This window comes from Macaca nemestrina, chromosome 14 (genome assembly GCF_043159975.1).
Source record: "Macaca nemestrina isolate mMacNem1 chromosome 14, mMacNem.hap1, whole genome shotgun sequence".
NCBI lineage: Eukaryota > Metazoa > Chordata > Mammalia > Primates > Cercopithecidae > Macaca > Macaca nemestrina.
The window spans coordinates 65363730-65507908 of record NC_092138.1 but is presented as its reverse complement, the minus strand read 5'-3'; the positions used below and the strand labels follow the sequence as shown (position 1 = coordinate 65507908).

The 144179-nt window shown below is 42.3% G+C and overlaps 3 protein-coding genes across 10 annotated transcripts in view; all 3 read right to left on the bottom strand.

Annotated features, from left to right (window-relative positions):
- Positions 1-21752, bottom strand: part of LOC105485763 (GLI pathogenesis related 2) — a 27191-nt gene extending 5439 nt beyond the window's left edge. Inside the window, exons 1-4 of one of the 2 annotated variants that reach the window (XM_011748229.2) lie at positions 21624-21752; positions 10600-10708; positions 9812-9915; positions 7496-7573 (exon numbers count right to left, since the gene is read on the bottom strand). In XM_011748229.2, coding sequence (XP_011746531.1) covers positions 7496-7573; positions 9812-9915; positions 10600-10708; positions 21624-21636 — 304 coding nt within the window. In that variant the 5' untranslated portion in view covers positions 21637-21752. Of the gene's footprint in view, positions 1-7495; positions 7574-9811; positions 9916-10599; positions 10709-12281; positions 12370-21623 lie in introns of those variants that run through there. The other variant, XM_071078000.1, reaches the window with a different exon arrangement.
- Positions 21753-27761: 6009 nt separating this feature from the next.
- On the bottom strand, positions 27762-120285 carry LOC105485759 (reversion inducing cysteine rich protein with kazal motifs). Of its 7 annotated transcripts, XR_989781.3 has the most exons (23): positions 120097-120285; positions 104542-104600; positions 98335-98409; positions 96756-96792; positions 92759-92844; positions 91019-91066; positions 75011-75044; positions 72071-72268; positions 67732-67999; positions 64352-64531; positions 55238-55450; positions 53535-53671; positions 50523-50663; positions 47920-48108; positions 45938-46060; positions 43725-43896; positions 39333-39525; positions 37531-37741; positions 35772-35845; positions 34822-34977; positions 33587-33691; positions 31244-31439; positions 27762-31142 (listed from the first exon to the last, which is right to left on the bottom strand). XR_989781.3 is itself a non-coding variant. In XM_011748224.3 (22 exons), the coding sequence occupies exons 1-22, from the start codon at positions 120194-120196 to the stop codon at positions 31350-31352; spliced, it is 2889 nt and encodes a 962-aa protein (XP_011746526.1). In that variant the 5' UTR covers positions 120197-120285; the 3' UTR covers positions 27762-31349. The 7 variants fall into 7 exon arrangements, 6 of the variants coding, with proteins under 6 accessions (XP_011746526.1, XP_024649822.1, XP_011746525.1 ...); XM_011748224.3 differs by having other exon boundaries at positions 27762-31439; XM_024794054.2 differs by lacking the exons at positions 27762-31142; positions 31244-31439 and adding an exon at positions 99348-99381 and having other exon boundaries at positions 32071-33691; positions 120097-120227.
- Positions 120286-142872: 22587 nt separating this feature from the next.
- LOC105485762 (olfactory receptor 13C7-like) lies at positions 142873-143832 on the bottom strand. Its single transcript, XM_011748228.2, has one exon. The coding sequence runs from the start codon at positions 143830-143832 to the stop codon at positions 142873-142875; it is 960 nt and encodes a 319-aa protein (XP_011746530.2).
- Positions 143833-144179: the final 347 nt, after the last annotated feature.

The following is a 144179-nucleotide window of genomic DNA, read 5'->3' as shown; positions in this document are numbered from 1 at the left end:
ATTCTCGTGCCTCAGCCTCCTGAGTAGCTGGGACTGCAGGTGAGTACCACCACGCCCAGCTAATTTTTGTATCTTTAGTAGAGATGGGGTTTTGCCATGTTGGCCAGGCTGGTCTCAAACTCCTGATCTCAAGTGATCTGCCTGCCTCAGCCTCCCAAAGTGTTGGGATTACGGGCGTGAGCCACCGTGCCTCGCATAAATTCTTATTTGTTGGGGAATAGAGGCAGGGTGTTCATCTCTTCCATCTTTATGGTTTAGCATTTACAGAGATCAATGAGACATTTGTTTTCTGTGTCACAGGATAACATTCATTTGCTAAAGCAACACTGAAGAGATTGCTCTCTCCTAAATATCTGGCTTATGATTGAGCAAGCTATATGAGGGCAGGTGCCACATCTGTTTTACTGATCACCATACACCTAGTGTTTAGCACTGGGCCTGGCACATAGTAGATGCTCAATAAATATTTGATGAAGAAAGGAAGAAACAGAGGGAGGGAGGGAGGAGGAAAATCATGATGAGAGTAGCTAAGATTCCCATAGGGTGGTTAAGAAAGAAAAAGGGCAACCACTTCACACCCAGTAGGATGGTTATTATAAAAAACAGAAACAAAAATAACAGACTATAACAAGTTTTGGCAAGGAAGTGGAGAAACTGGAACTGTTGTGCACTGCTGATGGGAATGTAAAATGGCACAGCTGCTCTGGAAGACGGTACGGCAGTTTCTCAAAAAATTAAACATAGAATTGCAATGTGACTTAGCGATTCCACTTCTAGGTATATACCCAAAAGTACTGAAAGCAGGGATTCAGATATTTATACACCCATGCTCCCAGTAGAGAGGTTAAATGATTGGCCCAAAGTCACACAGCCCGGCCGGGCGCAGTGGCTCACGCCTGTTTTCCCAGCACTGTGGGAGGCTGAGGTGGGTGGATCACTTGAGGTCAGGAGTTCGAGACCACCCTGGCCAACGTGATGAAACCCCATCTCTACTAAAAATAGAAAAATTAGCCAGGTATGGTGGCGCACGCCTGCAATCCTAGCTCCTGGGGAGGCTGAGGCAGAAGAATTGCTTGAACCTGGGAGGCGGAGGTTGCAATGAGCCAAGACTGCGCCATTACACTCCAGCCTGGGTAACAGAGTGAGACACCATCTCAAAAAAAAAAACAAAACAAAAAAACCCATAAAGTCACACAGCCCAAGTATCCATCAACAAATGAAAGGATAAGCAAAATGTGGGATATATATATATATATATATATGTATATATGTGTGTATATATATGTATATATGTGTGTGTGTGTATAATAGAATATTATTCAGCTTTAAAAAGGAATTCTGAGGCCGGGCATAGTGGCTCATGCCCGTAATCCTAGCACTTTGGGAAACTAAGGGGGGTGGATCACCTGGGGTCAGGAGTTTGAGACTAGCTGGGTCAATGTGGTAAAACCACGTCTCTACTAAAAATACAAAAATTAGCTGGGTGTGGTGGTGGGTGCTTGTAACCCCAGCTACTTGGGAGGCTGAGGCAGGAGAGTCGCTTGAACCTGGGAAGCAGAGGTTGCAGTGGGCCAAGACTATACCACTACACTCCAGCCTGGGCGACAGAGTGAGGCTCCATCTCAAAATAATAAAAAATAAAAAGATAAAAAGGAGGCTGAGTGTGGTGGATCACGTCTGTAATCCCAGCACTTTGAGAGGCCAAGGTGGGCAGATCAAGAGGTCAGGAGTTCGAGACCAGCCTGGCCAACATAGTGAAACCCCATCTCTATCAAAAAAAAAAAAAAAAATTAGCTGGGCATGATGGCGGGTGCCTGTAATCCCAGCTACTTGGGAGGCTGAGGCAGGATAATCTCTTGAACCCGGGAGGCAGAGGTTGCAGTGAGCCAAGATGAGGCCATTACACTCCAGCCTGGGCAACAGTGTGAGACTCCTTCTCAAACAAAATAAAATAAAAAGGAATTCTGACACGTGCTCTAATATGGGTAAACCTTGAAAATATGAAGCTAAGTGAAATAAGCCAGACACAAATGGACAAATACTGTATGATTCCACTTATATGAGGTAGCTAGAATAGTTAAAACCAAAAGCAGAACAATGGTTGGGGTGGGGTGGGTGGGGATGGTTTCCGGATGAAACTTATTCTCATAAGGAGTGCGCAACCTAGATCCCTTGCATGAGGAATTCATAATAGGGTTTGTGCTCCTATGAGAATCTAATGCCACTGCTGATCTGACAGGAGGCGGAGCTCAAGCAGTAATCTCACTCGCCCACTGCTCACCTCCTGCTGTGCGGCCCAGTTCTTAACAGGCCATGGGCCCATACAGGTCCACCGCCCAGGAGTTGGGGACCCCTGGTCTAAGGGTTACTGAGTTTTAATCTGTGAAGATGAAAATAATTCTAGAGCTGGATGGTGGTGATGATTGCATAACAGTGTAAATGTATTTAATGCCACTGAATCGTACACCTAAAATGGTTAAAATGGTAAATTTTCAGTTATATATGCTTTACCACAATTTCTTTTTTTTTTTCTTTTTGTTTTTTTTAATACATGGCTTCACTCTGTTGCCCAGGCTGGAGTGCAGTGGTGCAATCGTGGTTCACTGCAACCTCAACCTCCTTGGCTCAAGCAATCCTCCTACCTCCTACCTCAGCCGCCTGAGTAACCAGGACCACAGGCACATGCCACTGCACCCAGCTAGTTTTTTAATTTTTAATTATTTTTTTTTTTTTTGAGATGGAGTCTCGCTCTGTCACCCAGGCTGGTCTTGAACTCCCAACCTCAGGTGATCCGCCCACCTCAGCCTCCCAAAGTGCTGGGATTACAGGGATGAGCCACGGTGCCCGGCCTAGTTTTTAAATTTTTTTGTAGAGACAGGATCTTGCCATATTGTCCAGGCTGGTCTTGAGCTCCTGGACTGAAGGGATCCTCTTGCCTTGGCCTCCCAAAGTTCTGGAGTTACAGGCATAAGTCACCACATCTAGCCTATTTTACTAAAAAATTAAAAAACGAAAGTGGGAGAGAGAGGAAGAGACTGGTGTCCACACTCTTCTAATTCTTTAGGGAAGAGACAAAGTCGGTGCTTCCCATTGCATCCTGTATATGGTAAGGACTGAAATAAATGTTTGTGGATTAAATTCTATTTTTTCCCCTATAGTTAAACTTCTTTTAAAACTTTTTTTTTTTTTTTTTTGAGACAGAATCTCACTCTGTTGCCCAGGCTGGAGTGCAGTGGCATGATCTCATCTCACTGCAACCTCCACCTCCTGGGTTCAAGTGATTCTCCTGCCTCAGCCTCCTGAGTAGCTGGGATTACAGGTGCACACCACCACACCCAGCTAATTTTTGTATTTTTGGTAGAGATGGGGTTTCGCCATATTGGCCTGGGTGGTCTTGAACTCCTGACCTCAAGTGATCCACCTGCCTTGGCCTCCCAAAGCACTAGGATTACAGGCATGAGCCACCATGCCTGGCCATTTAAAACATTAAAAAATTTAGCTATAATTTATTTGTCTGCATTCGCAGAGGACTGAAAGTTACTAAATTGTTTATGAAAATAATCAAATGTAAACACGAATCTAGTTGACATGATACAATTGAAGAATGAAAAGAAAACAAACCCTAAGTACAATTATGCATATTTGCCACTATCTTTAAACTTGTATTAACTGCTGTTTAATAAGCTCTGGTTTCCACCCAGAATAGAGGATAAAGACTGCTTGCCTATTTGCCCTTGGCTCTTCATACATTTGGGTCACAGCTCCAGGCTCTCGGCAGTCTGGTGTCCCTACTTCTACAGCCATTTCCAAAGGCTCAAGTCCTTTCTTACACTAGCCTGCTCTCACAGGAGACCACATGCTTGGGCCATTGACCCTCCCACTCTCTCTGTCTCCCAGAAAAGGAAGAAGCTGCCATTTATCCACTGGTTGCCAAGAAAATAATTAGACACAAAGTGCACATCAGCAGCACAAGTGCCTGTGGCAGCCTTTTCCAAGCTCATGAGGCTAAGCAATCTTTTTTCTTGCGGGGGTGGTTTCTGTCTGCACAGAGGGAATTAAGCTACGGGTATTCAGAGATGAAGTAAATGACACAACTTCCTTAGCAACCATCAAATACACACTGGTTGCTAACTCCAGTCCACTAACGAAGGTTCCTTTTTGTTTTTCCTAAAGGGATGACATCTTCTTTCCTGCTGTGAATCAAACTTCCTAGAATATATCTTTGAAAAACACACTAAATATGTCACAGTATATCCTCGCAAGGGAATAATGTGCAGAGGTAAGAAAGAATGAACGAGCACTTTTTGTATGATATGGCACACTCTCTGACAAGCATAAAACAGGTCATATACTCTGACACCAGAGTGCAGAAAAGGGAAGAGAACATTTATACACACACGCTGGCGTAAGCACAGGATAACTCCGGAATGATTCACAGGAAACTGGTATCTCTGGTTGTCTCTTGGGAGTGAAAGTGCTAGGGGTCAGGGCTGGAAAGAAAACTTTTCACCTTCGATAGCTCCCAATGTTCATATCATATAAAAATATTATTCATCAGGAGGCTAAGTGGGAAAATTGCGTGAACCTGGAAGGTGGAGGTTGCAGTGAGCCGAGATTGCGCCACTGCACTCCAGCCTGGGCAATGGAGTGAGACTCTGTCTCAAAGGAAAAAAAAAAAAAAAAATATATATATATATATATATATATAAAATTCATTCAGAATAAGCATACATAATAAAACATAAATAAACATAATATAATTTAAACAGAATATATCAAAGTAATGATAAGATATTATTTCTCTTCACTCAGCACACTGCAGTGACTGACCAGCATCCTTCATCACAAGATGCTGGCCTGGGTGGGGTTGGATTATAGGGTATTTCTTTCTTTTTTTTTTTTTTTTTTTGGAGACAGTCTCACTCTGTCACCCAGACAGGAATGCAGTGGTGGGATCTTGGCTCACCACAACCTCCACCTCCAGGATTCAAGCAGTTCTGGTGTCTTAGCATCCCGAGTAGCTGAGATTACAGGCATGCATCACCACACTTGGCTAATTTTTGTATTTTTAGTAGAGATGGGGTTTCACCATGTTGGCCAGGCTGATCTTGAACTCCTGACCTCAAATGATCTGCTTGCCTCGGCCTCCCAAAGTGTAGGGATTACAGGTGTGAACAACTGCACCTGGCTAAAGGGTATTTCAAAGGCTCTTTCACCTACAACAAGGACTCAGGTCAGGGTCCAAGGACTCAACAGAGATGCAGCAAGGAGAAGCTGCAGACAGGGTCTGGGGGAGGCTGAGGCAGGATGGGCATGAAGATCTTTAAGGGTCTTGCAAGCCCCCAGTATGACACCACCCAAAATCTCATTCCTGTCTTAGGATCAGGCTCTGTCTGCCCCCAGGCACTGCCTGTTGGTACCTGGAACAGCACAAGGGCTGGCTGCTCTGGGATTTTCCTCTTTAGGGATGGGAGGTGTAGGGCAATGAGTGAAATGAGTAGTCAGTGATCATGGAAAGTTGGGCTCTGACTCTTGTGAGAGTCCTGTCTTGGAATGGGAGTGGTGGAAAAAGCATCATATCAGGGACAGAAGGCATGAGAAAGGCTGCTTCCCTTTTCTAGGCCTCAGTTTCTTCCTCTCCAAAATGGGTAGAATAAAGCCCCATTTTTTTTTTTTTTTTTTTCTGAGACAGAGTCTCGTCCTTGTTGCCCAGGCTGGAGTGGGCAATCTCCACTCACGGCAACCTCTGCCTCCCAGGTTCAAGTGATTCTCCTGCCTCAGCCTCCTGAGTAGCTGGGATTACAGACACCTGCCACCACACCTGGCTTTTTTTTTTTTTTTTTTTTTTTTGCATTTTCAGTAGAGACAGGGTTTCACCATGTTGGCCAGGCTAGTCTTGAACTTCTGACCTCAGGTGATCCACCCGCCTTGGCCTCCCAAAGTGTTAGGATTACAGGTGTGAGCCACCACGCCCGGCCTGTGGAGGCACTTTCTAATTACCACGTGGTGCACACACACACACACAGTGCTAGTTAATAACTTGCTCGGACACGTGTCCGATTGCTCAAGAATCTTGCTCATGGGAAAAGCAAACCCAGAAGCTATGAAATAAGAAGTCTTCTGGACATCATCTCTATTAAAAGAAGACAAGGTCCTGCCTACACATCCTTAATCAATAGCAGGAACTTGTTACTGGTCCCTCCCCACACTCTTAGATATCCTTGCCCTAGAATCACCTGTTCACACTCAAAGCCCTGCCAGCCCGGCCTGGAGTCCTGCAGGGGTTAATGGAGGGGAGGAATGCCTCAGCAGATGCTTCTGCCTCTGCCCCAGAGTCCCAGGAACAACGCAACACAACATGGTTGCAGAAACCCCCACCCTGAAGGGCAGGCAGCAAACCACAGGAAACGGTGACTGGCGCTGAGAACCTGTCACTTCCTGCTTCTGGAGCACCCCTCTAGAGGGTGGAAGGCCTCAAGGCTCTACTTGTGGGTGGGACAGATGGGGTAGGAGGAACGAGGTGAGCAGAGTCCCTTTCTCTGTTTTCCTGGTGCCTTCTGGTCAGAGAAACTCCCGCCCCCTTCTAACACCATCCTGGGCCCCAGGCGGCTCTGAGTCGGTTTTGAGGAAAGACAAGGAGACTTGTGAGCCCAGCAAAAGGCAGAGGGAGCCCAGGGCACAGGGCAGCTGCCCAGAGGGACCCTGGGGCACAGGGCGGCTGCCCGGAGCTTTTGTCAGGGGAGGCCTATGGGAAGGGAACATGGATGCACGGAAGGTTCCTCCCTACACTTGAATCACCAGCTCTCAGGATATCCCTTAGAAGCCACCTTCTCCCTCTCCCCTGGGAAGAGGGGACAGGAATTGACTCAAGTCCACACAGCAAAGGGTGCCAGAGCTCAGACTAGATCCAGGTTCTCTGCACCCCAAGCTCCTCAACTGCAAACTAGAGCAGAAAGGGGAAGGGAGAAAGCCAGGGAGACCGCGAGGGTGGGGGAAGGGTGTGGGGTGTGGAGGGAGGAGTGCCAGCAGCTTGAGCCTTCTCCTGATGGCCCCAGGGAGCCATGACAATTGAATCAGGAGAGCATCAGGGGCAGAGACAATTTTAGAAGTATTGAGGCTGCTGGAGAGCAGGATGGATGGCAGAAAACAAGACTAGATACAAGGTGACCAGTTCAGGAATGAAGCTCCAAGCAGCTTTGGAAATCCAGTCTCCTATGACACACTCCAGGAATGGGAAGAGCTCTGAGCTGATGGGGCAGGATTCAGCAGCTGGGGGCTCACAGAGGGAGCAGAGCACGTAGCAGGGGGAAGCTGGAGATGTAATGGGAAAAGGAGAGCTTTGGTCTGTGGTCAAGGTCAATCCAGAGAAACATGGAAGAGGTTAAACAGGAAGGAAAGGGTTGATTTTTTTAGAGGGCTGGTTCGTCTCTGAAGTCAGACACCCAACATGCATTGCTGCCCAGGGCCAGGCCCCTGGTGAGACCCTGCCACTCACCAGTCCCCGAGGTGAAGCCAGGCTGCTGGAAGTTATAGTTCTTGATTTCACTGTACCATCTATCAGCCACCTCCTTTCCTGTGTGGAAATGACATTGTTCTAAAACTCAGCCACAAAATCCACCCACTCCCTATTGCCTGCATCTCCTCCCATTAGCCCCAAGCCACCTATCCAGCAATTAGACATCTGAGAAAGCCCCAGTCAGCTGATGCATCCTGGATGCTGCTTTGCAGACTCCTAGGGACTCCTGCCCATGAGCATGGCCAGGCTGAAGAGTGGGCCTTCTGAGGGGCTGGGAAGAGCACTGGCCTGGGGTCAGGGAACCTGCACCTATCCCCCCCCCAACCCACACACACTGACTTGCTGTGTAATCCTGGGCAAAGCCTTCCCTCTCTGGGTCTCAGTACAATGAAAAGTTTGAAGGCAATACACTGCAAGGGCCTTCTGATGATGCTCCGAGTTTCTAGGAGACTATACTGTTATCTCACCCCATGTGCAGCTCTTGAAACATCCATAGTTGGAAAGACAATCAGGCTGGTAAGCCAAGGATCTCCACTGTGGGCAGGAGGGCCCTCACCTGGGGCATCCACCGTTCCCACAGGTGTTCATATGGGCAGGCGTTTCCCTGGGAGCTGATGCTCTCCCGGCCAGAGCCAGGAGTGGGGACCTCAGAGCAGTCAGTCTCAAATGTGTGCAAGAATCTTGTTAACGGGCAGATTCCGATTCAGTAGGTCTAGGGAGGGACCTAGGATTCTGCATTTCTGCTCCCAGATGCTACTGCTGATCCATGTTCCACACATCAGCCTCACCTGGAGAGCATTTAACAAATACTAATGCCTGGGTCCTTCCTCAGACCAACTGTGTCTGTCTCTGGAGGACAGACTCAGGCATTTTTTGTTGTTGTTGTTTGTTTGTTTTTTCTGAGACAGAGTTTTGCTCTTGTTGCCCAGGCCAGAGTGCAACGGCATGATCTCAGCTCACAGCAACCTCCGCCTCCCAGGTTCAAGCGATTCTCCTGCCTCAGCCTCCTGAGTAGCTGGGATTACAGGCATGCGCCACCACACCCGGCTAATTTTTGTATTTTTAGTACAGATGGGGTTTCTCCATGTTGGTCATGCTGGTCTCGAACCCCTGACCTCAGGTGATCAACCTGCCTCGGCCTCCCAAAGTGCTGGGATTGCAGGCATGAGCTACTGTGCCTGGCCTGGTATTTTTTTTAAAGTTTCACAAAAGATTCCAATGTGAGGCCAGAGTAGGGAACCACTGGCTCAGAGACCACCTACCCAACCCCCTCTTTGTAGAGACGGGAAACTGGGGGCAGAGGAGGGAGGGACCTGCTTAAAGCTCCCAAGGGAGCCCATGCAAGGCTGGGATGGACCGTGTCTCCTGAATGCCCACCTTCCTGTCCTATGCCCTTCTCCCGGGGCCCATCAAGGGCCACAGCCTGGGCTTGGGAAGGAGCCTGCAGGCTGAGGGCGCAGCTTCGGAGGGAGGGGTGAGTAGGGGGTTCCCCAGGAGCTCACACATGCCTCCCAGTGGGGGTGCCAAGGACCATGCTGCACAGGAGCCCTGGCTTAGGCTGTCCTAGGGAAACCAAGAGCACTCGGGGGAACTCCCAGGAATGTGAGGCGGGGGAGGGAGTGAGTCATTCTCCCACTGGTGTTTGGAGAAAGCTTCAGAGATCCAGATAGCTCTCCAATATTCTTCCTAAAAAGCCACATCAGGGCTGTCAGGGTCAGAGGGTCAGAAAGCTCAAGAATGTCCGGGCGGCGCGGTGGGATCATTCCAGATTGAGACCTTGCATGGAGACGTTGTCTTTTCCATTATTATTTTTTTTTCCAAAATGGAAAAAGCTCTATTGCTTTTCTTCTATTACAAAAGTAATACACCAGCACTACTGGTAGTGTATCACCAGTACAGTAGGAAAGTAAAATTTCTCGGGAAGAAAATAACATTTCTCGGTAGCTGGGGATGCTCTGGTGCCCACAGAATCAGGCTGAGATTCTGTACAAAAGCGGTCTGTCTCCCCAGCCCCCACTCCTTGGCCGGGGAGCTTCTCCGAAAGTGGGGGCCTGGTCAGTCTGACTCATCTCTGTGTCCCTGGCACCCGGCACAGGCCTGGCACTGAGCCAGCCCTCAGAGATCTTGTGGTGAACTGAAGTCAGCCCGGGAGCAGATTCAGAGAGCTCTGGTTTTCCTTTCCTTTCCTAGGCCTGTGGCTACACCGCGAGGGTGCTGGAGCCAGGAGGCATTTGAGGAGGACTTGTCCTTCTTCCAACTCCCACAGAGAGGAGAGAAGCTGAAAATGTGACCCACCTGTCTGATCGTAGGATGCCCATGCGAGGTTCTCCCCACACTGGCCGCGGCTGGACTCTGGGCTGTGCTTGAGGATCCTCGTGCTGGCCAGGGCTTCAGAATACCTGCAGAGTCCACAGTGCCTCCTCAGAGCAGGTGCAGTTCAGAGAACCCCCAAAGTATGTGCCCCAAGCTAGTGTGGCTGAGTTTCCTTCCCTGCCCAGGGCTCGCAGAGGAGCTAGAGGAACACCACTCCTGCATGACTGCGGAGCCTCCCAGCAGTCCCATTCCACAGAGGAGCAAGTCGAGGCTCAGAGGAACAAAGGGACCTGCTCAGGAGAGTGACAGAGTGGTTATTCAAGTGTGGTTGTATCTGATCCCAAAACCTGGTCCCCGAAACCATGTGGGGCCCCCCTAACCTTTTTTTTTTTTTTTTTTTGAGATCTTGTCTCACTCTGTCACCCAGGCTGGAGTGCAGTGGCATGATCTTGGTTTACTTGGTTCACTTGGTTCACTGCAACCTCCACCTCCCGGGTTCAAGCGATTCTCCTGCCTCAGCCTCCCGAGTAGCTGGGACTACAGGCACCCACCACCACACCTGGCTAATTTTTGTATTTTTAGTAGAGACAGTTTCACCATGTTGGCCAGGCTGGTCTTGAACTCCTGACCTCAGGTGATCCGCCCGCTTCGGCCTCTCAAAGTGCTGAAATTACAGGTGTGAGCCACTGTGCCTGGCCACAGGGCCCCTTTGTGACTGCAGCAGTGGCACATGAAGGGCCCAAGTCACCCGGATGTGCTAGGGGACTCACTGTTGAGCCTCCCGGTTGAGCTTCTTGCAGAGCTTCAGTGGGGGGACGCCATGCTTCTGCCGATACTCATTGTGGGCCTTCAGGACCTCATTATGAAACTGTTTGGAAGCTGGAATGATTGCAAAATGGAGAATGGCTCAGTGCAGAGAAAACACTCATCAAAAGTGTAATGGCATGCTGAAAGCAACACCCAGCTCAAACCTCAGGCCATGTGGACGGGCTGCTGCTCCCCTCCAACACCTGGCACCCCAGCCAAGTGGCCCTGCTCCACGCCACTGCTCACCTTACCTGGCATTGTGCTCCATATCTCTGCACATCTAAAGCCCATGGATCATGTGGGGCCTTATGGGCCATGTTAGGGATTTGGGTCTTTATCCAAGGCAATGGGGAAGCCACTGAAAGGGAGCAGGGCAGTGAGCTCCATGCGTTTCTCAGAGACCCTGCTGGCTGCTAAGTGGAGGATGCACAGAAACACAGAGCAGATTTGGGGACCCGGACAGTCAGCAATAGGACTTCGGAAGTAAAATATCTGAAGGAGACCGGGTATCTCAGGCTGGATCTAGGGAGAGCAGAGGGGACTGGAATGGGCCAGAGCTGGGAGTCCAGAAAGAGGCCTCCTGGCTGGGGAGGAAGGCACCTATGCTGGGTGGGTGAAGCCAAGGAGACAGAGGGACAGACAAAGAGACAAGGGAAGGACAGCCCTGGGGAAGCAGAGTGTGAGGGTGAGTTTTAGGTGCCAACTTGACTGAATTAAGGAATACCTCGAGAATTGGTAAAGCATTATTTTGGGGTGTGTTTGTAGGGGTGTTTCCAGAGGAGACTGGTGTGTGAGTCTGAGTGGGGAAGATCCACTCTCAACGTGGGTGGGTGTCATCCAATCAGACAACCTGGGGACCCACACAGAAACCTACTGCAGCGGCAGAGCCACCGCAGAGTCCCCACTAGGACAGTGCCTAATGGAGCTGCAGAAGTGCAGCCACCCCAAGACCCCAGAACTGTGGAGCTACCAGCATGCAACATGGGCCTGGGAAGGCTGAAAGCATGAGGCTTCGACCTGAGAGAGCTGAAGCCGGACAGCCCTAAGCCTTGGGGGTGGGGCTGCCTGAGGCCCTGGGGCCCAACTCCCACCCAGTGTGCCCAGGAGGCAGGAGATGGAATCAGAGGGGATTATTCTCCAGCCTTAAGATTGAATGTTTTCCCTACTGTGTTGTGGACTTACTTGGGACCAGTTACCTTCTTTTCTATTTCTCCCTTTTGGAATGAGAACGTCTATCCTATGCCTGTCCCACCACTGTATTTTGGAGTAGATAAGTTGTTTTGATTTCACAGGCTCACAGCTGGAAGGAATATGTCTCTGGGTGAATTGTGCCTTAAATCTCACCTGTATCTAATTTAGATGAGACTTTGGATTTTGAGTTGGTGCCAGAACAAGTTAAGACTTGGGGCTATTGGGATGGAATGAATATATTTTGTATGTGGGGAGGACATGAGTTTTGGGGAGCCATGGGCAGAATGCTTTGGTTTGAACGTCCCCTCCAAAACTCATGCTAAAATTTAATTGTCAGTGTAACAGTGTTGAGGAGTGAGATCTTTAAGAGGTGATTAGAGGGCATTCTCACAGGACTGGGCTCCTGGTAAAAGAATGAGTTTGGCCCAGCCTTCTCCCTGTCTTGACTGCTTACTTGCCCTTCTGCTTTTCCATGGGATAATGCAGCATGAGGGCTTCATCAGATGCCAGTGTCATGCTCTTGGACTTCCCAGCCTCCAGAACTGTGGGCCAAATAAACGGTTTTTTAATAAATTACCCAGTGTGTGGTATTCTTTTATAGCAGCAGAAAATGGACTAAGACACAGAATAGGAGAAGAGTGTAGCAAAGAAAGTGGAGGTGGTGGGAGGGTGAGTGGTATGATCAGCAGGCCCAGGGCTGCAGTGGGGAAGAGGTGAAGCCCATGCCCAATTAGGTCATGATCTCAGAAAGGGCAAAGTCAAGGAGGCTGTGGTTAGGGAGAGAATAAGTAGGTGAAGCCAAAAGCAAGCCAGATCAATAGTGAACAGAAGCCATACCAATTTGGATCTAAAATGATCCCCATCCTCCATCCATCCATCCAATATCTTCCATTCATCTGTCCATCCACCATTCATCCAACATCCTCCATCCATCCACCCATCCACCTAATATCTTCCATACATCTATCCATGCAACATTGTCATCCATCTAACATTACCCATTCATCCAGCATCATTCATCCATACATCTACCATTCATCCAAGGCCCATTCATCTATCCTCCATTTACCTGTTCATCTGCTCTCTGAGTGCTTCCCCTATGCCATGTCCCATATCGTGTGCTAAGGGTCCAGAGACAAGTCAGTCACATGTTGCTCTCAAAGAGCTCACATACAGAAGGCAGGCAGCCTTGTAAACAGACACTAGCCATGTGATAGGTGTCAAGATGCAGGTAAGCATAGATGCAAAAGGAACTTGGAGATTAACCTAACATGGGATCAGGAAGGAGGCAACTCCCAATATGAGGCCCCAGAAATGTCTGAACAGGGGCCAGCCAGCCAGGCTATGATGAAGACACCGAGCACCTTACTCAGGAATCTGAGAGTTCCCTTCTGTGGAAATGGGGGTGAGTTGGATGGGTTCTGAGTGAGGGCCACAGAAGGCCCTTCTGCTGAACTGGTCCCATCAGGCCACAGCCTGTCCCTCAAAGACTGGCTGTGGGTAGTGGCAGGAAGGGTGTGAACCATAAAGGAAGTGCCACGCTCTTCCTCTACCCCAGGTCACCTTCACCAGTGCCTTTCTCCTACTCTGCTGCCTTTCACCCAAGGCTGAGGAGATGATGCAACAGGGAGTCCTCGTCCCTTTTCTCATAGCCAGATCTCCCATGTCTCCTGGGCCCTCAAGTCAAATCCCATGGAATTTCTGAGGGGACGTAAGGGAAAGAAGACCCAGGGCTTGCCTTCAGGGGGTTTGGGGGCTGCAGACCCAGGAGCTACAGACCCAGGAGGGGAAGGTAACTGCAGGTCACACCTGCATGGTGGAGCTGTCCACGGGCCTTCTGAGAAAGAGGAAGTAGACTGTTAGATAAAGAGTACGTGGACCAAGCTCTAGAACTTGGGCTCATTAAGGCTGTCCAGTGAGGTCCAGTCACAGTAATGTGGGCAGGGCAGGGATATGGGGGCTCTGAACCCTGGGATTGTGAGGTTTTGGTTACCAGGCAGAGGTGGGGAGACCTGGAGGTGGAAACTGATCATGGGGAAAGGCGTTAAGGCAGAGGGCGGAGCTACAACCTGAAGTATCAGGACTTCCTGGCCAACAGGCGGACCAAGCCCTTGTCAATAGGAAAAACAAAGATTTCAGGTCTACGGTGGAGAGGAGAAAAGCCAGAGGTGTTGTTTAACGTGTATAGAGTTTCAGTTTGGCAATATGAAAAAGCTGTGGAGCTCTGGTGCATAGCAATGTAAATATACTTAACTCTACAGAACTGCACACTTAAAAATGGTGAAGATGATACATTTTATATTATGCATTTTTACCATGATAAAAAGATTTCAGGGTTAGCATGTTAATGTGGTATTTGGGATAAGGAGTCAGAGAGGCTTTTAAAGAATATCTCACAGGGAAATGCCAGGGGCGATGGCAACTCATGGGACCCCGATGGGGGTCTCATTGACCAGTTAAGAAGAGTTAGCTGGGTAGCATGGCCTCCGGGGACCCAAGGGTTCTTGGGCCATGGGCTGCTTCCCCGGCCTGGTCCCTGCTTTGTGCAAGAGACAGTGGTGATTTGAGGTGTGTTGAGGCTGGAAAGGGGGTTTAATGAGGAATTGGTACAAGGATGGGGAATGTTCAGCCTGGAGAGGATCAGCATCTGGAGGACACACTGGAGGCCCCTGATGAATTCTGGGGCCCTGAGGGAAAGCTGGGGCCAGTGGGTAGAAAGGCAGGATGACAGATTTCAGCTCAGTCTAAGAAAGATCTTTCCTAGTTAAAGCTTCTGACGACCTAAAGGAGCTACCTCACAAGGTAGTGAGCTCTCTGCCACTGAAGGAATTCAAGCAGGTGAGCCCCTCTTGGAGGGTCTCAGGCCCTGAGTCAGAGGACCTTCAAGTCCCTTCCAATCCTGAGATCCTATAACATCCCGCTGGGGTAGGAGAGAGAGGAGACAAGATGAACAACTGACCCAAGACGTGCAGGAGTTTCCCAAACAAGCTTCTCTCAGGAGACACTGATCAGAACGAGTGCGTGTGCAGGCAAGGGCCCATACAGGTGACACCGCCAAGGTGACGGGGGTCCCCATCCGAGTGGCAGGGTTGTCCAGGCCCATCCTAAAGTCCCTTCTAGCTCCCATGTCCCGGACAGGCCCCGGTGGGTCTCGTGGGACACCACGGGAGATGCATGAGGCTGAGTGGCACGTGCAGTGGTGACCACAGATGCGTCAGGGAAAGGAGGGCTCCCTGGAGGAGGTGTTCCTGGCTCAGGAAGCATGAATGGAGGAGGCAAACAGCAGAGAAAGAGCCAGGGTGAAGGGACCACGTGTATCCTGGGGCTCTGAAGAGGAGGGGGAGACAGGGGAGTGGGTGGCTCGCTAAGGGGAAGCCAGTTGAAAGGCAGCCTGAGTGCTGGGGTCAGTTTGCACTGGATCCCATAGTGCTGGAGGCCCTTAAGTTTCCTTGGCAGAGAGGGACATATAAGGCTGCTAAAAACTAGGTCACTGCACTCCCAGAATGTGGGAAGTAAAAAGAAACAAAAGTGAAAGTTCCTGTGTCCAAGCAAAGCTCAGTGCCCAGAAGCTGCAGCTAGGCACTGTGTCCGCCAGTGCCAGGCCCCTGAGCCAGGGTTCTCTGGAAGCGGCCAGGAGGCCTTTCTGGTAATCGGTGGCGGGGAGCCCTCTCTCACCACTCCTGGCAACCATACCTTGGGCAGCCCCAGGAGTCCCCTCCCACCGAGGCAAGCAGTCCTAGCCCAGGTGGCTCCTCTGAGAGGGCTGCCGCCCCAGGGAGGCAAAGTTATCAGTGGCAGCCACACCTAGCAAGAAGCACACCCCACCCCCACCGAGAAAAACCCAAGAATACAGATAAACATAAGGAGAAAAAAGTTAGAGAAAAGCTGTCCACCTCCCAGTTAGGCAGGGAGAGCCCTCCCAGCCACCCTACGATGGGGGATGGGCAGGGATGACGTCCTCATTGTGTAGGAGGGTAAACTGAGGCTGGAAAGTGCACACGGCCTCAGAGTGCCAAGCCTGAGGTCAGAGGAAGTTGCAGGCCCACCCATCCCAGGCCTGCTTTCTCCCACTCTCTGGGCATGTGCTGGGCCTACACATGATCTTATTTCTCGCCATCTTCTGTGGGAGCTGCCATGGCCTTACCCATGTTTTTTTCTTTCTAATTAGGAAACTGAGGCTTGAGAAGGGAAGTTACCCGCCCAAATTGCCACAACTAGTCCAGATCCTATGCAAAGCCCTGTCCTAAGGCCCATCCCTCCTCAGGGTCACGGGAGACAAAGGGAATGACAGAAAGAGACGGGGTGACTGAGGAGGCCTGGGAGGGGGATCAGACTCGAGGACAGCTGAGGAAAGCAGTAGAAGAAAATAGACAGGGGTGGCAGCTGCCTTCAGATCTCTGAATTGAGCAAAGGAGAGGAAGAGAAGAGAAGAACGAAGACTTCTCAAGAGCCTCCTCCGTGCCAAGCCCTTTTCCAGCACACCTGGCTGAGGGGTCCCGGGGGAAACCAGGGACTGTGGAGTGCAGGTTACCAGGGTGCCAGACTTGGGGCTTAAAAGAAAGGTCAGAGCTGCTAAAAGGAGGCAGGAGCTGCCTGGGCCCGGCTCCCCAGGGCTGAGGGAAGGGGCTGAGCTGTCTCTGCTGGGGTGGAGGGTATAGATGTCCTAGGTGGGACTGCACTGGGTTCTGGAAGGTCCTTCTGGAGGCCAAGCCTCTACTGCTGGAGGCTCTGTAAAGATTCTGAGGACAAAACAAAAAGCCATGCGTGGTGACTCACGCCTGTGGTCCCAGACTGAGATGGGAGGATCCCTTGAGCCCAGGAGATCAAGGCTGCAGTAAGCCATGATCACACAACTGCACTCCAGCTGGGGTGACAGAGCAAGACCTTGTCTCAAAAGAAAAAAAAAAGATTCTGAGGTGTACGCCTCTCCTCTACCATTTAAACTTTTGGTTGAGACAGGCTCTTCCCTCAGCATCTTCCTCCTCTCCCGAGGCCTCCCTGAGCCCAGCCTGACTCACTCCTGGGCCCTCTCCAGGCTCCTCATGAAAGAGCCGGTGACTGTCAGGGCCCAGGGCAGGAACTGTGAACAGGCCCCTCCGCCCCCTTGGCAAAACGCTGGAAAGAAACCTGGTTCCACCTTGGGGGCAAAGCTGGTTTTGCTTGTTTATCAGGAAGAAAGAATAAAAAGTTGGCAGTTTAAGGAAAAAATAAAGAACGGATTTCAGCTGGGTAACTCCTGCTCTTTAAGCCGGTTCTGGGAATTTCAACAGCCAAATTCCCGCTCTGCCTGGTATTGGCCATGCGATCTTGGACACGCTGCTTCAACACTCTGTGCCTCCTTTCCCCATACATAAAATGGGAGCAGCAGTATTTAACCCTCACTACAGCCTAGTGTAGTGCAGTGGACAGTGTAGTGAGGGTGAAATGAGTTCATCTATGTTAATGCTTTCGAACTGTTCTGGAATATAACGAACAGTTATTAAATGCCAACTGTAATTATTATTATTACCATTGGACAGGGACAGAAAGCTTTTGGGCTTCGGCTTTGGAAGAACCTGTTCCTGCTCCTTCCGGGTCAGGTCCCCTCCTGTCCTGCCTTTACATTGACGTTTGATGGCCTTTTTCAGCCCCTCTGAGCTTGGCTATTTGCCAAGTGAATGAGTGAGTGAACAAATGAATGAGGTTCGCACTTCAGCACAGTGAAGGTGGGACAGGATTCCTCTCTTCATTACAGATGAGGAAACTGGGCTCTTTGGATGGTGGGGGACATGCGGATTGTCCAAGGCCACACAGAGTCCATATTAGAGCTGGGTGTAAGAATACCCCTCCCTTTACCCCCTCCCCCGCTCCAAATCTCCCACACTTTCCACTTTACATATTGCTTCCTCTTTCCCAAATGGCAAGAATGATGTCTATGAGGAGTTGCTCAATTGCTTACGGGAACAAGGCATCCCCTCCCCCCAAGCATTAGCCTCCCCTAGGCTGTCCCTCTCCATAGAAAGTGGTTGTAATTGAAGGGGAGGCAGCCGTTGTCCAGCCCTGCCTGCCTACTGTCACTCAGGCACATCCCTGCCCCTCTGGGCCCCAGGTTCCCCATCTGTGTGTGAAGGAAGGATGACATCTGTGGTTTTCATAATGTCTTCAAAGCAGGGAAACACTTCCTTGGAAGGAAATCTTCAATAAAAGCAACAGATGAAAATGAAACTGCTGGGGTTGGCCTGGTCCACACAGCCTCTCCCTGCAGAGGCCTGAGGGTCTTACTCAGTAGAAAACTCCTGGGCTCGCTGGTCCCTAAAGGCCTGTCTGCTCTGATTTCCTCTGGTGCTAGGTGGATGGAGGGACACTAATATTCTTAGAGCTGATGGAGGCTGCGCGGAAGTCCCCACGGGGCTAGAGTTCAGGCTGGCAGGGAGCAGGGTGTCAGGGCAAGTGGTCAGTGTGGGAGAGAGGACAGGACACAGTAGGGGAGTCAGAGAGCTGAGTTCAAATTCATTGGTTTGCTTACTGGTCAGTGTGTGAGCTTGGGCAAGGTACTGAACCTCTGTAAATCTATAGAATGAGGTGATAATAACTGCCTGGCAGTGCTGTCACAAATATGGTAACATAGAAAATACTGAGCTCTTTGCCTGGGATGCAGTTGAAGATTAATCATTGGTGTCACCAGTATTAGGGACAGGAGGCTTCCACTGAGCCCACGGTCATTGCCTTTCTCTTCCCCACCACACTTGCTGCACACCAAGTCCCAGCAGAGAAACCAGGGCTGGGAGCAGGACCCGGGAGTCTTTGAGCACTGGGTCAAGCATCTTCTGGAATTTCAGCTGTGCCAGCTGTGTGATGATTTACAATAATGCCCGTTATGCCAGGCAGCTCTGGGGTGTATCTGAGGTTAAAGATGAAAAAGAGACTGGCTTCTGGGCAGTGAGGAGGAAACTGAGGCCCAGAAGGGGCAGGGACGGATTCCTTATGATGGTCTTTACAGAAGCACACAGAGCCCCTGTGAGTGCCACCTGCCCTGTGGACACAGACAGCAGCCCTGGGCTGATGGCCTGGAACTTCAAGGTTGGGCTTGCATTGAAGGCCCATTGGGCACTGGGTCACCCAGAAAAGTCATTTTCTTTTAGGGACCCTAGGAGAGCCAGATATTAATACTATTCTGGGGGCTCTCGGCTTTCCAGTTGGGGTGGGGGAGATAAATTCAATGCACCTAACTGTGAGGGAGAAAGGCCTGGGTCAGAATTCTGCAAGGTCCCTGGGTGTATGTGTGTGTATTAGAGGTGGAGGTGGCCTCTGACTCAACCAGTTCTAACCTGCTTTCTGCCACTGGCCCCCTCCTCTCCTGAGTAAAAAGTAATCTTCCTCTGAAACCTGCCCAACCCTGCATCTCCAGACATAGAAGCCATCACCCCGTCGTGCAGGCCTCTGAGCCTTCCCTCTGCTTCACAGTAAGTTGTCATCAAGTCTGCCCAAGGCCACCAAATCACAAATCCATCCCATCCTCCTCTCCAGCCTCCATCCTGCCCTGGATGCCTCTATCATCTCCTGTCTGTGTGACTGCAGCAGTCTCCCTCATTCTCCCTCCACCTTCTCTCCATCCATCCGATCCACCCTACACCCTGGCAAAGCTCTAGTCCCGCTGCTTTCAGATCAGTGCCTTTCCATGGCACCCCAGGTTCTGTAAGATGAAGTCTAAATTCCCAAGACCCTCTGGGATTTGACCACCTCCTCCAGGAACCCTCACCGGCTCCCATGCGGTGCAGTCTCCTCACCTTGAGCTCCCACCGCCCTTCACCAGCACCTATCTTGTGGTTTGGATCATTTCCCACCTCTTACTCAAGCCAGATAGTGCCTGTCTATCCCCTACATAGCTTTATGTATTCCTTTCACAATCCAAGTGGATGCACGCCCCAGCACTGGGTCCACAGCTTGATACAGAGCTGCTAGACAGTGCAAAGGAAGGATGGAGGAAGGGACAGACAGATAGAAGATTAGGCACACAGCTGAATATGAGCAGTTCTGGAAAACCATGCCTTACATAAGACACTGGAAACAACTGATTAAGATGTAGCCTAGGCTGGGCACGCCTGTAATTCCAGCACTTTGGGAGGCCGAGGTAGGCAGATCACGAGGTCAGGAGTTCGAGGCCAGCCTGACCAACATGGTGAAACCCCGTCTCTACTAAAAATACAAAAGTTAGCTGGGCGTGGTGGCACGCACCTGTAATCCCAAGCTACTCAGGAGGCTGAGGCAGAAAAATCGCTTGAACCCAGGAGGCGGAGGTTGCAGTGAGCTGAGATCGCACCATTGCACTCCAGCCTGGGCAACAGAACCAGACTCTGTCTAGGAAAGAAAAAAAAAAAAAGTAGCTTAAGGGAATTTGTGGATTTTCTCCTAAATCTACAGAGAAAGGAGTTGATTTCCCAAGTAGATATCTCGAAAGACTTGCTTTCATCTGCCATACTTTTGCCTCATCACCACCTGTCATCCTGTTAACTAAATGGCAACCCATTATATCACCTTTCCATACCGTGAAGAACCCCAGGGCTCATACGACCACCCTCACTGTACAGACGGGGAGGACCAGAGGGAAGGAGGCTTGCTCAGAATCACACAGCCAGTGATTGACTGGGCCAGGACTGAAAGCCAGACCTGCCTCTACAGCCTAGGAAGGCTGGTTAGGACCAAGGCCAGGGAAAGCCACTTGCTCCCAGCGCTGGCATCTCCTGAGTCCAGATCTTGGAGGACAGATCCTAGAAGGGACCTAGCATTACTCATCTGAGGTGGACAATCCGGATGAAGCAGGACTTCTGAATCCCGTTCAACAGCTATTCCCTAAGAGCCTCCTGTGAGGCAGGAGCAATGCTGAGATAAACACGGCCCCCGGCAGCCAGGGGTGAGGACCCGGCGGCGGGAAGCAGGTCTGTGGCTCAACTCTTGTCCCCGGCACACTGCAGGAAGGGCTGCAGCGAGGAAAACACCAGGTTGGGCGCTCCCTCCCGGGGGAGGGGGAATCACGGATGGGCTCCAGCCCAGCAGCTGAGCCTAGTGGGGTGGGGGGGCTTTTCAGGCTGAGAGTGGGGGTGGTGAACGCCCGGCAAGGAAACCCAGGGAAAGGTACCTGTGCACCAGCCTCTGGACAGCTCTAGTGTAGGGCGCAGGTAAGGGGTGGGGACCCACTCCCAGGGGCCTGAAGGCAGGACTGGAGTGTGTCCTTTCACTGAGGACAATGGTGAGGAAGGTGTTAGGGAGCGACAGGAGGAGAGCTGCGCTGTAGAAAGTTCATCCAGACAGCCACAGTAGAGAGGATGGGGTGCCCCAGGAGAAAGGGAGCCAGACCGAGTCTAGCACACGGGGAGCCCGGTACTGCGCGGGTGCTCAGGAGAGGAGGAACAACAAACAGATGAGGGGGATGCTCAGGGTTGTCCTCGGGACAGCCGAGCGGGGCAAAATGCTTTGCAGCGAGAGCGGTTGTCACACTTTGGTGACTTTTCCAACTCTAACTCTGGCCTCCTGAAACAAAGCAGAAGCCACGCCTTGGCGGGCTGCGGCGCGCAGCCCCTCAGGGTCGGGAAGCCCTTCTTGGCGCGATCCCCGGTTCTCCGGCGGGGGCCTCCTCGGGCTCCCCTTCCCCCCCGGGTTCCCCGGAAACCGCGCCGGGGCGCTCCGCCCGCGCGCCCTCCACCCGCACCCCGGGCTCCCGCACTCCCCAGGACCTGGCTTGCGGCGGGCGAGGGAGACGGCGAGGTCCGGGAGCGCTGGGCTCCGAACCATTCCTCAGCGGGCGCGCCCGCAGGCTCACCTGACTTGCCCATGGCCGGCTCCGCGCGCTCCTCGCTCCCCGCGGCTGCGCTGCACTGCGCTCCCCCGGCCCAGCGCCGCCCCGGAGCCCAGAACCGGGCTGATGCTGCGGCCCCTCCTCCGGCGCCGCCCGGCCCCCGCCTTATAAGGAGCGACAGCTGAGGGCGGAGGCGCCCGGGGCCATCCCGCCGGCCGCCTGGAGAGCTCGCCCCGGGGAAGCAGCGCAGCGACTGTCGAGGGCTCCCCGGATGCGGCCGCAGGGCCCAAGCCTCCTGGATCCCACTTGGAGCTGTCCCCTCCCGAGGCGCGTGGGGAAGCCCGCGCCTGCTGGGCTCCGGGTGGCTGCTCTGAGCCGACGCGCGGCGAGGGCAGAGGGGCTCACGGTCGCGGCACGAGGGGCGTTCCGGCCGGCGCCACCAGGGGGCGGCCTCTCCCTGCCGCGGCCTGACCCGACACATGCAGCCCCGGGGTGTGCCCCCATCTCGGGTGTGCCCCCATCTCCGGTGACCCCGGGCTCCGGAGGGCAGCTGGTCCGGGGAGGGCGACGCTCCTCTCCCAGGACACGCCCTCTACTGCCAGTCGGGGTGGAAGCGCAGCCGCCTCTGACCTGTCCACTTGCCCCTCATTGCCTCCCAGACCAAGCCAGTTCCCCACCCCTGCAGTCTGGCCCTAGACCTGTCTCCCCAACGCCCCCACCTTTTCCCCATACTCCAGTCAAACTAGATTTCTTGTCATCCCCCAAACATGTTCTGGGATTTCCCACGTCCCTGCCTTTCCTCAGGCCGTCCCTCCGCCAGGAGTGCTGGCCCTGAAGCCACCATTCCAGTGCTGCCCATCCCTCAAGGTCGGCCGGTCTTTCCAACTGCCAGGTGCCTTGACCATGGGGGCAGCACACACCAGGTATTGGGGAGACATGGTCCCACCCATGGCCCCTGCCCCGTGGGAGAAGAGCACTTACTTGACTGCACAGCCCAAGTCACCTGTACCAGACTTCTGGCAGACGCTCCTTTCTGGGGAAGGGGCTCAATACATTCCAAATGAAGGAAGCGAATTTTAAGGCTTTTCAATCAACGGGCACTGAAGTGAACTGGCCCACTGATGATAAGGCTAGAATTTGTAATACCAACGGCTTCCGAATGCCCCGCAGGGCAATGGCTGGGCACTGTGCTCTCTATTCCTTTCCCCATGTCAGGCAAATACATCTACTGTATTTTAGTACAGTCATGAGTAATGACATTTCAGTCAATGCCAGACCACATATACCATGCTAGTCCCAAGAGAGTATGATACCATATTTTTACTATGTTTCTATGTTTAGATCTGTTTATATACGCAAATTTTTACCTTTGTGTTACAATCGCCTACAGTATTCAGTACAGTGACATACTGTGTATGTTTGTAGCCCAGGAGCAACAGGCTACACTATATAGCCTTGGCGCACAGTAAGCTACAGCATTTAGGTTTGTGTAAGTACACTCTGATGTTTGCACAACGAAATCACCCAATGACACATTGCTTTTTTCTTTTTGTTTTTTTGTTTTTTTGTTTTTTTGAGACGGAGTCTCGCTCTGTCACCCGGGCTGGAGTGCAGTGGCCGGATCTCAGCTCACTGCAAGTTCCGCCTCCCGGGTTCACGCCATTCTCCTGCCTCAGCCTCCCGAGTAGCTGGGACTACAGGCGCCCGCCACCTCGCCCGGCTAGCTTTTTGTATTTTTTAGTAGAGATGGGGTTTCACCGTGTTAGCCAGGATGGTCTCGATCTCCTGACCTTGTGATCCGCCCGTCTCAGCCTCCCAAAGTGCTGGGATTACAGGCTTGAGCCACCGCGCCCGGCTTCTTTTTGTTTTTTTTTAAATGGAGTCCTGCTCTGTCACCCAGACTGGAGTACAGTGGTGTGATCTGGGCTCACTGCAACCTCCACCTCCTGGGTTCAAGTGATTCTCCTGCCTCAGTCTCCTGAGTAGCTGGGATTACAGGTGCTTGCCACCATGCCCAACTAATTTTTGTATTTTTAGTAGAGATGGGGTTTCACTATGTTGGCCAGGCTGGTCTTGAACTCCTGACCTCAAGTGATCCACCCACCTTGGCCTCCCAAAGTGCTGGGATTACAGGCACGAGTCACTGTTCCTGGCCTGCTCCGCTATTAATCAGATGTTTGACCTTGAAGAAGTCATTCAATTTTCTGAAGCCTCCGTTACATCAACTGTAAATGGTGTTAATATTAATAATACTATTTGCCTCACAGACAGGTTGTGAGAATTCCGTGAGATACTTCATTTAAAGCACATGGTACTATACTTACGTGACAGAAATCCTTAGACAGTCTTGAGGAAGTGGTCGAGGAAAATTCTTGGGCATTCTTGGTCATTTGTCACAAGATAATTCTTTCAGTGGAAGCTGTCAATAAGAGTGTGATACACAAGGCTCAAGCTGTTTCAATCCCATGAGATAACAGATGTGAGATATAACAGAGCATGGGCTATTTGCTAGATTTTACGTGTTGCTGATTTGTAATATTATAGTCCTGTTAATGTATAGAGCAAATTAACCTCTCAGTGCTCCAAATGGGAAAGAAAAGCTAGTTAGTTGTTATCTCTAGCAATCTTGGATAAACAGGATGAAGATAGGAAGGTGGAAAGAAGAGAAGCAGTGACTAGGTCATGTCCATGGAGCTAAGCTGCAGGTGAGCCTCTGATTCTCTGATTGTACCCTCTTCTTCTTCTTCTTTTTTTTTTTTTTTTTTTTTTTTTTGCTGCAGGTGAGCCTCTGATTCTCTGATTGTACCCTCTTCTTCTTCTTCTTTTTTTTTTTTTCCTGAGACAGAGCCTTACTCTGTCCGCCCAGGCTGGAGTGCAGTGGGGTCATCTCAGCTCACTGCAACCTCTGCGCCTTGAGTTCAAGCGATTCTCCTGCCTCAGCCTCCTGAGTAAGCTAGGACTACAGGCATGGGCTACCACACCCGGCTTAATATGGTATTTTTAGTAGAGACAGGCTTTTGCCATGTTGGCTAGGCTGGTCTTGAACTCCTGACTTCAAGTGATCTGCCCGCCTCGGCCTCTCAAAGTGTTGGGATTACAGGCGTGAGCAATTGCACCCGGCCTTGTACCCCTTTCCTAAGAGGGGAATATCTGACTCTGCCCAGAGGGTTGAAACCTATAAGGAAATAAGATTTGCCATCAAAGGACTGAGAAAAACGTATAGACAGTAACTTCTTATAACTTAATACTTCCTTGACTTGAAAATAAAGGGATTTTAATGAAAAACTCCTTCTTATTGGCCAGGCAGGATGGCTCATGCCTGTAATCCCAGTGCCATAGGAGTCCAAGGTGGGAGGATTGCTTGGGGCCAGGAGTTCAAGACCAGCCTGGACAACATGGCAAGACCTTTATCTCTACAAGAAATTAAAAATAAATAGCTGGGTGTGGTGCACACACCTGTAGTCCCTGCTACTCAGGAGGATGAAGTGGGAGGATGGCTTGAGCCCAGGAGCTCAAGCCTGCAGTGAATTCTGATCATGCTACTGCACTCCAGGCTGGGTAATGGAGTGAGACCCCGTCTCTTAAAAAAAAAAAAAAAAAAAAAAAAAAAAAAAAAAAAAAAATTTAGAAAGTCTCTCTCTCTCTCTCTCTCTTTTTTTTTTTTTAAATTTGAGATGGAGTCTTGCTTTGTCACCCAGGCTGGAGTGCGGTGGCATGATTTTGGCTCATTGCAACCTCTGCCTCCCTGGTTCAAGCTATTCTCCTGTCTCAGCCTCCTGAGTAGCTGGGATTACAGGTGCTCGCCACCATCCCGGGCTAATTTTTGTATTTTTCGTAGAGACAGAGTTTCACCGTATTGGTCAAGCTGGTCTCAAATTCCTGATCTCAGGTGATCTACTTGCCTTGGCCTCCCAAAGTGCTGGGATTACAGGTGTGAGCCACTGGGCCCAGTCAAAAAGTCTTTTCTTATTGACATCTTTTTCTTAGAATTCTGAATCTTATATGCATTGACTTACAAAAATAGTCTATTACCTAATTTGGAGTCTGGAGGGAGAAGGTTCTCCCCTGATGTCTGATTTTAAAAATTTCCCTAAAATGGCCTGAAACATGAGAGATGGTTAATCTTTTTTTTTAATTATTTATTTGTTTATTTATTTATTTTTGAGATGGAGTCTTTCTCTGTCTCCCAGGCTGGTGTGCAGTGGCATGGTCTCAACTCACTGCAACCTCTGCCTCCCAGGTTCAAGCGATTCTCCTGCCTCAGTCTCTCGAGTAGCTGGGATTATAGACCTTTCAGGCATGTGCCATCATGCTTGGCTAATTTTTGTATTTTTAGTAGAGACAGGGTTTCACCATGTTGGGCAGCCTGTTCTCAAACTCCTGACCTCAGGTAATACGCCTGCCTCGGCCTCCCAAAGTGCTGGGATGACAGGTGTGAGCCACTGCGCCCAGCCAGTTAGTAAATCTTAAATATTATTATGTTACTTATTTAAAAAGAGAAAAGTAAAGCACTGAACTAAAGGAGCTAGACAACAAAAAATAAATGAAAGGAGAGAAACATAAAGAAATATTGAATGAATGCTGAAGTGTTTAGGGGTAAAATGTATTGATGTTTGCAACTTACTTTGAAATCCATAAAAAATTAAATGGATTCAACTTACTTTGAAACACAGAAAAAGTAAGATGGATGGACAGAAGAATAAATGGATAAATAGAAGCAAATACAGGAAAATGTTTCTATAATAAGATTGCTATAAGATGTTTAAAATTGACTAAAGCAGTTAATGTAGATAAAAACAAAAAATTATATAGTAGAAAACAGATAAAGAGCATGATTGAGAACTATAACCTAGAGCTGGAAGCCATATCAAAGAGATATATCACTACAAAATCAAATAAATAAAAAAGTCTAAAAGAAAACTCAAATGTACCACATTAGTAATAAAAAGGGGATGTAATCTTTTTTTTTAGAAGTGTTCAGAAAGAACATATAAACAACTGTTCACTAATAATTTTCCTTAATTGGGCAATTTTCTAACAAAATACAAATTATTAATATTTAAGAAGAGGAACCACCCTGGCCGATATGGTGAAACCCCGCCTCTACTAAAAATGCAAAAAATAGCTGGGCATGGTGGCATGCACCTGTCAGTCCCAGCTACTCGGCAGGCTGAGTCAGAAGAATCGCTTGAACCCAGGAGGCGGAGATTGCAGTGAGCCGAGATCGCGCCATTGTACCCAGCCTGGGCAACAAGAGTAAAACTCTGTCTCAAAAACAAACAAAACAAAACCAAAAAAAAAGAAAAAGCCCAAAACCAAAAATACAAAAAATCAGGCGGGCCTGGTGGCACACACCTGTAGTCCCAGCTATTCAGGATGCTGAGGCAGGAGAATCACTTGAACCCGGAAGGCGGAAGGTTGCAGTGAGCCGAGATCACGCCACTGCACTCCAGCCTGGGCGGCAGAGAGAGACAACGTCTCAAAAATAAATAAATAAATAACATAATAAAATAAAATAAAATAAAATAAAATAAAATAAAATAAAATGAAAACTAGCTGGGCATAGTGACATGTGCTGATAGTCCCAGCTATTTGGAAGGCTGAAGCAGGAGGACTGCTTAAGCCGGGAGTTGGAGGTTGCAGTAAGCCCAGATTGCACCACTGCACTCCAGCCAGGATGACAGAGTGAGACTGTCTCAGGGGGAAGGAAAAAAAAAGAAATATATTCACAATATTAATAACTCAAAGAAAAAATATACTGTAAATGGATACTGGAATATATTTGATACAATTGAGTATTTATTACTGAGTTTTAAAAAAAACTCTTATTTTCCCATAGCAGAATAAAGAGAAGTCCCTTGAAACTAACAGTAAAACATGGTATGCTGAAAGCATATGTCATGCTTCACAATGAAACAATGAAGGCATCCCCATTAAAATCCAGAACACACCAAGGTTTCTTGCAGTCCCCACTGCTGTTCAATATTGTTCTGGGAGTTCTAGCCAAAACTAGAGCAACAAGAAGAAATAAGAGGTATCTTATTTCTTTAAAAAAGAAAAAGCAAAGTTTTCATTATGACTTCTCCCTGGAAAAACCTCAGAAAATCCAATAAATATAAATTAATATAAATTTTTAAATGACAGCCGGGGGGGTCCAAAAAATTTTAAAAAATCAATTGCTTTATTACATAGTATCAATAACCAGTTGGAATATGTCATGGGGGAAACATTTACAATAGCAACCACAACAGCAGGTTTCAAAGTCATCCAATACGGGCTTATTTCACAAACACATGACCAAATCCACTTTATCATGAGGACTCTCTGCTCTGCTCACACATGGCCAGACTGGGCCATTGTAGGAAGAACATGAGCACTCGCCATGACGACGCGTGCCTGCTTTGGGGCAGCTTCCTGATGATGAAGAAGGTGAGCTGGATCCAGGTGTCCACCTTCCCCCTACTCCCCCTCCTTTTGGGGTCAGAGCCCAGCCCTCCACTTCAGAGCCAGCAAATCCCGGGCAGAAGGAAGTTTCTACAATAGCCTGCACTATGCACTGCAGTTCTGCTCTAGGCTGTTGGCTAGAAGAGTGCCAGCAAGAAGGGGGACAAGAAGGGGCAGGGGGCCTGGACTGCTTTCTTGGGTTGCACAGGGCTGAGGAATTCTTAGGCAGCTGGGTGGAGGTACTGGCAAATGTGGGCTTGATAAAGGGCTGTGAGAGGAAGATGGAGAGGAATTGAGGAGGCTGAGCAAGGTCAGGAAGGAGCCTTCAGCAGAACATGGTCCAAAGGGTTAAGCTGAGAGCCCTTTCTCCAACATGGGTGATGCAACCTGCTGAGTGCTCTCCTTGGTGTCACCCTGGCCTGTTGTGCTGAGTATCTTCTTTTTGCTCCACTTCCTTCCTTATTTCCACTCTCTGCCCTGATCTCTGCCCCAGAAGGCTGACCTGTATGACTACCAGCACAGGCTCCCTGGTCCTTGGGTTTTCACTTGGGTTCCCAGTGGGAGTTGTGGGAGGAGACCCGAGGGAGAGAAGCAATGGCTTCTCCATTAGGCTTAGGGGTTAGAGGTGCTAAAAGCTCCACTTTGAGGCCCGGCGTGTTGTGCTATGCCGTGTGGTTTCCCTACATCCTGCCCACACCTTTATAAATAGCCCCTTTATTAAACTTTCCTCCAATTAATCCTAATTTGGGTGGACCATTCATTTTCCTGCTGGGACCCTGACCAACATAAATGGTTAGTCTTCTCCTTCTCCTTCTCTTTTTTTTTTTTCAAATGAGACACAGTCTTACTCAGTTGCCCAGGCTGGAGTACAGCGGCATGATCTTGGCTACTGCAGCCTCGACCAGGTTCAAGTGATTCTCCCACCTCCGCCTCCCAAGTAGCTGGGACCACAGGCACATGCCACCATGCCTTTGTATTTTTTGTAGAGATGGGGTTTCGCCATGTTGCTTAGGCTTGTCTTGAACCCCTGAGCTCAAGTGATCTGCCTGCCTCAGCCTCCCAAAGTGCTGGGATTACAGGCATGAGCCATCGCGCCTGGCTTAAGTGGTTACACTTCTGTTTGGCAAAGCAACTGCTTGCATCTGCAGTGGAGTTCAGTGGGAGATTGGTCTGGAGAAGATAGGGAGGTGGTCCTTAGGAAAAGACCCAACCCCTGATTACCTGGCGGGTTCTGGCCAAGATAGGGCTTTCACCTATGAACCTTTAGGCAAGGAAGTACCGCCCAGTAGACAACATCCCAAATATGAAACCCTTTCCCTGAATTTCTCCGCACAGGGCAGTGAGGTAACCACCTCCTCCCCATTGCAGACAGAGGAGGGACCTTGCCCTGATTACATAGAGAGATAGATACGTACAGAGAAGGCTCTAGAAGGATTCCGCACTCATTTGTAGAGGCAGGGAGAGGAAGGTGTGGGATTTTTTTTTCCTTTTATATTTCCAAGTACTTGGGGGAGCGTGCGTATGTAACTTTTACAAGGAAAAAACAATAGAGTGAACTTCATTTTGGAATAATGGAAGAGTGGGTGGAGCCAGGGGACAGAGTGTTAGCGTGCTTCCCCCTGTGAGGCTTCCTTCCCTACCCTCTCCACCATCAGCCTAATGCCCTGAGGCTGGGCTCTGGAATGAAACTCAGCCTTAGACTTGGCATTCGCTCTCTGTGTGAGGCATTTTGCTTTGGGCCGGGAGACATGGTGAAAAGCACTCCTTAAACTGTTCTAGAAAGTGAGCTGGTGAGCTGTGTCAGTTACTTTTATGATTCCTGGTGCTCCTTGGACCTGTTTGCTCAGACCCACCCAAGCTCGCCTGGCCTTGGGCCTGTTTCACTCTGCTCACCTTCTGGTGTCTACCTTCATGGCAACTTCCTGCACGGCCAGTTCCATTTCTGAGAAGTACAAATCCTGCCCGGCTGCCTTGTGCCAGGGAAAGCCCAGACCTGGCCTCTGGCCGTGGCTTCACCTTGACTCCCTGTATGACCACAGCTTAGCTCCTGTGCTCTCAGTTTCCCTCTGTGTGCACTGTGGAAATCTGCCCTCCAGCCCCAAGATTGCTGGACTGCTGAAAGGACTGGCTCGTTCCTGGGAATGACCCCTCTGCCTTCACTTTCCCTCAGCTGGCAAAGTGTACAACGCAAGCCTCTTCCGCAGCTGGGAGGCAGGGAAGGAAAGGCCCCTGCAGCAGGGCCTCCTGTCCCTCTGAGAATAAGAGCACTCTCTGTGGGAGTGTGTGGGCCTGACTCCCATCAGCCCAAGGCTGAAAGAGAAGCACTGAATCAAATGAAGTAAAGTGCAGTTTCTTCAGTGACGATCAGTGTTGCTGGTGGGTTTAACTTCTTCCCACAGTGGAGCTGAAAGAGACCCTGGCTGAACTCTAAGGGTGGGGACCAGGCCTAGGGGAACCCTGGCCCCCAGCCTGGCTCAGTTATTGTTTCCTCAGGAGAGTTCAGGATGCTCACAGGACGGAGGGAAGCACTGCCTAATAATGAGATCAGGGGATGGTCTTGAAGGTCTTGTGGCACTGAAGTTTGGGGCACACAATCCTTTGCAGGCTAGAGCTATCCGGGCTGGTCAGTGTAGCTGGAAGGGCAAGGGCAGAGCCTTAGGATGCCACTGTGGCCTGGCATTCAAGCTGGGCACGTCGGATCTGCCTTATACCTCCCCACACCACGCCCCTCGCACGTCAGCCCTGCTGTTCTACCCCTGGAACGGACCTGGACTCTGTCGTTTCTGCACCTTTGCTCAAGCTGTACCTCCTACTTAGAATGCCTTTCTCAAAGCCATCTGGCAAAGCCTCCTGATTTCTTCCAGGCCTGGTGCAAACCAACCCTCTTTTCGAGGGCTTGCGTCTTCCCCCTTGTTAGACGCTCTCTCCCCCAGCTCGTACCTCCCACAGCAGGTTGCCTGTACAATTTAATCACCTTCTCCAACCTGTCCTGTAAACACCTTGCATTTTTTCTTGAGATGGGTTCTTGCTATGTTGACCAGGCTGGGAACATCTACTTCTCTAATAGAAAATCTTGTCAGTCCTGGCTGTTGTCCTATCCTGAAGAGAAAAGACCTCTATGGTAGACTGTATTATTCAAAATACTTACCGTCCCTCCCCCAACACACACAAAACACCATGGGAAGACTGTACGTCCCCACCCTTTGAGCTCTGGAGTGTCCATGTGACTTGCTTTGGCCAGTAAAACGTAGGAAGAAATGACAGCATCACTTCTAAGCAGAGACTTCAGGGCCAGCTTGTGGTCCTCTATGTCTCTTTTCTCCCCTTTGTGAGGACACCGGAATGGGTCTGGAGTGAAGATAGCATCAGGCGTGGCAGCTGACCCACAATGGACATCTGAAGGGAACAAAATAGAAGCCTCTGTTGTAAGCCACTGAAGTTTTGGGGACTTAGCGTAAGCTGATTGGTACCATTTCTCTGGTCCCATCAGCAGCTCTCCACCTCCATGTTCCCATGGTCTCCCTGTCCCAAGTGTACCCTGGAACTGGAACATCAGGACCAGCATGGTGGGGAGAACTGCCTACGATGCTCCTGGGTCTTGGAAGGCCTGAAGCTCTCTCTGTCCTGAAAGCTGAAACCTGGGGTCTTTGTATTTGACTTTGTGTCACTGCCTGCCCTCTGGTCTGACCAACTGTGTCCTAACTGGCCTGCTCTCCCAGGGCCCTTGGCTTGGGATAATAGCACTCTATTACTTTTTTTTTTTTTTTTTTTTTGAGACGGGGTCTCACTCTGTCTCAGGTATGAGACAAGTTGGTGTGCAGTGGTGCAATCTCGGCTCACTGCAACCTCCACCTCCCAGATTCAAGTGATTCTCCAGCCTCAGCCTCTCGAGTATATGGGACCACAGACATGTGCCACCACACCCAGCTAATTTCCATGACTTCTCATCCCAGAACAAAGGACACAGCTCACCTAAGAGTGATCAGTGGTTTCATTTTTGAATGTTGACATTGCTTAGAAGCATGCATGATCATATAAAAATTATTTTTATTAAAATAGAAAAGCTTTCCAGTATATTGCATTAAAGACATTTATACAGAAAAAAGGCAATTGCAACAGACATGCTACATCAGCACTGACATATTCTGAAAGCTTTAAGTGCCCATTTTTCAGCAACATTTGGGTATAATACGCATATCCCTATGTATTGCAGAGGGTACATATAATACTGAAAAAATACTTCATGTAAAATCTAAGTTCATGTGCATACACACAAGAAGTATAACATCAAATAGCTTATTTCAAACTGTGAAACACATTCAAAGTATTCAATTTCTTAGACAACATGCAGACATTTTGATACTCAGCTTGACACTTTTAAATATATAAACCACAATTCTTTATACTTCTATATCAAAAAAGAAAGACAGAACACTTATCTACATTGTGCATATCACAAAAAGCAAATGTGTTTTCACGAACGGAAAGTACTGGGATAACACACATGATTGTCATTTTACAAATATGGCTATTCACCTTCTTCATAATAAAATAGAAATATAATGTATTATTTACATGAACTACTCATTATTTCACTTTTTGGCAATTATATAAGTAGCAGCAATTGGTTTAAAGATTGATGTTTAAAAACTCTACATTTAACTCGGATGAATACCGATGAATATATATCTGGTAACTATAAAAATTGCATAATGCAAGATGCTTTGATACAATGTCACTTCTCCCTTTCACAAAAGTTATAGACACAAATCTGTGACCAGTGAGCCTGTCGCTTACAACACATAATTATATGAGTGTCATTTAATCAGCTTGCTTTTGCATAAGACAGTAGTTGGGGTTCTGAATTAAATTTCTGTAATTTCATGCAAATTTGCCTGATAATTTACATAAAAATTTCAAAGATGCTTTATCTATATTTCATATTCTCTAATGGCAGTGGCTCTTCACTGGGACCCCTAGCTTCTAGACAGAGTAGGTCATTATCTGTAAACAAAACAAACGTAATGGGAACCTTAATACTTTAAAAATAACTCTGAAATGAGGTTTGTGAACCTGATAGTAAAGTGAGTCATCTTTGTAAAAAGTGGTCATCTCATTTTCCAGAGATAAATTTGCTTTTGAGTGGGGGGCCCCATCTGATGAGGAAATGGAAATCATGCAGCAGTGGCCTACCAGGAAGACACGTTCTCTTTTCACTAGTATTTGGAACAACACATTTTAACATTTGTAAAAACAAAACAAAAATCCTACTGATACTGGCGAATTAAAAAAAAAATACTGTGTGGTGAATAGAGGTGACATGTGCCTTTCCTTGGCCACTATTCAACTACAAACCAGCAGTCCTGAATGTCTTTCTCAAGGCAGGAGAGTGAGATGGAGGAGCATTCTGCACCTTCCGTGGGCAGTCAGTTACACGTCCAGAACAAGTGCAAGGCAAGGCCCAGGCTGAGGGGAAGGAGGAAGGAGTGGTAAGAAGGCCTGGCCCTGACACCAGCTGATGGCACACTGCTGGAGACCTGTACCTGGGAAATGATGAGGGCAGAGAGAGGGACATGGGACGCCAAAGTCGGACTGTCAGAGTTGATAAGGGACTCAATCTTCTCTGCTTCTTTATTGCAGGCTTCAATCTGTGAGGAGAAACAAGGTTCTTTTAATATAAAACCACAGAACATTTTCAACGTCAAGCCAGACAAATTCCACATGTATCCTAAAAGTAGCGTGGCCTCAGATGGCATTTACTTTCTCTTTGTCCTTCTGTTCTTATCCTAAGTAACATTTTATTATAGTTTTAGTTTATTACATAAATGTAGCAGCATTAATGGAAATCAAACCAGAAAAGAAATAATTGGCCGTGTGTGGTGGCTCATGCCTGTAATCCTAGCACTTTGGGAGGCCAAGGTGGGAGGATAGCTTGAGCCTCGGAGTTCGAGACCAGCCTGGGCAATGTAGCAAGACCTCATCTCAAAGAAAAGAAGAAAAAAGAAAAGAGAAAGACAAGAAATAACCCACAATGCCACTGCCCTAATCAATCAACTGTTTTCATTTTTCCACACCTGTTACTCACACCTCTTACCCACATTTAGACTTTATCCTTACATGGTTAATTAGGGTCACAGGGAATACAATTTTAATGTCCATTGAAACATGAAAAGGAAAACAATTGGACTAGATGAGTTTCTAGTGATTCACAGACTGCTTGCATTAATTCCCTTCCCTTGAGCCCTCACTGCCTTTGATGTTGAAACTTGGGTCTACATGAGTGGGGTTCTACATGTCTCTAGACTGATGAAGAAACAATGGAGCCCACAAGACCAGCTCTGATGGGATCTTCCTCCACAGTGGGCACACAGCTCTCAGGAGACTGGAGTCTATTCTGGCTTTATCACTGCATGACTTGTGCCAGTTACTTCCCTGGCTTGGGCCTCAGCTGACTCGTCTGTACAATGGGTAGATTAGAGACAGTGATTTCTCGGACCCCGTCCAGCTGTGCACACTCCCAGTCGCAGTATCTTAATCCCTCTCCTACCCTGGTGCCTCTGCATCCCACTGTCAAATGTGCACCAGGTCTCAGCCACTGGCAAAGTGCTCAGTCCTTTAAAGACTGCTTTGCTTTTCTCCCTCCTGCCCCGTTGAACTTCCCAAATGCCTCCACTCCCTCACCCGTGATCCTTCCTCGGTCCTAGTTTGTAACCACTCCCTCCTAGGTGCACCAAACTTGAAAGTGACAAGATGGCTTCACAACGTGTGCTGAACCCACCTGCAGAGCTTTTGGATAGTGATCGACAGGAACGATCAGGATCACAATTTCTGATTCAATGCTGAAGTATCCAAACACATCACACTGTGGGACAGACACGTGCATGCGGATTTTCTGAAGTATTTCCAGAACTGTTATTGGCTTTTTATTTGTTACCTGGAAAGAGAAAACATGCTATTACCTGAAAAAAAGAAGAATTCCTATGACTGCCTAAGCTCCCTTGCTTTGGGCTGCCAGCTAAGGAGGCTCTTTTGACCACACAGCCCTCAGCGGAAGGCCCAACCACAGCTTTGCTAGGCCAAATTCTGACTCTCTAGTCCACCACAATGGGGTTTTGCTTGACCGAGAAGCTCTGTAGTGAAGATAAATACTCTCACCAGAAACACTTTTTTAAAAAGTGACTGTTCTGAGGTAGAGGTCACAGGGTTTTTAAAAATACAGGTGTAATCAAAATGGGGATAAATCTCTAGGTTGTGGCAAGTGTTGGGTGCAACACTTCTGGAAGCCCTGTGATGGTGCAGAAAAGAGAAAGGGCAGAACTATGCAGGGAATGGGCATGGCTCCAGAAGGTCCCCTCAGGAGTCACGGGGACTGGTGTGAGGGGAGGCGACCTCAAAACCACCTGGGCACCCACCAGTCTCTGGCTACCTGGCTCTGCCTGCAGCCCCACCTATGCTTACTGTGCCAGCAGGGACCTTTTCTGAGAAAGGCTCAGGTTGACTGTGATGTGCACAGCCAGGGTGTAGAGGGGAGGAACATGGGCTTGGGAGTCAGCCAGCCTGGGTGCAAACCCTCGTCCTACTGATTAAGGGCTATATGGCCCTGGGAAAGTTGCTTTTCTGAAGATTAGTTTCTTTATTTATGAATGAGGACAACACATCCTACTCTCTAGGATTACTGAGAGGCTTAGCAGTAAGATTTCAATAGCATCTGCATATAAAGCAATTTACCTTGGCAATAGTATCCAGTTTTTCTTTGTCAAATAAAACTCTTAACATCCCAGCACATAATGGGCAACAAGCACCTGTATAACAGAAACCATTTTATGTGTGTTCAGAATTAGAAACAAATAGAATTGAAAATCCTTAGTGAAATGTCCAGCCCTTCATTTTGGGGAGGAGAGTTACAGTGTCCTTCCCAAAGACTGTACCTTTATATAAGTTCCTTGACCAACCTGGGGTCCTCTCATCTCTACATTTACCAAAATCCTTCCTCTACCCCTGCTTTTCATCCTTCACCACTCCTTGGAGTGAGAAGGTTGTGGTGCGGATAGCACAGAGAGAGCTGGCTTTTCAAGAGACCTGGGGACTGATCCTGCTCTACCTCAAAACTCACTATGTGATTCTGGGCAAATGCTTCTGCCGGGCCTTGCTTCCCTGTCTGCAAAACAAGGGAGTTGGTGTTTCAGGGGTTCCATGAGTGTTTGATTCAAATTTTATTTATTTATTTTTTTTGAGACGGAGTCTTGCTCTGTCGCCCAGGCTGGAGTGCAGTGGTGCAATCTCGGCTCACTGCAAGCTCCGCCTCCTGGGTTCAAGGCATTCTCCTGCCTCAGCCTCTGGAGTAGCTGGGACTACAGGCGCCCGCCACCACACCCGGCTAATTTTTTTGCATTTTTAGTAGAGACAGGGTTTCACCATGTTAGACAGGATGGTTTGAATCTCCTGACCTCGTGATCCGCCAGCCTCAGCCTCCCAAAGTGCTGGGATTACAGGCGTGAGCCACCACACCCAGCCGATTCAAATTCAGTTTTAAAAATTATTTTAAACTGTTAAAACCCATAACAGAATATGGCATAATAAAATATAATATTATGCCATATTTTAACACAACAGAGATTTAACCAATCCATTAGGAGCCTCTCTACCCTGGGTCCCTCCAATTCCCCTTCATTTCGTGTCATCGTACTTGCTGCCATCTGGTTTAGTGCGGATTTGCATGGCAACTTGTGTTTGGTCTGTCACCTCCCTCAGAACATGGTCTCCAGGAGGAAAAGGGCTTTTTCTTACTGCTGTGTCTCCAGTGCTGAGAGGAGCATCTGGCACATAGTGAAAGCTAAGTAAACATTTGATGAATTAACGGATGGAGGAATGAAGCTGTTAGACTCCAGATTAACCTGTTCTGTGCAGACTTGGAATAAAGTCCCTTCTGCTACTTCTGTTTGACGGAAGAGTGTGAGATTGTAAGGTAAGCTGTTTTAAAAAACGTACTGCTAAAAGCAGTCTGTAGGAAACGAAACTTTTCTGATTATATGCAACTAAAACAATTAAATTAGATGCTAAGGCCAATCTAAGACAACAACTGTCTTCTATTTCTCTCAATGTCAAAAGTTTGTGTTCATCAAAACTACTTTATTCATTAATTAGTAATTCATTATTCATTAAAAAGTAAACTATGCATTTAATAACCCTAATTTTCAAATTGAATACTGCTTTATCTGTTTATATATTGGTGTTTGGTGTAAGATTTAGCTTGAGGCAAGGCTGCTGTATTGTTTTACAATAGCAGGACACCAGATGATATCTAAGGCAAGCCCTAGTTTTTTAAGGTCAACCCAAAGTAGTGAGTATGATCAGCATAAGAATCTCGTCAAGACTTTCTGTAAAACGTAAATGAACTAGTCAGCTCTCTTCTCAATGACTCACTCTCTGGAGGCGGATAAGCAAATCTTCCCAGTCCTCCCCTGTCCACCCGATACTGCCAGCCTACCCGGTGGGATGATGGGTTTGCATCCAGCTGCCGAGAGCGAAGGACACTTGACAGAAGCACACTCAGCAACGGAGCTGTGCTCTGAGAGGACCCCGACGGCCTGGCAGTCCCCATAGTAATCGACCGCCACGCGATCCGAGTAGGCAGCACATACGCTGCTGTAGGTCTCACCATTGTGCCCACAAACGGGCTCAGTTGCTCTGCAAAAGGGCTGGGGCAAACAAATCACATTTAGCCTGGAAATGTCTATGGTGTACCTTTCCCAACCAAGAGTACACAGCATGCTTCCCTATTTTCAGGAAGGAAAAAAGACACAGGTATAAATTAGGCGGACCTCTTAAGCTCCTGAGGTGGGCTAAATGCTGGGGTGGGGGCGGTGGGGTGGGGAGCAACACGGGTGTCTCCAGATGAACTCAAAGATTACTTTTCTCAGCCTCTCTGGGATCTGGGTGCTCATGTGAAATGATAAGAGATAAAAATCTTCTTTCCTGCCACCTCTCTCCGCTGTACCCAGACTTCTATTAGTATCCCAGAAGTGCCTCTTTGAAGACAACCAGATCAATCTTCATGCAAATGCAGAGGTCTTATCATTTCATGCTGGGTATGGGATAAGGAGAGGGAGGAGTAGAGGGAGCAGTGGGGTAGAGAGACTCTGGAGCCAACAGGTAGGTCAGGAATAGATCAGAGAAAAATCACAGCCAGGAGGAGGGAACAAGTAGGAGGAGAAGACTGAGAATTCAGGGTAGACGGGATCAATGCAAACGGCACAGAGGCTCTGAGAGAAAACAAGCATGTTTCAGGGAGACATTATGATGGAATTTTTCTAACCATGAAGACCAGAGAACGTGAAGCAATCATCTCAAGTGTTAGTTGGTTGTGGGCAGGAGATGCTGGGCCCAAAGCGGGGCCCCAGGGAGAGGGGCAAGCATAAAATCAGTGGTACATGTGAGAAACCTCAAAAGGAATTGTCCTTTTTTCTTTTTTCTTTTTCTTTTTTTTTTTTAGACGGAGTCTTGCTCTGTTGCCCAGGCTGGAGTGCAATGGCATGATCTCAGCTCACTGCAACCTCTGCCTCCCGGGTTCAAGCAATTCTCCTGCCTCTGCCTCCTGAGTAGCTGGGATTACAGGCGTGTGCCATCATGCCCAGATAATTTTTGTATTTTTAGTAGAGATGGCATTTCACCATGTTGGTCAAGCTGGTCTTGAACTCCTGACCTTGTGATCTGCCTGCCTCAGCCTCCCAAAGTGCTGGGATTACAGGCGTGAGCCACGGCGCCTGGCCCAGTTTTTTTCCTTAAAACATGAATGCAGATTCCACAAACCTAAAAGACTGAGAGATAAGCTGATGTAAAAAGACATTAAGTCTTAGAGAAAATTTCAATCACTTTTCAGTACCTTGGGAGGTGGGACCAATGTGGGAAGAATGGGAAAACTTTTCTTGGTTTTTGACTCACATTCTTCCTGCTTTGTTTCTTAGTGAGGGCCCAGAGAACTATGAGAAGAATGATGTTGACCATGCCAGGGGTGTGAAACTTTTAAGTTCTTTTCCTAGGAGTGGGCTGCAAGAAGCCATTCTCTGTTCTTGATTGTACACCAGTTGTGCAAAGGTACACACACTAGCAAGATAGCTTCTGGAGTTAGGAGAAGGAGCCAGTCTTCCTTTTTAGTGGGGGACTGGGTGCTATAGATTTGACAAGAGTCACAGAAGACTCTCAGCTGGTCTTACTGTTGATTCATCTGTCAAAGATCATAAACCAATTTTATCCCTAGTGTACTTTGTTTTGTCAGCCAAAGCACTGTACCTGGCAGGGGCCTTTGTAAGAGAGGCTTTTTCCTCTTTGGTATAAAGTGCAGAGATTGTTGTGCTCCATGTGGTCTGTGTCACAAACAGGATCTTGGATCTGGTCACACGCAAGCTGTCTTGGTACACACTCATATTGGCTACATCCAAATTTATCAAAAGTCGTCAGGCAGACCTGTGGTTTGGGTATGCACCTGAAAAAGATGAATGCTGCACCATGAACCAATGTAGGGAGGGACTGTGGTGGGGCTAGCAAAGCACTAGATGAGGCATAGGAGGCTGAAGAGAGAGCAAGACATGAATTGGGGCAGTCCTGTCTCCAAAGAGCACATGTAAGTGGGAGAGTCGAGCCTGTATATAAAGTAGGCTAAAAGGTAGAAAAGATGTGCACAAAGCTCGTGGGGATGAGTCATTCTCATCTGGGGAGCCTGAAGAAAGCATGGGGAGGAGGCAGTGTTCTAGCTGGAGCCTGGGGGTGAAGGGGGCAGCACGGGCTTGCCAGGCTGAGACAGCAGCCGTGAACACAGGTGTGATGCTCAAGGAATGTGGTGCTGGAGAAATGGCAGGTGACCCAGAGGGCAGGAGCCAAGGAGGCACAGACAGACCTATAGCAGAAGGGCCATGATATGAGGCCAACAGACAGGCTAGAGCCTGAGGCTGGAGGCCTTGCATTCAATAACAAATGAAACACTTCCAGGGACTTAACTTCCTGCTTGGCTAATATGAGTCAATCTTAAGAAAAGACCTCACTCTATGTCCTAAAATAATTCAGGTTTTTGTGCCTACAAGACTGAGGAGCTGATACTGGCTGGTTGCAAATGACTGAGAGAATGCCACCATGAAGCTGGTCTTTCCTAGTAAGATGAGGACCTTGCTTCATTCTCAATTCCTGAGCTCCTTCAGAGGGCCTAGGGATGGTGACTCTTTTCTTCTTTAGGCTTTTTTCTGCTTTCCTAATTTTTATAAAGGGTTTACATAACTTTCTATAAGAAGATAAGACCCATGAAAATGTTTAGCTTTCACTGGGTATTTTAAGTACTAAGATATATAAATACTAGTTTATAAAATATAAGAGGAAGCATACAATAGCTAGTGTTATTTTAATTTCAAAGGAAATGATTTATACTCTTTTTAGGGCTAACCTCCTGCACCAAAATCACCACCACCACCACTATGCATGAAATGGTTTGAAATTACAATGCACTTAGTCATGGTTTTATGGAAATTTAAAATATTTGAAGAGAAATAATGGAAAATAATATTTAGAACTTCATTACCTATTAATATGCAAGAGATGAGAAACAGGATTATCAGGAGAAATTTGGTAATTTTGAGAGAAAAAGCTTGATCAATTTGAGTATATGGAAATAAGAGGATCATAAAAAAAGGTTGAGAATCTGGGGGCAAATAAAAGTAAACGTGAGCAGTACAGAGACTTGATCTGTCTCGCTTGTTGCTATGTCCTAATATTTAGAAAAATGCCTGGAACATCAGTAGATACTTGATGGATGAATACAATTCTTTCTTTTTTTAACTATTATTATTATTTGAGACAGAGTCTTGCTCTGTCACCCGGGCTAGAGGGCAGTGGCATGATCTCAGCTCGCTGCAACCTCTGCCTCCCGGGTTCAAGTGATTCTCCTGCCTCAGCCTCCTGAGTAGCCAGAATTACAGGTGTGTGCCACCATGTCTGGCTAATTTTTGTATTTTTAGTAGAGATGGTGCTTCACCATGTTCGCCAGGCTGGTCTTGAACTTCTGGCCTCAAGTGATCCACCCACCTCTGCCTCCCAAAATGCTGGGATTACAGGCGTGAGCCACTGTGCCCAGCCACAATTAATTATTTTTTGAACAGATAATACGAGGCCATGGTGAAACTTAAAAAGTACTAAATGGTACACAGTGAAAAATAGGCCTCCCTTCTACTCTTGTGTCCCAGACACCTAGTTCCCCTTCCTAGAGGAACCACTATTACCAATTTCTTTCTTTTAGTGTTTTTTTTTTTTTTTTTTTTTTTGAAATGGAGTCTTGCTCTGTCACCCAGGCTGGAGTACAGTGGCACCATCTAGGCTTACTGCAGCCGCTGTCTCCTGGGTTCAAGCAATTCTACTGCCTCAGCCTCCCGAGTAGCTGGGACTACAGCGGGGAGCCACCATGTCCAGCTAATTTTTGGTAGAGACAGGGTTTCACCACATTGCCCGGGCTGGTCTCGAACTCCCGAGCTCAAGCGATCTGCCTGCCTCGGCTTCCCAAAGTGCTGGGATTTCAGGTGTGAGCTATCACTTTCTTATTTATCCTTACAGATATATCTCATGTAAGGATAAGCATTTATATGTGCTGATCCAAAGGGTATGTGCATTTAAAACTGCAAATTTGGCCAAACTACCCTCCACAGAGGATGTAGCAATCCTCCTCCAGCTCCCTCTTGTATGAAAACAGCTATTTCCCTATATTATGTTACCAAACTTTAGCTTTGCCAGTCTGACAGATGAAAAGTGGTATACAATTGTAGTTTTAATTTAATTTACATTTCTCTTAATATGAGGAGGGTTAAGCATTGTGGCAGATTGTCTAGATGTTTATCAAATTCACTTCACTTTCTTCCTGGGTATGTATCTAAATTATATCTCCCAGTCTCCCTGGAATTCATTATGGCCAACAGACTGAGTTCTAGACAATGGAATGTGGCTAGAAGTAGTGATGAATGTTACTTTTAGATGTGGCCTATTAAAGCTTCTTAAGAGCAATCCCCACTATCCCCCTTCTCTTATCTGCTGCCCAAATGCAGAAGACCCAGAAGAGGACTGTGAGGCTGTAGGAGAAGACAGAGTCACTATATGGAAGGATCCCATGTCTCTGAATGATCACACGGAAAGCCACCTGCTGAATAAACAAATGGGTTCTATGTAATTATCTACTCTGTGAAATTATTGGTATTTTGGAATTTGTATACAGTTGCTAGAATTACTTACCCTAACAAATAAAAGTACCTTTTCAAATGTTTAAGAACCATTTGGATTTCTTTTTTTATGTTTATGTCCTTGGTCCATTTTTCTATTAGGTTATTGATCTCTGTCCATTTTGATATTAGGTTGATCTTTCTCAAATTGATTTGCAGGGGCTCTTTATATTACAAGGACATCAGCGCTTTCTCTGCGATATTCCTTCCAGTGTGTCATTTGTCTGTTACCATGCAGAAAATTTTGAGGTTCATGTAACTAATTTTTCAATCTTGTATATACTCAGGAAGGCCTTCCCACTTTGACATTTATTTTTATTGTTTTATTATAAAAGCAGGACCACCTTATTCAGAAAGGCTAGCCAATGCAGAAAACAATGAACAAATATTAAAACAATCCTCAATTCTACCTCCCAACACAACCTGTATTATTCTTTCAGCTTATTTCCTATGCGTTGCATCCTATCTTCTTTCCGTAGAAACTTTCTTGGATTAGTTTCATTGTATAAACTTTGGCAGATGGATGACTAATTCTTTGCCATTTCTTTTAACACATGAGAAAATCTCCCCCTCCCTCCATATTACACCAGGGTTTTCAGGATGGAGAAGCAGCAATTGCTTAGGAAAGCACTGTGGCATTGGAATGTGTACTGTTCAGGTCATTCAGGTAAGCCAGTAAACACTCTGCTTCCAGAAGGCTGTAACCTAAGGGTCAGCAAGACTCCTGCCCTGGTGGCTGCCACATGCAGAAATCCATCATTAAGGCTGAGGCAACTGTCTTCTGAGCTCAAGTGAGGAAACAGTAGAGAAAGGAGCTCAAAACAAATACTTTCAAATAGTAGTGAAGTTGCATTTCCAGAGATTTCTCATGTCCAACTTCTAAAATGGATGCATATAACTAGAAGAAAATTTCCCTTGACTATCAGGTGACAGCTATTAATAAAAATACACCCTTTCCTCTCATCTCTTCTGCTACCTCTCCTTATTTTACATTTTCTGTTTCAGTCTTACAGAACTGCTTTAGTGCCCAACAGACACCATGCTATGGAGATAACATGGAGATAAAAATGTTACGGAGATAACATTTCCAGCAGCCACGACTCTTGTTAGTCTGCCTTCACCACCACCACCTTTTCTCTACTGCAAACCTTGCCTGCAATCTCTTACTCATCTTTCTAGATTCAGCTACGTATCACAATATCTAGAGGCTCCCCCAGAACCTTGCCCAGGCTGCATTAACTGCCCTACTTCTGGGCTCCCAAGAGCAGCACCTTATCACGCAGCTTTACATGGCTCTCTTTCCCTCCAGACTCCAAACTCTTCAGGGCAGAGATGATTTCTTAATTTACCTTTGGGTTTTCACTGTCTGGTATATGGTAGATGCTTTGTAAGTACTAGCCTTCAGTTGAATAAAATAAGAAGCCATTTGACTTACCTTTGGTTTTTTTGGCAGGGATTAGGATTACATGGATCCTTTGACATGCATGATCCAAACTCAAACTGATGGTCTTGGAGGCCCACACAGCGAGCAATGCAGGCACTGGGGTAAGTGCGCCCATTCTGCCCACATACGGGGACAAACTGATCTGCACAGTTACAGGGCAGACCTGAGGAGAGGAAACAGCCTCAAAAATATGTATGTGTATATTTCCCCTCCCCTTATATGTTCCCCTCCCCTTGTATTTCCTTGTTAAGGCAAATCATGAGCAATCATGTGAAGGTCTCATGTTAAAATAGAATTGTAAATTAAGTCAGGAAAAACCTCTCGTATCTCTGACAGTGTTTTTAAAGACAGCAATGCTCTGAATAGCTTGTCTGCAAGATGCCTTTCCTTTGTCCTTTTTATTGCCAGCTAGTTGAGGGCTTCTAGACCTTGATCCCAGATAGATACCCCTATTAACAAGGCTAGAGGTAGGGAAAGTAAAGACTGTTTCTCCCGATTTGGCATATAAAATCTAGAATTTAGATGTTTGAAGTCTGGTGTGGGTATTTCTTGAATGCTAAAGGCTCATACCAAGCATAAGAAAGAGTGGGCTGGGCACAGTGGCTCACACCTGTAATCCCAGCACTTTGGGAGGCTGAGGTGGGTGGATCACCTGAGGTCGGGAGTTTGAGACCAGCCTGACCAACATGGAGAAATGCTGTCTCTACTAAAAATACAAAATTAGAAGGGTGTGGTGGTGCATGCCTGTAATTCTAGCTACTTGGGAGGCTGAGGCAGGAGAATCACTTGAACTGAGGAGGCAGAGGTTGCAGTGAGCCGAGATCACGCCATTGCACTCCAGCCTGGGCAACAAGAAGAAAGTTCCTTCTCAGAAAAAAAAAAAAAAAAAGAAAGAGTGAAGGTTGTATGTCCCTTCCACTCTCATGTCCAAGATGGTAACTTGGAAAATTATTGTAATTTTAAGACTTACAAATTGTTATGAACATCTTTCTCTGAGTCATATTTGGAGTGGGACACTGGGTCCCAAGAAATGTGGCACAGTTATGGGTCAGTAAAATTTCCTTAGTCTGTTAGCTCAACAGTCATTGACTTATTTATCCCAGGACACCATGGGCCACACACTATAGGAAACAGGGGTCTTGCTAGTTGTAAAGCTCAACTTCTAAAAACATTTAGACATTAACAAAAAAATTAAAAAAGTCTTCCTTGTAAATCCTTTGCTTATTCTTTATCCCCATATCCCTCTATGGTTTCTCTAAGCAGAATGAATAGTCCTCGCTTGAGCAAGGCAAAGGTTAATAATAAAGGATGATGATAATAAAGCAGTGAAGGCTGGGGTAGAGTTCGTCCTACCTCTACTTCCTTACCAGTCTGCCATTCACTTCTTATTTCTGATCCCCTTTTTATTTCCAATGGGCTGGAAGTACAAGGTTGGTAAATCCTTACTCTCCTCTCCTCCACTTCTCCTCCACCCAGCCCCTACCCCTCTCCGCATGTAATACTAATTCTGGGGAAAGAAGAATCAAGTTGCCACTGCAGCAGCATGAAATGGGGGCAAGGGCAACTACCTAGTAACTTTTAACCCACAACCAAAGGTATTTTAGATCTAGGAAAAAGCAGATATCAAGATAAACCAGCAGACTGTGCTGTTGCTATTGGCAACAATAGCTTCACAAGAGGAAAGCATCCCATCTCACTAGCCTTTTCACTTACTTATGTTGGTGTAAGAATAATAAGAGCAGCAAAGCATAGGAAAGTCAAGAAAGTAATATTCTGGGATATTATTGTTTGTGGGAGTCTAGAGGAAGAAGTAAGCTAAGGTAGGCTGAGGAAGAAGGTGCTAAGAAACAAACTGAGAACATGCATGGACATTTTAGATCATAGCGGTAGGGGTAAATGGGGTATTTTATCAGGTAGAAAAGTTCAGTTTAATTAAACCCATTCCAATCACTGGCTCTGTTCTTTTTGACTCATGAAATTCCAGAACATTAGTGCTAAGGACCCTAAGACACCATTTAGTATAATACCTTCAATTCATAGAGGAAGAAACTAAGATCCAGGGAGGAAAAGCATCTTGCCCTTAGATTCTGTATTGATTTTATTGTGTACACTTGCAGTTAAGACTGGAGAAGCTGCCTTGAAGGGAAAAATGTGTGCAAAGAAATGATGGACCCTGAGGACAGACTCTGGGCGATCACAGTCACCTGTGAAGGTACGACGGTCATCTTCTGAACTGTGCTCACTGAGGCAAAGGCGGGTAGAACACACCAAATTGCCAGCAAAACAAGAACAGACATTGCAGTCAATGCTAAAGGATGTTCCATGACCTGAGAGAAAGAGAAAGAAAATGTTGATCTATATCACGCATTGAGAAATAGAGCACATATTACAATTTTAATAGTTCAACAAGTTTTAAAATGGAAATTCCTTTTTTTTTTTTTTTTTTTTGAGACAGGGTCTCATTCTATAGCCCAGGCTAGAGTGCACTGGCGTGATCCCAGCTCACTGCAACCTCTGCTTCCCAGACTCAGGTGATCCTCCCACCTCAGCTTCCCAAGTAGCTGGGACTATAGGTGTACACCACCACATCTGGATATTTTTCGTATTTTTTGTAGAGACAGGGTTTCACTATGTTGTCCAGGCTGGTCTTGAACGCCTAGGTTCATGCCATCTGCCTGCCCCGGCCTACCAAAGTTCTGGGATAACAAGCCTGAGCCACTGTGCCCAGCCAAACATTCTTGAAAGATGACTTCTGAATGTACCAACTAGAGTAAAATCTGTGGTATTTATATTTTCATACTTGCCTCCTAGTGTATTTCTCCAAGCCCCTGAAGTGCTGGTCTTACCAGGCTGCTCCCTATCCTCTAAGAATGTTTCTGGCTGCCCCTTCTGCTTTGAAAGCTTGTATCTTCAGGGCCAGACCTGATGCCATCTTTGGATCAAAGACTCTTCTGATGCCCTAGCAGGAATGCCCAGCTCCCAGAAGAGCACTTGGTCTGCAACTTTTTTTGGCTCAAATTCTCTCATCTTAACACGTAAAGCATGATCTCATCCCTCATCCCGGTTTCAGCTCCATAAGGCACGAGTATGCTCGTTTGTACGGAATAGGTATTTAGTCAGTGAAATGTTACAGAAGGAATGAATCTGTCCTGATATTTTCTGTTATAAAAAGTACCAGTTTGTTATACAAAGGACAAACTGTTACAGTTTAGTCGAGCAGAATATGGATTAAGAGATAAATGCCTGACTTGGTCTAAGGCAGAAATTTGAGAGCTAATTTTAGCCAAGAGCACTCTTCTTTTTAATCAAATCTCACACAGCAGAGTAAACCAAATAGCATATAAAAGCTGAACTACTATGGTTGAAGGGGTAGGGGATGGGAGTAGAAATGGGGTAGCAGAGTGAGCTTGTGGGGAGGGAACAGATCCTCAAAAGTGGTCCTTTCTCACAATTGTTTGAAATCATATATTGACACGAACAGCTGTTGGGGCTACAAGCAAAAGATGGTTAAGGAAGCAGTGGAGTCTAAGATTTTTAGGGAAGGTGGTCAAAGTACTTTTTAATGTACTTTTTTCCCAAAAGGAAAGGGGGTCAAAGTACTTTTTAATGTACTTTTTTCCCAAACTCGTAACAGTGTAGTGCCTGTACCCACTTGCTTTCCATGATGTCAGAATCTGAGTTTCACTTCTGGTGAAGTGAGGGTGGGGTGGGGTATAACTGAGGAAAGGGTTGGGGGAAGATTACCTGTGTCCTTTCCTGTGAAGGGTAAGGGATCTGGAGTCAACTAGACCTGGAGCAGAATCCAGCTTTGGTCATTTACTAGCTGGGTGACCTCTTTAAGCATCAGTTTCCTCATCTATGCAGTAAGGGTAATACAGGTATTATTGCCTATATCAAAGTGTAACTTGGAGGATTTAATGAGATAATATAAGGCAAGACTTAGCTTTGTGTTTAGCACATGATTAGAATTCAATAAATATTAATTATTATTAGCCATTAGCCCCTTCTTGAAAAGACTTCTAAAGACTTCCTTAGAAGTCCTAGTGCTCTGTATAGTTTGAAAAATACTGCCCTGGAGTATCTGATATGCAGACCTTACTCTTTGGTCAGAATCTATCCAATATTCTTCCTACAAAGTAAAAATAACTAATCTCATATTAAAAACAAAACAGAGCTTAAGACTCACTTTTTCTTTTTCCTCCAACAATACAAGACTTCTGGAGGTCTATACAGTGCATTTCCATACAGTTTTCTAAGAGTCCACTTTGTCCACATGAACAGATTTTATAACAACCAACTTCCCCTGCAGATGATGGCACCTGGATTAGTGTCCCTTGACGGACAATGAAATCAGAAGCTTCTCCCAGTTTGCAACCTGTACGAACAAAAATTAGCTGAGAGAGATGGTACTGTTTTATGACATTGTTTTATAACATTAGATATACACTTGACAAAAGTCTTATAGGTACTAAATCACTATTAAAGATTATGTAATAGAACTTTCATCAAATTAAGGAATTGCTTTGGTTCATTGTCCAAAAGCATACCTCTCAAATGAAAATTCCATATTCTGGAGGATGGTGGTGATTACAGATCTGTACCCCAAAGTTACCTATCATTCAGAATAAAAGTGCTGTAAGATATGTAACTTTTTACTTTTGGGGGCTAGTAAAAAACATTTTAAAATCACAGATATTTTAAAAAATGGAATAGGGAAACTAACAGTATATATATATATATATATATATATATATATTTTTTTTTTTTTTTTTTTTTTTTGAGACGGAGTCTCGCTCTGTCGCCCAGACTGGAGTGTAGTGGCGCGATCTTGGCTCACTGCAAGCTCCGCCTCCCGGGTTCACGCCATTCTCCTGCCTCAGCCTCTGGAGTAGCTGGGACTACAGGTGCCCGCCACCACGCCCGGCTAATTTCTTTTTGTATTTTTAGTAGAGACGGGGTTTCACCGTGTTAGCCAGGATGGTCTTGATCTCCTGACCTCGTGATCCGCCCGCCTCGGCCTCCCAAAGTGCTGGGATTACAGGCTTGAGCCACCGCGCCCGGCCTTTTTTTTTTTTTTTTTTTTTTGAGATGGAGTCTTGCTCTGTTGCCCAGGCTGGAGTGCAGTGGCACGATCTTGGCTCAGTGCAACTTCTGCCTCTCGGGTTCAAGTGATTCTTCTGCCTTAGCCTCCCAAGCAGCTGGGAATACAGGCGTGTGCCACCACACCCGGCTAATTTTTGTACCTGAATAATTTTTGTATTTGTAGTAGAGACAGGGTTATACCATACTGGCCAGCCTGGTTTCAAACTCCTGACCTCATGATCCTCCTACCTCAGCCTCCCAAAGTGCTGGGATTACAGGCGTGAGCCACCGCACCTGGCCAGTATTTTTACAATAATATTGTTCAGAAGAACTTTTAGTGATGGAAAATAAGTACACCTTAAATTCAAGGAAAAACTGAATATTTGGGTGGGCTTATGGAAAGCCCATTTTCTATCTTATTATATGATGGGTTTTCTGAGTTTAATGAAACAAGAGGATTCACAGTGCCCCGCCCCTGAATTGAATTCTATATTTAAATAATATGAAATACAGATGTCACCATTTTAAGTAACTATATCTTATTTTCTTGCCAAAGAAAATACTGATCAACTTATAATGTAAGGGTAAATGGACAGAAAATACTATCTTGAAATTTAAAACCGTCCAACATTTCCAATTTTGATAAGATTTATTACAACTCTATAGCCGATATATTATAGTATTACATATATATTATAGATAATACTTTGAGACATCATGCTTATTTCTTCTTTTGCTTTATTTTACTTTAAAAATATTTTAAGGCCGGGTGCGGTGGCTCATGCCTGTAATCCCAGCACTTTGGGATGCTGAGGTGGGTAGATCACCCGAGGTCAGGAGTTTGAAACCAGCCTGGACAACATGGTGAAACCTTGTCTCTACTAAAAATGCAAAAATTAGCTGGGCATGGTGGTGGGTGCCTGTAATCCTAGCTACTTGGGAGGCTGAGGCAGGAGAATTGCTTCAGTTCAGGAGGCGGAGGTTGCAGTGAGCCGAGATAGCGCCATTACACTCTAGCCTGGGTAACAAGAGTGAAACTCTGTCTCAAAAAAAAAAAAAACAACTTTAAAAAAAATCTTGATTCTAACATGATAAAGAAACATTCTCAATTGGGAAATAGATAAAAAGAAGCAAAATGTTGCAAGAACTATATTCTAAAGGGATTGACAGAAAGATAAAGACTATCAAAATTCCATGGGATAAAAATCCTTCAGCCTTAAAGTTATAAACATTTCAACAAAACATTAATCTTTATGGAGATAGCTACACATTCTATTGAATATGCTATTCCTCTATATACTAAAACAAAGAAAAGAAAAAACATGAACAACGTAGAGTATATTTTTTCAAACATTACCACATAGAAGAGAAAGTACAAAAAGCTGGTCTGAGCTTCTTTTCTTTCATAGTCTAGAACCCTGCAACTCATTATAAGAGTGAAGTTTTAGACTGTTATTATTAGTTTACAATTTAAATAGCAACTGAAAATTACAAGTGTCTTTTTCTGCTTACATCAATAATGTTTAATGAGAAAATCTCAAACATTATAGAAAAACATAATATAGAACATGAAGTCCCTTATAATCTCACTCCAAAGATAACCCCTATATTACAGAAGGAGCAGGATTGAAAAAAAGAAAGATAGCTCCTATAAAAAAACACTAGCAGCACCTATCCATCCTCTTCTCACACCCACCTACCTCTTACCTTGAACACAAGAGTATGGAAGACAGGGATCTCCAGATGGACATCCTTTTCGGTTTACTTCACAGAGCTCATTGGCAGGGCAAGGATTTGGGTTACAGGGATGAGTTACTTCTTCTACAATGTTACCTAAAGTACTTGGCCCTGAAAAAACCAAAACAGATTAGTTTAACCAACCTGAAAGAGTAAGAGAGAATTGTAAATTATCTGAATTAATTATGGCTGGAATAAATGAAGAGCTCATGAGCATAAAGGCCTGATTCTACCAAGCTATTAAAACACCGAGATTCTTTCATTTGTGAAATGATAAATTTAGCATAAACATACATTCATTCATTTTTTTTTTAATTTATTAGGATCTACAATATTCCAGGCAAGGTTCTAGGTGCTGGAGATACAGTGATGAACAAAATAGACAAGTCTCTAACACAGAGTTTACATCTAGTAGAGAAACAGACAATAAATATACTATGTATGAGCCAGGCACAGTGGCTCACGCCTGTAATCCCAGCACTTTGGGGGCTGAGGCGGGCGGATAACCGGAGGCCAGGAGTTTGAGACCAGCCTGGCCAACATGGTGAAACCCCATCTCTACTAAAATATAAAAAGTAGCTGGGCATGGTAGCGGATGCCTGTAATCCTAGCTACTCAGGAGGCTGAGGCAGGAGAATTGCTTGAACCCGGGAGGCAGACGTTGCAGTGGGCCGAGATCACATCACTGCACTCCGCTTGGGAGACAGAATGGGACTCTCTTAAAAAAAAAAATCCAAAAAAACAAAACAAAACAAAAAACCCAAATTCAGCTGGGCGTGGTGGCATGTGCCAGCTAGTTGGGAGGCTAAGGGAGGAGAGTGGCCTGAACCCAGGAAGCAGAGTCTGCAATGAGCTGAGATTGTTCTAATGCACAACAGCCTGGGCAACAGAGTCAGACTCCATCTCAAAAAAAAAAAAAAAAAATATATATATATATACACACACACACATACATATATATGCTAGGTATGTATATGTGTATATATAAACAAACAATTAAATCAGAAAATTATAAGTAATAAGTAGTGTCAGGGGATAGAAAGTGATAGGTATATTTTGGATAGGGTAGTCAAATAAGGTGTCTAAGAGGGATAATTTAGCGTGTTTTATCATAAATGAGAATTTATTATGGTAATATGTATGGACTCCAAACCATGATTATATTTAACTTTAGAAATCATGGCCAAGGAAGAGTCTCACTTGATATAAATTATGTATATTTAAACAGATATTTAATTTTCCTCCCATTGATATAGTTTCCTTCTACACAAATATTTTCCTGCTGTAATAGAATCTAGAATTATAAATAAGTGTTGCTTACTTGATTTTAGGCCAGACTCATACTCTATGACTAACAGAGGTATAAGGCCCCTTGGAGTTCATCTCATTTTGCCTAATTATTTCATAAATAGGGAAGCTGAGGCTCAAAGAAGTGATCTGCTCAAAGTCACAAAGGTCTAAATTCCAGTGTAAGGCTCTCTTTTTTGCTATATTGGTCACAAAGTTTAAGGGACACACTTTGTTGGTCTTGAGAAAATATGGCAAATACTACCAGCTACGAATCTAGCACATACTTTTCTCTCCCCAATTACTAAAAGATCTCCAATTTTACTTAGGGCGGCAATGGGCCCACAGCTAAAAAAATAATCTTTCTCAGTTTTCCTTACAAGTAGGGGTAGGCAGTGTGACTAGGGAGAAGTTGTTTGCTCTCTCCCTTTCTTTTTACCATCTGGAACTAGAATATGGTGGCCAGAACTCCAGTAGCCATGTTATGATGACAAAGTATATGAAGTAATCTTGATGATGGAAGCTAAATGCTAAGGATGGTGGAGAAGGATAAAAGGAGCCTGGATTCCTGATGATGAAGCCCTAGACTATTTGTTTCTGGGCTTTCTTTTACTTCTATTTGTTCTGCTTTTTGTTAATCCTATCTAATACAGGAAAACAAAGCAAGTAGGAGCTGACTTCACTGTCTGCCTCTGCAGCCAGCTCATGGCACAGATGCCCCCTGGTGGCAGCCTGAACACCTCCCTTATCTTAACTACTGAGTGTGTAGGAGTTCTACTTGTCATCCCCTGGTTTCCACCATGTATTTGTCTCACTGCCAAGAAGCTGAGCTCCAGCTCCCGGATCCCTCAATGAGATAGCAACACGCTCTTCTAGCTCTTGGCAGGAGTACTTGGCAGAGAAAAACTGAAGCAGTGAGAAAAGTTCCATTTTTACATATTAAGCTAAACTATCTTTTTTTTTTTTTTCTCTAGACGGAGTCTTGCTCTGTTGCCCAGGCTGGAGTGCAGTGGCGCGATCTCTGCTCACTGCAAGCTCTGCCTCCTGGGTTCACGACATTCTCCTGCCTCAGCCTCCCGAGTAGCTGGGACTACAGGTGCCCACCACCATGCCCGGCTAATTTTTTTTGCATTTTTAGTAGAGACGGCGTTTCACCGTGTTAGCCAGGATGGTCTCGATCTTCTGACCTCGTGATCCGCCTGCCTCGGCCTCCCAAAGTGCTGGGATTACAGGCTTGAGCCACCGTGCCTGGCCTAGACTATCGTTTTTTATACCCTGTTGGGTGAGTAAGTCCAAGCCAATTCCTGGCTCTCATCCACTGATACTCTGATAACAAAAAGCTGATAGTCTCTGGGGGGAAATTCCACTTTCTAGTCATTATTATGGTGAGAAGTCAGCATGATATGGAGGTGGTTATCTGAGAATGCTGGCCCTCTGAGTCACTGCTTAGAATTCCTGACTGACAACAGTTCATACTTCCTCAGACTGATAGAATCACTTCTGCTTACATGTTTTAAGACAACAATTCTTTCCTGGGCCAAAAAGGCCAAGCAAACAAGAGTCTGTGATTGAGATGGTATCACTGAACCCCATGTCCTCAACAGATAAATGCTCATCCAAAACAAATAGTAAAACAAATAGTTGGAAGAGAGAAGTATTTGAAATCTAAAAACACACATACAAAAAAGTACTTACTGAGGTATGTATCCAAAGGTATACAATTCTTCAGATCATCTGTAGGTGACAGAAGCTCACAAATACTTTCAGCTGTGTGGTCTTCAGGGAATTTGTTCTGATCTCCACATTTTTTAAGAATCTCCACACAATCTGATCTTGAAAAAAAATGCACATAAATTTAGAGCTTGAGGAACCTCCTCATGTTGTCTAGTTAGCATCACTTTTTTCTGAAGCTTTCCAGAAAGTGAGTTGTCATAACTTAACATGTTTCATAATTGGTTAAGTATGGCAAAAGAGAACAGGAGTCACAGTAGAGCTCAGGTTGAATAATAAATTCAAAGCATCCCTAACTTTCTGTTGTCTGAGACCAAAGCCCTTACTCAAATTGTGTACTTCTTCGTACTGTTACTACAAGCAATGTGGCTTTTCAATATCTTTGAAAGGAAATTAAACGAAGCTAGTCTGATTTACTCCCTGCAAAAATCATATATCCTCACTTCTAGGACCTTATGCTTGCTTGTTTGCTTGCTTGCCTCTTTTCTCCTTCCTTTCCTTATCTAAGTCTCTTTTTAGTTATCAACATTAGCATCTGGCCTATAACAACTGGAAAGCCCACTTACTTTAAAATGTTCTTAGTCTTCAATAGGGATTTGACTCCTACAAGTTTTCTGTGCTAAGATTCTACATATTGCCCTCTTGTTGCCTCTTGCTTGTCATCTAATTGTTATACCTCAGTATTTCCCCATCAGGTTATCCCCAAGCCAAGTCAGAGAATAGACTGGACTCTGTTTAAGGTTGAAATTGTTGAGGTACCCAGCAGCACTGAGCCACACACCAACAGCTGAGGGACTGGATATTAATTTGGTTTTGGAAAACTTTTGGAAAAAAAGATGTGTGAGGAACCATGGGCAGATTACTATGTGTTAAATGCTTTTGGTTTCACCCACTATAGCAGCTCCCATCTTTACTTGATCCTAGATTTCCTAAGCAAAATAAGCTCCTTAAGAAGAGCAAAGTTGGCTGGGCGCAGTGGCTCACGCCTGTAATCCCAGCACTTAGGGAGGCCGAGGCGGGTGGATCACGAGGTCAAGAGATCGAGACCATCCTGGCCAGCATGGTAAAACCCCATCTCTACTAAGAATACAAACATTAGCTGGGCGTGTAAGACCCAGCTACTTGGGAGGCTGAGGCAGGAGAATTGCTTGAACCTGGGAGGTGGGGGTTGCAGTGAGCTGAGATCATGCCACTGCACTCCAGCCTAGAGACAGAGTAAGACTCCATCTCAAAAAAAAAAAAAAAAAAAAAAAAAAAAAAAAGAGCAAAGTCTAACAGAATATAAGACAAGTACACAAATTAACATATAAAAATAGAATTGTGCATTAGAGGCATTTAATAAATGTTTCATGAACCAAGTTCCATAAGAGAAGTACAAATAAAGGTCTATAGGAATCTGTAGTAAGGATAAATTATTTTCAGCTGGAGAAATCTGGGAAGATTCTATGGGAATGTCTGGTATTTCAGAGGAGACAAGGACAGCCAGCAGGTGGTGATGAGGGGAGCAGTATTTCAACTAGAGGAGGAAAAAGTAGGAAAGCATTTGACTTATGGGGGTGACAGGCAAAGGAAGTGGAGAGAGAGAAAATTCTATGGAGAGGCTCTGGCGAGAGATCATGGAGGGTCTGAACTAAAGCTGGAGAATCATTAGGATGAAAGAAACTTACTTGCAAATAATACTTCCCCGGGATTTACTATGACAAGGTTTAATCTGCAGTGAACAAGCTATTGCTTTCCACATCTCTGGCTGGCACTTTTTAATATCGAGAACAGGTATATTGATAAATGGCATCTTGATGCTTCCTTTCTCCCACAACTTCATATCATTCATGGCTCCTTGATCTGACTGTGCATTACAACTCCTGAAAAGTTCCGTTGGCCTAAAGAGAAAAAAGTCCAGAAAGAATCAAGAGGCAATTATTTTCTAGAGAGAAGCAATGAGTAAAATCCTACTCATTTAAGCATCATAAAAATCTGGTGTTTTTAAGAAAGCACATACAACCCATGAAGGGATAGCTTCGACTGTATGAAGATTAAGTGTAGACACTAGCATTAAACTCTGATTGCATGTTTTCTTTTTAACAGATTCTTGTGAGGCAGTTTAAAACTTCACAATGCTCCAAAGAGGACTATTATCCCCAGACTGTCCCATTTCATTTCATAAAATAAATATTATGAGGCCAACTTTTTAAAATGGTGACATAATTTACAAAAACTAAAAGCACTGATTTTATGGGTACAGCTTGATGTGCTTTGACAAATGTGTACATCCATAAGCACATCTAAATCAATTAAGGAACACATCCAACATTTCAGCCAGTTCCCTTGTGCCACTGTTGACTTAATGCCTCCCTGCTGACTGTAACTTAGAGGCCATAACTATTTATACTTATATCACCATACATTAATTTTGCCTGTTCTAGGCTGGGTACAGTGGCTCACACCTGCAATCCTAGCACTTTGTGAGGCCAAGGCAGGAAGATAGGTTGAGCTCAGGAGTTTGAGATCAGTCTGGGCAACACAGCAAGATTTCATCTCTACTTTAAAAAAAAAAAAAATTAGCTGGTGTGATGGCATGCCTCTAGTTCCAGCTACTCAGGAGGCTGAGGCAGGAGAGCCCAGGAATTCGAGGCCAGCCTGGGCAATATGGCAATACCCCATCTTGAAAAGAGTTTAAGCAAATTTTAAAGTAGTTATCAAGTTATTTAAAATTATAACAAACCCATTACATGTTAATATAAGTATTATTTTTATGAAAAATAACTCTTTTCCAAAGTAAACATTAGCGAGAAGAATAGGACTGTTTTACAGTTTTGCAAATCTCTGTAATGTCTGGCTTAATAGAACTCAGGTGGATTTTCATACCTGCTTCTGCATTCAATCTGTTGCTGTATTACATGTTGTATAGCCACTGGAAATTTGTTTGTTGTTGTTGTTTTTGAGACAGGTTCTCACTTTGTCACCCAGGCTGGAGTGCAGTGGCATGATCACAGCTCACTGCAGCCTTGACCTCCTGGGCTTAGATGATCCTCCCACCTCAGTCTCCCAAGTAGCTGGGACTACAGGCACCCACCACCACACCTGGTTAATTTTTGTATTTTCTTTATTGCCATGTTGCCTAGGCTGGTCTCAAACTCCTGGGCCCAAGCGATCTGCTCACCTTGGCCTCTCAGAGTGCTGGGATTATAGGTGTGAGCCACCGTGCCTGGCCTAGAACATTTTTATCACTCTATAAAGTACCCTTGTGCCCCCCTCTAGTCAATCCCTGATTCCAGCAGAGGAAAGGATATTCTGATCTTTATTACCATAGATTACATTTGCCTATTCTTGGATCTCATGTGTCAAGAATGTATTTTGTGTTGGGCTTTTTTTCTCAACATAAGATTCATCCATTGCTATCCCATTGTTTGGATGCACCACAATGTTATATTCTTTCATTCTCCTGATAGATGTTTTGGGTCCTCTCCCCCATTTTTCGGGCTATTATGAATAAGGGTACCAGACAGGTCTTTATTTGGACATATGTTTTCATGTCTCTGGGGTAAATGCTTCAGGATAAAATTGTTAGGTCATAGATCTAACTTTTGAAGAAACTGAACAAAAGCTCCAAAGTCCTTAAACTATCTTCTATTCCCAGTAGTAACATACTATAAGAATTCCACTTGCTTCAATATGCTTCATATGCTTACCAGTCTTTTAATTTCAGGCATTCTTGTGAGGGTGAGGAGGCACTGAATTGCTATTTTAATTTGCATTTTGCCATGACTAATAATAATGAACCCTTTAATGTACTAGATGGCTATTTCCTTTAAACTTTTTTTAATGGACAAAAATTATATATGTATTGTGTGCAACATAATATATATAAATACGACACATGTGGAATGGCTAAATTAAGCTAATTAAAATATGCATTACCTCACATACTTATCTCTTTTTTTGTGGTGAGAATATTTAACATCTACTGTCTTGGCACCTTTCAAGTATACAACTCACTGCTAACTATAGTTACCATGTTGTATAATAGATCTCTTGAACTTATTCCTTTTGTCTAAATAAAATTTTGTGTCCTTTGACTAACATTTTCCCAATCCTCTCCCCTCCCTCTTCCCTCTTCCCTCTCCTCCTCCTGCACCACCCTCTCCAGCCACCCTCTGGTAACCACTATTCTATTCTCTGCTTCCATGAGTTTGATTTTTTTAGATTCCACATATAAGTGAGATCGTGCAGTATTTGTCTTTCTGCATCTGGCTTATTTTATTTAATGTCCTCCAGGTTCATTCATATTGTTGCAAAAGACAGGATTTCTTTATAAAGGCTGAATAGGATTCCACACTGTATATATACCACATATTCTTTATCCATTCATTCATTGATGAATACAGGTTTATTTCATATCTTGGCTATTGTAAATAATGTTGCAGTGAATGTGGGAGTGAAATATCTATTCAATACGCTGATTTCCTTTCCTTTAGATATGTACCTAGTAGTGGAATTGCTGGATCATATGGTACCTTCTATCTTTAATTTTTTGAGGACCCTCCATACCATTTCCCACAATGGCTGTACTAACTCACATTTCCATCAACAGTGTCCAAGACTTCCCTTTTCTCCATATCCTTGCTAACAACTGTTATCTTCCATCTTTTTGATAATAGCCATTTTAACACGTGTGAAGGGATAGCTCATTGTGGTTTTAATTTGTATTTCCCTGATAATTAGTGATGTTGAACATCTTTTCATATACTTGATTAAATGGCCATTTTGATGTCCTTCTTTGGTAAAGGGTCTGTGAAAGTTTTTTGCACAATTTTTTCTTTTTTTTTTTTTTTTTTTGAGATGGAGTCTTGCTCTGTCACCCAGGCTGGAGTGCAGTGGCATGATCTTGGCTCACTGCAACTTTCATCTCCTGGGTTCAAGCGATTCTCCTGTCTCAGCCTCCCATGCAGCTGGGACTACTGTTGCCTGCCACCACGCCAAGCTATTTTTAAAAAATATTTTTAGTAGAGACGGGGTTTCACCATGTTGGCCAGGCTGGCCTTGAACCCCTGACCTCAAGTGGTCCACCTGCCTCAGCCTCCCAGAGTTGGGATTACAGGCGTGAGCCACTGCGCTTGGCCTTTTTTTGCACAATTTTAAAATTGAGTTGTTTTACTTTTTATATGAGGTTGTAGGAGTTACTTATATATTCTGGATACAAGTTCTTTGACAAATATGTGTGTGTGTGTGCGTGTGTGTGTGTATGCACACACCTGTGCATGATATGTTGAACATTCCCTCTCAAGTCTATGACTTGCCCCTTCAAGTTTTAAATGTTGTCTTTTGGCAAACAAAAGATTTTACTGTTGAAGTCTAATTCATTTTTTTCTTCTAAAATTGTATATTTTGTGTCCTGTCTACAAAATGTTTGCCCGCACCAAGTTTGTGAAGATGTTCTTCTATGAGCTTTATATTTTTAGTTTTTATGTTTAGTTCTATGATCTGGAAGCAATTTTTGTGTAGGGTGTGAAACACACGTTGAGCTTCTTTTTTTTCCCCCTCCATAAAGATATTCAATTATGCTAGTATTATTTGTTGAAAAGATGTTTCTATTTTTTTATTTTATGTTATTTTTTCTTTTTTTGAGACAGAGATTTTGCTCTGTTGCCCAGGTGGAGTGCAGTGGCACAATCTCGACTCACTGCAACCTCCATCTCCTGGATGCAAGCGATTCTCCTGCCTCAGCCTCCCGAGTAGCTGGGATTACAGGCACCCGACACCACACCCAGCTAGTTTTTGTATTTTTAGTAGAGATGAGGTTTCACCATGTTGGCCAGGCTGGTCTTGAACTCTTGGCCTCAGGTGATCCACCCACCTCTGCTTCCCAAAGTGTCATTACAGGTGTGAGCCACCATACCCAGCCTTTTTTTTTTTTTTTTTTTGAGACAGGGTCTCACTCCGTCACCCAGGTTGGAGTGCAGTGGCATGACCTTGGCTCAGTGCAACCTCCACCTCCCAGGCTCAAGCCATCCTCCCACCTCAGCCTCCTGAGCATCTGGGACTACAGGTGCGCACCACCACACCTGGCTAATTTTTTTTTTTTTTTTTAAGACAGAGTTTAGTTCTTGTTGCCCAGACTGGAGTGCAATGATGTTATTTCAGCTCACTGCAATCTCTGCCTCCCAGGTTCAAGCGATTCTCCTGCCTCAGCCTCCCAAGTAGCCGGGATTACAGGGGCCTGCCACCATGCCTAGCTAATTTTTTTTTTTTTTTTTTGTATTTTTAGTAAAGACGGGGTTTCACCATGTTGGCCAGGCTGGTCTCGAACTCCTGACCTCAGGTGATCCACCTGCCTCGGCCTCCCAAAGTGCTAGGATTACAGGCGTGAGCCACTGTGCCCAGCCAATATTTTGTATTTTTGATTGAGATGGTGTTTCACCTTGTTGCCCAGGCTGGTCTCGAACTCCTGAGTTCAGGCATTCCAACTGCCTCAGCTTCCCAAACTGCTGGGATTATAGGTGTGAACCACCATGCCTGGTTGAAAAGATGTTTATTTTTGTATTGAATTGCCTTGCTGCTCTTGTTGAAAATAGTTTACTATACTTGAATTGAATTTCCTAATCTTTTATTGAGGATTTTGGCATCTCTGAGTGACACAAGACTATAGTTATCTTGTTTTTAATGTCCATGTCAGTTTTGGTATCAAGGTAACGCTAGCCTCATAAGAGGAGTTGGGATATGTTATCTGTTTCCTGAAAAATTATTGCATAATTTTTTCCTTATGTGTTTGGTAAGCATTACCAGTAACACCAGAAGTTTTCTTTGTGTGAAGATTTATAATTACAAATTCAATTTCTCTAACAGTTATAAGAATAGTCCTAATTTGTATTTCTTCTTGTGTTAGTTTTGGTTTTTAAGGAATGCATCCATTTCATCTAAATTGTAGGATTTACTAGCATAAAGTTGTTCATAGTATTCCTTTTTTGAGAGGGTCTCACTCTGTTGCCTAGGCTGAAGTGTGATGGTGTGATCTTGGCTTACTGCAACCTCCGCCCCCCGGGTTCAAGCATTTCCTTTGTGATTTCTTCTTTGTAGCACAGATTATTTAGAAGCATATGTTTAATTACCAAATATTTGGGAAGATTTCAATATAGTTTATTTTTATTGATTTCCAATTTGATTCTGTTGTGTTCAGAAAATACACTTTTTATGATTTTCATCTTCTGACAGTGGTTGAGACTTGCTTTTTAACCCAGCATATGTTGTTCAAATCCTCTATATCCTTACTGATTTTTTTCCATTTGTTCTATTAGTGAGGGAGAGGTGTTAACATTTCTGAATATGATTGAATATTTCTCTCTCTTTAGGGTTTACTTCTGTTTTTAAGTATTTTGAGTATATGTACCTATCTGACATTCGGTGCATATATATTTATGTTAATTGTATCTTCATGATAAATTGAACTTTTATCATTATAAGGTGATACTCTTTATCTCCAATACTATTCTTTGTCTTTCCAACAACCTCTGCCTTTCAACTGATGTTTTTAGTTCATTTACATTTATGTAATTATTGATACAGTTGGGTTTAAGTCTCTATCATTTTGCTGTGGTTTTCAATTTGTCTCCTTTTTCTTTCTGTCTTCTTTTGGATGGATCAAGTATTATTTTAGTGTTCCATTTCATATTTCCTATTAGCTTCTAAGCTATACCTCTTTGCGTTGTGTTTTAAATTAGTGGTTGCTCTACGCATAATATATGTCCATTATTTATTATAGTTTTCCTTGAATTAATACTATATAATGTCGCAAATAATGTAAGAAACTTATAACGGTATAATTATTTACCTCTCTCATCCTTTTTGCTACTGTCATATATCATATATTTTACTTCTATGTATAAATTCCACAATACAGTGTTATTATTTTTGCTTTAACCAATTACTTTTGAAAAATAAAATATAAAAGAAAAAAAGAAAAAGAAAATAAAGAAAAAATATTTTTCATGTTTACCGGCATTTACCAATCCCAGTGCTCTATAGGTCTGAGTTTTCATGTGGTATTTTCCTTCAGACTGAAGAATTTCTTGTAGTGAGAGGCTGCTGGCAGAAAATTCTGAGTTTTTTTTTTTTTTTTGGTTTGTTTTTTGGTAATATCTAGAAATACCTTTATTTTTGAAGAATATTTTCACTAAATGTAAGTTTTTTTTTTTTTTCCTGAGTACTTTAAGGATACTATTTGGGACACTACTTGATGGTCTTTGGTTCTCCACTGTTTCTAAAAGGAAGTCACTTGTCATTTTTATTGTTATTCCACCATATGTAAAGTGTCTTTTTTTCTCCCTTTGGTTGCTTTAACTATTTCTCTTTGCCTCTGGTTTTCAACAGTTTGACTATGATGTGCTAGGTGTGTCTCTCTTTGTATTTATCTGGCTTGGGGTTTACTAACGTTTCCCAAAAAGTGGGTTAATGTATTTGATCATATTTGGAAAACTTTCAGCCAAGGTTTAATCAAATATTTTTCTGCTCCTTTCTTTCCTTTCCTTCTGGGTTACTACCAGAGATGTTATATCACTTATTCTCTCTGTGCTTTGGTTTAGATAATTTCTATTGAGCGATCTCTGAGGTCACTGACCATTTTCTTCTGCTGTATCTATTTTCCATTCCCTACAATAAATTTATTTTAGATATTGCATTTCTCAGTTTCAGAGTTTCCATGTGGCTTTTTTTTAGCACTTCCATATCTCACCTATATCTATCTTTACCTGTAGATCTTTCAACATATCATAATTAGATTCTTATCTGCTAATTCCAATAGTTGGGTCACCAATGGGTATGATTGTTTTTTCTCTTAACTATGGGTCATATTTCCTATTTTTCTCATTTCTAGTAATTTTTGATTGTATAATGGACATTATGCACGATACTTTGTGGGATTTAGGATTTTGTTACCTTCTTTGGAGGAATGCTGTTTTCACACCAGCAGGCAGTTAAATTACTGACAAATACCTCCTTCTGGAGGCAGTTTCAGGTTTTGTTAAGGTTTTTCAGCTTTACCTTTAGCTCTTGGATGTTGTATGTACTCCCAAGGTTTGGCCCTTATGGGGTTTACCAGGCCCTTCTAACTTGGCATGATCTGAATTCTAAATTGTCTGCCCAGCAAATGCTAACTGCTATAATCTATGTTCACCTTCCCCTGGGTTCCTTGTAGTCTCATCCTGCAAAAGTACCATTTAGGAGTCAGCCAAGGACTTAAAGGGAGTCTGTTCATGGATTTTGGGACATTTCTTTTTGTGGTTCCCTCCCTTGTGCGATTTTTTCCCTTTAATATCTAGCCTCTCTGGCAGGACCAAACTCTGGTATCTCACTCCTTAGGCCAAGACTGCTGCTTTTTGCTTGAACTCTACTTCCCATGAAAGGAAACTGAAAGTGCCTATGAGGAAGAAGAGGACAAATGTGGCTTTTGCTCAGTGTGGTTTCTATCTTTCAAGAGATGTTGGCCGCTCGTGGTGGCTCACGCCTGTAATCCTAGCACTTTGGGAGGCCAAGGCGGGCAGATCGCTTGAGGTCAGGGGTTCGAAACCAGCCTGGCCAACATGGTGAAGCCCCATCTCTACTAAAAAAAAAAAAAAAAAAAAAAAAAAAAAAATTAGCTGGGCATGGTGGCAGGTGCATGTAATCCCAGGTACTTGGGAGGCTGAGGCAAGGGAATTAATTACTTGAACCCAGAGGTAGAGGTTGCAGTGAGCCAAGATCACGCCACTGGGTGATCATGCCTGGGAGACAGAGTGAGACTCTGTCTCAAAAAAAAAAAAAAAAAGAAAGATGTAGACCCTCCTGTTTTTGATCAGTCTCCAATACCTTCAAAACAACTGTTCTTTTATATTTCATAATTGGTATTGGTAGGGCTGTTATTCTCATACAAGCTACTCCACCATTACTAGAAACCAGAACAGAACTATGTGCCAAAGTTTAACTATCAAACATTTCAGATGAACTCAATCTCTAAATCAGGTATTTACTGGCTAATACTCTATCACCAGTTTTAAAGCTATCAAAAGATAAGATGTGTGTTAGCTTGAAGTAAACACCATCTGACAAAAATATCTAGAACTTCCTTCTGGCCCAACTGAATGACTCTCTTCCCTTTTGCCCTCTTTATTTCTGGGTTGTAACTTATAAAACCAGCCACCTCTTCTTTAGGAACTCTCTCTCTCTCATTTCTATATGGAGTTCTCTCATTTTGTGCTTCCGGTGCCCTTTTCTGTTTTCTTCGGTTTCTTCAACCATTAACTGTTGATATGCTCCAAGGTTCAGTTCTTGCCCCCTTATTTTTCTAATGATACTTGATACCCCAGGAAAACATCTATTTGAATTGCTTTTGTAAAGAAATATTTTTGTATGAAACAGGGGACTCACAGAGAAGGAACCTCAACCATTCTCAAGGTCCTTTAAAGTAAATTGTTTAAAAGTGAACATTTGGATGACCAAATCGTTCACAATAATTTATTCTACAATGAATTACTTCCACTGGTGGTACAGTAGAAGGGAGAGGGGACTGACGGCAGAAGAGATTCTTTGAATTCCAGAAGCTTGAGGTATCTCTAGATTGGAAGGGACTTTGTAATAGTGTTTCCTTTCCCAGAGGTGACTTACCAGATGGAATATTGCATTTAAAGATGAAATCATAAAGAAATATGACTTTCTTTTAACCCAACAGGAACAAAATCAGAATAAAGTGGTATTTCACTTATTTATAATTAGTGATAAAATATTTCTATTCCATGTATAATAATTTGTCCTACCTGTTGTTAAAATTAGTACAGTAAGTAAGGTTTCTACAGCCCAACTGGCAAGGTTCCCGGACATCTGCTAAACAGGTCAACATGGACACTTCCACTGGATTATATTCACAAAAGTGATCAAACTCCTGCCAACTCTGTGTATTTCCCCAGCTCATGCTGTAAAGTTTAGTGCAGAGTTCCCTGAAACAAGAGCACAAATGCAGAAGCAGACATGAGCCAACCAAGTAAATATTTGATTTGCATAAAACTAAAACTCTATGAACTATATACTTTGGAATATATGTGAGAAAAAAAGTAAAAAAACCAAATGACTATTTCCTAGAAAATAGAGCCAGAAAAAATGATTGCTTTCCATGGAAAACAGGCTTCTTTTATCGTCTACCTTTTCTCTTTTTGTCAAGGTTGCTAGAAATCTCAGTGCCAAATTTAATGTTCAATTACAGTATTTGTGCATCCTTAATTGCTGGCACAATTATTTCCCCCTATATCTTTCTGATTTCTTTTTTACTTTTACTTAAAGCACATGGTTTTGCCTCCACAAAGATATATTCCCTTATATTTATGTTCAGTCACAGAAGGTAAAACTAGGACATGGTTCTCTGATTTGTTTTAAGAAGCATGATGATAGACTTAGGGTACATTAGTTTCTTCTTGAAAAACTATACAAAAGCCATTTATATTCCCTAAAATATTCCAAAGCCTCTATATACTATTGTAATTAATACACGATATTCTTATTTTTAGTACTCAATGATTACAAAGCAACTTAAGTATGTGTATACAGCTAAAACATTTGTACCATTTCTAAAGTGCTCTCACACATGATATTCATTCATTTATGAAATACATGTTTACAATATAATTTTCATATTATTGAAATATATAAAACTGTAAGTAAAAATTCATTCACCTTATATTTTATTTGACTGTCATATTTACCCCTATGATGAAGATATCTTTACTTTTACATTTGTTCATTCACCTCACCAATGTTTATTGAGCGTCTATCTTGTGTGAGGGCCTGTTCAAAGCACTGGAAATACAACGGTGAATAAAACAGACAAGGTCCCTGCTATCAGGGAGGCTTACACATTATGGGAATAAGGAAGCTGCAATCAAGTTACATCAGGTACCTTGATCTGGGAACTTTCCTTTTTCTAGTCCTTAACTTGCTTTCTTTCTTTTTTGTTTTGTTTATGGAGACAGAGTCTCACTCTGTCACCCAGTCTGGAGTGCAGTGGCGTGATCTCGGCTGACTGCAGCCTCTGCCTCCTGGGTTCAAGTGACTCTAGTGCCTCAGCCTCCCAAGTAGCTGGGATTATAGGCATCTGTCACCACACCTGGCTAATTTGTGTGTGTGTGTGTGTGTGTGTGTGTATTTTTAGTAGAGATGGGGTTTTGCCATGTTGACCAGGCTGGTCTGGAACTCTTGACCTCAGGTGATCCACCTGCCTCACCCTGGAATTACAGGCATGAGTCACTGCACCTGGCTAGTCCTTAACTTTCTATAGGTTAGGTATCCCTCATCTGAAATGCTTGGGACCCAAATTTTGGATTTTTTTTTTAAATTTTAGAATACTTGTATATACCTAATGAGATATTTTGGGGCTATGACCCAAGTCTAAACACGACATTAATTTATGTTCATATATACCTTATACACATAGCCTGAAGGTAATTTTATACAATATTTTAAATAATTTTGCACATGATATAAAGTTTTGACTGCATTTTGACTGCGACCCATCACATGAGGTCAGGTGTGGAATTTTCCACTTGTGGTGTCATGTCAGCACTCAAAAAGTTTCAGATTTTGGAGCATTTTGGTTTTCAGATTTTTGGATTAAGGGTGGTCAATCTGTATTTGCCTTGGACAGGTTATTTAACATCTCATTGTTAGTTTCTTAAGTGTAAAAGAAAAATTACATAAATTTCTCCAATTATCTCCTAAGGTTTTATGAAGATGAAATCTGATGAAAATGAAAGCCTTCAGCAAACCATAAAACCCTGTATCAAGTTTAGAGAGAGGGAAAAGCCTTCCTTACTGAAGCTCTTTTGGGACAACACAGCCATTCCAATCTCTAGTGACTCTATGTAGGTATAAACATTTTTGTGGGCATTCAAAGAAATACTCAGCATCCCTCCCATAAATATACTTATTAACTTCTATAAGCAACCCAATTTCCTTAATTACAAGCCTAATTTAATTTCCCTTTAAGCCTTTTTGTTAATTTTCTTTGGATATTTTTCAGGTTTTTCATGTCTTTATTTATTTGGAGACAGAGTCTCGCTCTTTTTCCTGTCTTTAATTAATTAATTAATTTGAGATGGAGTCTCACTGCGTCACCCAGGCTGGAGTGCAGTGGCGCAATCTCAGCTCACTGCAACCTCTGCCTCCCAGGTTCAAGTGATTCTCCTGCCTCAGCCTCTCAAGCAGCTGGAATTACAGACATGTGCCACCACGTCCGCTAATTTTTGTATGTTTTTTAGTAGAGACAGGGTTTCACCATATTGGCCAGGCTAGTCTCAAACTCCTGACCTCAGGTGATCCCCTGCCTCGGTCTCCTGAAGTGTTGGGATTACAGGCACGAGCCACTGCGCCTGACCTTCATGTCTTTAAAAAAATTTGCCAAAGTTTGATTGACAGTTACTAAAGTTTGATGAGCTATTCCAGGCAAAATTTTTTGCTAAAAGTCCATCCAATTTAGAAACCACAGGAAATATTGTTTTACTCCTGGTATTTTATATTCATTTCAGGATATCCTAGTAACATGGGGTCCCTTTTTACCCCAAATATCTCTAATAAAGCACATTTCTATTGTACCTGTGTTCGACCATGATCTTAGTTATCTCCATTTGTTTTTGTCTCTAGACTGCAATTCCTACATCCTATATTTGTATTGTTAATTTTTCATCCCTAAGTGTATCACCCAGATGAATGCCAATATGCTACCACCTAACTCTGGTTATAAGTGTTAACCCAGGTTATCCACCAATATAATAAAAAGTTTGAAGTTTCATAATTTAATAAAGAGAATGTCCCTTAGATGTCAGATCAAAACATCTTCTAAACTGTAAGTTTACTTAATGATCTCTATAAGGATAGAATTCATCTACTGCATCATCCTAAATATTTATTACCCTGACAATGCTAATCCTCCACACCCCAAAATGCTGTGCTAAAAGCACTCAATATACAGAACAATGTTTTGTATATGGTACACAATGCTCAATACACATTTCTTGGATGAAAGAGTATTTTATATTTTCTAAATGCTAAGCCTATACCATGTAAGAATATAACACGTTTGCTAGGCTTAAAATCATTAATTAAAATGCCATTTTCTACTGATTTTAGTAAAGGAAAATGAAATACTAACCTACATGTTGAAGTGTTTGCTTTAGAACAACAATGCAATTTAGCCCCATCAAGGCCCGTAGACGGAGGAGGGTGTACAGTGACTCCAGGGTGAACAGATTGTGAGCTTTCAAGAAAACACTGCCAAAGAGGATCTTGAGGCAAGGGCTGGGTCTTACAACCCTCGATGAGACCATCAACAATCTCCATTTCCGTTTTCTTGGACATCAGAATTCTCTTGCAGGCATTTTGGCAAGCGTGGTCTTCAGCTCTGTCACAGCAATATAAACCTACATTTTCAGAATATAAGTGGCTTAATTAGCTGTTTGTTTTTATTATACTTTCAGTTCTGGGATACATGTGCAGAATGTGCAGATTTGTTACATAGGTATACAGGTGCCATGGTGGTTTGCTGAACCCATCAACCCGTCATCTATGTTAGGTATTTCTCCTAATGCTATCCCTCCCCTAGCCCCCCACTCCCTGACAGGCCCTGGTGTGTGATGTTCCCCTTCCTGTGTCCATGTGGTCTCATAGTTCAACTCCCACTTATGAGTGAGAACATGCAGTATTTGGTTTTCTGTTCTTGTGTTAGTTTGCTGAGAATGATAGTTTCCAGCTTCATCCATGTCCCTGCAAAGGACATGAACTCATCCTTTTTTTATGGCTGCATAGTATTCCATGGTGTGTATGTGCCACATTTTCTTTATTCAGTCTATCACTGATGGGCATTTGGGTTGGTTCTAAGTCTTTGCTACTGTGAATAGTGCTGCAACAAACATAAATGTGCGTGTTTTTTTTTTTTTTTTTTGGTCATGCTCTGCTTAGCACAGAACATGGCAGTATAGTGGAAGCCATTACTACTACTCTTAGTTATATGTCAGTATTTGCAGAATACAGGCCCTACCAAATTCTCTCTCTATTACTTTGCAGTGTAGCAAAAAGGTGAGGAGCTAAAGGTGGACAAGGTATCTATTACCAGAATTCACCACTGTCCCCAGTCATGGAATCTTTAGCACCATCCTTACAAAAATGAAAGGCTATCCTACACCTAAGAAGTTCTCACAGGAGAGGTATTTGACATTCTTAGAAAAGGTATTGTAGATCAAGCTGGAATTATTTCCTGCTAGAAACAATTACCTAAAAGGGATTATGTTCTTGACATGAGAGAAATGATTAATTTTTATAGCAGCAAACACAAACACCATATTGAGAGGTGAAGCCAGCTGGGCTTCTGGGTTGGGTAGGGACTTGGAGAACTTTTCTGTCTAGCTAAAGGTTTGTAAACGCACCAATCAGCGCTCTGTAAAATGGACCAAGCAGCAGGACCTGGCGGGGCCAAATAAGGAAATAAAAGCTGGCCACCTGAGCCAGTAGCAGCAACCTGCTTGGGTCCCCTTCTATGGTGTGGAATCTTTGTTCTTTCGCTCTTCACAATAAATCTTGCTGCTGCTCATTCTTTGGGTCCGCACTACCTTTATGAGCTGTAACACTCACTGCGAAGGTTTGCAGCTTCACTCCTGAAGTCAGTGAGACCACAAACCCACTGGGAGGAACAAGCAACTCTAGATGCCACCTTTCAGAGCTGTAACGCTCACTGCAAAGGTCTGTGGCTTCACTCTTGAAGTCAGCGAGACCAAGAAGCCACCGGAAGGAACCAATTCCGGACACAATATTTCATCACATTCCAGGACCACATAAAGATTTTATGTATCTTATACTAATTAATCTATGTTGTAATGTAAATAATACAGTAGCGACCTCTGACAAGGTATCAGTTTGGCTCTGCCTTTAATTTTCTCAAAGAATCAGAAATGAAAAAACACTTTCAACCATACTACAGAATTCAGAAGGGCTTCTTTGAAGTAGTTTTCTTTGACTTTGGAAGAAATCTGTGCATATCTGTTTGGCGCCTTCTTTTCCAGATTCCTCTGTATTGGCAAAGACGGAGATGGTTGTTCTACCCTTAAAACCTCTTTCGGCTTTTTTATTGAGCTGCCATCTCCTTAGCTCCAGCAGTACCTCTGTATAGACTAAATGTCAGAGAGCACAGATCTGCCTTTAAAACAAATGAAGGTTATTGGGGCAATGCTTCATCCTGTGATTTTGACCACACGGCTACACCACAGGATGTCAAAAGCCATTAGAGTTCTGATTTAGATGGTGGCCAAGCAAGGCACACAGTACTGCCTTTGAGTTACAAAAAACAAGTCTTTCTTTCTTTTTGTCTTTTTTTTTTCCCACCCCCTGAGGCAGGGTCTTGCTTTTTTGCCCTGGCTGGAGTGCAGTGATGCGATGATGGCTCACTGCAACCTTGAACTCCTGGGCTCAAGCAATCCTACAGCTTCAGCCTCCTGAGGAGCTGGGTGTGCCACCACACCCAGCTAATTATTACTATTTTTTTTTGTAGAGCTGGATTCTCGCTTTGTTACCTAGGCTGGTCTCAAACTCTTGGCCTCAAGTGATTCTCCTGCCTCAGCATCACAAAGCACTGAGATTACAGACGTAAGCCACAGAGTCTCTTTCAATATCCCAGTGTAAATCAAAACATTGACATCTTATACATCAGCCTTTGGTCAGTTTGGTCAATCAGTTTTTATAAATCTGATCACCTCTAGGTGAAGAAAATGGATTCCAGGATGTACAAAGCTGAGACTCTGAAGAGCCATATCAGGTGCAGTTTCATCAGGAGGCCCTGATTTTTAAAAGATATCAGGCTGTCTTCTCATTTTTATGACTTTTTAATTACAAAAGTAATAATTGCTCATTGGCAAAAATTCAAACACTATGGAAAATATATAAAGTGAAACAATTAGGTATAAACTAAAAATGTATCACACTATATTTTTAGTTCTGTGATTTACTTTTTTTTGCTTAATACATCTTGGACTTCACTATTTTTTAGAGACAGGGTCTTGCTCTGTCACCCAGGCTGGAGTGCAGTGGCACAGTAATAATTCACCGCAGCCTTGACCTTCTGGGCTCAAGCCATCTTCCTGCCTCTACCTCTCAAGTAGCTAGGACTACAGCTATGTGCCATCATGCCCAGTTAATTTTTTAATTTTTTTGAGACATAGGGTCTCACTATGTTACCCAGGCTACTCTTGAACGCTTGGCCTCAGGCAATCCTCCCAGCTAGGCCTCCCACAGTGCTGAGGTTACAGGTGTGAGCCACTATGCTGGCCAACTCGGGCCAGCCTCCCTCCCTCCCTCCCTTCCTCCCTTCCTTCCTGACGGAGTCTTACTCTGTTGCCCAGGCTGGAGTGCTGTGGTGCAATCTTGGCTCAATGCAACCTCCACCTCCAAGGTTCAATCAATTCTCCTGCCTCAGCCTCCTGAGTAGCTGGGATTATAGGCACGTGCCACCACACCTGGCTGATTTTTGTATTTTTAGTAGAGACAGGGTTTCACCACATTGGTCAGGTTGTGCTCGAACTCCTGACCTCAGGTGATCTGCCCACCTCAGCCTCCCAAAGTGCTGGGATTACAGGCATGAGCCACTGTGCCTGGCCTTTTTGTTTTGTTTTGTTTTAGAAGGGTCTCTCTCTGTCATCCAGACTGGAGTGCAGTGGCGGGATCTTGGCTCACTGCAACCTCAGCCTCGCAGATTCATGCGATTCTCCAGCCTCAGCCTCCCAAGTAGCTGGGATCACAAGTGTGTGAACCTGGCTAATTTTTGCATTTTCTGTAGAGACAGAGTTTCACCATGTTGCCCACGCTGGTTTCAAACTCCTGAGCTCAAAACGATCTGCCTGTCTTGGCCTCCCAAAGTGTTGGGATTACAGGCGTGAGCCACCACACTCAGCCTTGGACTTCTTTCTATGTAAGAAGTCCTTTTTTCGTTGGATGCCAAGTTTTTATTATTCTATAGGTATGCCATAATTTATTTAATCAATTTTAATCAATACTGTATTGATGGATATTTGGGTTGTTTGTAATTTTTCTCTATTATACCAGCATTGTAGTGAACATCATTTATATGCATATATATATATATTTTTGCAAATTTGTATAAGTTTTCTTGTGAGATAAATTGTGAGAAGTGGAACTGCTAGATCAAAAGCTTATGATAATTTGAAATACTCATGGTCATTACCTAACTTCTCTCCAAAAAACCCGTATCAGTGAACTCTCCCACCCTCAGAATTGAGAATTCCTGTTTCCTCATACCCTCTACAGTCTCATCTTTCTTGGCCCCTTTTGGCTGTGATGATATTCTTCAATCCGCCAAATCTAAATACCAAAGGAAGTCTGATATTTCTCAAATGACCCAGACTGCAGATATCTACAAGAACATATCACTTCTTTGTACACTCTTTTACCAAAGATTGAAATGAGAAGAATATGTCCCTTTTACTTACTATCTGTTGGGTTCCTCATTGGATAAGATTGAGTATAATTGTTCACACAATGTATTAATTGTGGACTAATAGAGGCACAATAATTTTCCACTGCTTTGATCTGAGATGGACCAGGAGAAGAGTCTGTTCGAAAAATGGCTTGACAGTATTCTCGGCAGTTTGTGTGATGACCTGCATAACTGCAACAAACCGAGCCCACTATGGAGAAAAAAAGAGAAGGCACTGAAATGAAAACAGCTTTTTCTTAACGTTAAATCATCCTCATAATGATGGAACAATATGTCTTTCTAAATTTGAGAAATAAAACTATGCCACAGAATATGAACACTTAAAATAGGCACTTCTGTATGTTTAATCATGGGGACATTCAAGTGCTCACTAGTATAAGAAAGTCATTATTTATCAACTTACAGTCTGTAGTCCAGTGGTTCTCTACAGGAACAGTACCACACCCCACAAGGAGTTGGACTACAACTGGCATTTAGTACATGGGGGTTAGGGCTGCTAAATGTCTTGTAACGCATAGGACAGTCTCAAACAACAAACACTGTCTCTCAAAATGCCAAGAGTGCCCATGTTGAAAACCAGTGAAGCAGTGTCTTTCTGTGTTAGATTTGTAGAGGTTTATAAACACAAAGCAAAGCAAAACCAAACCAAACCAAAATAAAACAAAACCCCAAATCCCTCACATTTATAAAACAGGGCCAGTAAAAACTAAGTGATGAAAGGATCATTTAATAAATCTGACATTTATATAACTGTGTATCTTGAAACAAAATCCCAAAAGTTCTATACAGTTTGAACATCTATCTGTAAGAGTATGCCTAAATTGAGATAGACTTCATCTCACAATTGATATGACCTGCTTCAACACTGAAAAGAAAACTCATTTGAAATAAATATTACTCTGGATTTATGTATTAAAACAATTAATGGGCTGCCATTGAAGGTATTTTGGGAGACCTAGATGAGTACCTGGGGGTGCAGATGTGGGATCTGTAATGGACAAGAACAAGAACCCCTCACAGGAATCTAAGGGAGTCTGTGGGAGGCTGAAGGGAGAGGTAGAGGTATGGCAGGAAGAGGTTAAGAGAAAGCAGGGGGGTCGGGTGCTATGGCTCACACCTATAATCCCAGGACTTTGGAAGTCCAGGAGTTTGAGGCCAGCCTGGGCAAAATGTTGAAACCCCATCTATACTAAAAATACAAAAATTAGCTGGGCGCGGTGGCATGTGCTTGTGGTCCCAACTACTAGGGAGGTTGAGGTGGAAGGATGGTTTGAGCCCAGGAGGTGGAGGTTGCAGTCAGCCAAGATCTCGCCACCACACTCTAGCCTCAGTAACACAGCCAAACCTTTTCTCAAAAAGAAAAAAGGAGAGAGAGAGAGAGAGAGAGAGAGAGAGAGAGAGAGAGAGAGAGAGAGAAATCAGGGAGGAAATTCTTGATAATTATTAGGGATTGATGTGGAGGAACCAGAATCAGGTTTCCGGTGAATTCCAAAGACCAATGAGTAGGGAGTTCAGGTGACTTCCAGAAATAATGATAATGATAATAAAGTCATAATCGAAGAAACTGAACTTGGACTGAACTGATGTACGACAAGCCTCAGTTTCCCAGACCAGGAAACTATTCCATACCTACTGTACCACCTCTTTTAAACTTGCAACTACTACCAAACTTATTGTGTTTATTGCCAAAGAGTTCATTTTCTTCACAAAGAACACTTTTTTTTTTTTTTTTTTTTTTGAGACAGAGTCTCGCTCTGTCGCCCAGGCTGGAGTGCAGTGGTGTGATCTTGGCTTACTGTAACCTCCACCTCCTGGGTTCAAGTGATTCTCCTGCCTCAGCCTCTCTAGTAGCTGGGATTACAGGCACATGCCACTACACCCAGCTAATTTTTATATTTTTAGTAGAGATGGGTTTTCACCATATTGGCCAGGCTGGTCTCGAACTCCTGACCTCAAGGGATCCACCCATCTCTGCCTCCCAAAGTGCTGGGGTTATAGGCGTGAGCCACAGCGCCTGGCCAAAGAACAATGATTAATGGCCACATTTATCACTATAAACCTCAGTGAGGATACACTGGGGGTGGTGGTGGGGAATAGTGAGGACATGTAAGAATAGGCATACAGGAATAGGACAAGATGCCTATCTTCTTGATTCTTCCAATCGGCTGGCTTTTTCACCAGTGTGGGAGGACATAAGATTATATGCCTGAGACCACCTGGAAAATCTTGACCTAAGCCCCAGTCAGAAAGGATAGAAGATAAAGTACAGACAGCAAATGTTTCTTATTATCCTTCAATATACTTCCCTGCTGAGCTAAAGAACTCTTTGTTCCTTACATGTGTTTTCCCATCTCTAACTGCGCTCACTATTCCCTTCACCTGTAAGCCCTTCCTCCAATCTCCATTTCCTCCATTCTCTGCTGTTCACATCTTACCCATCCTTCACGGCCTGGATCAGCTACCAACTCCATGAAGCCACCTCTAAGTACCCCTGCAAAATATGATCCCTTCTCTCTGAACTCCTGCAGCACTTTATCCAGTGACACTATTTCATATCCTACCATATCCCAGGGTTCTTTGTGTACAGGTCGTGTCCTCCACAGATGTGTGTCTGCCCCACACTGACCAAGTACTCAATCAACGTCTGCTGAATAAACTGAGACACAGCACTCGGCAAGTGCTACATTACATAGCGTGGGTGTACTTAACTTCTGAAAATGGGCCTATTTATTGGGTTGTGATCATCCTCTAGCACATAGAGCTTTAGTCTCTGCATTGCAGATCTACAGTTAGGACATGGGAATTGTTATAATACATGAATGACCTAAATACACCATGGGAAACAGTCTATCGGAATCCTGCTGTGCACATTGCTTCAGATGGCTAATTATATCTTTGGACTGCTTGTACAACCATTGACAAATATACTTACTTTCATTTCTGCTAATGCAACTGAAAAGAGCATTCTGTAAATTAAAGAAAAACAAATAAACAGAAATTAACAACCAGACAGAATTTGTAATTTAATTCCACTTTATGGTTACATGGAAATCATGATATTAAAACTATTTATTCTCTAAATCCAAGACTGAAAACACAGAAGTTATGAAATGATAACCTGGTAAAAAGGGAAACCATCTTCCAACATATATCAGGATCAAGATGACTACTCGGAGCCATAAGCTGACCAGTTATAGCAAACCAAGTTTATATAAAGCTGTGTCTGTGTGGGGTTGGAGGCGCTACAAAGTATTAATCTTAATTATTCCTTGCAGGATATAAAAAACTTTCCAGAAAATAATCTAATAAATGACATCTAGGGAAATATATATTTCATGTAACCACTGCATTTTAGATTTGAAAGGACTTTAGACATTATCTCTACTTGTTCTCAAACATGGCTGTACACCGGAATCACCTGAGTTTCCTAGACCTTACCCTAGACTACAGATTCAGAATCTAGGGGTGAGGCACAGAAATCCAAATTTTTTTTTTTTTTTTTTTTTTTTTTTTGAGACGGAGTCTGGCTCTGTCGCCCAGGCTGGAGTGCAGTGGCCGGATCTCAGCTCACTGCAAGCTCCGCCTCCCGGGTTCACGCCATTCTCCTGGCTCAGCCTCCCGAGTAGCTGGGACTACAGGCGCCCGCCACCTCGCCCGGCTAGTTTTTTTGTATTTTAGTAGAGACGGGGTTTCACCGTGTTAGCCAGGATGGTCTCGATCTCCTGACCTCGTGATCCGCCCGTCTCGGCCTCCCAAAGTGCTGGGATTACAGGCTTGAGCCACCGCGCCCGGCCAGAAATCCAAATTTTAAACAAGACTTCAAACATGGTTTTTTTATAGCCATCCTGGGACCAGAGTTTGGGAATCTATCATTTTGCAGATGAAGAAACTGTTTCCTCAGCAGGGAAGAGACCCGACCCAGGTAACAGAAAAAGTCAAAAGCAGAGTTTGAGACTATAATTAGTGTCTCTAGAGTGCGTATTGTTCAGAAGACACACCCAGTATTAAAGTCAACGTAAAGAAAATAAAATCCAAAACAAGACAAAAATGAAAAACTTATACAAAGCCATTTGGATATTTAGGGCTTGTCAGCTATGATTAATATCAATCACAATGGGAAGATAATGACTTCCTAAAAGAAATAATATGGGCATAAATTACAGGCAGAATAAAATCAAGCACACCCTTATTGTTGAAACAAGATGATTTTGCCTTTTTTTTTTGTATTTTGTATTTTTTAGTAGAGACGGGGTTTCACCGTGTTAGCCAGGATGGTCTCGATCTCCTGACCTCGTGATCCGTCCGTCTCGGCCTCCCGATTTTGGCTTTTAATTGCAGCCAAATTGCAAGCTGTCTAGGTGATAGGGATTTGTTAAAGGATCAGCTACTGGCATTTAAAACCTAGCTTCAAAGATCCCTCTATGTAGCTTTGTGAAGCTGTATTCATTCATTGTCTCTGCTAAATAATACTCCATTGTAGGAATATGCCACACTTGATTTAACAATTTAAGGCAAAACAAAATAAAACAGAAAACCCTGGGCCTCATAGATAAGGGTTCCTGAATTTACCCAATATGAATTCTTTCTGCTGGAGACTCCATCAAGCAATATAACAGGAGTGAAAAAGTAAATATTCTTAGTGTTCATTAACAATGATCTTGTTTATATCTCTCTTCATTCATGTTTCCTTGTTTTAGTGTGACTTTTCAGTTATCCATTATCAATAACTCTCTATTTAAATGGATTCACTAGACTCAGGAACACTTATAAAATGATCTAAATCAATATTAAAAAGTAGTGAGCTACCAGCCGGCCGAGGTGGCTCACACCTATAATCCCAGCACTTTGGGAGGCCGAGGTGGGTGGGTCGCCTGAGGTTGGGAGTTTGAGACCAGCCTGACAAACATGGAGAAACCCTGTCTTTACTGAAAATACAAAATTATCCGGGTGTGGTGGTATATGCCTGTAATCCCAGCTACTCAGGAGGCTGAGGCAGGAGAATTGCTTGAACCCGGGAGGCGGAGGTTGCGGTGAGCCAAGATTGGGCCAATGCACTCCAGCCTGGGCAACAACAGCGAAACTCTGTCTCAAAAAAAAATAAAAAATAAAAAATAAATAAATAAATAAATAAAAAATAAAATAAAAAAATAAAGGCCGGGCGCGGTGGCTCAAGCCTGTAATCCCAGCACTTTGGGAGGCCGAGACGGGCGGATCACGAGGTCAGGAGATCGAGACCATCCTGGCTGACACGGTGAAACCCCGTCTCTACTAAAAAATACAAAAAAACTAGCCGGGCGAGGTGGCGGGCGCCTGTAGTCCCAGCTACTCGGGAGGCTGAGGCAGGAGAATGGCATGAACCTGGGAGGCGGAGCTTGCAGTGAGCCAAGATCACACCACTGCACTCCAGCCTGGGCGGCAGAGCGAGACTCTGTCTCAAAAAAAATAAAAAATAAAAAATAAAAAATAAAAAAATAAAAAAAAGGTAGTCGGTCATCAACTTTCTAGCCCTCTTTGACTGGATGAATACAACTCTCATTGCTCTTTTCTTTCTAATAAGATGTTTGTTCCCTTTGGTTTGGCTTTTTTTGAGCTGGTACCTGAATAAATATGTTTGATATCTTGGTGGCTGTCTTGGGTTGCATGGCCTGATTTTCTAGTATTTGACATTTTTCTAGTTATTTTTAAAGTTTCCACAGAAGTGGTTTTCAACCAGGGGTGATTTTGCTTCCCATGGTACATTTGGCAGTGCCTGAAGACATTTTTGGTTGTCACACTGAGGGGTAGGGAGTGCCAGGAGGCCAGGGACACTGCTAAGCATCCTACACTGCACAGGACAGTCTCCCTCCCCCAAAACATTATCCAGACCAAAATGCCAATGGTGCCAAGACTGATAAACTCTGCTCTAGAGACTTACACATTTGTTCAACCTGGATGTTTAAAAAACTGACCTTACAAATAAATGTCACTCAGCCTATGGATCACTTAGCTTCAGAGAGAGATACTACTAAAGGAGGCAAATCCTGCGAAATGTCAAAAATCATCTAGTACAACTTCCTTATTTAACAGAAGCCAGAGACCAAGGCCTAGAAAGGGGAAATACTTACAGACAATAGCTTTTACTTACAAACAGGGGCTGGCAAACTATAGCACACAAGCCAAATCTTGCCTGCCACCTGTTTTTGGAAATAAAGTTTTTACTGGAACACAGACATGCCCATTCATTTACATACTTTTAAAATTGTAATTTTTCATTTACATACTTTTTTAAATTAAAAAATTTTTAAGACACAGAATTTTGCTATGTTGCCCAGGTTGGCCTCCACCCTGCTGCCTCCCAAGTACCTGGGACTACAGGTGCATGCCAAGCTCATTTACATATTTTATATGGCTACCTCACACGTTAAGTACACTTCTATGGCAAAGTTGCATAGACAGAGAGTGAATGATCTCCAAGCCTAAAATATTTGCTATCTGGCCCTTTACAGAAAAAGTCTCCCAACACCTGAAGAAAAAGGGAAACAGCACAGTTGCTTCCCTTGATGTCACATCCAGAGTCCAGAGATGTTCTTCAAGCATCTCTTATTTCTCTTGATGTTCATTAATAGACCTTTCATGCCTAAGTTTACCTGAATTTGTTGAACTAAAAATCTTGTATATTTTCAGATGGCAGCATCATGTGAAAACTACCATTAACTACTAACATTTTAGTGTTAATAAATGCCATCTTACCTCTTCACCCATTTTAAGGTTTAAAAGAATGTTCCTTCATTCCAGTTATCCAGCAATTGATGAATAAATTCTGTTACACCTATCATGATTTAATAGACTGATCATATCTCCCTCTTTGCTGAATGACTCCTAAATTTACTATATGTAACTCTACCTTTTTACCACTTTAACTACTGCTGATTAGTCTGACAGGGCTTAGGACATACACATAATGAGTTATAGGATTAACTTAATAGTTTCTTCATTTCTTAAGTCAGCCTGTCTTGAAGTCTTAGCTAGTCAATTTTTAAGTCTTTCAAAAGTCTGCCATCTGACTTTTGAAAGGTAACTTTCTGACTTTTGGAGGTAACTGAGGGTTCGTATTCACTACTAGGGAGTCTCTTTTCACCTGCTTACTAATGCCACACCCAATGTGCCCCCATATAACAGATCCCTCCCCTACTCATGTTACTCAAGAATAGGTCAAAACTATAGCGGTGTGGAGGTGAGGATCTACCATAACCTCAAAGACGCAAAGAACATGCCAGCATACTGGAGTTGACAGGGTCTCAAGAGAACTTCAAATCCAAAAGCTGTCACTATCTAGTCAAAGAGCCAGATATGCACAGCAAGCAAAGGGCAGAGCCAGAACTGGAACCCAGACTGCCCTGCCAGTGCTCTTCCATGACACTGCACCGAGAATAGTCTGGATTGTTTTTCTCAATGCAGCCAATGCAAGGTTGAATGTTTGTTCACAGAGTAATCTATTTAACCAGTCCCCTGTTTTTAAAGTCAGTACCTTAAATTGTAACCAAAAAAGGTCACCATTTTCTTGAGGTTAATATTATTTTCCTTAAAAATATTTTGATCCTAAAAAAAAAAACTTGTTCTTAAAATCTTTCCTGTGGTAGCTGCTCTCAATAACTAGTTCCCTGCCCTAGTCTCACTATTAAATTCCTGAATATTTGACAATTAGTACTCCCAAGCTGGTAGATGTCAGCTCCAATATATTACTACATAGGGGTGTGTCAGGATGGATTCAGGAAGAGGGAATTCCAGGTAGAACAAGCCCTTTGATCCAGTGTTGGGAGCATATGAACTGTGGGCAAACCTGGCAGAAAAACAGAGTAAATCAAAGTTGAGGGAGCCCTATGTGATCCTTCATGCCATACTGGTTTTCCTTTTGGTGGGGAAGAGCCTTTGGGTGCGCCTGGGTGGTAGACTCTGCTGGTCCAACCTCTAGCCCAGAAGTTCGCTTTGCAATTTATTTTCTGCCTCTTCAGTGACCCTTTTCTACTGATTTTAAAAATAGGAAACTGGTTAAATAGATTAATCTATGAACAAACATTCAACCTTGCTTTGGCTGCATTCGGAAGAGAGAATTCCAAATAGTCCATTACAATACAGTGAGACAAGACTATTCTCACAATGCAGTGTCATGGAAGAGCACTGGTAGGGCAGTCTGGGTTCTAGCCTTGGCTCTGCCCTTTGGTGCTATGTATATTTGGCTGTCCAGTTGGATTTGGCTTTTGGACTTGAAAAAAATGGTTCATTCCTCCATTTGTCCACTTGTTTCAATCCTTTCTCTGTCCACTGCCCTTTTACTACTGGCTACTCCAGCTCTCTCTCATTTTCATCAATGATAAGGATGATGACAACAAAACACTCATCATATGAATCTTGTAAAAAAATTGCAGATTTGAATTTTGGATGATTTAGTTACTTTTGGACAAAGACCAAACAGAGAACATTTTATTAACTGTTATGTTAATGTTTTATATGCCCAGTACTTTCTACTTAACTAGGTTACTAGTTAAAAGTAAAGGGGCTACTTTGTTTCTAAGGCCTCAATAATAGAAATCTGTTTCCTTTTCACAGATGGGTTGAAATTTTTTCCAGTTTAAAGTTTTGCATTTCATACAAGAAATCTAGCTCATGAAATGCTAAGTAGGAGAGGTTAAATATAACTGATCTTTAAAAACATCAATGTTTTTAAGCCTCTACAAGGTGTGTTTTCCTTGTGGATACCATGACTGGCAAAAAGTATAGGAGACTAGAATATGTAAAGGAGTTTAATGTCATGACTTGGATATATCACTAAACAAGTGATTCTTAAATTTCTTCAGCCTTCCAAATGATGTGTCATTTCAATAGATACGCAAATAACAATGAACACCCAAAACAGAAATGAGCTTTATAGGTCAGACTGCTCAGAAAAATTTGCTCATTATCACCACAGGGCACCCAACCAGCTGGAAGCAAATTCACTGGCAAGTAACATCTGCAGAGAAACACAAGGTCTAGAAGAGAGCCTAGCACAGAGTATGTGCTTGTGGTGAACTAACTGCAGTAATGGCCCCAATTTTTCACGTTTCCTTTTATCTGTTTCTTGTACACTAACTCTGGCCTTAGCCATGTGACTTCCCTTGCTTTGGCCTAGTGGACACTAGCAAGCTTGAAGCAAGCAGTTGCCCGAACTACACTTGCATGTTTCCACTTTCTCTCTTGGACTCCTGCCACCACCACGGGAACATGCCTGAGCTAGTCTGCTAGAGGGAGGGGAAAACATGGAGATCTGAGCTGACTTAGCCAAGGGCATCCTAAAGCAGGCAGCCCCAGGCTGACCTGCCATCTGATTGCAGATGGATGAGTGCGCCCAGCTGGAATCAGCTAAGCCTGGCCAGAGCAGAACTGCCTAGTAAGCCCTTAGATTTGTGAGAAATAATAAATTGTTACTGTTTTAAGCTATGGAGTTTTGGGATGGCTTACTATACAACATTATTGGGATAATAGATAGTACTCAGAATGACAACATTCTCCACAGTACAGTAGAGAATGAGCACTTTCTCCATGCATTCCAAGAGTATAAAACATTCACACAGGGTTTCCACATAAAGCTGATACACTGTGTTACAAAGAACCTTGAATAATTCTGTTCTCCAGAGTGGGAAAAAGTCTATAAAATTTTTCTATCTGTAAAAGTAGTGACTGCAGCACTTTGTTACAGGCAACAGCTTTCTGCTCATCATTTAAGTCTTACCTGCTCTGTGAAGGCTTCCCCATTTCCCTAGGCAGGGTTTTTTTTCCTCCAGGCTTCAATATATCTTGTACAGACTTCTAGCAATGTACTTGTCTCACTGTATTGTAATGGACTATTTGGATTTCTCTATTCCCATGTACTAACTATCAGCTTCTTGCAGACTAAATCCTTTCATTTTTGTACCCTGAGAACAATGCCTGATACCTATTAAATATATTGGTTCACTGTGTATCAGTTCAATGAATGTTAAGTGAATGAATGACAGAGACAAAGATAATTATATGAACTCTGTCCCAGGAACTCAGGGGTTAGTATTAAAAAGAGACATGTAAATATAGTTATGCTATAGAGCGACAAATGCTATAATAAAGCATGCAAAGGGCTTAGAAATAGTGATCGGTTTTGTGTGTGGAGAGAAGAATGGGCAGGAAAGGCTTTAAAGCGGTGCCATTTAAACCAGGATTTAAGGCAAAGGTTACTCTAGTTCAATAGAGGTAGTGATGTTCTGGGACCAGCTTTTTTTTTGTGGGGGGTAGTTGTGGAGAAAAATCTGGATTTGTAGTATTTGCTGATGTTCACGGTGCAAATACCTCCACCCACAGCTGATTTTAAGTTACAAGCTAGCTTGCAAAATCCCTGAATATTTAACAAGCAGTACTCCCTAGCAGGTAGGGAGCTGGTATTGCCAGCTCCAATATACTACACTTTTTGTTCCAAGATTCAGAAGAAGGAATTCCAGGTAGAACAAACAATTCGTACAACTACAACTATCAAATAAAACAACAGGGTCAATCTGGGAATCTATAAGCAGCATGCTGCTTAAGTGTAACAGAGAGAAGAATCAGGAGCTAGACTGAGAAAAGCTTGGGATACTGGGCTGAGGAGCATGCGCTGTGTTCTACAGGGAAGCAACTGAAGGGTTTAAGGAAGGTGGTGACATGGATCAAATTTGGTCTTTAAAGAGATGAATCTAGAAGTGGATATAGTAGATAAGAGGAGAAATTAAGACACAGGAAAACTAGTTTGGCAGCTATTATAGGCATCCAGAAAAGTGGCAGAAAGACCTGAGCTAAGGCAATACCTGACTGAGGATCTGGAAGGGAGACTGATTTTAGGTATATTTAGAAGGCAACTCTTTAGGCTTGAGAGACAGTAATTGGTAGGAGGTGATGAGAAAGATGAAACAGTAGACAATACCTCTTAGGCATTTAAGTTGATGTGCTTGGAAGGATCGTATTGGTACAACCAAACAAGAAATGCAAGAAAAATCATAAGTTTTACTTTGGTATGTGTGTGTATGTGTGTGTGTGCGTCTGTCTGTGTGTGTGTGTGTGTGTTGCTGCTTAGGGATGGAAGGGAGGGAAGGGAAGGCAGAAAAGGTGGAGGAAGTAATAATCAATTTGGTTGATTTGAAATCAATCAATTTTGGTTTGATTGTTGTTCCAAGGGAACATCAAAAGTACACGTATCCAATAGTGTTCAGGAGCTCAGAAAAACGAGTTAGCAATGAAAATTCTGAAGTTGTCAGCATATAGGAACAATTAAATCTATGGGAGATGAGACTGCTTAAGGGGAAAACCTTGGCCACTTAAGATGAGACCAGGTCACAATCTAATCTGATTTGATCAAATTTCCCTTTTGGAATGATCTCATTCAGGTGACTTCTGAAAAGAATGAACTGGAAAAGGAAATACACTAGCAGCAAGAAGACTAAATAGGAGTTACTCCCCTCCCCAAACTACAAAACAAATATGACAAACCAAAACAACATACAAAGTTTTATACTATCTTAAGCCAGTACTGCAGGACCTAATAGGTTTCGCTCTTTTTGGAGCTCATCAGCTGCAGGTAACGGCTCAAATCTACTCTGATACAGTATACCTGTATAGCATTTTACCATTTATAAAGCCTCTCATTCACAGTCTTCTATTTACTATATCCTGGCAATCTGTGAAGTTGCCTCAGCATAAACTAAAAGATGCTTTACTTTTAGGTCCTGAGGGCTTTGCTGGGGCAAAGTACCACACGATTCCTTTTGTTAAAATCCCTAAAAGCTGACTGGGCAAGGAACAAAACTGTCCATAGCCTAGGCTGTCGTCTGCCACAACCAGATGGTCTCCTCTATTCTTAGAACCACTGTAGCACAGATCCAATCATACTGAAGCTTAGGAGGCTTCTAGCTGTCCAGAGAATCCTGTTGGTCCTGACATCCCTGCTCCTCTTATCTCTAATTTGGGCTGTTTTTTCATCCCTTTTCCTTTATGCTTCTGGTAGTAAATCTAGAATCAAAGTTAATTTGAAAGAAAAGAAACAAAATAAAATTAATAGATACACAGAAATCTTTAAGCAGAACATTTTACTGTGACATTTCCTGAGGAAACAGCATACAGTCTGGGTAGGCATACATAAATATACACCAAACACTGGCATCCAGGGACAGAACAAAGTGTATAGTAAACTACCATTTGTGGTAAAGGAGGGTAGAGGATGACTATACATATATATATTTACTTTTATATGCAGAAAATATCTCTAGTAACTTTAGGAACTGGATGGCTGTGGGAAAGATAGTTCATTATATACCATTTTGAATTTTGAACAATGTGAACATCCCCAAAATAAAATTTAACACATACCTGCACCATTCTATACATTTAGCTGTGTACTGATAGGTGGGGCTAACAGAAGACAGAATCCTCAGAGTCTTAATTTTAGCATTCTCACAGAACCAGAGCCCCATGGCAGAACAATATTTTAGCTGTATTGGCAACTGTTTAGTTTAAAACTTAACTGCCTTAAGATTGAAAAAAAAGTTAGTCCTCACAAAAATACCCGCTACTAACTTTCCTTCATAGTTTCTCACCTTCCTTAATGAAATAACATCAAAAAAATGTATTGAAGAAAGCTAGCAAAGAAAAGAGAGACATGAAAATGACATTTCTGAAAATACAAAGAAAAGCCTAGAGAAGAATCTGAGAAAGAAGGAAGAAACAAGTAAAAGATATAAAAAGTATGATGGCAAATTTGTAGCACTGTACTTCAGTGGCTCACACAGCAAATGGAAAGCATTTATATTTATGGCCATCATGTTAAGAGAATGGCAGGCAAGGTCTGCCATTAAAGGTATAAAATGGATTTACAAACCTCAAACTAAAATTTATCTCATCAGTGTATAGCCATTGCCAGTCTCTGGGAATTTATCAGCCTCATATTACCTTAATGAAGCTTATTCTGACATTCAAGGAAGAAAATAACCATCAACAACCAAAAAAATTTTTAAATCATAATTTTGGTAGCTAGAAGAAAATGTTCACAGCCAACATGTGAACGAAGACTATGCAAAAAGAATCTACACTGTATTTCACACCCCCTGAAAAACACGAATTCGTTTTTACTTTAGTTCTAATCAGCCAGTGTGCACAAGTATGGCTATTCCTATGGTTTACAGCCAGCATCTGTTCTGACTACTGGTGCCTATATAACTACAGTTGCTGAATACTTTGAATATCATCTCTGGTTCTATCTTCACAACACATTCACGAACCCCATGTGGCCTAACCAATACTTTTAGGTGGGTTAAAGGACAAAGCCTGTGAAAATGCAGAGAACCTAGAACTGAGCATGTCCACAATACTTGAACATGCCCATAAAGGAGTTATCAAGCTAATGGTTGATTTGGGTAGCTCCTACAGGCCAGGGTTTGGTGACCCCACAATCAAAACAAATGTGATTCTCAAAAGAAGTACTCTTAAGCAGCGAATGATGTATTATTTCTTAGGTATTCATCAGAATAAGAGAGCTATGGAGTTGGAAGAGAGATCATCAAATTTCCTATCTGTTGCAAAAATCCCCTTCATATGATGAATCCAGGTAAGTCTTTACTTGAACATTTCCAGTGAGAGGAAGTTCTCTGTTTCTGGAATATCTCATTCCATTTTGATCAATTTCAGATCAGTATCTGGCTCCTTCTTTTCTAGTTCCCTAAAGAAACTCCGCTCTCTAATTTTTTCAAAAGAATAGATTATTTTAGATTCTATTAGATTCTAAAAGATTATATTCTCTTTCAAAACCCAGCTTTCTATTCTTTTTATACTTTATCTTCTATGGAGCTCTCACTCACTCCGAGGTTCAAGGGTTACTTCAAGGTTGACTGTGGGCATGATAATTCTCCTCATCTTTAGTCTGGATTCCTAATCACCTCTGAGATATAGGTCTTTACATTAAAAGACCCTAACACACCATATGCTTCAATTTCTTCAAATTCCTTTCACAACATAAATGCTACTGCTGCTATGTTTTAATTCTTTCTTAAAAATCCAGTGATACATTACTATTGTTTTAAAAATCTGTGTCCTAATTTACCCACTTTCTATTTTCACATTCTCTTTTGCATCTCAAATAATTTTCTGTCTGAAGTAGATATTTCAGAACTTCCTTTACAGAGAACTTCTAGAAAGGGTCCACTAATGGCAATTCTAGAATAGAATTGAAATAGCTTAATTTTGCCTCTTTCTTGAAATATATTTTTGCTGGATATAGAATGCTAGATTGATAGTTACTTTCTTTCGGAACCATTTAGGAATCATTCTACTGTCTTCTGGCTTCCTCTGTTGCTACTGGGAAATCAGTCGTTGGTCTTCTTTGAAGACAATGCCTTTTTTTCTGACTACTTTTAAAATCTTTGGCTATGATGTCTGTCTATAATATGTGGATTTTTTTTCCCTTTGATTCTGCTGGGTATTTGTAGGGCTTCTTTAAACCCTGCTCCTGCCCATCCTATTTATTTTTCTCCTAGTACTCCAATTAGAGAGGATTTTCTCACTCTATCCTTCCTGTGTCCTAAACTATTTTTCAGCCTCATGTCCTTCTTTCTTTTCCATATAATTTCTTTAGCTCTATCTTCCAATTTACTAACTTTCTTTGCTGTACCTAAACTATTACAACATCCATCCATTGTGTTTGTATTTCAATTATACTGTTCTGGAAATTCTCTTTGATTATTTTTCAAGTGTGCTTGCTCTTCTTCTTCTTCTTTTTTTTTTTTTTTTGCAACCTCCACCTCCCAGGTTCAAGTGATTCTCCTGCTTCAGCCTCCCGAATACCTGGAATTACAGGTGTGCACCACCACACCTGGCTAATTTTTGCATTTTTACTAGAGACAGGGTTTCATTATGTTAGCCAAGCTGGTCTCAAACGCCTAACGTCAGGTGATCCACCCGCCTTAGCCTCCCAAAGTGCTGGGATTACACGTGTGAGCTACCGTACCTGGCCTGCTCTTCATATTTGTAAACCTATTTTATTTCTTAAACATATTAAACATTTTAGTCTGCATCTGATAATTTCTATATCTGAAGTATCTTTAGGTCTGATTCTGTTCACCATTGTTCCTGTTGGCTTTTATTTGATGAATCATGTTTTCTGGTGAGTTCTGTGACTTTTTTATTGTGAACTGCTTATTTTCCTTAGGACTTTATCTGTGGAAATCCCAAGAGGTCTGAAATACAAGATCAGTTCCTCCAGACAGAATCTGTGTTACCTTTTCTCAAGCATCTAAGGGCCACTACCATTTCAAAACCACTTGAAATAAAATTCTCAGCTTGAGGTTTTATAAACACTCACTTGATATAAATTTGGGCTGCAAACTCATGTGAAGACCAGCTTAGAGTTATGAATTTTCAATGGAGGTAAGATTAATGTTGGAGAGAAACAGTTTTCCTTGCAGACCCCCCCTGGAAAGGGAGATGAGCATATTTCCTGGTCACCCTAATACTAAGTGTATAGTCCCTTTGGAATCCCAAATTTATTGGTGGGAAGGGGAGGGGATTTCAATCAGATTTTCCACCTTCAATCAGAACCCAGGATTTGTCTCCTGACTTCTGAGCCTCATGAAGCTAAAAGCTATAAAAATTGATTCAGCAAATGCCCTCAAAGCTAATGCCTTCTTTACTGCTCTTACTTCTCTGGATTCCTGCCTTCATTTAGTTTTTGGCTTGAGCATTCCATATTTTCTTTCTAGCAAATTCATCTAGCATTTTAAGTTATTTTCACCTGGAGGATTGGTCCAGGTACCAAGTCTGCTCTATTGCCAGAAAGAGAAGTTTTAACTAGTACCTTTAAGTATAGAAGAATAGTAAATGAATGCCAGGAAACTAAGCTTAAAAGATTAGATTATGTCCCTGAATATTATCTATATTCAATCCATCATAACAAATCTTGCTGATGGATTCTGCCTTTGAATCTCTGATTTATTCTTGAATATTTGACTCTATTACTATTATCCTAGTCTGGGATTTATTGTCTCTTTTTAGCTAAGCTAGAGGGGTTTGTGGGATCTAAAACCTAGCCTGCACAGGATTATGAGTTTAAGTTTTCTAAAATATTGGCTTTGTTATTTGTTATATATTGGTCTCCTTTTAAGAACCTTCATCATCACCCTCTCATTAATAATGAGTTGAGCCTCAAAATGCCATCTTTTCAGGATTTGGTCCCACTTTACCTGTCCGAGCACAGATTTGCAGACCAAAATAGGTCTGTCTTCTCTTTTCCTCCCGCATAAGCCATGTGCATTTCTGACAACATACCTTTGATCCACAGTCTTAGGTCTTTAGGTCTTTTTTTTTTTGAAACGGAGTCTCGCTCTGTCTCCCAGGCTGGAGTGCAGTGGCACGAACTCGGCTCATTGCAAGCTTTGCCTCCCGGGTTCAGGCCATTCTCCTGCCTCCATCTCCGGAGTAGCTGGGACTACAGGCACCTGCCACCAAGCCCGGCTAAATTTTTTATATTTTTTAGTAGAGACGGGGTTTCACTGTGTTAGCCAGGATGGTCTCAATCTCCTGACCTCATGATCCGCCCGCCTCAGCCTCCCAAAGTGCTGGGATTACAGGCGTGAGCCACCGCGCCCGGCCAGGTCTTTAGGTCTTTACCCAAATTATACCAATCCTTTCAGGCCTCTCTCATTTGTAACTTTTTTCCTGATAACTCCAAACATTCTTGCTCTGCTTTCTTATTTCCCAGAGCACTTATGTGTGCAGTATATATTTTAATTAGCCTGACTCAATTAGATATAATTCTTTAGTATTTGGAGTTATGCTAAAAGTTGCTTAATCAGAATTCTAAACTAAGTCTGATTCCGGTTAATGCTCTAATATATAAAACTCTTGGTATTCCACAGGTACTTGTTAATTTGCATACGAAAAACATAGACTATAAAATCAGATGTAACAATGCTTTACATTAAACTGGTTTATCTTAGGTTAGCTAGAACAAGACAAAATCTTAAATGGCATTAAAATTTTAAAGCTTTATTTAAGTAAATTTCTTAGCAAATCCCCTCAAAAGGAACTCTAAAACAGCTTACCAAAAAAAAAGAAAAACATTAGCTCCTACAAATGTAATTACTCATTATCTGAAACTCAAATCAAACTATACATAAAACCACTCTCTGGGGTAAATGCTACCCTTAAAATTGCAAGCCTATGGAAATGGCTTATACATCTACAAGTTCATCTCAGGGACCATTCCAGTGTTAAGGAAAAGATATTAAAAGCCTAGTTTATAAATTATTCTGATGTTGATAAACAACCAGTCCAGTTAAAATAGGCTATATTACACCAAATTTACCCAATTCACTTTGTAACAAATAGTTTTTATGTCTAGACTAGACTTCAACAATCATGACAGTGACTGTTATATGAGGTTTATAATGCAGAACCCTTTCTGCATTAAAGTACTCTTATCTCTACTTTCGTTTCTAAATAATGTGTAAGAAATCAAATTGAGTCTTATATTGAAGAATTTGTGGGATCAACTCTTAATATAAAAACAAAAGAACCCTTCTGCCATACAGATTTTTGGAAAATGGTTGCTTAATTCTAGGCCAAATTAGGGAAGATAGAGAAAAGTAAACTATTCTTAGTATTTCTATCATAGGACAGTTTGTCTCTCTTACCTTTCCTGTCTCGTCCTTCATCAACACATACTGGCAGACTTCCTAGGGCAATGCAGAAATCCAGACAAGAGAAGGAAGCACACTAAAATAATGGAGGACAGGCTATGGAACATGGACAGTGTCAGACATCATGTAGGAGAAAAGAAGGAATTATCACAGTTAGCCACTTTGTTCAAGAGAAACTAAAACTGGTTATTTCAAAGATAGAGAGATAAGAAAATAAAGATCTTTTACTTCTCTGTAGCAGGGCTCCTTTCAATAAGAACAGAGGAAAGTATAATTTGGAAATTTGTCTTCAGAGGAATAGATATAACTTAGCAAACAGTACAAAGGGAAAAAAGATAAATAAGACTGTCCAGTTTAAAAATAAGAGAGACAGGCTTTGAGAAAAAAAAAAAAAACAAAAAAAACACTATAACCTAGTAGTTAAGAAAGTTATTCTATCTTCTTCAAGAAAACACAGCAATAGGAATCCCAATGTTTGTATATAAAAATGGTGCATGAGATATATGCACTTAAGTATCCTTAATTACACAGCCTTACACTATGAAAAACAGTAATATTGTCACATTTAAGAACAGAGTTCTAGAAAATGAACAAAGTAGCCCCAATGAGGAGGTTTTTTCATATCAGGGACAATCTTCTGCACATATTTGTATGGTGTAAAATACTTCCGCTATACCCCTGCCTTAATATCTACCCCATCTAGATACCAGTGTTAGAAATCCCACCATTGAGAGGAGAGTCCTTCAGATTTAATATAGCTTTTGTAACTTAGTATTTTTTCCCCAAATGCAAGATTCTAGGAAAGTCTGAGCTATTCACACTAGCCCTGTGATTTTCTTTCATTACTTTTCTTTATGATTAGAGGTAGTTTATAGAAATGAATACCACCTGGATGGGTCAAGAGATAGGAGATGGGACAAAAGAGAACATGAAACCTGAGAAAAACTATTTCACAAGCTTGGATACAACTAGTTGCTTTGTTATGAAAATATTATAGGTTAAATCCTTTGTATGTGAGATTTAGGCATTTCTTTAAAATTAATACTTCATTTCAACAAAAATCAACTAAAACCAAAACATTTCCAAAAACAGTAAATGACATTTTTGTCAATGCTAAATTTTCTGTAAGGTAAAAGGGAAGTTGTATAAAAATAAATTCATTTAAAAAATTTAAGTAATTTTGTTAATTCTGATAACATCTGAATAGGCTATCTACATTTGTTAAATAAAATGCATACCTCATATTCTTTTCTGCAAACTTTGGAAATATCATTCTTTGAAGATGCCTAAAAACCAACAAATTTCTCCATTAATTTATTATACATGCTATTTAGCACAGGACAAAAAGAACACAAATTAGCATATGTTAATTACTGATACAGTATCCTTTATTTCATCAAGGAAAACCTTATGTTTGAATATTTTAAAGTCCCTAAAATACAATAAACAAATTTCATGCAATTTCTTAAAATGAACATCATCCCTAGGGCTACTCAATATTCTAGAGCTTTGCTCTAACTTTTATGGCTTTAATCTCACATAATAACACAGTCCTTTTGTTATTTCAGAAACTAGATGTCTTTGAAGGAAATTGTAAATCAGGACTTTTTTTTTTGTTTTTAGCTGAATTCCACTCTGTAGCAAATTTTCTTGTGAAGTTCTGCCAGGGCACTTACATTTTGCTTTTTCTTTAACTCTTCACATTCTAAACTTTTAATCTGAACTCGCTGAGTATATGATGGAGGGGGCAACTAAATAGGGAAGAGGTACTATGCCAGGCATTTAACAAGTTATTTTTGTGTAAGTCTCTTAACAAGTTTATAAAGAAGATACTAACCCCTCTACAGATGAGGAAACTGGTGCTTAGAGAAGTAGGAAGTTATTTACCATATTTAAATATATACTTTCTATATAAAAGAAGCCAAAAAAAAAAAAATTCTGCTGAGGGGAGGTTGTTTTTCCACATGAGTCAGTCTCTATTCCAGAGCTGTGGGCTCTGGTTCCTTGCTCCATTCTTCCTGTTCTATCACCTAGGCCCGTGCAATTTAGAATAGGCCGGCTGATGAGGACAGGGAGAGCAAGAAGAATGGGCGAGCAACCGTTTCACAACTCACTAAACCCATTATACTTCAAATCCTCTGCAACTCAGCTTCACCTCAATGCCTGGAGGACAGCAGCAGACAGCTAGGTCATGTGCTGCCCAGACTGTTGGTCAGGCTATAGGATAGTCATCTCTGTGAAAGTGAAGGCGATACCATATCTCATATACTCTTGTCCAGAGATAAGACCCTAGAAGAAGAAAATAAAAGAAGGCTTTCCAACTGTGGTTTCAGTTCCATCTAATCATTTCTAGTTTCCCAATTAAGTTTATTCCTGCCACTTGCAGTAGAGGAAACAGGAGGCTAGTATTTCCTCTCTGAGAAACCACTACTAAAATATGCGAAGTGAGGACAAACTCAGGCACGTAAGCTGAATTGGGGCAGAACTATATCAAATCAAAAATAAGTAATAACTCATTGTAGGAGTCACATTCATCTTAGGAGCAGAGAAGGGATATAAGAACACACTTAGGGTAAAGCCATGATGAAACAGAGAAAAGAAGATGAAAAAATAAGCCAACTGTGTCAAATGTTCTCATCCAAGCATACCCTAAATTTACCCAGCCATTTAGAGTCACTCAGATTGACTCAGCATGATTGCAGGCAAAGTATGGAAGACTTAAAAATCATATAATATTGTTTTTTGCATGGCAGAGACAAGGAAAGATAAGAAAGAATAAAAGAAGGATGAGGCCATATGCAGCAGTCATAAATAAAACAGCAAGTCTAAAAGGAAATGGTCTATACAACAAATGCTAAATTTGCAGTTTTTGTGGGTTACCTCTGCAAAGCTAGGAGGTGGGCAAGGCCCAAGACGTATGCACAGCTAAAACCAAACTGCACTCCATGATGCTTGAGAGCCTCACTGCCCAGTGTTACCTGCTTGCATGCCTGTCGACACTCCAAGGCAATAGCCAGTTCACAGCAGCCTAAGCCAACCCAGCCATCAGACTTCTTAAACACACCTTAAAAACAAAATGTTTAAATGTTTTGGTCATAAGTAGCAATAAAAACAAATAGCATGCCAGATGTTTCATGGCTACTACTAAAAGTTAAAGCAGGTATCCATAAGAAAACTGGTTCAGACAGCAGGGCCTCAAAATTATTAAGGACCTCCCTTTACTCTTACTTCTACTATCAGTCTCTTTCAAAGTCCCTCACAGCATAATTATCAAGTCCTTTGTTTTTTCTCTTTTCCCTCCCACCCTAAATGCTCTTTAAGTCATTCTCACTCTTGGGTAGGTAACATCTTTACCAGAGGACATACAAGGGAAGAAAAGCAAGGAAGAGGGCTTTCTTACTGTTAGACTGTTGATAAGAGGCAAAGGTTTTAATTTAACTTAAGCAAACTAACAAGAAAGGGCACGAGTATTACTGTATTCAAAACAGTAAATACCTAGAATAGCATAAAATTCATGATCCTGTTTAAAAACTGATACTTAGTAAATGGGGCAATTTTTGTGAGTCAGGTATATCCGGCTTTCATGGGCACATTTAATCATGGGGCAAAATGATTATGTATTATGCTGGTTCAATTTCTGTTCAGCAGTGACTCTTCCAACCAAATTATTGTGAAACTAAAAGATGATAAAATCATAAAAAGTATTCTAATTTTTTTTTGAGACAGAGTCTCACTCTGTCACCCAGGCTGGAGTACAGTGGCGCGACCTTGGCTCACTGTAACCTCCGCCTCCCAGGTTCAAGCAATTCTTCTGCTTCAGCCTCCCGAGTAGCTGGGACTACAGGCGTTTGCCACCATGCCCAGCTAATTTTTGTATTTTTAGTAGAGATAGGGTTTCACCACATTGACCAGGCTGGTCTTGAACTCCTGACCTCAGATAATGTGCTTGCCTTGACCTCCCAAACTGCTAGGATTACAGGTGTAAGCAACCATGCCCGGGCTTCTAATTTGCTTTTGCAATCATAAATGTCAATGAATTATTCCTAAGGTAAAAGTAGGAGATACGGCCGGGCTCAGTGGCTCCTGCCTGCAATCCCAGCACTTTGGGAGGCCAAAGCGGGCAGATCACTTGAGGTCAGGAGATCAAGACCAGCCTGGCCAACATGGTGAAACCCTATCTCTACTAAAAATTCAAAAATTAGGGGGGCATAAGTAGTGCATGCCTGTAGTCCAAACTACTCGGGAGGTTGAGGTGGGAGAACTGCTTGAACCCAGGAGGTGGAGGCTGCAGCGAGCCGAGATTGCACCACTGCACTCCAGCCTGGGCAACACCAAGACTGTCTCAAAAAAACAAAAAACCAAAACAACAACAACAAAAGCCTGGGTGTGGTGGCTCACACCTGTAATCCCAGCACTTTGGGAAGCTGAGGTGGGTGGATCACTTGAGGTCAGGAGTTCGAGTTCAGCCTGACCAACATAGTGAAACCTCGTCTCCACTAAAAATACAAAATTAGCCAGACATGGTGGTGCATGCCTGTAATCACAGCTACTTGGGAGGCTGAGGCAGGAGAATTGCTTGAACCCGGGAGGCAGAGGTTGCAGTGAGCTGAGATTGTACCACTGTACTCCAGCCTGGGCAACAAGAGCAAACCTCCACCTCAAAAAAAAAAAAAAAAAAAACAGTAGGAGATACAAGAAATAATTATGAAAAGAGAAAAGTCTTATACTTGTAGGAATGCTGCAAATTCATCCTTATTTCTTTTAAAATTGCCTTATGCTGCTTCTATGTAATACATAAATTTGGGAATCTATATCTGAAGTAAGTTAGATTATTATTTATATTTGAAAAAAAATGTCGGATTCAAGGTAATAAGTAACATAGTTCTGCAAATGAAACTAAGACTTCACAAAACAAATAGAAGCATTCTGCTAAAAAGTAAAACAAAGCAAATAAATGGTTCACAGATAGACAAAGCTCTCAAAATATAATCAACTACCCCAATTATAAAAATTGACTAAAAATACTGCATATTATAAACTTATCTCTATGTGTCTTAAAGGTACAAATGGTAACAAATTCACATCTAGCCTCATTGCCTAGTATAGTTTCTTTTAAATCTTTGCTGCTTGCTATTCAGGTTCCTCACACGTTGGAAAGAATTTTAAATGGAATCAACGTAGGTCATAAACTCTGTGACGTGTTATATCATAATGAAGTATGCTGCTGTATCCAGGTATCCAGTGGCCTCTTAGAAAATATTAACTTATTCAACAAGCATTTATATTTACTGAGCTCTTACTATGTACAAGGTACTCTGTTAGGTGTTATGTGGGCTATGAAATTATGAAATAAATAAAATATATGATTTATCCTATTAGGGAGATTACAGTTTGTTAGCAAGTGTGTGTGTGTGTGTGTGTGTGTGTGTGTGTGTGTGTGTGTAGGATGCTGGGTGCAGGGATAACTAGGAGACAGGCAAGGAGGTGGGCAATTTCAGGAAGGCAACCTGTTTGAAATACCAACTTTAAACAGTGTGATAGCCTCTAGAATTCAGAGATACATAAGGTATACTTCTTTTTTTTCCCAAGAATTTGGCTCTATCCAGGGCTAGAAAATGGGCTGTAATCCTGGGAGATCATGAGTGCCAGGCTAGAGAGTTTGGGCTTTATTCTGAGGGAAGTGAATATCCCCTGAGAAATTATTTTTGAAGAGGATAGGAAAGAAAGATATAAAGTGTTGAAACATCAGTTATAAGGTTATTATAATATTCTATCCCAAGAGTGTAAAAATACAGACTTGAACTAGAAATAGAGAGAACAAGTGTAATTTTGCAAGGGGAGAGTCAATGGAACTAGAAAGAACAAGGAGTAAAATATAACTTGAGGGTTTCCAGTCTAGTATCATTCACAACAGGTGCAGTTATGAGTTTGAGCTTGGATTTGTGCTTCAGATGGCACCTGGATGCAGAGATCCAGGTAGAGATATCTACAAAGATATCTAGAGGTTACAAACGATTTAGATTTGAGAGTTACCTTCTCAGAGCTGATTAGTTAACAGTTCTGGGAAGGAATGAGATTACTAAGGTGAATGTGAAGACAGAAGGGAAGAAGACCACACACAGAAATAACCATAGTCCTTATGGCTCCATCTGCAAAAAAAAAAAAAAAAAGGTAAAGCAGAATAGATTCTGATGCCAAAGTGGAGTCATAAGGAGGTAGTAACCAATAATATCAAGTGTTTCAAGAAGGTCAAAGAGAGTAGTACTGAGAAAGAGCCCTAAGATCTAGGAACCAAGAGATCCTGGTAATCTTTCAAATACTAGTTTCAGTAGAATGGCAGAAGTGGAGACAGGAGAACAAAGTTAAGGATTGAGTGAATGAGAATAAATTACATATTTGAAAATTTGGGCTGGACATGGTGGGTCATGCCTGTAATCTCAGCATTTTGGGAGGCCAAGGCAGGATGATCACTTGAGGCCAGGAGTTCAAGACCAGCCTGGGCAACACACTAAGAAAAAAAAAAAAAATTAGGTTTTGAAGGGAAGGAGAGGATAGAAACTCCAGAGTATAAATTAGGTTCCAGGACAATGACACCAATTTTACACTCACACAGTAAGTTTTTAAAATTAAGTGCTAAATTTACACTTCTTTTTTTTTTTTTTTTTTTTTGAGACAGAGTCTCACTCTGTCGCCCAGGCTGGAGTGCAGTGGCCGGATCTCAGCTCACTGCAAGCTCCGCCTCCAGGGTTTACGCCATTCTCCTGACTCAGCCTCCCGAGTAGCTGGGACTACAGGCGCCCGTCACCTCGCCCGGCTAGTTTTTTGTATTTTTTAGTAGAGACAGGGTTTCACCGTGTTAGCCAGGATGGTCTCGATCTCCTGACCTCATGATCCACCCGTCTCGGCCTCCCAAAGTGCTGGGATTACAGGCTTGAGCCACCGCGCCCGGCCTAAATTTACACTTCTATTGCTTACCTGGCAAAGATGAATTCATACAACTCCAAATTTCAACCTAAAAGTGTAACCAACAAAAGGCTTTTATGTAGATAACCAGTTCCTAAATATGACAATTAATTTCTACAGAAATTATGTACAGCTATTTTGATTATGGCTATGTCTATATAGTCAAAGTTCTAGAACTATATGTACATCAATCAGCTATTCGGGGGGAACAAAGCTGAGATACAGAAATATTCCTTGTTCTTTTCTCATCTGAGAGCATTAAGGATGAGTCTAGTTACTCAGGATACTTATTAGAATCACTGTTTCCAAGCATATAGACAAAACTGAAGACTAAAGGGAATGTGTCAATCAGAACTATTTAATCATCAACTTATTTTCCCTTTCACATAATACAAGCCACCATATCTAAAGAGGCTCTTGCAAACAAGCTCACACTTTCTTGGTCTGGCACATGAGCATCCCAAACACTGAGGATAGCCCAAGTATTAGAGACATTTTAAGTTACCTGATTCAGACAGGTAAGCAATATATCTATAGTATGTCAGAAAATTGAAAGATAATAAATCATATATTTTCCCTTACCCCAAATTCAACTTTCCAAAATCAAAATAAATATTTAGTTGTTAAAGTTTTCATAAAATTAGTCAAACTATAATAATAAATAAAATTCTAAATTCCAGATTTTTTTTTTTTTTTTTTTTTTTTGAGATGGAGTCTTACTCTGCCGCCCAGGCTGGAGTGCAGTGACACTGCAATGACACTATCTTGTCTCACTGCAACCTCCGCCTCCTGGGTTCAAGCAATTGTCCTGCCTCAGCCTCCGGAGTAGCTGGGACTACAAGCGTGTGCCACCATGTCTGGCTTATTTTTGTATTTTTAGTAGAGACGGAGTTTCACCATGCTGGCCAGGCTGGTCTCGATCTCCTGACCTCAGGTGATCCACCCGCCTCAGCCTCCCAAAGTGCTGGGATTACAGGCGTGAGCCACTGCGCCCGACCCCAGATAAAATACTATAATGAAATTTAAAGACATGAACACGTTTATATTTAAGATTGTTTTTAGATCTATATCATAGGATAATAAAAGATGAAAAACAATATTCTATCTAGCAATTTACATGAAGATTTTTTTTGAAGTACTTAAGTTAAACCTAACATTTTGACCACAAATTCCAATCACATTAAAAAATTTGCTAACTCTGTTTGTTTTTTTGTTTTTTTTTTGAGACAGAGTCTCGCTCTGTCGCCCAGGCTGGAGTGCAGTGGCCGGATCTCAGCTCACTGCAAGCTCCGCCTCCTGGGTTCACGCCATTCTCCTGCCTCAGCCTCCCGAGTAGCTGGGACTACAGGCGCCCGCCACCTCGCCCGGCTAGTTTTTTGTATTTTTTTTAGTAGAGACGGGGTTTCACCGTGTTAGCCAGGATGGTCTCGATCTCCTGACCTCGTGATCCGCCCGTCTCGGCCTCCCAAAGTGCTGGGATTACAGGCTTGAGCCACCGCGCCCGGCCAAAAATTTGCTAACTCTGAAAGTAATTCATTGGATAGTTTCATTTAGACAGAAGCTTCTACAGTTAAGTTACAATAAGACTTACCATTGTCTCTGGGCAATAATCTGGGGCTCGCTGCAACAGATGTTTTAGTCGGGATTCACTTTTTGAGGAGAAAATCTATTTGGAAAAAAAAAAAAAAGGTTTTGTGGCATTTTTCTATAAGAAATAAGAAGAGGTAAAACTTATTATCCTCTCGATTTATCAGTTGTCTAAAATATTTTCCAACTTCCTTTTTATTTATTTTATTTATTTTTTTAAGACAGAGTCCCATTCTATTGCCCAGGCTGGGGTGTGGTGGTGTGATCTCAGCTCACTGAAACCTCCACTTCACAGGCTGAAGCGATTCTCCAGCCTCAGCCTCCCAAGTAGCTGGGACCTCAGGCATGAGCCACCAACGCCTGGCTAATTTCTGTATTTTTTTGTAGAGACAGGGTTTCACCATGTTGCCTGGGCTGGTCTCGAACTCCTGAGCTCAAAGCGATTCGCCTGCCTCAGCCTCCCAAAGTGCTGGGACCATACTCATGAGCCACCATGCCCGGCTCCTTTTATAAGTGGAAAACCTTTAGAATGATCTAAGTTAGGTAACATTTCTTAAAAAGTGTTGATTAGTTTCGCAAATAAGCAAGAAAAGTCCAAATACAGCAAGTCGAGACCCTTTTCTATTGACCAAAAAAAGTGGAGAAACCCAGGCTACCAACCTGTTTAGAGGCTGGGGGTTAGAGAGTGAGACAAGGAAGTAAAAAAAGATAAGTTTATTCTAAACTGTTCTGTAAATTGCTTTTAGTCAACTGATAACAATGAAAAACAGACTGTCATCAAACCCGTGATACTGGTGAAGATAAACTTTGTAAACAGCATTATGGCACATAAGTTCTCCATAAAATGCTGTAAGATAGAAACAAATTTTTTTTTTTTTTAATTGATGCTGATGAGCTGACAAAGGTTCACTCACCAAGCTAAATGGCTCACTTCCAAACAGGATGTTATGCAATTACAATATGGTGTTTCAGTAAATAATAAATCATTACACATATCAGACAGACCTTCATGATTACCTGCAAATAGCTGAGACGGTAAAATCCATGAATGCTATGGACAATGAAAAAGGATTTATCTCCAGTTAGCTTATTTATTAGCAATTTTCCTCCAAAACTACCAACTACATTTAAGAAGTGAAAAGAGATAGAATATCACTATTTTGCAACCCCTAGTGAATTAATGCTTTTAGACAATTATCACAAAGACTGTTAGCATCACAAAAAGAGACATTTTGGGGGGAAGACTTAAACAAAACTAAGCCTCTGGATCTGTCTCCTAAGGTAGCTGTTAGCCACGTGTGGGTATTTAAACTTAAATCAAGTAAAATTAAATAAAATTAAAAATTAAAGTTCCTCAGTATCTTTAAGCACATTTCAAGTGTTCACCTGGCACATGTGGCTAGTGGCTACCATATAGGTCTAGAATATTTTCATCATTGTAGAAAGAGCCATTGGATAGCTCTGCTCTAAATCTAACTGCGGAAACACAGAGGAAAGAGGAAAACGTTAAATGACCAGGGGATGTGAGTAGCAAACTTTGGACTATGGGAAACTCTATAGGACAAATGACCAAATTAATTCATCAAATACATTGCAAGGAGAAACCTACAGTTCAAAAGATATTTAAAAAACATATAACCAACTTCAATATATATATATCACTTGAATTCTGATCCAAACTAAAAAAACTTTATAAAATAATTAAGAAATCTGAATAACTAGATTTTTGAATATTACCTTTTCAAAGAAGTAAAAACAGTATTGTGGTTATCTCTTTTTTAAATGACTTATCATTTGTAGCTCCAAACGGAAAATTTATGTATCAAATAATATGACAATTGAGATTTTGCTGCTACATAAATTTGCCTCAATATAGTGGGGAAAGTAAAAAGAGAGAATTAAATGAAACACAACTGGTCATGACTTAAGAATGTTGAAGCTGAATATGGGGGTTTATTACACTTTTCTCTCTACCTTTGTATATACTTAAAGTTTTCTATTATAAAAAGATAAAAGGAAGAGTGAAAGAAAAGAAAAATCGATTGAAAAAGACAAAAATGAAAGATAAAGAATGAAAAAGAGAAAGAGGAAGAAAAAATGAAAGATATGGCATTGGTAGCAGACTAGGAAAAAGCACAGGGAAGGCTACGCTCTCTCACTCGTACCTTCTTTCTGCAATTCCATCTCCCCTCAACAACAACAACAACAACAACAACAAAGCGCAAAAAAACTACAAGCACTTGAAACAGGTTAGAACAATGAAAAGAATATGGAACTGAGAGTTGGAAATATACTCTGAATACCGTTGGGCAAACTACTTGGCCTCACAGTAGGTAGTTATATCCTGGTGGCTAAGGGTATGGCTTTGTAATCAGACACATTTGAGTCTGAGTCCCTGTTCCTTAAGTTATTGGCTAGGGCCTTGGTAAGTTATTTAAGTCTTCTATATTTCAATTTCTTTACTTATAATATACAAATAATGACAATACCTCTTTCAAGGGCTGGGTGTAAGAATTAAATGAAATAATGCATGTAAACAGATACAGTAAAGGGCATGACACTTAGGGAAAAGTGTAAAATAAAATTTAGGTCACAGTTTCTGGTTTCCTGAATAGCTAATAAGTAAAATTTAAAAGTTAGATAATTTATTGGGTCCCTTCTGTCTCTAAAATTATGATTCTATAAAGTCAAATGAATTAAACTAATAAACATATACTTATTAGGAATACATTTAGCTTAAAGAAACCAGCACATACTATGTAAACTTTCAGATAATAAGGTAGACTTGAATATAAAGTAACTTTTTGTGCTAAACAACTAGTAATCACACTTAAAAAGAAAGACGAATCCTTATTCAGAATACATACTAGAATACATACTAGAATACATACTATAATTATACAAATCATCTCCGAGCAAAAAATTTAATAACCAAACTTGTATGCCACTCAAGGCAGAAGTTATCAGATCCTAGGGTTTACAATCTTGAATTTTGAGAAGTTTTTTACCCATACTTATCTCCTTTCTCTGTCATAACTCATTTTTCCTTTGTCTTCAAACAAGTAAAAATGTTTCATCTTGAAACAAATCATTACTTCCTGCACTTACTGACTTTAACAGCTTTTTCCTTTCATTGTATCCATTTCTTCACCAATCAACTCAAAAATATTAACTAATCAGTTTGCATGAGCAGGGACATGAGTACAACATAGGCAAATAAGACATGATCCCTATATTCAAGGAATTCATAATATATACAGGTAAGACATATGCAAAAACTGAATATATTTTTGTAAGTCTGAAAAATTACATAACTATAAATATTTTTATTAAAAAATTTTTAATGATTACAGTGTGACTTTTAGCTCCGCTGCTCCATTCGATCTAGAAATATTTATTGAGAGTTTTGAGTGTTAGATACTGTTCTAACTGTTCTAGGCACCAAGTAATTCATCATAAACAAAGCAAACAAAAATCCCTGCTGCAGGGAGATGTTTTTAGAATCTCCACTAACTGGCTTTTTAAAAAACAAACAAACAAACAAAAACTAAGGGTCTTTTCTCAGATCTCAAACTCCTTGACTTTTCTTTGGCATCTGACACTTGTTGACAGTTTCACTGTAAACCATCACATGTATTTTGCTGAATATTATAAGCCACCAGCCCTGACTTCTTATCTAAATTCAAATTCCAAAAGTTTTAATTCCAAATCCCTACCTATCTTCACATAGTGGTTTTCTTTTTTTTTTTTTTTTTTTTTGAGACGAAGTCTCGCTCTCTCACCCAGGCTGGAGTGCAGTGGCCAGATCTCAGCTCACTGCAAGCTCCGCCCTCCCGGGTTCACGCCATTCTCCTGCCTCAGCCTCCCGAGTAGCTGGGACTACAGGCGCCCGCCACCTCGCCCGGCTAGTTTTTTGTATTTTTTAGTAGAGACGGGGTTTCACCATGTTAGCCAGGATGGTCTCGATCTCCTGACCTCGTGATCCGCCCGTCTCGGCCTCCCAAAGTGCTGGGATTACAGGCTTGAGCCACCGTGCCCGGCCCACATAGTGGTTTTCATGATAATTCAACAGATCACCTTCTCCTCAAACCAAATCTTTTCCCTAACCTCCTAGAGTCATCAAGAATGCTGTTTACTCAGTTCAAAATCAAAATGTCATGAAGACTCCATCCTGTCTGCATTCCCTACTGGTTGAAGAAATAATGATTCCTCACTCACAGCATTTCCTTCTCTTTGAAGTGAGCTCTATGAGTTTTAACAGCCCTGGTCTCTCTCCACACCCCTGATAACACTTCTCCCATGATCAGGATGGTTGACTCAGCTGACCACTGAATTTGGTAGGAGAAAGTAAACATATGTAACACAGCCCTTACCTCTCCTCTCTGGGAGTAAGTATAATTCTGTCACTTAGTGTGTGCCTAGAGATAAAAGTCACATTCGACATCTGTGTAACTAGTAATAAAAGTAATATTTTTGGATCTATCTCCCTTATTTCTCAATTAGTTACGAACTTGGTTGGGGAAGAATGTTCTTTATTAGGGTGATTATAGTATTCAATTAATTTGCTAAGTTATAGAATTTCTAATATTCCAGATTTTAAGAAATTAGACCTTGCCTGCTGCTGGTGCCTCATTACAAGATACCTCCTAAAAATCATTCACCCTATAGAACATCAGTAGAAAAAGCAAGAAACAAAGTGAAAAGTCAGGTAAGCCATGTTTCCCAAAGTAGCAGAGCTACTTTAAAAGCTTTCTTATGATATCATCAAGGGGCCATTTTTGCTTTAAAAAGCTATTCTTCTGGCAGTAAATGTGCAGCAAACTTAATTTGCAACAGTGATTTGACATGTCACTGAATTCTCTAGTAGCCATTTAGATGAACTGAATCAGTGTCATGTCTTATAAGCAGACCATATCTTGCAAAATCTTTCTACGTCTACATTATTATTGCTTATGAGAAGTTATAGTCCCAGTTAAGTAGTTCTCTCAGTTTTAAAAATAATAAGATCCAGGTTATTACTTGAAGACTCCTCTAAAAGATGATTGAGACTATTATTTCTGGAGTGCTAAGGCTAGACATACATGACCAAGACTGAAAGAAAGGTAGGACTTTATGAATGGGTAGTGCTTCAGTGGAACTTTCATAAACAGGTTCAACCAGAAAAATTCAAACCTACAGACAACTTTTAAGAATAGTACAATGAATACCTACATGGTCTTCATCAAGATGCACCCATCCTTAACACTTTGCATCATTTGCTTTAATTCTCTCTATATATACACAAATTATTATTACACAGTATTATTTTGAAGGACTATGTTAGAATTTGTTATAGACATTATGTTCATTCATTTCTAAATCCTAGCATGTATCTCCTAAGAACAAGGACACCATCATACCCAACCACAATATAATCACCAAATTCAGAACCACAGTATTGGTATAATACTATTATTTAATATCCAATCTATATTCATATTTTACCAATTTATCCTGATAATGTCCTTTATAGCAATTTTCTTTCATTCCAGGATCCAATCCAGGATCGCATATTGCATTTTGTTGTCACATCTCTTTAGTTTCCTTTAATCTGTAACAGCTTCTTAGCCTTTATTTTTTTTTAGCATTTTATTTTATTTTATTTTGCATTTTCTTTTTATTATGCTTTAAGTTCTAGGGTACATGTGCACAATGTGTAGGTTTGTTACATACGTATACATGTGTCATGTTGGTGTGCTGCACCCATTAACTAGTCATTCTTTGTTTTTGTAACACTGACATTTTTAAAGAGTACACATTGATGTTTTGAGGAATATTCCTCAAACTGGGTTTGCCCAATTATTTCTTCATAATTCAAATTACACATTTTTGGCAGGAATTCTATAATATTTTCCTTCTCAGTGTATCACGTCAGGAGACAGTTACTTTGCCCCATTATTGGTGATGTGAACCCTGGACAATTAATTAAGGTACTATACAACAGACTTCTCCAAAAACAATTATACTTAATAAATAGTTGTATAACTAGTAGCCTCTATAATTTTATTTATTTATTTTTATTTTTTTAGAGACAGGGGTCTTGCTATGTTGTCCTGGCTGGTCCTGAACCCCTGGCCTTAAGCAATCTTCCCACCCTGGTCTCCCAAAGTGCTGGGATTACAGGCATGAACCACTGTGTCTGGTTGCCTCTGTAATTATTATGCAATCTTACCTGTTCACATACATCACGGCACATTTGGTTATCCTTTGAATGATTACAACACAATGCACCTAGGGAGAAAAAAATAAACATCAAATGTTCCACTGTTAAACAAGATGACTAAGCTAATTCAGATGGTTACACAAACCATTTATTCGGTAGATTATTATTATCATTACTCATTTTAACTCAACAAACCTTTACTGAGCACCTATTACAAGTAAAGGACAGTGTTAGGTTTGAGGACATGGTCCCTGTCCTCAAGAAGCTTGCAGTCTAACAGGGGAGACTGTCATGTAATAATAATAGCTACTATTTAGTGTGTGCTTTCTATGTCCCAGAATTTGAGTAAGTTTGTTGTATGCATTTTCTTTCTTTTTTTTTTTTTTTTGAGATGGAGTCTCGCTCTGTTGCCCAGGCTGGAGTGCAGTAGCGCAATCTTGGCTCACTGCAAGCTCTGCCTCCCGGATTCACGCCATTCTCCTGCCTCAGCCTTCCAAGTAGCTGGGACTATAGGCACCCACCACCATGCCCGGCTGATTTTTTGTATTTTTAGTACAGACACGGTTTGACCGTGTTAGCCACGATGGTCTCGATCTCCTGACCTCGTGATCCACCCGCCTCAGCCTCCCAAAGTGCTGGAATCACACGCGTGAGCTACCGCACCCAGCTATTTTTTCTTATCTAATCCTTACAATTACCATATGGACTAGAGCTATTATTAAACCAATAATAAAAAGTCAACTGATAAAAAGATAGTGAATTTTGTTTTGAGCATGTGAATCTGAGGTTCCTATAGAATATCCTGGTGGAAATTCCAGTAAAGTCAGAAATTCAGGCCTGGAATTCAGGTAAAGCCAAGCCTAAAGATCCAAATTTGGAACTCATCAACATAAAGGAGTATATGGAAATGAATGCTATTGTCTAGGGAGAGTTTCTAGTGAGAAGAGAATATAGCACCAGATTCTAAAGAAGAGCAACATCTGAGATATGGCAAGAAAGGAAAGAGACTGAGATGGAAGAGTCAGAAAGATAGGTTAACCATGCGAGTGGCATCAGAGGAGAAGGAATAGTGTCATGCACCACAAGAGTCAAGTTAGACGGAAGAATGAAAAAAGGAAATGGGTTTACTAATTAGCTTTACAGGCACTTTCTATGGAACTGGTAGAAGTGAATGATATTAAGGTGTAAACCACAGGTGAGGAAGTACAGACATCAAAAATAGAGTCATAAGAAGTCTAGCGGCGATGGGAAGGAAAAAGAGTAGTAATTATACAAAGATGCAAGGTTACAAGTTTTCCCCCTTTTTCAGAGTGGAAAAGACTTTACCTTCTTTACAGACAGAAAAGAGCAGTAGAGAGCTAATGTTCCTCTGACAGAACAAGTCTCAAGAGGACTCCAAAGGGGATAAAACCAAGTGTATATGAGAAGGCACTATCCCTGGAAAGAAACAGGGACTATTTCTTCTTCCAAGATATTTATTAACTTAAAAAATTTTATGAGCAACTTAAGTACTAGGCATTGATCATTCATTGAAAAAAAACGTAAGTCTCTGGCCTCTTGAAGATTACATTAAAGAGCAGATATTAAACTATATATGTATCCACACACACACACATATATGGAGACAGAGAGAGAGAATATGAATGTGAAATGGTGGTAAATGTTATGGTAATAATAAAGCCGGTTAAAGAGTAAGGAGGATGTGTGTGTGGGAGTGAGTGGGTATTTTATAGGGCAGGCTAGGAAGGCTTCACTGAAAAGATGTCACTCAAGCAGATACCTTAAAGTAAGGGAACAAGCCACAATGAATTTTCCAAAAGGCGGAAACAGCAAGTGCAAAGTTTCTGGTGTGTTCAAAGAAGAGCAAAGAGTGTGGCTAGAAAAGAATGACTGAACGGTAGAGTAGGACATAATGCAATGAGAGAGGGGGACCAGATCATACAGGTCTCTATAGGCCATCGTTAAGAACTTTGGCTTTTACTCTGAGAAGGATGGAAAACCACTAACGGGTTCTGAGCAGTATGTCATAATCAGAATAACATTTTAAAAAGACCACTCTGGTTCCTGTGTTAAAAATATAATACATAGGACTAAGGGAGGAAACACTAATAAGCTATTGCAGTAGTCTTGATAAGAGACTGTAGTGTCTTCAACGAGGGTGGAAGCAGTGGAGATGGTATTAAGTAGTCCGAATCTGGATATATTATGACTATAAAGCTGACAGGATATGCTAATGGATTGGAAGTGAAACATGGAAGAAAAAGAATTAAGAACGACTCTAAGGTTTTTGGTCCAAGAAAGTGGGAAAACACAAATATCTAGAAATACCATTAACTGAAATGGAAAAGACTAAGGGAGGAGATCTCAGAGAGACAGAGAGATGATTAGAAATTCAGTTTTAGATATAATTTTGAGATGCCTATTATATATCTAAAAGAATATACTGAGTAGGGAGTTGAATATATGAGTTCGAGAAGACTTCAAACTGGAGATGGGAATTTGGGAGTCACACTATGTAGATGATATTTAAAGCCACGATGGCATCTGGGAGCGACGGGATCTGAGAACTGAGCACTGCATTCCATCCTTCAGAGACAGGTGACAGTGATCAATGTATGTGAAGATAATTAAGAGAAAGAATGGTATCCAAAAAGCCAAATAAAATGTTTCAAGAAGATGTTAACCATGTTAGATACTGCTATCAAGTAAAGAGGATTTCAAACTGATCACAGTATTTGGCAATGTGAAAGATACTGATGATGACCTTAAATAAGTGTCATCAATGTGAAATAAAGGGCAAAAGCCTGACTGAAGTGAGTTCAAGAGAGAATTCAAGAAAAGAAAATACAGACAATTCTTTTGAGGAATTCTACTTTTGAGCAGTTGTAGAACGTTGTATAATCAATAATCTGACTGGCCTTTCTCCCTGATTCCTGGGAGGGAGACTCTAAATCATCGGAATTTCCTGAGTAATAGGAGTGCCTCTGTCATGCTAATAAGGTGACCCACGGTCTCACCTATCAAGCTTGCCCAAACGGTGGCCCATGTAGCCCAGGCCCAGCTTTGAATGTGGTTCAACACAAATTGGTAAACTTTCTTAAAACTTTTTTTTTTTTTGCAGCTCATTAGCTATCATTAGTGTTAGTGTGTTTTATGTGTGGCACAAGACAATTCTTCCAATGTGGCTCAGGGAAGCCAAAAGATTAGACACCCCTGACCTAAATAAATAGTTTCAGGATGGCTGGCAACACTAGAAAGAACAGCCATGTGTTTAAAGAGCTGGTGGGGATTTTAGCCACATGGTATCAATCTGACCTCCCAACTTCCAGGGATTGAAGGGGGACTGCAGATTGATCTCAACCATATGACCAATAATTCAATCAAGTATGCCTATGTAATGAAACCCCAATCAAAACTCTGGACATAGAAGCTCAGTGGAGCTTTTCTGGTTGAACACATTGATGTACTGGGAAGATGATGCATCTGATTCCACAAGAGGACACAGAAGCTCTGCATTCCCTCCTAGATTTTACCCTATGACGCTCTTTATTTGGCTGGTCCTCCTGAATCGTACCCTTTATATTAAAACCATTATTTAAAGTATAGTGCTTCCCAGGGTTCTGTGAGTTGGTCTAGCAAATTATTGAACCTGAGGGGGTCATGGGAACCCTGGATTTATAGCCAGTTGGTCAAAAGTGTGGGTGGCCTGGGGACCCTTGAACTGAAACTAGTGTCTGGAGTAAGGGCAATCTTGTTGGGGGCCATGCCCTTTAACTTGAGGGATAGATGCTGATTCTGGGTGGCAGAACTGAATTATATTATATTATATCCAGTTGGAAGTAAAACAGAATATAGAGAAACTAGGTGGTTCCTAGAAGGGTATGTGGATTTTAAAAAGAGGCATTGTGTTTAGGAATAGGGATACAATAGTGAACAAAAGTTATGCTCTCTAACTTCACCCAGGTTACCATTTGGTAGTAGGACAAAATCTAGACAAGAGTAAAGAATTCAAGGACACCGATAAAATAACAGGGAAATTGACAGCATCTCATTTTCTCAGTGAAATAGTGATTAGATCTGAAAATAAATAGGGCTGAGATAAGGTTGGGGGCTTGGGTTGAAATTATAGAGATCTGAAACAGTCACTTTGGAAAACAGAGAAAGGAAACAACTATAAATATGTTTCTCAAACCTGTGTTCAAAACAACACTGCTTCATCAACTTAGAGAAAGAAATGTCAAATTAGAGAAAAGGAAAAAGGTTGCCAAGCAGCATTATGGCTCCAGAGGAATTAATAAATTGGCTATAGTGATAATCATCAGAGGCATGTAACTATTGTAGAGCGCAGAAGACTGAAAAGAGGATAGAGTTGGAATGGTCAGCAGCTGTCTAGAATTGGCAAGTCAAAAGACACAGGAGGGAAAAATACTACATTTCAGGCAGGTAGATCTGGTACAATGGTTTAAAACACCCGTTTTTATATTTATATATATTTAACCTGTGTGTCTGTGGTGTGTATGCAACATAATCCTCTCTTCAAATGAAATCTATACAACTTCAGTACACATATTAGATAAAAGTAATTGGTATTGAGGAGAAATGAATGAATAAACAAATGAATAAAAGAAGTCCTCTTCAGATCTTACCAACCAGGTTTCTAAGTTTGAAATTGGCAATCATTTTTCCGTAAAACAATGACAGGGTCTAGGATGTTACTGCCATATTACTATAGTTTAGTTTCATAAAAGACTGTTGTGGGGCTGGCTTTTTTTTTTTTTTTTTTTTTTTTTTTGAGACTGGCTTTCTAACACTATTTCTATGTCAAAACGTGTCTTGAAGTTCTAAACATTTGGTTTACAAAATTCTGAAGAACACATAAAAATTTCACTACATTTCAGAAGGAAAAAAATGTAACTTGATTGCAGTAAGTCTGTAGTTACTTTCTATGAAGGGCTAACACAAAGGAGGACCGAAGCACTCATGAGGGTTTGTTTTCTTTTCTTTTCTTTTCTTTTTGAGAGTCTCGTGCTGTCACCCAGGCTGGAGTGGTGCCATCTTGGCTCACTACAACCTCCACCTTCAAGTGATTCTTGTGCCTCAGCCTCCCAAGTATTAATCGCTGGGATTACAGGAGTGTACCACCATGCCTGGCTAACTGTTGTATTTTTAGTAGAGATGGGGTTTTGCCATGTTGTCTGGGCTGGTCTTGAACTTCCGGCCTCAAGTGATCCGCCCGCCTTGGCCTCCCAAAGTGCTGGGATTACAGGCATGAGCCGCCACACCTGGCCGAAGCTTTCTTATAACAACTCCTCTGCAATGCCACACCAAACTACATCCATCTCCTAAGACTCTGCTATGTCTCTACCCTCATTAGATTGGGAGGATAGTCAGGAAAAAAGGCTCTCCTGAGTGACACTGATGCGCTCTTTCGAAGAGCTCTAGAAGTTCGCACTTTCTACTAGTAGCCTCTAACACAAAGGTCATATGAGGGCAGAAAATCCTGCTGGTGGTAAGCAAAGATAATTCAGGATAACATATGGTCCCAATAAACAGAAAAAGGCTCAGCAAAAAGTAAACAATCAGGCAGAGAGGAGTCTGATTTGGGCCTAGGGATTTTTGAAAAACAGTTTCTCAGAGCAAAGGTCTATTTAGAACAGAAACACAAAATGTGTTATAATTAAAACGCAACTAGCAGTTTTTTTTATAGCAGAGGTTTTACTAAAATATAACTATAAAAGCCTTTTTTCCTATTTAATGGTGAAGGTCAAATTTATAGGGGAGTATCCCTCAAAGTTAAGTTTTTAAAACAATTCTTTTTTTCATTTAAAAAACCTCAAAAGGCCGGGCGCGGTGGCTCAAGCCTGTAATCCCAGCCCTTTGGGAGGCCGAGACGGGCGGATCACAAGGTCAGAAGATCGAGACCAGCCTGGCTAATATGGTGAAACCCCGTCTCTACTAAAAAATACAAAAAACTAGCCGGGTGAGGTGGCGGGCGCCTGTAGTCCCAGCTACTCGGGAGGCTGAGGCAGGAGAATGGCGTAGACCCGGGAGGCGGAGCTTGCAGTGAGCTGAGATGCGGCCACTGCACTCCAGCCTGGGCGACAGAGTGAGACTCCGTCTCAAAAAAACAAAACAAAACAAAAAAAAACCTCAAAAATTTGGAAAACAAGAAGAAAAAGAAAAATTATATTTCCACTGTCCTGCCACAACATCTGTTGACATTTTGGCATATATTCCTTCTAGTCTTTCCAAAAGACTTTTTGATACTTCTGACAAAATGCGATGAAAGGGGGCAGCCTAAAGTCTTCTGGTAGTAACTCCTCTCCCTCTCCCAACCAAACGTTCTTCTATAACAGCGTATGTCTTCCCTTGAGAGGATTGCCACTCTCCACGAACAGGACAGGGGACCTCTGCTCCATCACATTTTCTACACTCTCTTCTTACCCTTAGCCATTATTGTATCAGCACACATTTTTCTTTCTTTGAAATAGTAAAAGCTTATTAGAATATTTAACATTGCATATTTTTCAAGAAATAAATGTCTACAAATAGGCATCCATTCATATGATTTTGTTATGAATGGGAGAAGAATTCAAATGCAATTAATGTGAAAATTAAGGGTCTATCTTTTTCAGAGCAACTAAAAGGGATTAATTGGGTCATTCAACATTACAGTACAAAAAAACAAAACAAAACAAAACTCTGCCAGGCCTAATGCTTTCTATAAGAGAAGATAATGAGTTCTAGATATATTCTGGGTTTATAATTTGATCCTAATATATTCTTCAAGAATAATAGTTTAAAACTCTGCTTATTCTTGTAAAGTGGAATTGAACAGATAAAGATGGAACAGTTCAAAATAAAATGTGACACTGCTATGATGAAAATAAAAAACACAGTGTTATCCTCATTAAAGACATCAGTATGTCGTATCTTGCATTCTTATTCCAAAAGTCTGTGATTATAAAATTAATAAAAATTAAAAATTGATTACTAAAGGCCACATTTTTTGGGCTTAAAAAGGTATTAGTGTAGCCTGAAAATAAGCAAGCAGAATTATCCAATAATTAGAAACATCAAGTTTCAGCTGCTGGTTTTGGCCATGTGTATACTAAAGACAGGCAAGTAAGCAGGAAGCACATGCTCCAGCCACATGCAGAAAAACGCAGCTTCTAAAGCCAACTAGCTTTAAAAAAACAAATATACACCCTAATCCAAAACTAAGAAACATCCATAGAATTATAAGATTTTTGAAGTTAAAAGGGATTTTGCCACAGATGTCTCACAAAAGCTACAATTCAGTTGGCTAATGAAAAGCCATTCGTGTTTCCTTAAAAAAAAAAAAAAAAAAAAGAGATTCCCTCTAATTAACGTCTTCCTAAAGAACTACTAAAACAGTGTGTATGTGTATAAATATATATACACACACATATACATACATAGATGTGTGTGCGTGCACATGCATTGTGTATTACACACTTCAGGAGAAAAAACTAAATCTGAGTTGATACTGGAAAAAGGTCATTCTGAATTTTAAAAATTAATTTAAAAATCTTTTTTAATGTAAAATCTTATTTTTAATCAAATATTTATTTTCAAAACAACTTGGAAAACGACAATCACTTAAAAAACATTTAAATGAGAACTGCAACTTTAACTTATAAATACATTCATGCAATTGTCACATTTAACCCTTTAAAAATATACACGTGGGTATATCTGCATGTCAGATATACTGCATGACAGATAAAGTATACAGTCAGCCGAGGAAGAGCCAAATAGTGAGAGGATTACCCACATACCCACCACCTCGATTCAACATTGCTAACTTCTTGTCATACTGCCGTATCTATCTGTATGTATGGATGGATAAATACATATTTTGTTTTTTTCCCGAATCATTTGCAAGTTACAGATATCCTTCTCCACTGCTTGCCTCATATTGCACTGCTGCATCAGCCAATTATATTAAGTCAATTGTAGTACCAATATGACTGCCAGATTACTTTTTTTAACAGACCTTTCATGACATCACTTTTCTAATCAAGGGTCTACAATGGCTTCCTGCTATTCCAATTCTAAAATTTCAAAGTCTTTCTCTAGCCTTCCCTTCCCTAAACTTCTATTACTTTTAGCAAAGAAAATCTACACTTACCTAGAACACAGTCCTCTGACTGAAATGCTTGATGCCCACTTCCTGCTGACTCCAAACATATTGCAAGGCTTAACTACCGTCTTAATTCTTAGTAAGCCTTTCTTCTCCAACAACTCTAGGCCTTGTTGATGTTTTTTGTTATTTAAGGCCCTACTATTCTAGTGAGAGTTGGAAACTTTAACACTTAACTCTTCTCTAATCATTTCATGTGGGTTCTCTTGGTATCCCCAGATTGACTGTAAGCTTCTTGGTACAATTAGCACAGTGCTCAGCTCAAAAATTAGATTCATTGATTAATAAGGAATAATGGAAGTCCCAGCCAGAGCAAATAGACAAGAGAAAGAAATCAAGGGCATCCAAATTGGTAAAGAGGAAGTCAAGCTGTTGCTGTTTGCTGACTATATGTTCGTATACCTAGAAAACCCTAAAGACTCATCCAAAAAGCTCCTAGATCTGATAAATGAATTCAATAGTTTCAGGATACAAAATCAAGGTATAAAATCAGTAGCATTGCTATACACCAACAGTGACCACTCTGAGAATCAAATCAAGAACTCAACCTCTTTTATAATAGCTGCAAAAAATAAAACAAAATACTTAGGAATATACCTAACCAAGGAGGTGAAAGACTTCTACAAGGAAAACTACAAAACACTGCTGAAAGAAATCACAGACAACACAAACAAATGGAAACATATCCCATGCTCATGGATGGGTAGAATCAATATTCTCAAAATGACCATACTGCCACAAGCAATAGACAAATTCAATGCAATTCCCATCAAAATACCATCATCATTCTTCACAGAACTAGAAAAAACAATTCTAGTTCCTAAAATTTCAATTTCAATCCTAAAATTCATATGGAAGCTTCGAATTATACTATAAGGCTGTAGTCACCAAAACAGTATGGTACTGGTATAAAAATAGGCACACAAGAACAGAATACAGAACCCAGAAATAAACCCAAATACTTACAGCCAACTGATCTTTGATAAAACAAACAAAAACGTAAAGTGGGGAAAGGGCATCCTACTCAACAAATAGTGCTGGGATAATTGGCAAACTCTATATAGAAGAATGAAACTGGATTCTCGTCTCTCACCTCATACAAAAATCAACTCAAGACTGATCAAAGACTTAATTCTAAGACATGAAACCATAAAAATTCTAGAAGATAACATCGGCAAAACCCATCTAGACATTGAATTAGGTAAAGACTTTATGACGGAGAACCCTAAAGCAAAAGCAACAAAATCAAAGATAAATACATGGGACTTAATTAAACTAAAAAGCTTCTGCACAGCAAAAGAAATAATCAGCAGAATAAACAGACAACCCACAAAGTGGGAGAAAATCTTTGCAAACTATGCATCTGACAAAGGACTAACATCCAGAATCTACAAGGAACTCAGACAAATCAGCAAGAAAAAAACAATCCATTAAAAAGTGGGCTAAGGATATGAATAGGCAGTCTCAAAAGAAGATATACAAATGGCCAACAAACATATGAAAAAATGCTCAACATCACTAATTACCAAGGAAATGCAAATCAAAACCTTACTCCTGCAAGAATGGTCATAATTAAAAATTAAAAAATAACAGATGTTGGAGTGGATGTGGTGAAAAGGGAACACTTTTACATTGCTGGTAGGAATGTAAACCAGTACAACCACTATGGAAAACAGTAGGGAGATTCCTTAAAGAACTAAAAATAGATCTACCATTTGACCCAGCAATCCCACTACTAGCTATTTATCCAGAGGAAAAGAAGTCATATGAAAAAGACACTTGCACATTCATGCTTATAGCAGCACAATTAGCAACTGCAAAAATATGGAACCAGCCCAAATGCCCACAGATCAACAAGTGGATAAAGAAAATGTGGTACATGTGTGTAGCAGCACAATTAGCAACTGCAAAAATATGGAATCAGCCCAAATGCCCATTGGATAAAGAAAATGTAGTATATGTGTGTACACACACACACACACACACGCACACACACAGAGACACACACCATGGAATACTACTCAGCCATAAAAACGAATGAAATAATGGCATTTGCGCAACCTGTATGGAGTTGGAGACCATTATTCTAAGTGAAGTAACCCACGAATGAAAAACCAAACATTGTATGTTCTTACTTATAAATGGCAGCTAAGCTATGAGGACACAAAGGCATAAGAACAATAAAATAGACTTTGGGGACTCGGTGGCGGCAGGGAAAGAGTGAGTGGGGGGTGAGGGATAAGACTACACACTGGGTACATTTTAGTGATGGGTGCACCAAAATCTCAGAAATCACCACTAAAGAACTTATTCATGTAACCAAACAACACCTGTTCCCCTAAAACCTATTTTTAAAAAGTAGTAATATCCTGTAGTTATACAATGCCTTTTTAACAGGAAAAAAGTACAAAAAATTTTCTCTTACTATATTAATACTACTTCAGTACCATATTTCATATGGTAACTCACCTATAATTTAGAAAACATCATATGATTTTTAAATCAAAAGATAAATTGGACTAAATCATACACTCAGGTAAGAGGCAGGCAGCCAGTTGGTGGTGGGCTCTGCAGCTACAAGGTCAAGAAGAAGAGCTGGGGCTGGGAAGCTGACATTTTATAAGAGTGTGGAAACCATGTGCAAAAAAAAAAAAAAAAAAAAAAAAAAAAAAAAAAAAAGGAAGCTGATTGAGGGAGAGAGGAAACTGGAAGAGATGCACAGAGAGAAGCTATGTGAGATACAGACTGTCTCTAAAAAAACACATAGGAAGTCTAATTTCCTCTCAGTCTTGGTTCCTGTCAACTTTCTAGTTCCTGTAGCAGTCCCTGAGGTAGAGATGTGCTGAATTTCCTACCCTTGGCTTTCCATGTGATTTCCTGTTAAATGCTATATAACCAGCTCCCTAACCCTGACTTATTTGGGGTTTTGTTCCTTAGAGTCAAAAGAGCCGTAACCTAGACATTCATCATTATGAAACAACTAAAGCAAATGACTCTTCTGAAGTCCTCTTCCCAGATGCTAACAGTCAGTACTCTTAGATAATTCTCTTCCCCACTCTGCGGCAGGGCTCCCATCTCTAAACAAAGGATCTAAAAGTGTAGCTCTCAATTATCTCATGGTCAGAACACATCTCTTAATACTCCACTTACAGTATTGTTCGAGTTATCTATGTGCTTTACAGCATCCATCATACTATGTGCTATATACCTGATGAAACCACATGCCTTTTCCTCAAATATATTCTTCAGATTTAGGATATAAATAGGTATGTACTAATATAACCACATATTAGCAATGTAGGTATTATACATTTTGGGGTGATATTTCCTGTCTGAATTTCCCACTAAACTTAAGCCCTTATTTTTGCTTACCACTTTATACCTCTTCCTATCACAGTGTCTGTCAGTATTAATAACTTAATAAATATGTGCTGAATGGATTACTCACAGGTATGGAACTTGGCTTAATAAGCAATGGACCTAGTGTAATTATTACTAATATTCACCCTAAACGTACAAAATAGAACTTTTTATTCTCTCCTTTCCTTACCTTCAGACCCTCCTCCAAAATGCTTTTCCTCCATCTTCCCTACTTCAGTAAATGGCATCAACTTTTATTAAATTACGACAAAGAAAACCTATGAGTAATCCTTAATTCCTTCTTCCCTCACTTCCCACATCCAATCCATCAGCAATATATTTTAAATATCCCCTCTCCTATCTCCACACCACTCTACTCTTGAGTCAACCCTTAACTCCCGCTTGAACTAGTGCAATGGCCTTCCAGACATCCTGCTTATACTCTTACTCACTACGATAATTTTTTTTCATTCAGCAGCAAGAGTGACCTAAAATAGAAATAAAATCATACCAGTTTTACTTAAAACTCTATTGGTTTCTATCTGTGCACAGAATAAAATCCATAATCCTTATGCAGTTTTTTGCAAGGCTCCGCACCATCTAGCCCTAGCACACTCTGTTGGTCACTATATTCCAACCATATAACCTTCTGTTCCTTATGCCTTAAGGCTTCTGCACTTCCTGGACCTCACCCCTGTCTTTCATAAGAATGTCCACCACCTTCTCAGCCTTCAGATCTCAGTTCTAAACTTCACCTTCTCAAAGAGGCAGCTCTTACAAACTCTTTTGAAGTTCTTTTACATAAAGAACTACTCCCACTCCACTCACACAATTCTCTGTTAGCCATTTGGGTTTAGTTCCTTCATAGCATCCTTATCATACCTAGAAATCATTTTGTTATGTATTTATCTATTTATGGTCTATCACCTCTCTCCTAGAATGTAAGCTCCTTGGAGCAGCAGCTCTGCACCTGGAACAGTGCCTGACACATAATAAGTACTCATATAGTAGTCTTTGGATAAACAAACCTCATAGTATCTCTTTTGTTCTTTTAAAGACCACATTTATAATATGTAAAAATAAACTCCTTGACCTCTTCCCCCTTTCTTCTGTAAGTGGCACAGGGTGAAAAGTATGATTAATGAAAGATTGCTTAAATTTATGGATGCCAGACAGAAACTTTTAGCTGCATACCAGAATAAACTGTCATGTCTGGTCTATCACCAATTCTAGCTCTTTCTACAGTGTGGGCCAAGATACTTCTTTGGTAGGAGAATTTATTTCTTACTACTTTGCTCCAGATAGGCGTTTGCTTTTTCTAACTTAAAATTCATTACATTCTTCTTCTGGATTCTAGGCTTGCTATTACACAATTCCTTAAATGTCAATTTACTGAAACCTGGCCCTTAAGGTTATATCCTTCCCTCTTTTGTACTATTACAAAGCAACTTACATAAAAATAGAGCCATTATCAGGTGCCATGACACACAATGCTGATACTGCAGGATAGGGTCCCTTCTCATCCTCCAAAGAGAAAATCATTTCACTTTCACACTTTCCATCCCCCAGGAGCAGGAATAATCAAGGTAGATAAGATTTGCAAAGCTGTATAGTAGAGAGGGTCAATAACCTGCAAAGCCTTATACCACGGGAGCCAGAAGTACCCAGTCTTGGATGTGGTTAAGGAGAGGGGTAGGAAGACTGAGCAGGAATACAAGCAAAGCCTTCACTGAAATAAAATTTTATATTCTGTTCTTAATTCTGTTTAGGATTGAAAAGCATTTTCTATGCTTTCTACAATTCACAGTGGAAACCTCTGTCCATTATATTACTCAATGTCCTTTATGTAAGGAACCAGGCAATATATGCTTCCTAGAATTTAGTATAAGGAACATGTCTCACTTGTAGATCAAACTTGGAATCTTTTTTTTCTTTTTATCAAACAATGCAAACTATATGTTGTCATGAACTTACTTAGAAGGGCCTTTAGAAATCAACTAACCCACTGTTTTCTGAAGTGTGCTTTAGGTGTTATGAAGAAAAAAAGAATTTTATGAGCAAACAAGTTTCTTTCTGTAACAACTTTATTGAGATACAATTTGTATACCATGAAATTAACCCTTTTAATGTGTACAATTCAGTTGTTTTTAGTATATTCACAGAGTTGTGTAGCTATCACCACTATCTAATTTTAGAACATTTTCATTATTCCCAAAAGAAACTTCATACTCATTAGCAATTACTGCCATTCCCCTGGCAAAAAAGTTTCTTGTTTTGTTTGTTTGTTTGTTTGTTTTACCATAGGAATCCTTGGACCCTTTATTGTGAATCTAATGTGTTTTGTGAATTTATAAGACAGGGTACCATGTGCAGTATTTCCCAAACATACTTAATAGCTAACATTTCAGTGCTTACTATGCTAAATGCTGGACATGTATTAACTCGATTAATTCTCATAACAAAATCTGTGAGGTACCATTTATAATAATGTGGCTATTTGAGCACAAAGAGATTAAAGCTAAGTAATTTGCTCAATGTTCTTAACCACTCCACTGTACTACCTCCTGCAGAACTGGCTGGTTGTGGGAGGAGAATGGACAACTAGTATTTCATAATTTTGTAAGTGTTTCAGTTCAATCTCTTTTAACTTAACAGAGAGAAAAATGGGGCCCAGAAAAGTAATCTGATTTAGCCAAGAATACACAGCATTTTCTCTTTTTTTCTTTGGGATAGTTTACAGCTAAATTTGAAGCCCAGCTATAGTTAACACCCTTGTTGGAAGTGACTTTGGTTTTTTTTTTTTTGTTTTTTTTTTTTTTGAGACAGGGTCTCACTCCCGAGGCTGGAGGGCAGTGGCATATCACTGCAGCCTCAACTTCCCAGGGCTCAAGCCATCCTCCCATCTCAGCCTCGCGGGTAGCTGGAACGACAGGCATAGACCACCACGCCCGGCTAATTTTTGTATTTTCAGTAGAAACGGAACGGGGTTTCACTATGTTAAGCAGGCTGGTCTCGAACTCCTGGGCTCAAGGGATCCGCCCGCCTCCACCTCCCAAAGTGCTGGGATTACAGGCGTGAGCCGCCGCGCCCGGCTGACTTTGCTTTTTTTTTTTTTTTTCTTTTCAGGTGTCTCTCCCTGTAAGCAATGCACTTCACCACTTTTGCATGCACACATCCTAGCCATCTTTTAATGTCTAGTACAGCTAGGGGGAATCACTCCACTTTCCACTCATCCTAGGTGGATGTCCTCTCTCTCCCTCTGTGCACTCATACATGGCCCTTCATTTCCTCCAGACATTTCTGCCTTGAATTCGAGTTACTTCAAGCTCCTGCTGTACCCCATCTCCTAACCAGAGAGCTTGTGGAGGGAAGGAGACGGGGTACACTCAAAAGGCCAGCAAGTGGAAAGCAATCAATAGGCACCTAACAGTTTCCTATCCATCCTTGGTTTAATTCTTGTAGAGCAAGAATTCCTCTCCTCAAGCCTGCCAGCCCCCGGGGGGCAGGGTTTACTGATTCTTAATGTCTCCTGCCCGAGTCCAGTCCTGTCTGAGAGACAGGACACCGACCAGGCGGGCCGTGGGGACCGTCAGTGCTCACCGCCAGCAAGGTCGTTCTGAATCAAGTGCGGGTCAAGCAACAAGTAACAATAACTAACTGGGGCCGCGGTAGGGCGGCTGCGTATCCAAAATCCCATCCAAACCTCGCGACGATCCTGGGAAGGGGCGTCGCACCCTTTTCTGACAAGCACCAGAGGCAAGCGAAGGGGTCAGTGCCGAATAGGGGGCCCGTGTCGGTGGGTGACAGACCAAGGCCTCGAACCCTGGTCACCGCTCAGATCTTGGGGCGGAGAGAGTTCCTCACTCGCCCCGCCTCGGCACCCCCCTCTGGAGCGCTGAGACCTCAGGTCCCGGGGTCACCGGACGTAGGCCGGGTCTGGGGGTCGCGCGCACCCCCGCCCCCTGCCCCGCGCCATCTTGGAGCGCTGAGGCGGCCGCTCCCGACAGCTTCGAACCGTTGCTCCGGAGGTTACTCACCCGCACTGCCCGGGGCCAGGCCCCCTGCCACCTCTGCGACCCCCGCCACGGCCAGCAGAAGGAGCAGCGCGCCTCGCAGAGAGACCCGGACGGTCGCCATGTCCGGGCCGGGCGGGTCCAGAGCCGCGGGATGCTCGGACCCAGCTTGGCCGCAGCCGCCGCCGCCGCCGCCGCCGCTCGCGCGAGGCCCCGCCCCCAGCGCCCCAGTCCTTTGGTGATTGGCTGCGACGCGCTCAAGCCCCGCCCCCTGTCTCACAGTGTTTCCAAAACCTCCTGGGGGCGGGAACGTGCCCCTTACCCAGGCTCTTTGTTATGGCCCAGCTGTGTGTCGGCTTTTGCCCGGAGTCCACCAGCCCACGTTCTCCCAGAGTGAAGTCAGAGGATGTCAGAGCTGGGAGAGTCCTTAGAAAGCCTCTGCCAGCTCCTGAGGTTTGGGGCCACTGAGGCTGAGAGAGGAGACTGACAAGATGACACTGCAAGTTCACCTGAGAACAAGGGCTTAGTCCAAGGCCGAACCGAAGGGGCTTCTCTCCTTCACGTACACTCAGTAATACTCGCAATATTCTTTCTGCCGAGACGCTGCCTCGCACCCAAAGAAGGCGTGTCACTCGGGATCCTTCGGCCTCCTGCAGACTCGGCCCCCTGACAAGGGTTCACCACTAAAGCTCTTTGGCACATATAGCCTCAATGTGTCTTTGATGTACTTTAAAAATTATGTATTTATTTATTTAGACAAGAGTCGCTCTGTCACCCAGGCTGGGGTGCAGTGGCGCGATCTCAGCTCACTGCAACCTCCACCTCCCAGGCTCAAGCGATCCTCCCACCTCAGCCTCCTGAATAGCTGGCACCACAGGCGCAGGCCACCAAGCCTGGCTAATTTTTATATTTTTTTTTTGCAGAAAAGGGGTTTCACCATATTTCTCAAGCTGATCTCGAACTCCTCGCCTCAAGCAACCCCCCCGCCTCCTCCTCCCAAAGTACTGGGATTGCAGGCGTGAGCTACTGCGCCTGGCCTTCATGTTACTATTAAGCACCTATTCCTGCTAGGAAAAGAGGATAGGAGAACGCTTGTATATCTAGATGTGGAGAGCCTTGAATATCCGGCTGAGAAGTATAGACTTTGTCCAAGAGACAAATTAGAAGTGGGTCCCACCCCACCCATCAGCCCAGCAGCTACTGTGAAGAATGTATAAGATGACTCACTGGCTAGCAAAACTAATTCATTGTCTCTCTCTTTTTTTTCTCTGTGTGTTCCTGAATTAAACCCTTTTTCCTCCTTTTTTGAAAAAGCATAACCACGGTTTTAAATTCTCATGAACACACCTTGGGCTAAATTACTTAAAACACTTTTAAAAATTCCTTAATAGTATTAAATATCCAGTCATTATTTATATTTTTCTTATTGTCTCATGATTTCTTTTTACAATTTTTCAAGTTCTAAACAAAATCCATATATTAAAGTTGGGTTTTATGTCTTTGGGCTCTTACATTTATTCTCTCTTTTGAGTTTACAAAAGGAAAACATGAATATGTTAAAATATCTCTAAAACATCTGCTCTGATGACTCTCTTGCTTCCGCGTATAAGGTAAACTGAGGCACAATAAAATTTTAAAGTTTATTTCAGCACACGGTGATTCATGAATTGAGAAGTTGCAAACCAGAAGTGGTTCTGGGGCTCAGCTCTGTTGAAGAGGCAGATTTTTACAGAGTGAATGGGAAAGTAATAAAAAGAAAATATTTGATTGGTTACAGTTATAAAGTTGCCTTATTTGGTCTATCCCATTAAAAAGCCTCTAGTTATACAAGTTTGTGGACTACTTCTGATTGGTTGAGCTTGTTCTGTTTTTCTTTAATATATGCATTTACAAGATATAGCTCAGATTAACTCAAGTAAGTTTAAGGTCACTTATGAGGACTAAATTGACTATCTGCTCAGGAATTCTGCAGACTCGGTCTTCATTTTAATTTATTTTAACAAGTCCCCTCTGAGAGTAATAGTACTACTATTGACACAGTCACTGGGCCAAAGAGTCATGATGCTATCATTATTAACAGTTGCGGCTGGGCACAGTTGCTCATGCCTGTAATTCTAGCACTTTGGGAGGCCGAGGTGGGAGGATAACTTGAGCCCAGGAGTTTGAGACCAGCCCAGGCAACATTGTCAGACCCCCATCTCAATTAAAAGAAAAAAAAATAAGTAAATAGTTACATTGAGATGTAGAATTGCATGTAGGCTCTAGCAGTTGGGGTAAGTTCTTCAAGTTGTCTAATCCTGATGGCAATCATTTGATGTGTGGCTGCTGGAAAGCATTAAAACTCTTGAGAGGGGCTGGGCACGGTGGCTCACGCCTGTAATCCCAGCACTTTGGAAGGCCAAGGCGGGTGGATCATGAGGTCAGGAGTTCAAGACTAGCCTGGCCAATGTGGTGAAACCCCATCTCTACTAAAAATACAAAAATTAGCCAGTTGTAGTGGCTCGCACCTATAATCCCAGCTACTCAGGAGGCTGAGGCAGGAGAATCACTTGAACCTGAGAGGCGGAGGTTGCAGTGAGCCAATATCGTGTCATTGCACTGCAGCCTGGGTGACAGAGCGAGACTCCATCTCAAAAAAAAAAACAAAAAAAAGTAGACTTTATTTTTTAGAGCAGTTTTAAGTTGACAGCAAAACTGAGTGGAAAGTACAGAGGGTAGACAGTCCCTGCCCCCACATATGTATAACCTCCTCCCACTGTCAGCATCCTGCACCAGAATGGTACATTTATTACAACTGATGAGCCCACATTGACACATCATCAACCGAAGTCCATAGTTTACATTAGGATTCACCCTTGGTGTTGTACATTCTGTGGGTTTCGACAAAGGTATAAAAACATGTATCTACTCTTATTCTTTTTTACTTTTTAAGATGTAGCCATCGGAAAACTTAAAATTACATATGTGAGCCCAAAGTGAACCACAAATGTAATTTTGTTTTTCCTGAGACAGGGTGTCCTTCTGTTGCCCAGGATGGAGAGCAGTGGCACAACCACGGGGCACTGCAGCCTCAAACTCCTGGGCTTCAGTGATCCTCCCACCTCAGCTGCCTGAATAGCTGGAACTACACGTGCATGCCATCATGCTCAGCTAATTATTTTATTTTATTTTTTGTAGAGATGTGGTCTTGCTATGTTTGCCAGTCCTGTCAAACTCCTGGACTCAAGCAATCCTCCAACCTGGGCCGCTCAAGCTGTTGGGACTACAGGCATGAGCCACCATGCCCAGCCCAAATATGCAATTTTAGGCACTATAAGAGTAATTATCTTTCATTCTAAAAAAAGGTTAATGCTTAGAGATGAGTAAGACATTTTAAAAATGTTACTTACCAATGATTTTGTTTTGAGCCAAAAAACCATGGTTCTCAAGGTCTTTCACCTTTCCTCCTCTTTTTATATCTCTGACTTCATTTCCTACTTTTCTGTCTTGTCCAGCCATCACCTCCAGCCAATCTTGCTCAGGGCCTTTCCCTAACTGCTCCATGTAACGCCTGCCTCAGGACCCCTGTGCTTGGAGTTCTTTCTGCTTGGAATTAATTTCTCCCAGATAGTTTTATACTCTCCCTTTTCTTTTTTAGGTCTTAACTCAAGTGGCCTTCCTTAATTGCCTTTCTTAAAAATCACAACTCAACCCCACCTCTGAACTTCTTCTCCCCTTTCACACTTTACATTTTTAAAAGCCATGATTACCTTCTAATATATTAATAGGTTCTAATATACAATATTATAAAATATACTACTTACTTTCCCAAAGTGTTGCTCGTTTATTATTTGTTTCCCTACTTCATGAGGGCAGAGATTTTTGTCTGAGACTATAGACTATGCTTATTTCTTTTATACACACACACACACACACACGCACACACACTTTTTTTTTTATGAGATAAGGTCTTGCTGTGTCACCCAGGCTGCAGTGCAATGGCATGATCATGGTTCACTGAAGCCTCAACCTCCCAGGTTTAAGTGATCCTCTTGCCTCAGCCTCTTGAGTAGCTGGGACAACAGGCGTGTGCCACCATGCCCGGCTAATTTTTTAAATTTTTTGTAGAGACAAGGTCTCACTATGTTACCCAGGCTGGTCTCGAACTCCTGGGCTCAGATCTTCCAGCCTCAGCTTCCCAAAGTGCTGGGATTGTAGCTGTGAGCCACCGTTCCTGGCCAACTATCCTCATTTCTTAATTGCTTCCTGCAGCAGAGCCTGAATCTGTTTCAGAAAGAGAAACTTCTTAAATTAAGAATATGGCAGATTTTTAAGTAATTTTAATTAAATAGGAGTATTGTTTTTTAGAACTTGTGCATAGTAAATTTCTAAAGCCAATCTTTAATGGAAATACTTTTTCTGACTTTGCTTAGCCTGAACATATTTGATCATAATGAATTGACCTAGCTTAATAAGGAAGAGGTCCATTTTGAGTCAGCTAACTAAGACTTTACGGCATCTGATTCCATATATGTACAATAGGACAATTTCATGAAATATTAATGTATTTTCTGTTCCCAGTAATTCCTTCATTAGAACTAAAACATGAGGGTAAGGCATTCATATCTTCAGAGATGATCGTTAGAGTAGAAAAATAGTCAAAGAGGACAATTCCTAGCTCTTGGTTTTAAAAAACATACACTTAAAATTTCAGGCAGACAATGGCTTTAAAGAGAAAAAGCCTTTGAAATATCAGAACCTCGTCTATTTTATAGCTGAGAGCTTAAAATATTTGTATGAAGAACAGACACGGAAGAATACTATGATTAGTCAGACATAGTCCCTCCTACCCCCTCAGTCCCCAGCAATTTGATTCCCTCTGATGTGGGAGAAGGAGAGCCACTGGAGGAGAAGAAGGGGTCTCTGGTCTCCTTCTTCTGATGCAGTGGGGTGGGACATAGAACCCCCAGAAAGTCTTGAGACTATGAGATAAGAGGGGATCTGATTCTCCTTACCATGTGGAGCTCAGGAAATGACAGACCTCATAAAATTCCTCTGCACTTAATACGATGTGGGTATAGAGTAGAAATCGCTGCAAATGTGTCCTGTTTCATGCTCCACACAGAAGAGCAGCCAAATGTTTTCTGTGCCCCTCAAGAAATGTAAGGTAGGAGACAGCTGAGAGCCTGAAGCGACCTCAAGATTGGGATGAGGAGGCTGCATCTGTTATTTGAATCGTCTGTATAAATGGATACCAGATGAGAATGCAGATGTCAACAGGGATTGATGATAATGACTGAGGACCAGATGTCCTGTCTTCTTCTCCAGTCCCAGTTGCTGGCTTTGGCTCTATATAGACCTCTCAAAGCTGGGGAGGGGTTTGTGAGAGGCCTTGACTAAACTGAGATCCCACTGAACTTACTGAGATTTAGTTTTAGTCATTCGGCAGGAAGGGGATGTGCAGAGTCAACTAACTGTCCATTGAAGATTTGATCAACCCTTCTAGAAGTGGTTGCTTGAAAGCAACTACCAACCAGAGACATTTTCCAATTGCTAGTGTGTCATGTTCACGGTTAATTTAATAACTGGGAGTAAGGCCTTGGAGAACGAAGGGTCCCTGTGCCTTGGAGCAGAATTGGCATATCTAACATCCTCATTGATCCCTACAGTAAGATCTAAGAGGAGGAAGAGAAGCCCTAGGCATCCAACACCCACATGTTATGAAATTCACCATTGAGACCCCAGCTTATGATGCTGGTACAATATCCTGCCAGCTTCCAATAAGCCCTCTAAAGACATAAGCCTGTGAATATAAAATACGCGCCCCCCCACCACCCGCCATTCTTTACTCTCTTTGGCTGTTTATTTTAGCAATTTTTGAACTTAAAACTATTATTTGTTATTTTTTTTTTTTTGAGACGGAGTCTCGCTCTGTCGCCCAGGCTGGAGTGCAGTGGCCTGATCTCAGCTCACTGCAAGCTCCGCCTCCCGGGTTCACGCCATTCTCCTGCCTCAGCCTCCCGAGTAGCTGGGACCACAGGCGCCCGCCAGCTCGCCCGGCTAGTTTTTTGTATTTTTTAGTAGAGACGGGGTTTCACTGTGTTAGCCAGGATGGTCTCGATCTCCTGACCTTGTGATCCACCCGTCTCGGCCTCCCAAAGTGCTGGGATTACAGGCTTGAGCCACCGCGCCCGGCCCTATTTGTTATTTTTTTAACTATAGAATCATTTTTTCCCAACAAAATCTTAGAGTTCTGCTGTATAAACCAGAAAAAAGTTGTGTTATATTGCTATACTTATTTTATAAGTTCAAATTTATAGCAATTATTTAGTTCAAAGACAGTGAATGACAGTTCAAAGACAATGAATGAGAATTCAAAGACAATGAGTAAGATTTTGATAAATATAAAAACTTGAATTCTGGAATTATGGATGACTGTTGCAGTCACACAAGTTTCAGTTTCCAATTTATTTATGCATTTTCTCTTTGGTTGCCTGCCATAGAGAAAATCCTGATTCATAGAGATGAGTACCTTGCAAATGGTCACAGTTTTTGAAATAACTTACCTTGCAATCCCACACAACTCTTCATTTAAATTAAGATGGTATCTTGAAAATGAAGCGCTGATAAATTTCTGTTTAAATATTGGTTCGTGAAAACTTATGTCCACATAAAAACTTGCACACAGATGTTTATAGCAGCTTTAGTCCTAATTGCCAAAATTTAGAAGCCACCAAGATGTCCTTCAGCAGGTGAATGGAGGAAAAAAAGACAACAACTTTGGTGCATGCAGACTGTGGGATATTATTCAGTGCTAAAAAGCTATTAAATCATGAAAAGACATGAGGAACTTTAAATGCATATTACTATGTGAAAGAAGCCAGTCTGAAAAGCCTCCATACTTTATGATTTCAACTATATGACATTCTGGAAAAAGTAAAACAGTGAAGATGGTAAAATGATTAGTGGTTGCCAGGGGTTGGGGGAAGGGAAGGATGAAAGGCAGAACACAGAGGATTTTTAGGGCAGTGAAACTAATCTGCATGATACTGTAATGGTAGATATATGTCATTATACACTTGTCAAAACCCATAGAATGTATAACACCAAACCCATAGAATGTATAACACCGAGAGTAAACCCTAATGCAAATGAGGGATTTGGGGTGATGATGCGTTGATATAGGTTAACCAATGGAAACAAATGTACCACTCTGTTGCAGAAGGTTGATAATGGGGGAGGTTGTGCATATGTGAGGACAGAGGATATGTGGGAACTCCCTGTACTTTCCACTCAGTGTGAACCCAAGTGTGCTAAAAAAGTTTATTAATTTAAAAAATGCTAGATGTTAAAAATCTGAAAAACCTGATTCACTAATAAGATATGATAGCTGCTCGAATTCCTTATCACACATTTAAAAGAATCAAAGATGTAGCAACCAAAACTCACTTTTAATCTTGATGCTATTTATAAGGTAGTAGCAACCAAAATTTGTGGTTAATCCTGATACTATTTATAATGCGTATTATTTTTGTGTGACGTGTTCACTTGCTATTGTGCAATTGGCCATGATGCCATAAAAAGAACATACACCAAGCAGATGATTCATAGCCTTGCCCAACACTTAATTGAGAACAGCACATATTTGTACTTCTTTGCATAATTTTACGTGAGCTCTGTGCATAGGCTTGGATTAAAGAAAGATCATTTCACGTCTGAATCTGTTCTGGTAATAAACAGAAAAAAGAGAAAAGATAAGTGCAGAGCCACACTTTTTTCGAATCAAGGACTTTTAAAGAAGATTGCACAGAGATGGCAGGAAAATAATTATTCCAAGTTCTAATCAAAAGTGAGTCAATTCGACAGAACAAATGTTAATGTGGTAGTAGCCTCTAGTATGTCAAAAATTGAAAAATAGAACACATTTGTGTATGTCCATTGTCTTGCATATTAAATGTTATTTAGAATATCTGTATTTTTAAAGAAACTCAAATTAACTACTTGTGGGATGTGACAAACCTCCATTGGGGAAAAGTTAGATTTTTGTTTAATCAGGTTGTATTATTCCAGAGTTTTGTATAATGTATGTTTGAACATATCTATTTTAATTCTGATACCCTTTTTCTCTCCCAGAATAATGAATCACACTCTGTTCCACAGCTGGTTTAAATATGTCATTGTGTTCTTTTTTAGCTTTTTGTAATCATAACAGCATTTGTTGCTTAATCCAGCTGAAATTTATGGAAGTGTATAGTGTGATGTACGGATCAAAGGCAACCTTCATTCAATTGAATGTTGTTGCTGTTCCACTATTTATTAAAACATGATTCCTTCTTTAAGCTATTAATTTTGGTCTGATGTATATGTATTAAATTCTTACAGTTTGGATTCATTTTCTGGTATCATGAATATGAATGATTTTGCAAAACAAAAATCCAATGGTGTATAGTTCAATAATTGTTACCTCGTACATAACTTCACATCTGGTAGGAAGAATCTGACATTGTGATCTTCAGAAGGTCCTTGTATTGTTCCATTATTCTTCACTAGCAATTTATGGTGTTCAGTAGAGTCTTTTGGATCATTTAAAACACCAAATAACTGTGCTTATAAGGCCAGATTTCCTATAAGCCCTACTTCAAACATAGTGGAATTTGAATCTTTGGGGACAGAGCCCAGCAATATGTATATTAAAGACATTCGTTTTTGTTTTTGTTTATGTTTTTGTTTTTTTTTTTGAGTCAGAGTCTTGCTGTGTCACCCAGGCTGGGGTGCAGTGGTGTGATCTCTGCTCACTACAACTTCTGCCTCTCTTGTTCAAGCGATTTTTCTGCTTTAGCCTCCTGAGTAGCTGGGATTACAGGCATATGCCACCACACTCGGCTAAGTTTTATTTATATATATATATATATATATATATATATATATATATATATATTTTTTTTTTTTTTTTTTTTTTTTTTTTAGTAGAGATGGGTTTCACCATGTTGGGCAGGCTGGTCTTGAACTCCTTACCTTAAGTGATCTGCCCACCTCGGCCTCCCAAAGTGCTGGGATTACAGGTGTGAGCCACCAAGCCCAGCCATATTAAAGAAGCTTTTTGTTTGTTACAATTTGAGAGCTTCTACTTTAGGAATAAAGGTCACTTTTATTGTAATTCTTTCCCCAAATCCCTGGCCAATCCCCCTGCTTTCCTTTATACTCTTATACTAGTCTTGATTGGGTGCAGTGGCTCACACCTGCAATCCCAATACTTTGGAAGGTCCAGGCGGGAGGATTGCTTGAGGCCAGGAGTTTGAGACCAGCCTGGGCAATATAGCAAGATCCTAACTCTACCAAATATATATATGTATGTGTGTGTGTGTGTGTGTGTGTGTGTGTGTGTGTGTGTGTGTATGCCTAACTTTACCAAATCTATCTGTCTGTCTCTGTCTGTCTATCTATCTATACCAGGCATAGTGTGTGTGCCTGTGGTCTTAGCTGAGGGAGGCTGAGGCCAGAGGATAGCTTGAGCCTCAGGAGTTCAAAGTTGCAGTGAGCTGCGATGGTACCACTGTGCTCCATCCAGGCTGGGCAACACAACAAGATTCTGTCTCTAAAAAAAAATAAATAAAAACAAAAAGAAAACAGTCTTATGCTTTTATTCTTGACTCGATCTGTCATGTCTGGAATTATGATTATTCTCAATGATTTGATATTTGTAATTATTATGAATACAATAGTATTCCTTGTTTTGTTTTGGTTTTTTTTTTTTTTTGGTTCTTGGTTTGTGTTGTTGTGTATTGAACACAGGAACATATATGTAGGTATGTGGGAATACAATAGATTTTGGGGAACTTATTTCTATTTTCTAACTTTTCTGAACTCATATTACTGCTAATAGTTTTCCGGTTAATTTTTAGAAATACTGTAATGGGTTTTCTGCAAAAACTGACCTATATTTCTTTCTCCACTATATTTATGTCTCTTATTTTGCACTTGACCACATTTTTATATCTATTTGCACTTGGCTACATTTTAGAACTATTTGAAATGAGAATTAGGGTGGGGACAGTGTATAAGCTAAAGAAAATTACTAGTTCAGTCAGCTAAAAAATTACACATAACAATTCAGATAAGAATGAGAACTGAAGAAAGAAGTTGCTTCTTTTTTAAAAAATTGACTGTACTGAGGTATAATTTGCACACAATAAAATGTACCCATTCTAGGCCAGGTGCAGTGGCTCCCGCCTGTAATCCCAGCACTTTGGGAGGCCGAGGCAGGAGAATCACGACATCAGGAGATCAAGATCATCCTGGCTAACATGGTGAAACCCCGTCTCTACTAAAAAATACAAAAATCAGCTGGGTGTGCAGGCGGGCACCTGTAGTCCCAGCTACTCAGGAGGCTGAGGCAGGAGAATGGTGTGAACCCAGGAGGTGGAGCTTGCAGTGAGCCGAGATCGTGCCATCGCACTCCAGCCTGGGCGACAGTGAGATGCTGTCTCAAATAATAATAATAATAATAATAATAATAATAATAGTAAAAGTACCCATTCTAAGACTCAGTTCTATGGGTCTTAAGAAATGTATGCACTTGTGTGACTACCATCACAAAATCAAGATATAAAATATTCCCACCACTCCCCAAAGCTTCTTCATACCCTTGCAATCAACCCCACCACCTCCCGAGGCTCCAGGCAACAACTGGTATGATTTTTGTCACCATATATTAGCTATGACGTTTCTAGAATTCCAGTCATACACCATGGACTCTTCTGTGTCTGGCCTCTTTCACTTAGTGCAATGTTTTTGAGATAATCCCATGTCTTAGCAATTTTTGGGTATTTTGTTCCTTTTTATTGCTGGGTAGTATTCCATTGTATGGATGTACCTCAATTGTTTTTTTTTTTTTTTTTTTTTTTTTTTTTTTTTTGAGACTGAGTCTGGCTCTGTCGCCCAGGCTGGAGTGCAGTGGCCGGATCTCAGCTCACTGCAAGCTCCTCCTCTCGTGTTCACGCCATTCTCCTGCCTCAGCCTCCCGAGTAGCTGGGACTACAGGCGCCCGCCACTTCGCCCGGCTAGTTTTTTGTATTTTTTAGTAGAGACGGGGTTTCACTGTGTTAGCCAGGATGGTCTCCATCTCCTGACCTCGTGATCCGCCCGTCTCGGCCTCCCAAAGTGCTGGGATTACAGGCTTGAGCCACCGCGCCCGGCCCTCAATTTGTTTATCTTTTGACTTATTGATGGATATTTGAGTTATTTTCAATGTGGGGCTATTATGAATAAAGATTCTATGAGGATTTGTATACACATCTTTGTGTGGATGTATTTTTATTTCTTTTGTGTAAACACTCATGTCTCAAGATGTACTCAAGGCATCTTAATTTATGTAGATGAACGAGTGGAGATACATGGAGGCCAATGCCTTTGAAAGAAGATTTTTATTACTTACATTTCCCAAGAGGAGAGATCACACCATACCATGCTGGGGCCATATGGGGAAGCACCAAGGTTTTTTCAGGAGGCAGAAGCAAGAGTGAGGGGAAAGCCTAGGCCAGAGACTCTATTAGAGTTTCCATGGGAAAGACAGGGCAGGTGTGGGTAGACAGCATAGGACTGAAAAATATGTGGGCTCTGGGCTATGAGGGTGGTCTCTGGTTGTCCAATACATGGCCCTGGGTGGTTTAGGGCAGGGAAATATTGGTTGGTATGTGAGTTAGATAAGGAGGTGATTCAGAGTATAGGCTCTGGATCTCAGAGGAAATGTAAACAACTTTGGTTGTTAGTTTGGCCCTGAAATTAACGGATGTCAAATAGACAAATACAGAATCTAAGAAAACACAGAACAACTGAAGACTTGAACTACTGTCTCAAGGAAGTGTATATTTAACTTCATAAGAAACCAGTAGCTGTTTTCCAAAGGATTGTACCTTATTACATTCTCATCAGCAATGTATGAGAGTTCTAGCAGCTACATATCCTCCATAACACTTGGTGTTGTCAGTCTTTAAAATTTTAGACATTCCAATGAGTGTATGGTGAAATCTCATTGTGGTTTTAATTTGATTTTCCATAGTGACAAATGATGTTGAACAATTTTCATGTGCTTCTTGGACATTTATAAATCTTTTGTGAAACTCTTTTGTGAAGCGTCGGTTCAAATCTTTCCCTCATTTTGGGGGACTGTCATATTATTGCATTGTAAAAGTTCTTTACATATTATGGATACAAGTCCTTTACCAGATATATGCATTGCAGCTATTGTCTGTCAATCTGTTGCTTACCCATTCATTTTCTTAATGGTATTGTCTGAAGAGCAAAAGTTTTAAACTTTGGTGAAGTCCACTTTGGCACTTATTTCCTTTAGGGTTCATGCTTTTTTGCATCTTAAGAAACTTTTGCCTATTCTGAGGTCACAAAGATTTTCTCCTATGTTTTCTTCTAGACTTTCTATAGTTCTAGCTTAAGCATTTAGGTCTATGATTGATTTCAAGTGAAGTTTTGTGAATGGTGTGAAGTAAAGGTCAAGGTTCATTTTTTCCCCATATGACTCTCCAGTTGCTCCAGAAACATCAACGCCCAACTGGCTTGGGCCTGCCTTGACTCTGCTGATACAATGGACCCCTGAAGATGTGCCTAATATTCCCATTTGTTCTAAATCTTTCCATTCAATGACCTTGACCCATTAAATGGAAAGATTTAGTGATGGGGTCACTCCATCACTCACCATGGTGATCCTGTTGACAACAGCTGGAGTGCATTGGTGCAATCAAGGTGCACTCTGCAGCCTTGAACCTCTGGCTCAAGTGGTCCTCCTGCCCCAGCCTTCCAAGTAGCTGGGACTACAGGCATGTGCCATCATACCCAGCTAGTTTTAAAATTTTTTGTAGAGATGGGGTCTCGCCATGTTGCCCAGGCTGGTCTGAAACTCTTGGCCTCAAGCGATCCTGCTGCCTTTGCCTGCCAAAGTGCTGGGATTACAGGTATGAGCCACCATGCCTAGCCAGAAAGCCCAATTTTTAAGATTATTGTCTAACTTGACACTCTACGAGAAAACCAAATGTTTTATTCTAGGGAGTCTTTGTTCATCCCCATGAATTAATGAAACTATTGATTGAATAGGGGGAACAAGTGGGCAACTTGATTTTGGGAATATAAAACCACACTGGTCAAGGGTGCCTCTTCTGGCAGCATGAACAATTAGATTCTCTGAGTATTCTCATCTTGCTGAGTGTGGAACATAACTGAACATGCTGAATAAAATCTAAAAACATTTTTTTAAAAGGTATTGATGAGCTTTCCAGAAACTAAGGGATACTCAAAGGCCAAAAACTAAGTGAAATCTGCCCCCCCAGAGACTTAAAAGCATTGACATTTTAGGCTTTTGCTGTGAGGGAATTTGCCAGGCTGGTGAACACCTCACAGGCTTGGTGATGCCCAAGGGCTTGGCCCACAGGAGGAGACTTGCGCGAGGAAGTCTTCCTAGCCTGCCTCTTCCTTCAACCCCTCTGCCCTGGTCCCAAATCTTCTAGGGCCTTGCTTCTCAAAGCGTGGCCTGCAGAGTTCAGCAGCATAGACATTATCTGGAAATCTGTTAGAGATGTAGAATCTCAGACCCTACCTCAGACTCACCGAATCCTTATCCACATTTTCAGATGAGTCATGAAAACATTCAAGTTTGAGAAGCACCCATCTCAGGAGCTTGCAGAAATTTCAATTGTCAGCTTCAGCAGTGTCCACCAGGTGGCAGGTTTGCAATAGGCACAGGTAGCTAGAGCTGCAACCGGCCACCCAAGTCTCTAAGTGGCACTAGAAGTTAGGAACAATTGCTCATGAACTGTGGAGGAGTGACTCCAGAGGAGACCCCTAATCAAAGAGTGGCGGGTGGGGGGTGTGAGCCACAAGTTCCTCCTGTCTGGGCAGTCTCCAGTTGTATTGTCTAGTGAGAGGCATAGGCTATACCCTCTCATTTTACAGACAAAGAAATCAAGGCCCAGAGAGGGAGGGAGACTTAGCCAAGTGCTCAGCAGCAGGAAGTAGTATCAGGGTTGGACTTGGAAGGCAGGTGTCAGGCTGCCTGGCCTGGGCTGAGAGCACTCTACGGTCTAAGCTGACCTGAGCAGCTGCCTCTCCACTCCCTCCCCTCAGATGCTCTTTGAACAGCTATCTAATTTTCTCTGGAAGTGCTAGAAGCTGCTGTTATAATAATTCAATTTGGATGGCCAGTGGTATTTCCACATAATATAGTTTGGATATTTGTCCTCGCTCAAATCTCATGCTGAATTGTAATCCCCAGTGCTGGAGCTGGGGACTGGTGGGAGATGTTTGGATCATGGGCAGATTCCTTATGGCTTGGTGCTATCTTCGTGATAGTGAGTTCTCCCAAGATTCAGTTGTTGTAAAGTGTGGCACCTCCTGCCTGCTCTGTCTCTCCCTTTGTCTTTCTCTCTCTCTCACTCACTCCTGCTTTGACCATGTGAAGTGCCTGCTCCCACTTCACCTTCTGCCATGAGTAAAAACTCCCTGAGGCCTCCCCAGAAGCTGAGCAGATGCTGGAGCCATGCTTGTATAGTCGCAGAACCATGAGCCAGTTAAACCTCTTTTCTTTATAAATTACCCAGTCTCAGGTATTTCTTTATAGTAGTACAAGAATGGCCTAATACACCACAATACTCAAGGTCCTGTGGCTAGAATCACTGCCTAGGAAGGTCAACTTTGAAAGGACCTCAAAGCCATGAAGCCTAAAACTAGCTTCCAGCAAGGGAGAGAGACAGCTGAGGCCACAGAGGGGCTCCAACAGCCAGCCCACTGCCCCCACACTGCCATGTCTTGCCATTAGTTCATTTGGGTTTTTTGTTTGCTTCTTCATTGCTTTGTTTCTTTGGTTCCAATTAGGCCTACTCTCATGTCTAAAGGATTTGTAGTAACCCAAAAATGTATTCAAGGCCAAAAAATTAAAAATAGATAGGTGAGGAAATGGGGCAATGGGAAACTAAAAGTACAGATGTAGAGGCACTTTCCCTCCAGGTCCTTTGATAGAAGCTTCCATTACCTGTGACACAACAGGGAAACTCAGTTTACTTGTTCGTCCTAGTCCCATGGTTCACGGCCTGGACCTTGGGAAAGTCCCTTCTTTCCTCGGAGTTATCATTTCTCCATGAGCACCGTGAGGCGCTTAGAGATCATATGTTCTGGCCACCTGGGATCTTGACAGTCACTCACTCGGTTAGGGGTTTCTGAAATACCAGGTTCCTCACAGCAGCCTTCAGGCCCTTGTTCCTCAGGCTGTAGATGATGGTGTTCAGCATGGGGGTGGCCACTCCATAGGAGAGGGAGATGAGTTTGTCTGCAAAATCCTGCTTGTCTGCCCCCAGTGGGTCCTTCGATTTGGGTTTCCCATACGTGAAGAGGGTGGTCCTGTAGAAGACAACCACAACTGTGAGGTGGGCAGAGCAGGTGGAGAAGGCCTTTTGCCTGATCACGTTGATGGAGATGTCAGCACAGGCCAACTTCAGGACAGCCAGGACCTCACAGGTCAAGTGGTTGATGATATTGTCCCCATAGAAGGGCAGGCAACTGACCACGTTTAGTCTCTTCCCTTCCCTCAGGGCAGATGGGCCAAGAACTCCTCTGCTGTGGTGATATCAGCCAGGAGTCAGTCCCAGGTACCCTGTAACTCTAGTGCCAAGACCTTAAACTTTTACTGACCTTTAAGTAAATTTCACTTCACCAGCGAGCCTCTATGACTGGATAGCAAGGGGCCTCCTGCACGTTCTGGCCAAGTTGAAGTTCATTTCTCTCTGAACCTCCCTCCTCCCCATTTCCCATCAGCTCTCACGAAAGACACTGACTTGCTTCTGAGGCTGGTCCTGAGGTTTCCCTTGCTTTTTTCAGGGAATTAAAAAATCTCTGTTTGGGACTTCTAGGTGCTCACACGTGATTTATCCTGGGTTATCATAAGCTTGTTGACAATCCAGGGGTTTTGCAGTTGGCTTTATTTTACCCTGTGCCTGAAAACCATACAAACTCTCTAGAAATCCATCTCCTCCGAGCTCTGCTTTGTGACCTGACCCCTTTCCAGGTTGTTACAGGAGCACTTCCTGCCAGGAGCTCTAAGACTCTCCTGTACTTTCACGAGCACACAGTGTCTGTGCCATGGCCATTTGACTCAAGTCAACAGATGGCTACTGAGCACACCTTCTGTGCCAGGCATGATTCTCAGCACTGGGGACTCAGAGATGAAAATCAAAGTTTCTACTTTAAAGAGCTCAATATTTAGGAGAAGACAGACATGCCAAGAAATCAGTGCAAGGGCTATAACAGCAACAACAGCAGCTGTAGAAGCAGTGGTAGGAGCTATTATCAATTGAATATGTTTTGTACTAGGAGGTCAGATGCGGTGATTCACCTTTGTAATCCCAGCACTTTGGGAGGCTGAGGCAGGCGGATTGCTTGAGCTCAGGAGTTCAAAACCGGCTTGAGTAACACAATGAGACCCCATCTCTACAATTTTTTTTTTTTTAAAGAAATTAGCTGGGTTTGGGGGCATGCACCTGTAGTCCCAGCTATAATCAAGCAGCTTAGCAGTTAAGCCTCAAAAGGCATTTTAAAACTCTTTTTACTTTCCCCTTTCTTCCTCCTCCCACCCCCAGTCTCAAGATACAACTTTGAGACAGACTGCATATGTGTTACCTTTCATCTTGAAATACAGCCTCGGAATGGGCTGTGAACCTCCACTCCCTTTCTTTTCCCACTCTGTGCTCCCATGCCTTATGCACATTTATTTACCTAGATGCCTGTTAAGCACATACCACACTCACTTATCTGGTCATATGCTTCCTTTGATGCTGCAGGGTCAGATCCTGATAGGGACCAGACACCTCCAGAATTCTCTCTCCAACAAAAGGTTACCTCAGGGTTGGAACCCACTCTCAGCTGAAGAGTGACCACAAGATTGACTGTGATTAATTTATAACCTGGTAGGATCCACGATGGCACCAGCCCCTTCACCAAATGGAACAATAATTCAAGATGAGCCATTGGAGTGTCAAGGAACCTGGTACCTCCTAGCCCCCCTTGCCTCTTCCACATTCCAAAATGTTTTCTTTAAAAACCCCTGCATTCCCTCCACAAATTGAAGAGTGGAATTTGCTGTCTACTTTTCCCCTTGCTGGCATAGATAATAAAGGAATATTACTCTTCCTTATCATAACTCATTATTATTTTGACTTCTTTCTACAAGCAGTGAGCAACCAGATCCTTTTGCTAGTGCCACAGCTACTCAGGAGGCTGAGGTGGGAGGATTGCTTGAGCCCAGGAGGTTGAGGATGCAGTGAACCAAGATCATACTGCTGCACTCCAGAATGGGTGAGAGAGCAAGACCTTGTCTCAAAAAAAATAAAAAAAAAGAAAGATTATATACTAGGCACCTTATCTACTGTCATTCTCATAACATCCTCAGAAGGAAAGAGCTATCATTCCTGTTCTCAGATGAAGAGAGAAAGCGCAATAAAATCCAAAACATGTGGCTAAAGAATGGGGGCAGATGTTCTCAATCCACTGGTAGGCTTTTAAGCTGGATCTGAGTCCCAGCCATATAACTGCCCTGTTTTCCTCTCTGCTTTTAAATGTAAAGGTCAGACTAAAAGACTGAATGAATATCCATCTACCCCTGACATCTTCCATACACAGGTCAGGATCTGTAGGAACTCTGTCTAGGCCCCATGTCTCCAAGGTCAGATTCCTCTCTGACCCAGGGCTGGATGTCTTGATTTCCCTTGAGGAACTCCTCTTCTGTCTTAGGGAGAAAGCCATTTGGTTTATTCCACAAATGGAATCATGGTTCAAACCTTCATTCTCTTGTAAGAATAAAGATAAGAAATGTTTCTATTTTGGGATCACTTAAGCCTAATTAATTTGATTTGGAAGTATTCATGTTTGGAGTGTTTGCCAGTGTTTTTCTTTCAGTGGTCATGCAAAATAGTCATAGAAACAGCCATGGGATAGATGCTGTCTGCTTAATTGGGGTTCCCTAAAACACACCACCATACAGGCCAGTCTTCAATTCTGGCTTTTGTTTTGCTCATTGACAATGGTAGGTCCAAGCTTAGAAGGGGCCTTAGGGACTAATCAGGCCAACTCCTATGCAAAGCATACAGGCCCTACTACTTCTTGATCATGGTCCTCCAGGCTCAGCTGGAATACAAATGCCCCTCGACTTACAATGGCGCAATGTAGTGATAAACCATCATAAATGGAAAATATTGTAAGTTGAAAATGCATTGAATACCCTTAACTTGCTGAGTGTCATGGCTTAGCCTTGCCTATCCTAAATGTGCTCAAAACACTTATAGCAGTCTACAGTTGGGCAAAATCATCTAGGACAAAGTCAATTTTATAATACAGTGTTGAATATCTCATGTAATTTATTGACTACTATACTGAAGGTGAAAAGAAATGGTTGTATGAGTACTCGAAGTACAGTTTCTACTGAATGCGTATCATTTTTGCACCATTGTAAAGTTGAAAAATTGTCAGCCAGCTTTCTTCCAGCACCCTGTGCTGAGAAGAGCTCTATGTACATAGGATACATTTGTTTATAATTTATGTGTACTTGGGTAATCCTAACCATTAATTTTTCCAGAAGTAAATACCTTGGGGATGAGGAGAGCCATCAAACCTCCATTTTTCTTTCTGGGGTCTGGCTTTGTCACCCAGGCTGGAATGCAGTGGCACAATCAGCTCACCAAAGCTTTGAACTTCTGGGCTCAAGTGATCCCTTTGCCTCAGTCCCGAGTATTTTGGACTACGTATGCACCACTACACCTGGCTAACTTTAAAAAATGTTTTTGTAGAGATGGAGTGGGGGGTCTCACTCTGTTGCCCACGCTGGTCTCAAACTCTTGGCCTGAAGAGATCTTTCTGCCTCACCCTCCCAAAGTGCTAGGATTACAGGCATGAGCCACCATGCCCAGCCAAGAACTCCATCTTTCTTTTTTCTTTTTTGAGATGGAGTCTCACACTGTCACGTGGGCTGGAGTGCAATGGTGTGATCTCGGCTGACTGCAACCTCCGCCTCCTGGGTTCAAGCGATTCTCCTGCCTCAGCCTTCTGAGTAGCTGGGATTACGGGTGCCTGCCACCACATCCAACTAATTTTTTGTATTTTTAGTAGAGATAGCATTTCACTATGTTGGCCAGGTGGGTCTCGAACTCCCAACCTCAGGTGATCCGCCCACCTTGGCCTCCCAAAGTGCTGGGATTACAAGCATGAACCACGGCGCCCGGACTTCAGAACTCCATTTTTCTACTGACACCTCCTCTGGTTCCTGTCCTCACCCATGCCAATTGCTTCCAATTATATTCAGTTGCTCAAATGGTCAGTTGCTCCATTTATATCATCATTGGCTGCCTTTATTCCCTTCTGTCTTCAGACATTCCCAGGCATTTCAGACCTATAATGATTCATAAAAGGTGCCCACTCACTTTTGTACAAATAACATTGGTGTTATTTCCTTCTGAATATGCCTGGAACTAGAATTTACGTTATCTGGTGTCAGAGTCACAGAAATGCCTCATGTCTTGTGAAATAAGGCTTCTCTATCTTTTGTGCCTAAATTCATATTGAACCTATGCTATTTCTAAGGAGATGAGAGTGGATGTATGCCAGGAATCACAATTTTTTCAAATTGCTCCTTGAAAGGGACTTCTTTAAAAGTCATCAGGCCATCACGGCCCCCACAGAGGAATACGCTGCTGCTCTGCTGGCCACTGCTTTAGAGAGAGTGTCTGGCAACCAAGAGATCCTTCAGGTTGGGATGGCTCCTGGAAACATCAAACTGCCTTGGCAGAGTGTAGAGGAAGGAGCCAAAAGGCTCAAAGAATTTGGTATGCTAAATGGACTTTTAAATTAGACCTACCAGATGGCTATGTTCCCTAGGAAGGCTAGGGGACACTCTCTTCACTAAGTTAATAAGAAAATGCACTAGTGAGGTACATTATCGAGAAGTTCAGCAGTGTTTATCCTCTGTCAGCTGAGGCTGACTGTAGGAGGTGCTGTTTTGGAAGTGGGGTCTCCTATTTAATGGAGATGATAATTTTCTAGAATAGTAGATGCCTAATGGCAGCACTTAACTATTAGGGGCAAGAAGATTAATTGCTGTAATAGACAGCAAGGTCAGAATAGCAACCAGAGGACCAGACCCACAGGAATGTATGGTGATGAGTATGAAACTGTGATGTTCCTAGGAGCAAGACAGGTAGGCAATTTAAAACGTTGTAAATGTATGTAATTTAAAAAAAAATCAAGCATGGATGAGCAGAAGCCTGACAACAGCTTCCCTGTTGAAAAATTATGATTATTCACTCAATTCCAGACCTAAATTAATTCTCAGATCCAAAATACCTCAATTGAAGGAGAGGCTGGTCTCTGAGGAGGAATCCTGCAATGCCCTTGCATGTATATAGTAGTGATTTTCTCTATATTTCCCTTCAGGGACTTGTGACTATTTCCCTGAGTAGCTATACACTGGGGAAAATGGAATACCCCAATATTTTGAGGGCTGTTTGTTATGAATCTTAACTGACACTAATACCAAGGAACCCAAAGGAGCATCACAGATCCCTTTTACTGTAGGAGTATATGGAAATCAGATGATAAATGGGGTCTAGACCCAAGTTTGTTTCCTGATAGGACAAATGGATTTTTATGGAACTAACCACTGGTAGTCATTCTCCAGGTTTCCAAATGTGTAACTGGCACAGACATACATAATAGCTGTTCTCACATTTGCAGTAGGGGTGAGTCCTGCCTAGAGTGGGATCTGCGACATCCACCTCTCCCCTGCCTCTGGAAGGAATCTCTCCTCCTTCCTGTTTTCATGTCTGCTCTTTCTTCTTCCCCTTCTGGACACCTAAATGTGTCTCTTTAATGGGCTTAGGCTTTTTAAAAAGTGAAGGGAACTAGTGAATTCCAGCTGTTTTAATTATCTAGGCCACCCTCTCTATGTCCTCATTACACTCCCACCAGTAAAAACGCATTTAGGGCAAAGACCTGAGTCTTATTTCACATGGGGATGAGGAAGAAAAAAAGAGAAAAGAAAAGGAGAAAACAACCTAGTATGTACTGGCATGGCTAAAGGACCAAAGTTTGGTAATAACTGACAGCTATGGTCTGAATGGTTCCCCTAAATTCAGATGTTGAAACTTAATTATCGATGTAATAGTATTAAAAGGTACAACCCCATGAATGGGATTAGTAACCTTATAAAAAGGCTGGAGGGAACCAGCTAGCCCCGTTTTTGCTTTTTCATCCCTTCTGCCATGTGAGGACATAGTGTTCAAGGTATCATCTTGGAAGCAGAGACTGGACTGTCACCAGACATCAAACATGCTGGTGCCTTGATCTTGGACCTCCCAGCCTCTAGAACTGTGAGAAATAAATTTGTACTATTTATACATTACCTAGTCTCAGGTATATTGTTAAAGCAGCAAAAATGGATGAAGACGCTGACATTTACAAATATAAAGTGGACTGAAAATAGTCACTATAATACATTAAGTTTCACTCCTATCTCAGTCTGTTTCTTGAGTGTAGGAGGAAGTCATGGACTTAGAGCTCTTTGGGCTGCAAAGGACACATAGCCAATCTCACTGGTGTGTGATGACTGTTATTGCTGGCCTGTTATTAGTTGTAGGATTGAGAATTATTTTTGCATTTGCTTCCTCACAGTCTTTTTGGTGTTTCAGAACAATGTGGGCATACTCATGGAATGTGTGCTATGTGTAACTGCTATGTGTCACGTTGGTTGCATGGACAAAAGTTTGGAAGCTGCTGGCACCCAGTCATACAGTACTTAGTTACTGCTGCAGTCAGGTGGCAAGTTTGCCTCTGAATTCCCCTGTGGTGACAATAAATAGATGAATGTTGTGAATGACAAGATTCTTAGTGTCCATGAGATCAAAACAAAGCAGCTGCTCAGGTCTCACTATTTCTAGTGCTAAGATGTGAAAAGAATTCCTGCCGTAGTACTAATACTCACCATTACATGTTGGGGTAGATGACATTTTCCAATTTATCCCTACATGAGAAAGAGCAAAGGTCTCTGGGGTGACACCAAATCAGAGTAAAGTAAGTAGCAGTTTTACATAGGACAAAACAACATTGTATTAGTCCATTCGTGCAATGATATAAAGAAATACCTGAAACTGGGTAATTTACAAAGAAAAGAGTTCTAATTGGCTTGTGATTCCAGAGGCTGTACAGGAAGCATGGCTGGGGAGGCTTCAGGAAACTTACAATCACGGCAGAAGGTAAAGGGGAAACGATCATATCCTACATGGATGGAGTAGGAGGAAGAGGGTGAAGCAGGAGGTGCTACACAGTTTTAAACATCTAGATCTCATGGGAACTGACTCACTATCATGAGAACAGCAAGGGGGAAATCTGCCCCCATGATCCAATCACCTCTTCCCAGGCCCCTCCTCCAACACTGGGGATTACCATTTGACAGGAGATTTGGGCAGGGACACAGAGCCACACCATATCCTGTATCCTCCAAGATCCCAAATTTTTGTTTGTTTGTCTCTTTTGACCACCTCTATAACTCTTATGGATATTCATCAAATTCTGTATCAAAGAATTTAAGATTTAGTCAGTAAAATATAGCTACACTATGACACAGTATAGTTCTGTGTAAAGCCAACAAACTAACCAGCAGCCTCAGAAATTTTATGGCTCTTTCCACTGACAGTCTAAGGTCCTCCCTGGTTACTATTTCCCCAAGAGAACAATGAGGAATTTGGAGGTTGTGCATTCTGGCAGTCTGGGAATCTGTGACAGTCACTCTGTTAGGTGTTTTTGAGCCACGAGGTTCCTCACAGCAGCCTTCACATCCTTGTTCCTCAGGCTGTAGATGATGGGGTTGAGCATGGGGGTCACCACCCCATAGAAGAGGGAGATGAGTTTGTCTGCAAGGTCCTGTTTGTCTGCCCTCAGCGGGTCCTTAGACTTGGGCTTCCCATACATGAAAAGGATGGTCCCATAGAAGACAATCACGACAGTGAGATGGGCAGAGCAGGTGGAGAAGGCCTTTCTCCTCCCCTCAGCTGAGGGGATCCTCAGGATGGTGGCAATGATGAAGACGTATGAGACAAAAATAAACAGGACTGGGAGTGCAAGGAAGATCATGTTGGCCACAACCATGCTGATCACGTTGATGGAGATGTCAGCACAGGCCAACTTTAGAACTGCCAGGATCTCACAGGTGAAGTGATTGATGACATTGTCCCCACAGAAGGGAAGTCGCATTGCTAGGGATGTCTGTACTACAGAGTTGGTGATACCAGCTGTCCAGGAGCCGACAGCCATGGGCACATAAGCAGCCTTGCTCATGACCACAGGGTACCTAAGTGGGTTGCAGATGGCCACGTAGCGATCAAACGCCATCAAGCTCAAGAGAACACACTCTGTGGCTCCCATGGCAAAGGAGAGGAACATCTGCACTACACAGGCTGAGAAGGAGATGGTTTTCCTGGGGGTCAGGAAGCTGTCAAGGATAAGGGGGACTGAGGAGGTTGTATAGCAGATGTCCAGGAAGGACAGGTTCCTGAGGAAGAAGTACATGGGTGTGTCAAGGCGGGAGTCAAGGATAGTCACCAGGATGAGGACCCCATTGCCCAACAGGATCACCAGGTACATCAGCAAGATAAGCATGAAGAATGTCTTCTCCAGCTTTGGGTGGGCAGAGAGGCCCAGAAGAATGAACCCCAACATAGGGGAGGTCTCATTGGACCTGTTCATGGTGCATCTGCTCTGTCACCTGGAGGAACTCAGAGGTCAACCTCAGCATTCTCTTACTCCGAAAGTACCTGGAAGGCCAGGCACAAATCCTTGCCCTGCTGAACAACTGGGGAATAACGATTTGTTCATCTCTATGGGGTTCTAGGAACAGTGTAGTACAGGTCAATATTTAACTTCTGCTTCCAGTAAGAACAAACAGGCTAATTTGGACTAACTGTCTTGCAGATGACAATTAGACAAACTGGAAAAAATATATAAAACATTGGAGAAGTAATAAGACAATGAGGAACATAGGGTTTTGATTCTGAGGAAAAGCAAGGACCTAGAGATGTAAGTCTAGCACTTGT

Bases quoted from the DNA above. Each gene is read 5' to 3' on its own strand.
- LOC105485759 (XM_011748223.2), bottom strand. From the start codon at position 120,196: ATGGCGACCGTCCGGGTCTCTCTGCGAGGCGCGCTGCTCCTTCTGCTG. The intron at 50,664-53,534 runs GTAAGTACTTTT...TGGTTTTTTCAG, and splicing joins ACCTTTGGATACATACCTCA to GGCCAAGTACTTTAGGTAAC. The intron at 48,109-50,522 runs GTAAGAGGTAGG...TTGTTCGTACAG, and splicing joins TCCATACTCTTGTGTTCAAG to GTTGCAAACTGGGAGAAGCT.
- LOC105485762 (XM_011748228.2), bottom strand. From the start codon at position 143,832: ATGAACAGGTCCAATGAGACCTCCCCTATGTTGGGGTTCATTCTTCTG.